The sequence below is a fragment of the Ictalurus furcatus genome, chromosome 24, assembly GCF_023375685.1.
Source record: "Ictalurus furcatus strain D&B chromosome 24, Billie_1.0, whole genome shotgun sequence".
Taxonomy (NCBI): domain Eukaryota; kingdom Metazoa; phylum Chordata; class Actinopteri; order Siluriformes; family Ictaluridae; genus Ictalurus; species Ictalurus furcatus.
In genome coordinates this window covers 17,792,401-17,936,579 of record NC_071278.1, presented here as the reverse complement: position 1 = coordinate 17,936,579, position 144,179 = coordinate 17,792,401, and the positions used below count along the sequence as shown (strand labels likewise).

General features: G+C 39.2%; 2 protein-coding genes across 2 annotated transcripts; one reads left to right on the top strand and one right to left on the bottom strand.

Annotated features, from left to right (window-relative positions):
- The first annotated feature begins 18,339 nt into the window (after nucleotides 1–18,339).
- sem1 (SEM1 26S proteasome subunit) lies at nucleotides 18,340–21,692 on the top strand. The gene is made up of 3 exons (XM_053613340.1): nucleotides 18,340–18,499; nucleotides 20,311–20,404; nucleotides 21,538–21,692. Exons 1-3 carry the CDS (start codon nucleotides 18,424–18,426, stop codon nucleotides 21,578–21,580), a joined length of 213 nt encoding a protein of 70 aa, XP_053469315.1. The 5' UTR covers nucleotides 18,340–18,423; the 3' UTR covers nucleotides 21,581–21,692.
- A 55,049-nt stretch (nucleotides 21,693–76,741) lies between these two features.
- Nucleotides 76,742–137,984, bottom strand: LOC128600355 (cytoplasmic dynein 1 intermediate chain 1). Its single transcript, XM_053612758.1, has 17 exons — nucleotides 137,471–137,984; nucleotides 134,843–134,956; nucleotides 134,569–134,683; nucleotides 133,325–133,412; nucleotides 124,953–125,012; nucleotides 123,261–123,376; nucleotides 110,209–110,301; nucleotides 107,372–107,534; nucleotides 106,901–107,000; nucleotides 104,782–104,907; nucleotides 91,813–91,959; nucleotides 91,062–91,175; nucleotides 89,259–89,392; nucleotides 88,378–88,522; nucleotides 83,373–83,513; nucleotides 80,260–80,385; nucleotides 76,742–77,510 (listed from the first exon to the last, which is right to left on the bottom strand). The coding sequence occupies exons 2-17, from the start codon at nucleotides 134,948–134,950 to the stop codon at nucleotides 77,400–77,402; spliced, it is 1,887 nt and encodes a 628-aa protein (XP_053468733.1). The 5' UTR covers nucleotides 134,951–134,956; nucleotides 137,471–137,984; the 3' UTR covers nucleotides 76,742–77,399.
- Nucleotides 137,985–144,179: the final 6,195 nt, after the last annotated feature.

Genomic DNA, 144,179 nt, shown 5'->3' with positions numbered 1-144,179 from the left:
AAAATAGGTGATGCTGATTTCAATGATATGTATGATGATCGCAACTTTAGTGACTGAGCAAGCGCGGTGGAAATATCCCTACAAATGGTGAAGCAAACCCCCCTCAACAAGGCACTGCTCTGAGACTGGGATTAATTGGCTTTCAGCCTAAAATCAAACAAACTGCAAACTGCCACTTGCATAACCCTCTGGAATGGGCCTAATAAATGAGCACACATCAGCAGATATAGTAAACACAGATGCAATTCATTTCTCTCGGCAAACTGGAACGCAAGCACCACAAGACAAATGTTACTATATTGACCTGATTACAACAAATAAATACGTACAAGACTAGATGGAGGAGGAGACTTCCTTTGTGTGAATATTTTGCAGGTATGAATCAAGCCGTTGACATTGCTCCTAGTGCTCACTAGCCTGCTGACACTTTGTTGTGGTGCCTAGACATTTATTCGTGACAAGCTGGTATAGAATAGCAGTAATAAATATCTCTCTTTCTTTCTGTGTGTGCTTACTTTGAGGTAGCTTAATTAACCATGTGCTGCACACTCTCCCCAATGACATATGTCCCAAGGAAAGCCAAAAATAACAGCGTTACGGGTGGAGGGGAGTGTGTATGAGACAGGGGGGTATCACATGTGTGCAGTGAGCAGGTTCAGAGCATTTTGACGCACACTGACTGCATCTGCATTAAGAGGCCCTGGCCTGAGGCACGAGAGAGAGAGAGAGAGAGAGAGAGAGAGAGAGAGAGAGAGAGAGTGCATGGCTGTGCTGTAATGGAGGACACTAGACAGAGACACCTGTGGTTGGAGTTTGCTCTCACATGTGCAGGTCTGACAGAGCATCTGTCAACAGGGCCAGATCTGTGCTTAGCTGATCCATTAGCACTAACAAGCAGGGTGCACTGTGGAAGTGTGTTGAGGAAACCGGTAATATGCTAGCATGCGGGAGCTGTTTCTGTAGGTGGCCTTTTCAGGGGAATGCAATCAAGTCTCTGTTCCTCTCACACACATACACACACCTGTAGCAATGTCTCTTCATTTGCTCTTGCTCAAGATTACTCATTTCTGATTGCTGTCCACATCTCATGAACATGAAATGGTTGGCATTATCACAACAGCACCTGAACTGCTAAAAATGTATTCCTATCATGAATATGAGTCTGGACTGGCACTGAGCATTGACACTGGAAGTGGCTCATTTTAAAAACCGGTAAATAGAAAAATATGCTCCCTCTCTCTCTCTCTCTCTCTCTCTCTCTCTCTCTCTCTCACATCAGGATATATACACAATATGTAAGGTGTTGATTATTTGTATTTTACAGCAGCTAGTGTCAGCATCAAGATAAATCCCACATTTATATTAATGCTCTCATTCTAATACATTAACATTTCTGTAGTAAATGGTCATTCACAGAGACTTTTATGGCAGACACTCCATATAATCTAAGAAAAAGAAGTGTAATCATTCTTATGATGAGACGTTCTGTAAGGAGATGTTTATTTAACATCTATGGAATGAGTCGCCAGCGTCAGTAATTCTTCAGGACAGTGTGCTTTCTGGCTTCACTGTAACATGACTTAACATGACAGGTGTTGTGTTTTGAATGACTGTTTAGAGCTGCTGTAACATAAGGGAAACAGCAACTAACTAGTTTTGTGGATGTAGCACAACATTAAATGCAACATTAAAAGTCATACCAGCCTGTCATTGATTGTCTTCTTATACCAACACGCCCCAAATTAACTAACTGAAAGGCATATGCAAAAAGAATTGACATAGCTTAAATCTCAAAACGCTTTTTTTTTTCCCATATTTGGTTAAATAACTTAGACAGTACACCGAAGTGGGTTCTTTGTAGTTCTGACTCAATGCTGATTTTGTCTATTGTGTTGTAAGGGAAATTGATGCATCCCTAGGATCAATCCTTTTCATTATCTTGATATAGAACCTTAAACGGTTGCCAACCACTGCAGCTTATAGGGTAGGAGGGTTGGATCTGAAGGCACAGTGGAGGACAATGGATGAAAGGAGCTGTCAGAGAGGGCAGCAGAAAAAAAGGAAGTGAGAGCAAGCTGGAGTGCAATGGGAGTGCGCAACAGGGATGGGATGACAAAGCTGGGAGGTGACAGTGGGGGAGGGAGGGGGACACAAGGTGAATATGAGAGTCCTTGGAGAACAGGCACAGGGTCCCCTTTGACCTCTGTCTCAGGCAAGGAATTTAAAATGACACTAGAGAGGGGAAGCTAGACTCCTGCTTTTCATGGGCTTGAAATAATGTCTGCACCACTTTTGCTTGTCATGAACGAACAATGTATCCTGTGAGACACCAGGCAATGACAGTTTGAGTCATATATTTGAATTGTTTACTGTGCAGCTTATGTCATGTACATCATTGACGATCTCACAGATTATACTGCCACAATTAAGCAATAAATGGAGAAAATCAAGGTAATTGAATTATTTTAAAATACAGGCAATCTTTTCTGAGTGAAAAAAGCTGAAGATCTGAATGGTTAGTTGTTACAAAGAGATGTCAACAAATTCTGCAGTTGTTTATTTTGGGTTTCTCCACAATAGATGGAATTTTGGCCAGCTCTGTGTCACCCACATTGTTATTTCTTTAATCCTAAACAGATTTGCTCCTGCAACCAAAAGATCCCAGGCCTGGGTGTCTCTGTGGTGTTCTCCACAGTCTACGTTAATGGGCTACACATGTTGATAAGTTATGGAATAGATTACTTGCAATGTATGTGGTCCTCCTGGTGGAAGAGCTGGTGGTATTTAGCGACACACTTTAACAAGGAAAACGTCTGATCCATCGTGCCCTCACTTCCACATTTACATGAGCAGCACTTTATCATGAGATTTCACACAGCCAGATATGACGCCATAGCATCTCCATAAAAAAGAACCAGGCTAAAGCACACAACCACAGAGTTTATTTATCATACAATCCTTTATTATAATCTATTTGGATAAAAAAATATAAGTATGTGTTGTATTTTTTAAAGTTTGAACCAGAGGATAAAGAGAGTTAAGATCATTATAACTATAAGATCATATAACTAACTATTGTCTGTAAGCAGATAGATAAAAAAAAAAAAAAAAGATAGTGAAGACTAAAGAGGTTTTCAAGAAACAGACAAAAATAGCTAGACAGATGCATTTATAGACAAAGCAGTTCCTGCTTCTCCTGTTTAAAAAATATAACGTTTGATGGTGTCAAACAACAAAATCACTTTTACGGACTCTAATATGTCAAAAGTTGTGCTATTATAGTATTTTAAACCGCAGTGGTATTAATTAATTTTCTATAACAGCAGCTCTGACAGCAGTTCCATCTGCAAGGTTAATATTAATGCAATTGTTTTGTCAATGCAATCAATTTCTATAGTCACAGCTAATTTACAGGGACTAGTACAGCAGACAATCTACATAAACAAATAAACATGTGAGTGTAAATATGGTGAAGAGAATTTCACTTCAGAATGTCACTTTAGAATATGCTGTCATAGGAAAATTATCAAGTTCCTGATGATAACAGTGTGCCAACATTGTGCTGCTTACTTATGTTAAGACATAATGTTACACACAAAAGGCATATCATATCGTAACTTTCAAAGAGCTAGGTTTGAATATTGTGAGCACTGATGTTAGTATAGTCAGAATACTTACTAAGTTAATAGGTTAATAAGGAAATTTTCGCTAGTTTGGTAAATACATAAAAATACTCATTTAGAATTTGTGTGGTTAATCAAGACTCTGAATATTTTTTTAATTACTGTAAGACCATTTTCAACCCGAACTCAATGTAATTCTGTGTCCAGTGTACATGTGTGCACATATGAAAGCGGTCATTGTATGTTTGTGTGTGATCAAGTGCAACAAGAGAAAAAAGTACATCAAATTGCCCAAGAATCTTGGTCCTTGAGACAGCTGGGTAAAAATTATATGCGTATACACAAGCCTGGCTGAAATAGAGCCAGGTCAGGGCATCTGTATTTCACCAGTGCACATGGAGGGATCACGCAGTCAGAGAACTGCACTGTCTCTCGCTCTGAAGGAGGGGCAAAGGGGAGAAGTCGGGGGGCGTCTGCTGTAAACAATGACGGTGCTTCATGAACGTCAATCTAACTGGCCTGAGGCTAGAAAGACATCAGCACGTCAACGGTCCAGACAGAGAAGGCTGTACAGCCATTATCTCTAAACAACCACGGCCTTCTCAGAGCACACAGGCCTTTTACAAGTGCTAATAAATATAATTAGTAGAAAAACTTGTAAACGAGTAAAAGCTATTAGGAGCCTTCATTTTTGTGAAGGATCATTTGTTACTCATATGCAACAAATGCCAAATGACAACTTGAGAAGGAGAAATTGGTGTTTTGCTTGGCACATGGTTGTGTTTAACCTCTTTTTTATGATTTATTAAAATATTAAAACACAACATATAAGTCAGCATGGCTAAGTGATGATTGTTTAGGTTCGTGCCCTGTGTAATGTGCAGCATTTTAAACAGTACGTCATTCAGTGCTGTCAAACATAAAGCCAGTAAAGCCTTACAGTCTATTTAAAATGTAGCAACCCTCGGTTGCATTCTGGTGTACACACTCAGTTGGATTTTATTTAATTATACAGATTGCCAGCCTCTTAACACTGCTTTTCATGCAGTGTACAGTTTGACTTCTGACTCTTCTGAAAAATGCCCATTATCCTGGATGTGAGATTGCCACATAATGGACATGCACAAGCATTTAACTGCAGGGTCAATACAAAGTTTAATAATTGCAAACTCTTTAAAGTCTCTTGAACAGAGTTGAAAGCCTGTAAAATGCCTGCACACTACAATATGAGTGGTCATTTTTGGCTTCCAAAATGATGATCCAGGTAATAGGTGGGCATATTCCTTTTCTAACTAATTGCTCTCTCTCTCTCTCTCTCTCTCTCTCTCTCTCTCTCTCTCTCTCTCTCTCTCCCCTAAGCTATTACGCTCTTAACATCCTGATAATAATTTCACTTTTAATTCACTTTCATGTATATTCTGGACACACCATCCAGAATTCCAGGTGCATACATTCAAGCAAGAAAATACCTTCTATATGCCAATATTAAAATGCATACTGATTTCTAAATATCATCATCTCTAGTGGAAAGTGTTTGTTGCAGGGTTCTACATAAAAACCTTAAGGTTTCTTCCACCCCCATTCAGGGACCTAGATGGATATTTTTTCCAAGAGCTTAGAGTTCTTTAACAGGGTTCAATATAAGTGAATATTATAATGTTCTTAGACTTGGGCTAAACCTTAAGCTAGAACCTTAACTGCATAACTTTTGTCACTAGAACTTGCAGTATTTATTTCCAAACCTCTAGGCCAAGGTTCTCCTGTCACCCGAAGAATTGTTTTATATTCAACGTGCTCTCAGACTTGCACATTCAAACACAAATCTACACGAATCAGTTCGTATGGAAAAGTTTGAAAGGTTAAGATTAGGACAGTGGGCTGGGCTAGTGTTTATTTCATTTGATGAAATTCAAATGTATTTCATCAGATAAAATCCAACCAGCCCTTGATTGCTCAAACTTGTATCTAATATCTCTAGAGCATCTCTACATTTGACAATTCCTCTATTTAGAGATTTAATATGTTGTCTGCATTGGAATATCATTGTGAACTTTAGTCGTATCATTAATATAGATCTCTGCAGCAGAGGATCTTCTGAGATTCAGAGTGATGACAGAGACAGTGTATGTGTCCAAACATCATCATTTAGCATACTATGAAGCATTATTGTTCTGTGCAGATGGGATATCCAGCCAGGCCAAATGTACAGTCCTGACCTTTCATTGACAATAAAGTTACCATCTTGGCCCTGGCATACTTCAACACATATGTCTGATAATGGGATTACTCAGACACCGGAAAGATGTTATGTATATAGCAATGTGGTCTGCTTCTCACAGCTGGCACTTCATCCCATACACTGCTGCATTCTGGGAACCCGCCGTCTGTCTCCCTCTTTACCCTGCTATCTCCCTCCTTAATCTAAAGGCCTGCTATTATGATTCCTGTATTTGGCGTATCTGAGGCCGATTTAGAACATCAACACCATCAATCACAAATCTGAGAGGCCAAGCAGCTGGCTGAACCTTGCTGTCCTGCAGGCCTATTTGTCATCTGGGGTACGTCCTTCCTGCATGTAACATTTGTTCACTCCGTAGACGCCCCCACACATTTCTTTTTCTAAACCAACGTCCCAGTAATCCTATATTTTTGACTACCCTTCCACAACCACACGATGGAGGTCTGATCCGAATATCATCAAACTTTGGATGAAGGAGGCTTGGTTGTTCAAGTAAAGAAGAAGAGGATGAGGAGGAAGATGAAGAAAATCATAAAAAAAAGAACAAGAAGAGGGACTATTAATAACACCAGTGATGTGAAGAACAACAAAAAAAGGATGTTTACACCAGCTTTTTTTTAAATATATACTATATATTAGTACTAATATGGCTTTCTGTGGCTCAGCCAATTTCAATGACTGAACAAAGCCTCCAAGCAAACAAATAAACAAGCTCTCCACAAAAAGGCTATGACTCACTATCTACTAAAACAAAACCTGGGATGGATGTTAGGCACACACACACACACACACACACACACACACACACACACGTATATGTATATATATATATATAAAACACATGATAGCATCTGAGTATACCACTGAAAAAAAGAGAAAGAAAACCCTTTTCCTTGTTTCAATTCTGAAAATAATTGTAAGACAATAAATTCCACATTTCCACATACATTCATACGTTGTAAACAACGGAGCTTGTTATAAGGAGCCTGTATAACAGTATCCTTTGTTGTTTTATCATTATGAATGTGCTTGTCATTTTTATTTATGCATTTATTTATTTATTAACAATATGAATATCAGTGCATTGCTGCAATTCCTGAAATGAACAAGTACTTAAAGAATAAAGAACTAATACATAGCTGTTGCTGTTATGTGTTCATTGAGGAACAAATACTTTGTTGAATATTCATGTTTTAATGACACTTAATTGAACAAAAGAGTCCACTGATTTGCATATCCATCAGTGCACTTGATAGGAAATGGTGGAGGTACTGGCACAGAGCCACAGCTGTATGTATCAGTAAATGATACCACATGTAATTATCCTTGCACAGCTCCCATTACTGTGCTATAGATCTCTTCTAACACAGTGGGATATGAAGAATATCAGCTATTTTGAACATCAATTTATTGTATAAGGCTGGACACTGAAAAAACAACCTCCACTTTTGCCTAAGAACAAAATTCTTTCTACTACTTTCAGTTATACAGGACTCGAAGTACGTCTTTTAATGATACGTTGTTGCTACTGTTTAAAAAGGTACATTTCTAAATTCTATTCTCGTCTCTTCTCTAAGTTTCTATTCTGTCAGTTTTGTCAGATTGCTTATCAGTGTTGATTTTTTATGTGACCCATACAATTATGCCCCTAGAAGCAATGGAAACAGAAAAAAAACAGGGCTGCTGGAAAAAGAAGTCATTCTTTTGGAAGAAAAAAAGTAACAAAAACAGCAATTTCAACAGAGCTTTATTCAAATCATGAACTTCTGAACAGTTCCTCAGCTACATCACATATAATTGGTCCCAACTAGATGCCCGTTTTGGCAAACTTTCTTTCAGATCCGCCACAACACTGACCAGGATAAAGCTCATATCACACTATATAATACAGTGGGGGAAATAAGTATTGAACACGTCAACATCTATTTCAGTAAATATATTTCCAATGAGGTTATTCAAATGAAATTTTCACCAGACATCAGTATTAACTCAAGAAATCCACAAATATAAAGAATTCACAACATTAAAGTCCATAAATAAAGTTATGTGTAATAAGATGGAATGACACGGGAAAAAAAGTATTGAACACACTAAGAAAAAGCAGTTTTCCAAGGTAAGGTAAGGCAAGGAACCAGCTGAAATCCATAAATAATTATACCTCCTATCTAAGCAAATTAATATCAGCTGTATTAGTAAATTGACACCCTGAAGAAAAGGATAAGCGGTATAGAAGATGGATGGATAATAAATTGACGGTCTATAAAAACGCTTTTCTTTACCAAGGTGTCACACAAGAAACATCTCATGATGGGTAAAAGCAAAAAGCTCTCCCATGACCTTCACAACCTTATTGTTGCAAAACATATCGATGGATTCGGATACAGATGTGTTTCAAAACTTCTGAATCCTCCAGTAAGCACCACTGGGACAATTATCCGGAAGTGAAAGCAACATCACTCCATCATCAACCAGCCAGATAACCAGCTCCTCGTAAGATTTCTGACCAGGGAGTCAGAAGAATAGTCAGAAGCGTAGCCCAAGAGCCAAGGACCACTCGGAAAGAGCTCCAGAAACACTTGGAGGCAGCAGGTGCCATCATCACAGGGAAAACAATAGGCAATGCACTCCACCGCCATGGCCTCTATGTACGCTCACCCCGCAAGACTCCATTACTAAAGAAAAGGCATGTCCAAGCTCATTTAAAGTTTGCTACATCTCATTTGGTCAAGCCTATGAAATACTGGGAGAGTGTAGTCTGGTCAGACGAGAGCAAAACTGAACTTTTGGCTGTCATACTACACACCATGTTTGGAGAAGAAATGGCACTGCACATCACCCTAAAAACATTATACCAACAGTGAAGTTTGGAGGTTGAAGCGTCATGGTGTGTGGCTTTTTTTCATCGCATGGTACTGGCAGACTTCATATAATTGAAGGAACGATGAATGAAGCCCTTTACTGGAAGATTCTTGAGAAGAATCTGCTGCCATCCACCAGGATGATGAAGATGACAACGGACAATGATCCAAAGCATACAGCATGTGAATAGCCTCACTGGAAATATATTTACTGAAAAAAAGTTGAGGCGTTCAATACTCATTTCCCTCACTGTATATAAATAATCTATAATAGTAAAATTAAAACAAACAATTTATTTTTTTTTTACATGACTTTAAACCAAGACCCAAATACGGCCAGTAAGACTGTTTGTGACATTTTGTTAACAAATTCTTAGGCCAAACATAAATATTTATATTACAACACAACACAATAGTCCACAAAAGTGTACTGTAAGTAAAAAGATATACTTGGAAATATAATTTTTCAAGTGAGTCAAAGCCCTGGAACTTATTCAAATTCGAGGTTTGTATGCCATGCTTTAAAAATCATTCATTCTGAGCAACCGTGCTATGAATGTTTGACATAAATCAAAGGTAAATGGTAAAATTATAGTCAGAACATAGCAGTGAGGAATTCATGAGACACTGACTAATGTACATTAATATACAGTATTATATATATACAACATTACCACCACCAAGAAATGTATGAAATTAAGGTCTTTATGAAGAATTGCAATGCAAGTATTTCAACAAGTTTTCAGTTTTCAAAAGTTCACTTTCTATAATGCCTTACAGTGTTATACCAATATACAGTATTGAACTGAATTATATATTCAATGCCTGACTATTTAATGTTTCAACAAATCCACCTGCCTGTGAAAATCAGTTATATCTAATAGCTTCCATAAACAAATTGCTTTTGTACGGATGTTTTTAATTTAGAATTAATCTTAGAAAAAATAGTAACCTATGTTACACATGGTGCAAGTTTTCAAAATGACTTAATTTAGCTATATTTATTCATTTAGAAAGGTAGAGTAAAAAATGTGATTAATAATTTGCACTCACCAGGTTCTAGGATTACTGGAGTAATTGATCATTTATCCAGCTATTTTTTTATCCATGTATTTGTTTTTTATGTCATTAAAGAACACAGATGTTTCTTCCAGACAAGCACATGTTAAATGTATAATCATTGTTAAAGAGAATTCGTTGAAGTCATAATAGCAAAGGCTTGCAAGATCGCAGCTCATGTTGTTGTGTTATACTAGCTGCTCTGTGTGACTGTTTTTCCATCCAGGGTGTATTCCCACATCACACACAGTGATCCCTGGATAGGTTCCGGATCCATGACCACTCTGACTAGGCCAAAACGGTGACTGAAGATGAGTTTTCTGTGGGTTCTCTGATTTTCTTACCAATTTCTAAGAAACATACCAGTAGGCGGACTGGCTACTATAAATTACCCCTAGGTGTGAAAAAGTGTGTGTGTGTGTGTGTGTGTGTGTGTGTGTGTGTGTGTGTGTGTGTGTGTGTATGATGGACTGGTGTCCCATCCAGTGTGTATTCTTGCCTCACCTCCAGTGTTCCAATGTTCAGACTCTGGGTCTACCGCAACTCTGACCAAGACAAAGTGGTTACTGAAGATGAATACATGTATTGGTGAATGTGAATGTGTAAGTGTTGTTCCTGAGGAGGTCTACATGGGAGCAAAAACTAAATATGTTGAAAGGTTTTGAGATAGTGGAAAGTCATTATCTTCTTTAAAGACATAATTTATATGGCTCACACTGTTGTTAAGAATATATTATTGTGGGGCATATATTCTTATAACAAAAGGGGTTCCTCAAGGGATCTTTAAACATTAACAATTTATATATATATATATATATGTGTGTGTGTGTGTGTGTGTGTGTGTGTGTGTGTGTGAGACAGAAAAACATACATATTGTCTTTATTTACAGTGACTTTTAGAAACTGTTAGAATTCAGCTATTTTAGCAGGAACAAGGTGCACTTTGAATGGAGGTGGAATAAAACCCCCTAAATTGAACCCTTAGCATTTACTACTCTTTGAAAAGTCTTAATGACAAATCACCACTTTCCCTTTCACCACCTAGTGTTTCATCTGCAGTCACCCCATGGTGCTCTGGTCTCTTTAAAAGCTTGTCATTGGCTAAGTGCCGCAAACCTTAGCCTTGGGCTATACTGTAGAAAATTATTCTTGGTTTCTTGCCCTGACGCCCATGCACAAGAGAGGCTTAATACTTTCTCTGTTCAATTCAATAGTCCTGAAAGATTTCTTTCCTTTACCTATAATAAATTTGAGCTGTGTTGCAGCACTTTGTGGTGATGAAGGACACGGCATGGTGTTGCTAATGTGTGAGTATATTTCTGCAAAAACAGCTGGGCAATCAATGAAAAATCACTTAGTCCTTGAAACTTGTTGGTCTTGATATATAATTAGAGAAACCAGAATTGAAAAGATCAGTGAAAAAAAAAAAAACTAAAAACCAATAGAAATGTCATAATTATAAGCCAAAATGTATTTATGTCTCTGCATCTATTGTTATTTAAGACATCTTAGATGCACCTGAATTTCTGATGAAGATTTCTAACCAGGTCGTACATAGACACACAATGTCTTGGTACATGATGAATTCAATTAGATAGAAAACTGAGGTTCAGTAAGGCAGAAAAATTATGAATAAATCTAATACATTTGAAGAATTTTATCATTAGCCATCTAGAGGTCACTGAAAACCTTTCCTTAAGAACTTTAGATTAAAATGTGCCTTTCCTGAAGTCAATAGAATGACCAATTACAAATAAATGTTGACAATTGACTAAATACAAAGAACATTATTGCCAGTCCAATTTCCAAATAAATGTCTGCCTGTCTCATGCAGACCAAGACAGATGAAGACATGAAGACATGTCAGCGGCATCGGAGAATGTTTTTATAAAATAGTAATAATTACATTTCCAAACAAGCCACCAAGCTGTACAAACATAGGACTTGGGAACTCAAGGGAGAAGAGAGGTCATTGTGTCCAGTGGTAGATTCCCAGCACATAAACTACTGAACCCAACATCCACCAGCAACCAGTCGGGCCTCTCTGACACATACCCAGGTGACCACTACTCTAGTCTTGTTGGTCTAACTACTTAATAAGTGGCTGTTAGAGGTTTTCCTGGATAAAGTCCAGAGCTGAAGGGGCCCTCAAAGCATCTAAGCCCAAATGAGGATAGCTTCATTTATCAACCTGCCCAATCACTGGTGTTTCCGAACCACATGGTGATTATTAAAATGTGCAGCATGATAGACACCTGAAACAGTGGCTCTCAAACAGATGTGATAGTCAGTCATTATAAATGGCTGATCTCCCAGTTCAAGCACTAGAATCTAAATGAAAATATAACTGATGTTATAATAACCACCAGACGATGCCGTGATAAAAAACAAACAAACAAACAGAAAATAGACATTTTCCTCTCCTTTTATATCTTCTACAATATCCTCCTGTGTAGCATAGATATCATTATATCCTGAAGAATTTTGTTGCATTTCCAATCCTCTTCATAGATGACAGATGAGAAGCGGGTAGGTATTAGAGTGGAACACTTTTTCACTTATTCAGTAAGCTCCTTGATGAGGGACGTTCACTTGAGAATGTCATACCAACATGGGGAGAGAGAGAGAGAGAGAGAGAGAGAGAGAGAGAGAGAGAGAGAGAGAGAGAGAGTATAAAGAGGCTCACTAAGGTTTGCCATGTCTCTTACAATGCACCATTGTGGCGAACTAATGTGGTGTACTAAAAAAATATGAAATGTTTACTGAACGAAGACATCATATGATTGATGATTTTATGTCATGTAAAAACATATCCTCATTCTATACCACATATATTTTTGTACATTTTGTAAATTGTGAATTTTGCTAGCAACAATAGCAAAATGAATGGTCTAATTCTGCTGTAACGTTCACATGACAGCATAATGCAGGTTAAAATGAAATCTGTTATGGTGCAACATGGCTTAAACACAGACCTATGTATGACAAGCAGAATAGTTAATGGCATTTTGGTAACATATGATTATGTCAAACATAAACATTTCTACTACAACACAAACATACTAATCATAGTAATTTGATATGTAATATATAAGCCCTAGGTTTGTACAGATCTGAGATTTGCATGCTATGCCTTAAAAGCCATTAATTCTGTCCGGAGTAACTTTGTTATGAAGGGTTTGTAGAAATCAAAGGTAAAATGAACAATTATAATCAGAATATAGCCATGAGGTATTTATGAGACAATGACTAATGTACTATAAATAATTATACTTATAGTATATTGTCAAACAATTTTGATACTTTAAACTATTACGATGTTGTGATATGTTTCATACTGCTAATTTAAAAAAAAGTCATTGCATTATTATATATGATCCTCTACTCCCAAATAATACAGGTTTTTTTGAACCGGACATAATCCTGCAGTGCACAAACAAAGAAAATGATAATGATGATAACAGGAAGACCTTAGAGTAAAGAACAAGTGAACAACTGTGGGCTGTTCACAACAGTCCAGAAACTTCCCAAATAACTGTGCTCTCTTGCGATTTGGGGTAGACCCCCCATATTTCATTTCTCCCTCGCTGATAGTATTTATCAGCAAAATCCTGATAAAAACAAAAAAATGCAACTTAAGCTTGAGCATGAGTAAGCCACAGAGGTGAACAGGATTACAGGGGCCGGCCAGGACAGACATTAGATTGTATGGACATAAAGGGCCATTAGAGTGTTGGCAAACTGTACCTCGAGCCCCAGATGACAGGGCTTTTCAAGACAGACAGATGAAAAATATGAAGCTAAAATTCCTCATGACAGACAGTTGAATTAGTTGGTTGTGGGCTGGAGAGGAAAAAAAATTAGGAAGCTTTGTTGTGTGTATTTTTTCCACATGTTCATGTGGCTTTGACTGTGTTATTACCTCATTTGATCAACAACATACTTTTTCAAAAAGCACAAACCTGGACCCTCATTACAAAGATTCATCACAAAAGACCTAGTGATTCTAGGCTTAGTGGCTACATGGATTTAAATTTAATACCCAAACTTGACAGATATACTATATACAAGAAGGGACTCATCAGCTTCTGCGGGATAATTTGTTGAAGTGAATCATATTAATTTGACAGCTTGGTCTATAATAATTGCTCTAAAACCCAAGGATGTTTTTGGAACAACATATGCAACAATATAATATGAAAGGAATAAAACACGATGGGACATGCTGTTATAGAAAAAAGTAATCAGTGATGGTGTGGTGTTATGTGAGAAGACATTTATATTATTTATTATTTATTTTCCAGCAGCTTCCAAAATGTTTCATATTTTTTATACCACAGTGATTTGCCAATGATGATTTTTATTTTTATTTTTTATAACTTATTAATGAACATATCATATCTTAACCATTTATTGTTACATTTAACAATTGCATGTCACTATGATGTCTATAAGTAAGTCAAAACTAGTCCTCAATGATCTCATTCTAATAAATGTGCGGTAATAATATTATAAAATTCACAGCCAGTACCTCCACGCCATGATATGGAGATGCTTTAAAAGTCAGCTTTTCCAGAGTTGTCTCGATTGGCATTCTCCTATATAGGCTGAACGAGACAGAGTGATTATCTTATCGAGGGCCCTCAGACAGGTAGATAGCCGCATATTCTGGTGTGTTGTCACTTTCCTTGGCAGAGCAGGAGCCATGTCACTAATCTGCTGCAGGGATCAGTCAGATGGGGGCTAGAAGTGATGATGGCTCTGCTCACCCACCTTTTCTCCATCTCATATCCCTCACCCCCACCCCACCTCCATCCAAACTGCACTCTCTTGCTCGTCTTAGCACCCCTCAGGCCAAAATGTGATCTCTGTCCTGATAAAGGTCGGTGGAACTGAGACTGCCAGACTGGCCGGGCTGGGTCGGAGCCTCTATGAGGACTCAGTGCTATACTGTCCTGGAGGGGCCGATGAATGGCATTCTCACATGTGAAGAAAGGCTGGGAGTCAGACTGGGCAGCCCTGCTGTCTGCCCCCCTCCCTACCCCAGGAGACTCTAGGCGCCATGGTGTAACTGCAGTCTCAGGTATGCTCAGCGGACATCGAGCGACATTCCCAAGCCCATGCCTTACACTGTGTCTAAGGATCCTTCCAGTCTTGTCAACTGTATGTAATTAGTGTGAACAATCAGTTGGCCTCACTCGAAAAAGGCATCTGCATGTTCTCTCATAAATAAACTGCTTTCTCTTACTTAAACAAAGCAGATTGATCTGTTTAAACCATTATGCTAACATCATCCTTTTCTGTATAGTCTTTTTGTGTAAGTACTTAAGATGATTACTAAATAGTTTTGAGAATAGAATAAGTGAGTAAGATCTTAGTTGAGGTTTTCACCGTCTGTCAGCAAATGGGAGCCACGGGGCAATTTTCATTGTGGTGCATGTGGTTTTGTGGTGTATGTGCTGTCATTTATCTACACTGCAGCATAGAGGCCTACCCACCAGTCGCTGTCAGTTCATTACTTGAACATGCCACATGGATCACAATGTAATTTGTACTTTATTGAAAAATGTGTTCCCTAATTGAGGCGTTTTTAATTCATGTAAATAGTTTTATTTTACATTTTGCCACCAGTGTTACTTAAAAGATCTCCTTTGTCTCAATATATACTTGTTCTACTTGCTTAAGGGCACTGCTGAATGCTTGGTCTATGCATTCTCATCTAAGTCATATATGCAATTAGTCATGTGTAAGTTCAACTTAAAACTAAATATTTACCACAGAGTAAGCAAACTGAGAACTGTACTCTACACTTGCCAAGGAGATACATGGATGTTTTGCATTGACAATGTGGCATTACTAGGGTAAAGAAAGTGATTATTGTATTTTTAATAACACAAATTCTGACATCTTCTTTGGGACTATAGGTTGCAAACAAGATATAATCTTGATCACTTAGCAGTGATAATAAATAAATAAATAAATAAATAAATAAATTTTAATAAATTAATAATTAAAAAATAAATCTAACATTCATTCATTCATTCATTCATTCATTTATCATTAGTAACCACATTATTTTGGTCAGGGTTGTGGTGGATCTAGAGACTATCCTGGGAACACTGGTTGTTGAGCAGGAATACACCCTGAATGTGACGCCAGTCCATCACAGGGCACCATGCACATTCACTCCTAGGATGCAATTTAGCATAGGCACGATATTAAAGCCTCATGTTTTTATGAGGTAGGATGAAACTGGAAAATTCAGAAGAAACCCACACAGGCACAGGAAGATCATGAAAAGCTCATGATAGAACTGTGAACCCTGGAGTGTGCAATAGCAATAGTACAGTCAAAGTATTAGAACGACAAGGCCAATTCTTTTGTTTTTGCCATACACTGAAGACATTTGTGTTTGAGAACAAAAGACGAATATGAGACAATAGATTGGAATTTCAGCTTTCATTTCCTGATATTTATATCTAGACGTATTAAACAATGAATATGACACCTTTTGTATGATCCCATGCATTTTTCAAGTGATCAAAAGTATTGGAAAATGTGACTGACAGTTTTCTTGTTGCTCACGTGTCCCAGCTCTGAATGTCTACTTTTGGTTTGAATCCTGGGTTTCACCTGTGAAGACTACATTTGTTGTTAAAAAGGATAAACCAACATGAAGATCAGAGAGCTGTCTTTGGGAGAAAGGCAAGCCAATGTGAAGCTGAAAAAAAGGGGAAAAATCCATCAGACCCATTGGACATAACTGGGCATAGCCAATACAACAATTTGAAATGTCCTGAAAATGAAAGAAACCAGTGGCATACTAAAAACCAGACATCAAACAGGTTGGCCAAGGAAACAACGGCACTTGATGAGAGAAACATTGTGAGAGCTGTGAAGAAAAACCCCAAAACAACAGTCAGTGATGTCAACAACAACCTCCACAGGGCATGGGTGAAGATATCACAATCTACCATTTAAAGAAGTCTTTCAAGAGCAGAAATGCAGAGGCCATAGCACAAGATGCAAACCATTAATCAGCAGTAAGAATCAAAAGGCCAGACTGGAAATTGCAAAGAAATACAGAGATGAGCCACAAAAGTTCTGGAACAGAGTTTTTTGGACTGATGACACAAGATTAACCTCTGCCAAAGTGATGGAAAGGCCAAAGTGTGAAGAAAGAAAGGATCTGCTTATGATCCAAAACATACAAGCTTTGTTCAACCACAGTGAAGGTAGTGTCATGGCTTGGGTTGAATGGCTGTGTCAGTTTCTGACCACAGGGCTGTTGCTGGAAGGACATTTTAAAAATTTCTTTGCCTAATACAACTCTTACCACTGGCATACACATTACCATGTCAGTGTTAATCCTCTGTCGTGAATGACTTTTATATATCCATCCATCCATCCATCTTCTATACTCCTTATCCTTTTCTTCAGGGTCACAGGGAACCTGGAGCCTATCCCAGGGAGCATCGGGCACAAGGCGGGGTACACCCTAGACAGGGTGCCAATCCACCGCAGGGCACAATCACATACACATTCACACACCCATTCATACACTACGGACACTTTGGACATGGCAATCAGCCTACCATGCATGTCTTTGGACTGGGGGAGTACCCGGAGGAAACGCCCGCAGCACGGGGAGAACATGCAAACTCCGCACACACATGGCCACGGTGGGAATCGAATCCCTGACCCTGGAGGTGTGAGGCAAATGTGCTAACCACTAAGCCCCCGTGCACCCACTTTTATATATATATATATATATATATATATATATTATTTGGCCAGCAGTGGTCTTTCCACTGATGGATGCATAGCAGCAGATGGACTACACTCTTATAGTAAATATACAAAGTGCACCTATGTAGTTATACCTGATAAAATGTGTAATGAATAAAGATACAAGACAGGTGTACTGTGTATCAAATAAACAGTCAACTAAGTGTATACACTCTTTTTTCTGGCTAAATAAAATTTATAAAATTGTTAGTGCATCATTGGTTTTGACTTTTCTGTTTAGTCAAGTGGGTGTTTAGTGTAATTATTATTGTTTATATAACTTGTATACATTGAAGCAAAATGCTTTTTCTTCAGGACCATGGTCTAGCATGTAACAATACAGCAGCATTGTACACAGAACTACATGAAAATGAAATCACAGTGTGAGATGAGTGCAAAACATATGCAACTAGACAGGACAACAACAGTTTTGGATAGAAGAAACCAGAGCAAATTATAGGGAATAGGAAGTAGGGCACAATTTCAGATAGAGTGTTGCCTAAATGACACTAGCAAATACATTTACCACCATTTAAATCATTGAGCCGTAACAACTTAAATGTACAGACATCATTTTAGGTGCTTTTCTTGTATGTTTTAGATTGTGGATACGCCCACTTTTTTTTATTTCTCACTTAAACATTGAACAAAGAGAGATAAACTGAGAAAGAGGAACATTTTCTCTCCACAGAAACCATGGGGGCGCAAACTTTTGTAAACATATCGGCGCCATGTTTTAGAGGCGGAACTAACGCCTCTTGGAACATGCGCGTACGCACAAAAAACGCGCACGCGCCATCGCTATTCCTAAGGTTCTCTCGTGTTGAGGTTCATAGTGAAAAGCTAGCTAGCTGTCATGTCTGAGAAGAAACAAACTGTAGACTTGGGCTTGTTGGAAGAAGATGATGAGTTTGAGGAATTTCCAGCCGAAGGTGGGTGAATTTCAGAAATGTGTGTGATTTGGACGACGAGGAAAAAAAAAGAAATATTTGACGGTGTGACGGCACAGTGACTCAGCGAGCAGCTAGCTGTGCTAACGCTAGCTGTGTGCTTGCTTTGTTAGCTAGCAAGCTAACTAACGTATGTTTGTTTTTATTTTTACATTTTAGGAGTAATGTGTTATAACACGCTCTGTAGGACGTCTAAATACATGCCACAATAGTCTGAAATTACGAAAGGATCACATAAATGTAAAGTTAGTTCATGTTTGATAGCTCCCCAGCTGGATACCTACATATCCAACAAACTGTCTTGGTTATATATATATACTGCTAAATAGTGTGTCTCTCTATATATATCACATCAGCAGTACACTTTATTACTGTGGTATGCGATTTGGGACGTAGCCACTCTAGTACTTAATATGAGCACCACTAATAGCTTTCAGTCATTTCGCTACCATCTAATCAAACGCAATTTGATAATGATCTATCTAGCTACACTCTGGATAAATCAGGAAATAACTGCTCTAAATAAGCAGCTTTCACTCTTGCTGTGATCATATTGAATGTTTATTCTCTCCTGTCTGTTACAGAATTACAGTAATTTACTGCGTATATTAGCATGATGCTTACAACCTTCTTATTTCAGTAAAAGTGGGCCACAAACACGTTTGAGATTTGTCCACAGTGTCGTTAGAGTAAAACAGTTGAGTGCGGTGGAGGTGCTCATCTGAGGCAGTGGTGCCAAGTGTTTTCAGGGGAAAGTAGCTAATGCTTGACCCAGACAGACGGCAGAAGTCAGCAGATGACGTCAGTGGGTGATTTGCATATTCATCGAATCGTAATGATCATTTGCATATCAAACACTTACAGTACGTGAATGAGGAGGATTTTCTGGACACAGTGAACAGAATAGCGTTTTATCATAATAGAAAATAACAGATGGGTTTTATTTCTTATAGAAAGAAGTCGTCTTTGGTCACTGCACTGTAAATGCCATAAACTATTCACATATTTACAAAACACTAGCGTTTCTGTCAAGAACAGTCAAAATGGAACAAATGAGTAATTGGAAAACAGACAGGAAGGACAAGGTTACATATGGAGTTACTCACATTTATTATCTGTAAATATAACCAAAAAGAGAGAGTAAAATGAAGAACAGACAAGTGTGTGGGTGGACAAACAGTGCTTAGTGATTGGGGACAATGGAGATTGGAGATTAGTGATTGGGGACAATGGAGATTAGTGATTGGGGACAATGGAGATTAGTGATTGGGGACAATGGAGATTAGAGATCGGGGACAATGGAGATTAGTGATCGGGGATAATGAATATCAGTGTTGGTCAGTGATTGGTTGTTGGGAACATAGCCAGCTGCAAGTGCCACTCAGTCATATTTTATACACTGGTGGTGAGTCGACCGAACTCGTATGACCAGCAGCTATCATGTGAGCTGGAAAGCCATATGTAGCGCAGAATGCTTGCTAAGCGTCAAGAGGCTTTAGAAAAGAAATTTGCTAAAGGACTCCAAAAAGTCATCAGATTTTCTGAAAGTCACTAAATTGGCATAACTGGTCTGAGTTCGTGTACTTGTGTATAACATGCATCTGTAAAACAAAACAAAAAATACAGGAAACTGTTCAAAAGCCAAATCACTGGTTGCTCACATTAAACTTGATGTTTAGGTATAGCAAATCTTCACAATACTTATAAACCTTGTTATAATAATAATTAGATAGTAAAGTATCTGGCTACTGTTTGGTAGTGCTTTGTCAGTAAAATGTGTGTTTGATTCTCAGATTGGACAGGCCTGGATGAAGATGAGGACGCTCACGTGTGGGAAGATAACTGGGACGACGATAACGTAGAGGATGACTTCTCCAATCAGCTGAGGTACGATGTTATCTTCTAGCAAGCACCTCTTTCTTCTTTTTTTTAGGTTTATTTGTTTCCCAACTCTGCAATTCTGCAAATCTGTTTCCCAATTCTGCAGTGCATTGTGAAATTGATCTTCTGTATTTTTTTTTTACCTTTACCTGTCTAAAAAGATGAAGAAAAAGATGTGATGTGTATATACTGGCTGATTGTGAACAACCTATATGTCTTAGAGCCTGTAAACTGGCAAACGTTAGAACAGCACACACACTGGGCTATATGTGAGCTATTTATGCTATATTCAGGGATAATCCGTAGCCTATACAAAAATCATCCTATGGTCTTAAACAGTCTAGGTTATGTGAAAAAAAAACAAAAACAACAACTGTGTGGATCTTTAAATAGAAAGCATGAGGGTGGCTGACCTGAGCAGGCAGAGCAGCATTTACATTTATTCATTTAACAATGAATTACAAATGAGGAAATGCAAGCAAAGCAATATATCAGGCAGAGGAAAAAGTAGTGCTGTCATGCAAAATTGGTAATTGAGTTCTAGAGAAGCAAAGTGCACAGAGTAGAGGTGTAAGAGCCAGTGTAAGTGCAGATTTATTTATTTTTTAAGGGGGGTGTGCAGGGGACAAGTTCTGGGTTAGTTAAATATTCACAGAAGAGGCGGGTCTTTAGCAGTTTTTTGAAGATGATGACTGATTCTGCCTTCCAGCTTGAGGTCGGAAGTTTATTCTACCGCTGAGGGACAGTCAGTTTGAATGTTCTGGAAAGGGACCTCATGCCTCGCTGAGTAGGCATTACCAGCATCGGTCGTTAACTTTATTACTATTCTGTCAGTTTGTGTTGTAATAAATGGTTCAACTGTCTCTCCTTGACCCTGTAGTTGTTTGGTTAAATTTTGTTTGCCCATTGTTTGCTGAGATGGAAACAGTTTCACTTTTTTATTTAAGGTGGAAAAAAAAAAGAAACGTATCCGTTACTGGTTTGCAGTAGGTTTAAAACAGTTTTTCCATCAGACATGAATTGTTTTATGTCTTATGTGCATGTGAATCAGAAGTGATGGTATCCTTTTGTGTGTTTGTGGATTTATTCAGTTGTATTTTGTAATTTAATTTCATTTTCCGTATGAATTCTTTTGGCAGAGCTGAACTCGAGAAGCACGGATACAAGATGGAGACATCGTAACATTGACCATTGGCCATCAGGAAAATGGAATAGAATTCGTTTTTGTTTTTTAATTTTGTGCTCCCAAACTGTTTGTGTTAATAGTTGTTATATTAAAGCTGTTCTCTTCCTATCTGGTTTTAGTTTAATTCTTGTGATGTATTTCTGATGTATTTTTGTACAGGTGCTTTACAGCCACTTGAAATATTTTTTTAAGCGTGTTGTAAACGCGTTCAAGCCGCATTTTCAGGAAAAACCTTCACATGGACGGGGGGGGGGGGGGAGAAGACTGCCTGGAGCAGTTGTGAGGTTCTTGTACTCTAGGAAAGCATCTTCAAATTCAGTAGTAGTCAAAATGCAATATTAGTCGAATCCTGCTGTCGATATTAAAACAGATATTAACAGTAAAATGTTTTATCATCTCTGTGATTTGACTACAGTAGACAAATATCAGTGGCTAAATCTCAAATGTTCATGTTCGATGCAAGTATTGTTCTTGCTAATAAAGCATTCATTACACAGTAATGGTGGCGGTTTCGACTCCTATCCTCAGAAGAGGCTGAAAAGCTTGTCAAGATAAAAAAAAAAAAAAAATTTAAAGTACAAGTGGAGTGCAGCTGGGAAATGTGTTTTTCAGGTTAAATGACTGTGATTCATTGGGATGTGGTGCTTAAGCATATGTGCAAACATCTAAGGTTTTGCTATAGCATTTACTATTTTTACAATGTGGGAGACACCTGAAAACTTCACTTCACTGCATTTACAGCTTAAACAGCAGTCAGACCAAACAAGTAAAATAAATTTCATGTGGCAGAAAAGACTGTTAACTGAAGAGGAAAGAACACAGGACATGAAAGACTCTGTTACTTATGGTAGTGATTTTTCGTATTTTTTTTTTAGCATCTGTAAAACAAGAAGGAGGGTTTCTTTTGGTCAATAAAAAATGGAGGGGTCACTAATTATTAAGTAACAGACTTTCACCTCACTGCTTTCTTACTACAACTTGCCACACACATCTAGGGGGGAAAAACAGTGACACAATTTGCTAACGTTGCCTCGACATCCTCTCCAAAGTCACACCCGCTTAGTAATATATTGTTGTGTGTAGCTCGACGGTGTCACTGGATTGGTTAATCTTCAGTAATAAAAGACTAACAACCACTCTTTATATTTTAGCGATGCTCATATCTACAAAGTTGTGGATAGTTTATTATCGTGGGAATGTGGACCTGACTGTCTATTGTACTGTATGTTAATCTTGTAATATTTGTACGAAGTAAGCAGTACACTCGGCTATAAAACCAATCATTTCATTCAGCTTGCAGTTAAATAACAGTTCACCCAGTGTGTGTGTGTGTGAGAGAGAGAGAGAGCGAGAGAGAGAGAGAGAGAAAATTCTATGCTGTTAGCATGGTGCCGAGCATCCACAGACATACTAGGGTGTTTGAGGTAAATTTCAGTTTTGTTTTTTTTGTTTTTTTTTGGTCTCTGCCTGCTAGGATTTTCTTATTGGTACCTTTTGAGGTTGCGCAGATAAAAAAAAAAATACTGGCACCACACCTATCCAATGTTAAGCTTATAGATACTTAACAGGCTGAGATTGTGTACAGATCCTGTATGTGCTATTCAGTTGTATAAATCCACAGAGGCAGGGAACGCGAGCTGAGGAGCAGCTCCACTGCTGTTCACAGCACTTCCTGCTGAGCCTGTGGCGTTTGGCAGGCAGATTATCCAGTGCAGTGTGTGTCAGAGGCAGGGGGGTGGCCACAGAGTGTCCTGCCTGGACCTGCCCACCTTCGCCATCAGGACCTGTTCTTCCGCTTGGCTCAGCAGGGGCTCCCCCACACACACAAGCCGAGGCCAATTTGCCCAGCCGCACACCCCTAGCAAAATGATTTCTTTGGATTTGTGGCTCTCCGTCTCAGTGCCATAATGAGCTGAAATTGACGCCAGTAAGACGTCTTTTACCACATGAGAGAATCCTCTCGTTCTCCTCTGTCTCTGTGTGCTCTCTTTCTGTTTTACTGTTTTTTCTTCTTCTTCTTGGTTGAACCTTTTATCTATTAGAATTTATCCATTAAAAGTACTTCTGAAGGTTTGTGTGATGTTTGCGTATGCGTGTGAAGGTTCGTTGGGTTTCATCTCATTCTTTTTTCTTTTTTTTTTTTTTCCATTTTGGTGGACAGACATTTCATTTTTCCAACAGGTTCCGTTTTTCATTTTCAATTTCGAGACGATTTATTGGCAGATTTAGATTACCGTTCACATATAACATGGTTTAAACATGAGCACTACTTCTACAAATGTGCCTAATTTGATAGTTGAGATACTGAGCCTTTGAATTAAATGAACTGCTATTAAATCAATAATACCTGCACTTTTTGTAATTTTAACAGGGGAATACAGAGGAGCAGGAGCATATGCACACGCACAGCCAGACATACTCATAACATGCAAATCCACCGATACCCTTGAAAATGAGTGCTGTGTGCTGGATGATTATTTTAATTGTTGGAAAATCGGCGAGGTGTGAAAATCACTAAGTGAGAGGAAAAGCGAAGAATCCAAGACTATTTTGTTTGTGCCAGAGGCGTAAGATTGGCTTTGTGTTTGACTGAAGGTGGTCTTTTGTGGCGTCCACAAAAACAAAACAAAACAAAAAAACAGTATCATGGGGCACGACTGTAACCTTGGGTTGGGTCTATAGTGTTTTGTTCTTCTAACTGTTTCCACTATAATGTTTCTTTTGTTCTTCTAACAGCCTGTCTACATAAATCAATAGTGAATTTTTACTTTGTGTCGACATAACTGTCAAGTATTCATTTAAAAAAAAAAAACACAAAAAAAACAACACTCTTGCTAATTACCATGATTAATAAGAAATGCTTGCAAATGTTGTTTATTTACATAATCCAAAAATTGAAATGTTGATCATGATCATCTACTGTTGATTCATTCCATTCCCACAGGTATTTTTCATATTCTCCATTATTTGTTTATTTTGTTGTTTATTATGTGGAATGTTTCTCTGCTGAGCAAGTGAGTGAGAGTGACTGCGGATCTGTGCTGCACACGACCTCCGTGAGCTTCCCTTCCATGAGCCAAGAAAAGACAGGGGGCTGTCGAGCTGGGAGCTTGCAGCTGCTGCAATAATAGGCCTAATTGCACATTTTCTTTTGTGGGGCTCAAATTAGTGGCAGAGCACAGCTACAATGCCCAAACTGCGAGTAGAAAAATAAAAAAAAAAGGTGGGGGGAAGAGAGAGAGAGGCTCATGGGGGCAAACTGCTCACCAGTGCGGTCCATCACCACCACCCACAGCTCCCTGTCCACACCTGCACTCGCCCTCGCCAAAGTAAACACAGATAATAAGGTGTAATTACTTTAAAAATAATAATGAGAGCCCTCCATGTGACAATGGCCGGCCTGTTTATTGAGGGATGAAAATAACTTGTGAAGACACAGATGAGGGTTCCACCATCAGGAGACCCTGAAAGGCTGTGCCATGTGTTAACCTTGTCTCTCAGCCTGTTCTCTGTTGCTCAGTATGAGGTGTATGAGTCAAGCAGAATCCCTCACTCTCTCTTTTAGCACATCCACTGTAACATCCATCTGAGCAAAGTGCTCTGTTACAGCACTTTGGGTTATTACCATTAAATGACTTTTGGATATTTGCTGCTATTTTTCTTTCTTTCTTTTTATTTTTTTAAATTTTTTTTTAGATATACTAGTAACATTTAGTATAACACGTTGGTAATACTGGTATGCACAAAGGTCATATTCATAATAACCTATGAACACATTCATATTGTGCGTTCACTGGCCATTATATAATTAAATGACTATATTTTTTATTGTCTATCTACGTCTATCTATTGCTGACACTGTCTATGAAAAGTGATATAACAAACTATGACCACATCCATATCATGTTATAACACATTCATAAGCCATTGCACACATACACCACTTCTGAGTGAACTTGGTGGGTTTTAAGAGTCCACCAGTGTGGACCTTGAAATGTGAAGGATCTGGAGAGATTCTGTATGGAGGAATGGTCTCCGATCCCTCGCCATGTATTCTCCAACCTCATCAGGCGTTATAGGAGAAGGCTGTTATCTTGGCAAAGGGAGGCAGCACAAATTATTGACTAAAAGGGTGTCAAGAATTGTTGCACACCTATATTTAACAGATTTTTTAAAATATATATATTTTTTGCAATGGTTTGATATCTATGAGAGCAGAGTATTTCGGTGAATTTATTTAAACAAAAGATCAAAAAGTTAAACAATAAATAAATATTTATTTTTCACAGCCTTCTTTGCTCATATTTACCGAGGGTGCCAATATTATTGGAGGGCACTGTATATATGGTTACATCTATAGGATTCGGCAAACCTGTACTGCTTTTGACCAACACATTTAGCTGAAATAGGTGTATTTCACATATCAGTGGAACGTCTCGACCCGGGAGAGCTTATCAGTTGATCCTTGTGGCGCTGGCTGAAGCTGTTTAGAGGGAAATGTTTGTGGAACACATCCTATTAACTGGACATTTCTTTTGGAAACTGTTCTTTAGAGTATTACTGAATTTAGTTGGTTTGATTGGTTTGTAGTCCTTCAACAGCAAACAATCCACAGGCTGTCTATTACGATATTATTGTTACGATTGAGCGATTACTACCTGATCAGTCTTACAACAAAGATTAGACCAAACCTTTGTCCTGTATTTTATGTCAAGCCATTTAACAGTGTTTAATAGCAGTTAACATTTCTGCAAAATACCCAGGGCTGCTAATTAGCCACAGAAATGAAACAGTGACATTATACCAGCATGCGCTGTGATGGCTGATGGTCGCTATTACAATACAGAAAGTTTAAATTACAGCGACAGTCAATGCTGTTAAAGCGTGGAATATCACCTAGCTGTTTCTGTGTAATTAGAAGCTATAAACCCAAAGGTTCAGTTCTCCTGAACTTATTCTATTATATGCACTCATTATACTAAGAATGGTCGTTGGACAGATTTTGAATAGTTTTTTCTTTAATGGGACATCCAACAAGCTCCGACTGTGTCTTCATTCACCATCCTCAAGTAGCACGCACTGTGATACCCAGTAATTAGAGTTTGCAGGTTCTTTTTTTAAAACTCCATTTTCCTCCCTCCCATAATAATATTTTAAGCATCCACATTGAGCCATTTCACTGCATGTAATAGCTCTGGACAGTCAGAGAAGGTTAAAATTAACAGAACAATTTAAGCAGATCAAGGCTTGGCGGGGCAATTAAGCACTATTGATGTTATCCTCGCCAGTGAATTACCAGTGCTCTGATAATTGTAATTAATTAATCAACTCGCTCGTTAATGCTCTCCCATTAACACAAGAACTGTAAGGTAGACTGTGCCTTGACCTTTCAGGTGTGACACCCTCCTTTTCTGTTTTACTGAACAATTCATGTTAGTGTTATCTGCAGCTCTTTATTTATTTATTTATTTATTTTTTATTATTATTTTTTTTAAACGGATATGTCCGTGGCACACACATAGTTTTACCAACACTATTTACTTAGCAGAATTATGGGCAAAAAAAAGGCTAAAAGGCCTATATGTCCTGTTAATGTGACCAATTTTTTTCATTTTTGTAACAAAAATATATAAATACTAAAAATAAATAAAATTAAAATAAAATAATAAAACATATTTACCCATGAGAAAACCATAAATGGTAAAAAAATAAATAAAATAAATAAATAAAAAAAAAATAAATCTATAACATTATGTAAAATGTACAATTGTTGATATGGTGAAGTTTTCTGTAAGGAGACTTGTAACACTTATGAATGGAGTCTCGGGTGTCAGCGCTTTGCATTGATCAATTTACTTTCTAACACTGAAAAGTGTCACATGTACAGTACTGTGCAAAAGTCTTAGGCACATGCAAAGAAATGCTGTAGAGTAAAGATGCCTTCAAAATAATGAAATTAAATGTTTCTACATTTTAAAAAAAAAAAATACCGTGAAGAGCAGCAAACAGTAGTAAATGAAACAAAGTCAATATTTAGTGTGTGACAAAAAAATTTAAATAGTAGTCTCCGGTACAATGTGTGCAGTTTTAAAAGGAAATGAACTGGAAGTGTTCTTGAGCGTCTTGCAGAACCAGCCACGGTTCTTCTGGAGACCTTGCCTGTCGTACTTCCTTCTTATTTTTGCAGCAAAACCCAGCAGCCTTCATTGTGTTTTCTTTTTCTCTGAAACGTGGTCTCTTACATAATATGCTGCTTTCTTTAATTATATACACACAGTTTTTCTGTAACATATAATTTTGTTCTGGAAAACTAATGATTGGGAATCTAAAATGTTTGTTGTCCTGACTTGATAATGTACGAGTCATAAAATAAAAATCTATAACAAGAATAGGGTGCCTAAAACTTTTGCACAGTACTGTAACTGTGAGAATAAAAGTCAGATGTATACAGTATACAGATGCCAGTATCATAACATGGAACTCCATATACAGCTACATATCGGATTTCCCTCTCAATACTGCTATACAATCAAAAGACGTGGTCTTATCAGCTCACTTGTGCATTCAATGCTAAGTAGTGAACAGAATGTGATGATTAAACTAAAAACAGTCTCCTCAATGCAGACGGTGTGCATGACTGAGGCGAGTAAACAAAATGTGGATCCCAACTGTAGATCAGGGAGATCCTTTTGAACAATGTGGCATTGGGCTTTTGAGATCCTGGGAGGCCTGGAGCAGAAACACAGAATGTTACAAGCTCAACGAGGAAACAATTAATCATGTGCGAGAGGCTGTCTGCTAACAAGACAAAAACAATGTTCCAAATCTCTCCCTGAGGCCAGATTCAAATCCAGAAAACTGTTCAGGCGCACGGCCCCTCACACACACAGACACCCAGACAGAAACACATGAGCATATGCACGCACACACGTACACACATGTGCTCATACACAGGCTCAAGCACCTGCGTGTGTATGAGCCTGTGATCAAGTGTATCATGTTAGATTACTTGAAGATGTACTGTTTTTTTGCCTTGTTGTTATGCATGTTGTCTCATCATTGTACTTGAAACTTTTCAAATAAAATAAACAATCTCTTCACGCTGCATTTTCTCACTCCCAGTGCCAACATGGGAGAACTGAAATGTCACATTAATCACGTTTATTCAGGGGGAAAAAAGAGCATGCATAGTTTAGAAAGAGAACTGAGGATTGATGAGGTGTTTCTTTCTGTCTTTAGAAACACTTCATCTTCAATTTAGCCATGTGTCCTGTGAGTGACGAACTCCGCTGAAATGAGTCAATACAGGCAACGCCTACTGAAAAACGATGGAAAATGTCAATTTTCATACGGCTGGTTTTAGGGGTGTGGAATTAAAGAAATACATAAGCAAACAAAGAGCTGGTGTGTGTTTCAAGATGGGGTGTCTGGTCAACATCACCCTGGCTGTCAGAATGAGGAGTGACACAGGTTACTGCAGGGCTTCCTGCTGAGGAACACTGTTTCTGCTGGGCGGCAGAAATAGAGCTTTGAATCATTGCTTGCTTGGCAACTCACGTACTCTTTGACTAAGAGAAGCATATGGCTTTTCACTCTTCCCTCTGAAATGTGTGGCTCAGATCTCATCAAAATGTCACTGTGATTCTAAATACTTTCCATTCTTATTGTATAGCAAAATGTATAATGTTGTTAGACGTACAATTTTATAAGATGTATGGATCATTCCATGATTGTGGTGCTTTGTTTATTTGTTTTTAGCCCTTATTAGTTGTTAATTTAAACTGTTTTTTTTTTTTAAAAAAAAACCCATGAAATTCTTTCAACATCAAATCTAAGAAAACATGCATTTATCCATTTGAAAATATGTTAGTCCATCAAAGAAAAATATCATTTTTTTTTTTACAAGGTTTGTAAAAAACCCAAAAGCTGTATTTTAATCACTTAAATGAGGAACAGGATTGAGTTTGTAGCACAGAATTAAATGAGCAAATACACACAATTTACTTGACTAGCATCCATGCTAATATCATGAGGACATTAATTACATTCTAATGATTTACTATAAAATATTGAGTATGATTATGATGATAATGACAATAATAATAATAATAATAATAATAATAATAATAAAACAATAATATTAATATTATTACTACTACTACTAATAATAATAATAATAATAATTATTATTGTTATTATTATTATTATTATTATTATTATTAGTCTTATTATTAGTCTTATTATTATTATTATTATTATTATTAATAATAATAATAATAATAATAATAATAATAATAATTTTCTTTCACTATAATTTGGGTAACACGGTTGTACATTCAAAGTGACCATTTCAGCCAATATCACAATATCATTGAAAATAAAGAATTTACGAATCTTCTTCCTGTGATCTTATGCAACTTTGGAGTTGAACATGTGACTTGGTATATTCCAAATATTTCATGGGGAGAATTGTTTTACATGACTCATGTAAAACAATATGTCAAACCTGAAATGTTAAACAGATTCACATATTAATGCAAAAATAAGTATTATAATGACTATATTTAAATGTAAAGTGTACGTATAGTAGGCTGAGATAAAAAAAAAAAAAGAAAAAGAAATGGCTGTTTCCTAAGTGCTGTAAAGGTTTAATTTTTATTTCCCAGTTATTGAATCACCCAAATATATTCCATAATATCCTAAATAAATCAGAGACTAAAGTAATATAATCAGAGAATATAGTTAGTTAACAGTTTATAATTGATTGCTTCCTCCCTATATCTGCATGCTGGCATGTCTGATGACGGCCCAGAACCTAACTTAGGTTCTGAACCTAACTTAGAGACACATTACAGCGTCAGACAGCATGCCTCCTTGGTGGTGTTTGCTTTCTGTTTTGGAATTCATTTGTGATCTCAAAGAAAAAAAAAAAAAAACCCTAACAAAAGTTTACAGCATAAAGTAATGTAGCAATCAATGGGTTAAATGAGAAAATTCCACTGAATACAAATAGAAATGAAAAATCTTAACCTGATGCCAAACTTTAATTTGAATGAATAATGACATTTTTCAAGACTTTTTCAACACCACAAAATTCAGAACTACATATTAATAAGCACAAAGTTGATACGTATATCTCTGTCCGAATACTGCAGTAGTTTCATTTCCTCACTAATTTTCATAATGTTTTTTGTTCCAGGTCTATCCCATGACAAAATCATCTCTCAGTCAACCTCAGGGTTCATTAATAGGAGATTTGCCTTTACAGATAAACATTAGTAAATAATTTGTCCAATGCGGTCCTTCACATTTCACTAAGACAAGCAAACGGAAACTGTAATTTGCCCACGAGTTTATCTATCTATGGTACAGATCTGTTAAACATGGTGGTATGTTTTCTGGAAGAGGAAAAGGAAAAGACTTAAAGATTTTCTTGTGTACTCGTTTTGTTCAAAGATGACTGCGCGCCTTCATTTCCCACAATGTTCCTGAGCGGCCCCTGTGATCAGCAATTATGAGAATGAGTAGGAATTTGAGGGGCAAGCGTGCAGTACACAGGGGAGCAGAATAGCCAAGAGCCTTTCTTGCTCTCCGGTCAGATCTCCATGTCTGCAGGCAGCATCTGGGTCCATTTAGCAGCCTTGTTGTGCCTCGTCTCAGATTGCGGCATTCAGTGTGCGTCCTTGTTTTTTTGAAGAGGACTAAAGCCGGCTGGTCTGGACCTTCTCAAACTACCCCAGTGCATCCGCCTGTCCCTCCAGAGGGGCAATTTTAGCCCATCCCCAGATGCCCCTCAGCATGTTTAGTGTAGCTCCTTATTTGAAATGAAAGATGCTGAACAGATTCATTCAGAAGCTGTTCTCCTTAAGACTTTTTGAGGAGAGAGGAGTGGGTGGGCCTCGGCGGGGGAGCAAGGGCTACAAGTGTGTATGTATGAGCGTATGTACTTGTGTGTGAGTGTGTGCATATGGGCAGACGGTGCGACTATGCAGTGAATAGCATCAGTGTGGCGAAGCAGTCATGACACTAGGCAGTGCTCCTCATCACGCTACCGCTGTGGCTTTGAAAGGGCTCAGTCAATCTGCTCCAAGGTCAGGTTTTAGCAAATGATCTATCTAAGCAGGACGACTGCTCACTAGATTTATTCATATTTAATCATTGACTACTGTCAAAGCTGTTTATCGCAGCCCGCACTGAAGGAAAACCAGAGCAAGTCTGACTTGTTAAGTAACTTGGCAGGATGTTATTCAAGCACAGATTTATTTTCATGTAAACAAAAAGACTGTCAAGACTTATTATACTCATTCAGTTCATGTCAGTGCCACATCCATCCATGACATACATTTGTATCTTTTTTTTTTTTTTTTAAATTCTGTTTGACATCTTTTTGTTTGGATGCACATAAAAGAATCACTATGAAAGGCTGTGTTATAATTTAGCTTCTATAATCCTAATGTAGCACTGGAAATGCTTTTCACTTATGGAGAGACTTTGATCAGAACAACATAAATCTTTTAAAAAAAAGACAAAAAAAAGCTGTCATAATTATGATAGTGGAAAAAAATATATATTTGTCAGTACATCATTAATACATTGTGATGAAATGATTGAAGTGATTGAAAAACTACAATCTTTAGGAAGTCCTTATATAAGCGAGACAGTTGTCATATATATATATCTGTGACAAAACATGATTAGACATGTTTCTAGGGCTGCATAAATGTCTCGAATATGCTAATAGCATCTTGCTAATTATAGATCAAATGTCTATAATTAGCAATTGGCACTATAATTACACATTTAAAAGTCTATTATTTTAAATGTATTATTATATTACATTAATTATGGTCAGAATGCTCTGGCCAACCTAGTTTATAGGCTTGCACCATGCCTATATAAAGAAATACTATACAAATACTTTAAAGTAACCTGTGAACCTCTTAGGCTGCCATAAATCAAGCCTTAACAAAGATTACGTAAAAGTTTATTTATTAATCCAATTGCAAACTTTAAACCTTTTTAGCCATCATTTAATCCTGTTTTTTGCGGTTTTTATTATTCCATTATCTTAAAATCAGATGAAAATGTTTAGTTCAGAATGAACTTTAATGATCTTATTGAGGAATGAGGTTGATTTGTGGAAAATGAAAAAGTACCCGAAATTATTTTTAACGCTTGTTTTCACTCAAATGTACAGTACAGTTGTGCTCGTGATTTTACATACCCCTTGCAGAATCTGCAAAATGTAAAAAAAATAAATAAATAAATAATTAAAAAAAATTAATAAAAGGCGTCATTAAAGTTGCATTTTGTTTTTCAATAACTGTTTTTATGTTTTCTGATAGTTGTTCAGGAGTCCCTTGTTTGTCCTGAGCAGTTCCCACTGTTCTTCAGTAAAAAACCTCCAGGTCCTGCACATTCTTTGATTTTAACGCATCTTCAGCAAATTTGACCCCTTTCCGACAGTGGCTATGTGATATCGAGATCCGTATTTTCACACTGAGGACAATTGAGCAACTCATACACAACTGTTACAAAACGTGCAAACTTTCACTGATGCTCAAGAAAGTAACACGATACATTAAGAGCCAGGGGGATGTAAACTTTTGAACAGGATGATCGGTGCAAATTGTTATTATTTTGTCTTCTGGGAGACAATGGAAATATCATATGTAACAATATATCCAGTGTCGGAAAGGGGTGAAATACGCAGAAGATGCAGGAAAACCGAAGAATGTGCAGGACCTGGAGGATTTTTCCGAAGAACAGTGGGCAAATAACAACACACAGTATTAAGAATCAAGCGTATGTAAACTTTTGAACTGGTTCATTTGTGTCAATTCAGTTATTATTGTGTCCTGTGGACTATATGTAAACATCTGTTATGTGAAATAGCGCATTCAGGGCAGGAGTAAATAAACTACAAAATGCAGTTTTAAGGATCGCTCTTATTTAAAAAAAAAAAAAAAAAGATTAACATTTTGCAGATTCTGCAAGGGGTATGTAAATTCATGAGCACATCTGTATTTGTATATACAGAGCCCTACTCTATTCTAATTTCTGACTGGTCAGAAATGAATTTTCTATGCTAGCAGCTCTAACGGTAGTGCCGGCTGTAACTCAAATCACAAGTTTACTGAAAATGAATGCACTCGTTCTAATACGTTATCATTTCTATGGTAGTAACTGCTCGCTCACAGGGACTTGAATGGCTGACATTCACATAAATGTATTAAAGACACGTATGGTAATGTGCTTATTTAGCATTTATGGAAGGAGTCTCCAGTGTTAGTGCTTTGTAACAGCTAGAGGTAAAAGCTACACAGGACACAGGAAGTCTTCAAAACAGAGGGCTTTGTGGGTTCTTTGTAACATGACATGTTTGTTTTTGTCTTATTGACCTCAAGTGAGAGGAAAGAGTGCAAGAACTAACTTGTTTCACAGACACCTACACAACAACAACAACAACAACAACAATAATAATAATAATAATAATAATAATAATAATATTCTAAAGTTACCGTTATTTAAAGAAAAGGACGCAAAGAATTTGCAAAAGACTACAAAGTTAAATCATGTCAGTCCTTTTCATCAGCAGACCACTTGCAAACTGATGATTAACTTGTCAACATGTCAAACAGACACAACTTTTCTGAGCCACATCCCTGTGTGTCTGTTACTTTAACTAGAGAGTATTTAACCTCAGAGACCTCGGCGGTCCCTATGCACTGACTATTAATAGACTGGCTAAAAGCAACAAAGTGGTCCAATCACTTGTTTTCAAGTGGCTCTATTTTTAAAGCACCGAATTTAAGCAACTAAAAATAGGGACATGTCGTCTTTAAAAGATGCCCATGTTCCTTGGGGAGGAAGGGATAACCCCAGGCAAAGACGTGGCAGAGGTCACAGGGTCTTTCAACATTACCCTGACACTCAGGAGAGCTGGACCTGAGATTTGACAGCCAAATTCAAACAGTCATATTACTCTGATTATGAAGAATTCAGATCGCCTCTTCGGTTCTTAGTAAACAAATAGTCCTTTCTTTGTGCTTACTGAATATTCCTTCTTGAAAAGGACATACGTACACAGCTGTGTGGCATTTCCATGAGAATGGCACATTAAATGCCACAAACAATAACCAGTGCCCAAGGAAACACTTGTAAATGTCATATTGTTGTTGGAGTTATCAAATCAAAATACAAATTATAAAATGCAGGTTTAAAGAATTCATTAGTTCGTAAACATTATTTCAAGACATATTAGACAATAATGGATCAAGTGGGTGCCATCAATATTTTGGAGCGAAGAAAACTTTATTTTTTGAGGCAGAGGAAGCCTGCTGTGAAAAACACTGTGGTTCATGCTGCTGCTCTAGAAGCCCAAGAAGCCAGCAGTGAAAAGGCATTCATTATTTTGAGCGCAAAACACATTTTCTTAGAAGATAATCTACCATTAGAGACCTTTTTGCTCCTAGTCAAAATTGGTCGTATGCTGTGGAGAATGTTGACCTTGTTAACCTTTTGATTTTGCCATCATCGAATTCCTTTTAATCCACCACAATGGAAATGGCAATGAGGAAAGTTCTTGCCTGCAGCTCTTGCCTGGTTTCCCACGGAAGCTGAGCAGGGTCGAGCCTGGCCAGTACCTGGATGGGAGACCTCCGGGGGAAAACTAAGGTTGCTGCGGGAAGTGGTATTAGGGAGGCCAGCAGGGGGCGCTCACCCTGTGGTCTGTGTGGGTCCTAATGCCCCGTTATAGTGACGGGGACACTATACTGTAAAAACAGCACTGTCTTTCGGATGAGACGTTAAACCGAGGTCCTGACTCTCTTGGTCATTAAAAATCCCAGGACACATATCGTAAAAAAGTAGGGGTATAACCCCGGCGTCCTGGTGAAATTCCCCCACTGGCCCTTCTCTATCACGGACCCCTAATAATCCCCGTCCCTGAACTGGCTACATCACTCTCTCCTCTCCTCTAACAGCTGGTGTGTGCTGGGCGTTCTGGCGCAATATGGCTAGTGTCGCATCATCCAGGTGTGATGCTACACACTAGTGGTGGTTGAAGAGATTCTGCCCCCCCCCCCCACGACTAAGTAAAGCGCTTTGAGTGTCTAGAAAAGCACTATATAAATGTAACTGTAATTAACTGACTAACAAAGGACATGAAAGCAAAAAAAGTGGACTATGAAATTCAAACATTATACAAAACTGGGTTACTACAAATAACCGGTATGAAATGGCATAATGCATATCATGTAAACAAAAGTACACACACATATTGTTCTGTATTTGAGCTTCCTTAGTATTTTCCTTTCTTTAGTTTGTTTACTCACATTTTATCGGCTACCAGTCACTATGGTGAGAAACGATATTAACCAGTCAGGCTCGTGCAATTTTCCTGTTTCTGTTTGAAAGCTACAGGCAGCTAGCTCCACGGGGAGTGTAGAGATAAAGAGATGATTGTTGATGAAGTATTGGAAGTTTACTGCAGGAAGAGAAAAAATAGTGTAGATCTGGTTTGATAAAATCTACAAAATGTTATTTCCCTCTATTACTAGAATGGTAATTTAATCCTTCTCACTGTAATTGTCTGTAATAACGGTTTTTTAAGGCAGAGTTATTAATATGGTAAAATTGGTTAACATCAACAAATTTGTACCATCACCACTCATCCAACCAAGATGCCTGAGTGTGTCACACTTCTCAATTTAACTCTAGATAAATGCAATGATTTTAAAATGAATTCCCACTCCTCTGGCAGAACCAGTGCTGATTTTGTTTTTTTTTTAATGTACCAATTCTTACTGACCATGGCAGAATGCTACCTTCCTGTCCATGATGTTGGGTGGCTTCTGATAAGGATTGCAAACAGTGCCATTTATTTCAAAACTGAACTGCAGCCTGATGTTTCCATAGCACCAAGCATGCGTGGGTTCAGAAACAGGTTTGGTTTATTCAGTAGAAATGTCTAAATAGACATGATTGTGTATTTGTATGTCTTTGTATTAGTTAATCAGCCAAGGGTATAAAATGATCTTTTCTGATATTTGACTCACAAGCATAAATCCCGTTTTAATTACTGCACAAAATATGTGTATCCCGAATGCTGTTTTCCCAGTATAATTTACTTATTTTATAACACTTCGTTATAAACAGAGCTTTTGTTGTCTGATGGTTTCAGGATAATGCAGCAGTTTCTTCCTTTTTTAAAGCCCTGTCCCAGAATAAAGGGTCAGAAATCTTAATGCACAACACTGCACTCAGGTGCAGCTCCATTCAGCAGACCGATTCTGCCCCTTTTACATTAATATGTATGTTTTTAATGATACGTAATGATGGCTACTGAAATGTTGGGGTAAGTCAAAAAAGACTGGAGTTGCCACGGCAACCACCTGGGCTGTGGTGTGCAGGGTGCGCGTGGTCATGCTGCACACATTATTGAGGCTGCTTTAAACACAGAGAGGCACATGCGCTCTGTAATTGCCTGTGCCATTCAGCTGCTGTGCTTCATGTGACTCTAGTCCTGGATGAATGGCTGCATTGCAGCTATTAAGGGATAACTATTAGAGAATCGTATCTCCAGCTCCTTATTTGAACCGCATTTGGTTGTTTGTAGGGATTCGAATAATATTGGGAAGATTGTTGGATTAAGTCAAACAAGAAAAGACAAAAATATTTCATGTTTACAGGGAGCATGATGATAAACGCTGGCATTTTGTGTTGTGTCGTACAATTACTGTTATTGCATGTTGTGTTTTTTAGTAGGTGGTTAACACAAAAAGAGTATAATGGCTGTGGAACTGTTGGATACATACCACAGGTAACGATTATAAGAGTTTCATACTGATATGCATGCAGTTATCAGGATTTTAGCATGCTATATGTGGAAAAAATTAGACACATAAAAATGTGGTAAGTGCAAATATTACCGTTAACTATTTTTTTTATCATGTTTATGTACATGTAGATCAGCTACCTCTGACAACAAGGCCTTCAGGCTTATATGTTAATTTACCTGTAGAGCATCTGAATAATAGTAATAAAAACCAACAAACAAAGAAAATAGGCAAACGAATAACCAAATCGCTTTGGCCGTGTTGCTTTCTTGAGCGTCAGTGAATGTTTGCACCTTTTGTAATATAGTAGTTGTGTATGAATCCCTCAATTCTCCTAAGTGTGAAAAGATGGATCTTAAAATCATATAGCCACTGTTGGAAAGGGGTCAAATATGCAGAAGATGGTGGAAAAACAAAGAATGTGCAGGACCTGGAGGATTTTTCTGAAGAACAGTGGGTAGTATAACTGCTCAGGACAAACAAGGGACTCCTGAACAACTATCACAAAACATAAACACAGTCTGTGATCATCCAGGTAACGACACACGGTATTAAGAATCAAGGGTATGTAAAATTTTTGGACTGGTTCATTTGTGTAAATTCAGTTATTATTGTGTCTTATGGACTATATGTAAACATCTGTTATGTGAAATAGCATAGTCAGGGCAGGAGTAAATAAACTACACTTTATTTAAACTACTCTTAAACTAAACTAATCTAAACTACTACTTTATTTAAAAAAAAAAAAAAAGAAAAGTACATTTTGCAGATTCTGCAAGGGGTATGTAAATTTATGAGCACAACTGTATTTGTATACCAGAGCCCTACTGTATTCTAATTTCTGATTGGTCAGGAATGAGTTTTCTATTAACAGCAGCTCTAACAGTAGTGCCGGCTGTAACTCAAATCATTATTATCATTTTTAATTATTAACAATTTGCAGATTCTGCAAGGGGTATGTAAATTTATGAGCACAGCTGTAACATTATAGTATAACTCATGCAAAACTAAAGAAGCAAATGTTTACCCTGTCTTGGCTGATCCACAAGATTTGGGGTAAGGAGATAATAATTATTTTTTTTTTAAATGGGCAAGTTGAATTTTTTCCTGTTCCTTTAAACTGATATACACAAGCAAACAATTTAATATTATTCTTACAATGGTTCTGCAATGGGCAGTTCTAGCTCAATGGATCAGACTATGATCAGATAGTCATAAGTTCAAATCCCAGCACTGCCAAGCTGCCACTGTTGGGCCCCAGAGCAAGGCCCTTAACCCTCAACTGCTGAGTTGTATAAATGAGATAAATACAAGTCGCTCTGGATAAGGGCGTCTGCCCAATGCCATAAATGTAAATGGTTCTAAGATGAAATATTTAATTATTACTCCTTACATTTTCATACTAGATGAAGAAATAGGTTAACCATTTTTTATGATCATTTACACTGTCAGCCCCGTCAGCCGCAGCTGTAATCATAATCTTTCTTGCCTGCACTCTAAAAAGTAATTCGGGGGACCTATTACCACAACTTAATTAAATGTGTGATTGCAAGATAAAAATCCTAATTTATTGATTTAATTAAATATTTTAAGTTGCAAGCATTATTTTGATGAGTTGTGTTGATATAATAATGCTGATAATTGCATCAGCTTAATAATGTGTGTCATTTAAACTGAAATTTCTGCATTAATTGATTTAAAACCAAATGTAAGTTGTAGTAACTTAATGAAACTGGCTTGATAACTTCATTTTTCTCCACCTTGAGTTCCCCGCCCTATATCATATGAAGCGAGCCAGGTGAATTGTTACAATTTTGCTAGTTAGTATGGCAGCATACATTTTAGTGAAATATCTCTCTTCAGGAGGTTGAGAATGTAGAAGTTGCACACACTGGCACTATTTGTATCTCCTCAGGTTCGAGTTCATAATCTCTCTCAACTAGAGATGTACACAAGACTTTTAAATCTCCTAGTTCAGAAGACTAGCCCACTAGCCTACTTTGACGTGTAGGAATTACAAGTTGAGGGGGTGTTTTCTTTGGCTTTTACTGGTTGGAGGTTGGGAAATAGGTTGGGAGCTTGAGTCAAACCCAGCATGAACGTAAAAACCTCCCACTCGAGCTACTTTTTTGTCGAGACCCAATGCGCACCTTTAGTCTCAACCAGATTTCTGGCAAGCTGAAGATAAACTGATTAGTGTGCCTTCTATTCGTATCAGAATATGTTCAGAACACATTATCTGCTCAGTCCAAATAATGCTTTTGGTTACATCCCTAGTAGAAATAAAACTGTCTTAACAGTGAAGTGCTTCTGATAATCTGATTCAGATGATAAATATACAGTATAGTATCACTTTTTGTTTGCTGGACACGAGCAGTTTGCGGCATTTTCTGCCACCTCCTGGGTGTGAGGAACTCTGATGTAGAGACGTCAGTGTGTCAGGGAATGAAGCACTTCCTCTTCATTTTCTACGTGTTTGAGAGGCATCACATTGGTGTTTTGAAATCAGTCAATCCACACATGACGACATCCCTGCTGACTCAGAGATCAGACCTCCCTCTCCATTTTTGATGAAAAATTCTTGAAGTGTGAAACTCCGTCATCTCATGGGGGTTAAAACTTTGTAAAGATGGCATGCTGGGAAAATAGTAGGCCGTGCCCATGTGCATTCAGCCTAGACTGAGTTGTGCACTCAGAGAAAACTAAAGCAGCCAGTGTCTTTTCAGTTGTCAGTGACAATGACAGGCCCAGAGCTGATTGAAGGTGCTCTCTTCTCACCTATCATGGATAAAGACAGTTACCCTAAGCTAGGACAATAATAAATCTGTACATAGTTTTTTTCTGCTATCTTGTAGTGACAGTGTTTACCAGCACAGGATAAAAGCCTCCTTTCTGTTTAAGAAACCTCATGGATGCAGTTTACTCAGCCATACTCATACATTTTATTTCACAGAAGGACAGTAAATGTTTTTTTTTTTTTTTTACTATACCTGAATACATTAGCTGAATATAATTCATTTCACTCTATATAATTAAAAATGAATACTTCAATTTATTTGGCTTTTGCTCACACACTAATCACACCCCTAAACCTAACCCTAAACCATCGCAACTTGAGTTTGAACATTTTCCCGGCTTCAATAATGAATGAGGAATGCAATTCCTTCAGGGTGTGATGTTAGAGGGAAATAATCAACTATGTGGAGGTGTGATGCAATTGATTCATTTTCTATAACAGCATGTCCTAAAGTGTTTTATGCCTCTTACACCACAGCAATTTACCAACAACTGAAAATTTGTATTAATTAAAGACTAATACATCAGTATTTTTTTTTTTTATCAGTTTATCATTACATTTAATGTTGTGGAACATTAACATTTACATTTACTGTCAGAGCTGCTGTTGGAGAAAACTAATCAACACCAATCAGATTCGAGAATTCAACGGCTGTAAAAAGACTACAATCGTAGGTTTCTTACATGAAAAACAGCTTGAAGATGGAATCTCTTTTAAGATGTTACATGACCTGATGAAACACTAAGTCATAAACGCTGTCATGCTTATTTAGTCAGCCTAACAGCCAATGTGTTAAAAGAATAAGAGGTAAAAAAAATAAATAAAATAAAATTCCACCTTCTGAATTACATAGCACATCTAACAGTTCCAGGATGTTAGGCCAGAGAGAGAGAGAGACGGCTGAATGTGCTGGTCCTGTGCCATGTTAGTTGATGGTTGGAAGATGTTCTGCATGGATTTGATTATTTAAGTTTTGCTGCGGATGTCCTACATGACTTTGGTAGCTCTATTTTTTTTGTGTGTAGCTGTTCTGTAGTAGGCAGGGCATTGCTAATCAACCATCATAAGCTTCTCTGACAGGGCCTTCTCTGTTCGCTCTGAGAGAGACGGTGAAATGTACATGTTCTTACAAAACTCATTTCAGATGTATTCTTTATTAAATACAGCTGGACATTATAATGCAGTTTATATAATTTCAGGATCATTACAAGAGCAGCACTACTGTGCAATCTTACAAATTGTCCTAGTTTCCAGGCAAAGTTTAAGTTTAAGTTTTTTTTATGCAATTTTTTTTTTTTTTTTTTTAAAGAATTTAGCCTGTTTTAATCACTGGGCTCAGCAGAGATGCATTGTGGTCCACCGCCCACTCTAAAGCAGCATGTCGCTGTTCTCAAACATCAACTTAGTTAATAAAGCAGTTTCTCTTGACTGCGCAATATGCCTGATTTTGCATTCTGGAGGCGTGTAAGTTCTCGGTTTCTTTGGATTTCATCAGTAACGAAATTAATTAGAGTGGCCACGAAAATGTAATCATTGCTCCCTGGAAATTGAAATAAATTAGAGATGCACGCATTGGGGACTGCTCATTAGTGCTGACCTCGCATAATTACTGTATCCATTTGTGAAATTCATAACGGAATTGAGGCAACTTTGAACTTAGCTTAAATAAAGACTAGATTGCACAGTCCCCAGGGTTTCCCATGAATGTTCAAATGGATTGTTTGATGACGGGTATGGGCGTTTGTGTGTGTGTGTGTGTGTGTGTGTGTGTGTGTGTGTGTGTGAAAGAGAGAGAGTGATTGTTGGGGTTGGGGTTGGGGTTGGTATAAATATAATCCTTACCATGATGATACGAAGTTTGAACTAGCCTTGTGATCAGCATCAATAGTTAAAGAACATAGTCCATACAGTATAAGTACAGTTGTAGATGTACATAAGGTCACCTTATTAAACCAAATGTTCTGTTGCTCGGTATAATCGCTTTTTCTTTGTAATTCCATTTGTTTTTAAAAGGGACCGTGCGCTTTTTGCATGTACAGTGCCTGAAGTAATGACATTTGACAGTCAGATTGGAGCCACTTCAATCAAGATTGTTATAGATGAATAGCCTGTTATGTCAATTTGTTTTGTCATTCACATAAGCCCCGCGCCTAGTACTGAGACCGGACTGTGTATTTAGATGTTTTGTACATCATAATTTTAGGCTGATAATTACAGCCGAACAAATCACTCAAGTGTCAAGTGTTCACAATGAAAATATGTGCTACCTTTTTTTGTTTCACTGCGAGAAGCAGTAATCAGTGACGGATACCCACTCATCATATAATAATGCGGTGCTGGGGTGTGCTGGAGCTGCGTCTAGCCTGGAAGGATGTTTGTGTCCCACTACCAGGCTGATCTCCTTTTCAGGAATTTGTGCACTTTGAATTTCTAGATGCCCTGCTCATACAAGAATTGCTGCTGTAATCATAAAGACTTTCCAGCAGTCCTGTTCACAACATGATCATATCACACATCCTTTCAAAATGCTTAAGCCAGTTTTACATGCTGTGATTACAGCAGTCTTTTAAGATTATTACTTGTCACATTATAGGAGATGATCCCAATAAAATCTTGGCTGAATTCTGTAACAGACTGCGTGATCGTGTGTTCTCGGTGTCAGATTATACGAAGAAGATTTATCCAGATTATACCATCTGGGATTAAAGAAAACTACTCTGCTCTGTTTTCTGTCATCCGATAGTATCCTCCTATTGGTGGCTTTTAGATGAGCTCCGTAGCAGTGGTCACACTCTCAGATTTGAATAAAAAAAAAAAATTCCAGAATTTTGTCATCAACCTTTTTGTCACAATGGCACTAAATTGGCTTGGAATGAACTTTACATGTTCTAAGACCGCCAATGACAACTCACAGCCAAATAAATCTTTTACAGTGTGCAGTTTTTGTCAATGACAGAAAAATTGGTCTGTACAGTGTAAAGGCAGCACACATGCTGTTTGACTTTATAGTATACAGTTGTAGAAGAGTAATGATTTACGAGCCCACTGTCTCGTCTCACCCAGAATTGGATGGGTTCCTCTTCATGTCATCTCAGGGAGTTTTTCCTTGCTACTGGCTTGCTCATTATGGATCTAAATATCCAGATTTCTGTACGCCTGATTTGTGACTATGTCTAATGATTAAAGAGCTGTAAAAAATAAAACCGAACTGAACTCAATACTGACAATGGAATGGCCCTCCCGTGTGAAGGCCTGATCTATTTTTTAGCAGCTATGTTCTTGACAGAGGCGGCGGATACGTCACACTTTATTTGTTCAAACAACTGTTCATAATTGTCTGATTGAGCTGTTGGGCAATGTTTTCCATCAGTGTGAACCAGTAACACTTCACTGATCTGCAGCTTGTGTTAGAACACTGCCGATATAAAATGTAGTTGGGTTTTATTTGCTGCAGTTGACATGGATTTCCAAGTTTGACACTCATTTGACACTCACCAAGTTTGACAAGATGTCACAGAGGAGTAGGACAGAGCGATTGGGATGACACCTTCACCGGAGTTTTTTGAGATGTCACTGCCGCTATTATCTTAAGGCGTTATGGTGCTGTTGTGTTTGCACAGCCAAATGTGAATGGTTCACTTTTCACATTTCCCTAATTGATTTAAACAGCACAGTGTTTTGGCTCCTCTGTTTGTGACACTCATCATTTCAAATGCAGAACACATGCTATTTATGCCCAAAGATAAAGTAACTTTTGTTGTAATTGTTGCAGTCAGTAGGGAGTATGATCATTTCGCTTGATAATATTATGCACATATGTAAATGGATCAATTAGGTATTTAGATGTGACAGTTCGATAACATAATTAAAAGGTCTGATGTTCTTTTTTTGACTGTAAAGCTTAATTAATGTGCTACAGTAGGTTTGCTTGGGGGAGGGAGAAATACAAAAGCACAAAACTGCATTTTATTTCTTATGCACCTGTTTTTATATTGCTGTAGAACACTTTCATTTAAATAACAAAAACTGTTCTTGTCAAAGTCAGTTTCTCGTGATGCACTGCAGGGTAGAGCTCAACGCTTCACCTTCAATGTCAAAGGTACCAGGACCCTCCTGTTTGTATCCCTCTTAATGCCATTCAAAGCATTAAAGGTGACTTGTTATTTTACACTAGCATATTTGTTCCTTATAGTAAACTGCCATTTTAATATCATGTTAAGGTGTTGAGGTTTTTTTTTTTTTTTTTTTTTCAACTGAGTTGCGTGTACCCCAGTCCCCCCCTCCACAATCTCTGCAATTTATAATTGGGTGAAATATAGTTAATAAACATGCAGGCTGAAATAAATGTGCCAGCTGCTCAACTGTACTCCTGCCAAAGAGATAAAAAGGAAGAAAGGCTCGAGTGTTGACAGGTCCATAAATGCAGGTCTGGAAAAGCACTAGAGTGAAACACCGTAGTAATATAATATTCATTGCCTCATTAAAAGGGAAAACCTGTTGGGGCTGTCGTGTTTGAAAAAGAATGGTCTTAAGTAAAATGCACACTGTTGTATTTTTTTTTTCCTCTTTTCTCTTCAGAAAAATAAAATTTTCAGTGTCTAGATTTTAATGTTCTTTCTTTAGGTTCCTTCTTTCATTTTTGTCTTTATCACTACTTGCAATCATGCATAAGCTTCTCATCTACTCTCTCTCTCTCTCTCTCTCTCTCTCTCTCTCTCCCTCTATATATATATATATATATATATATATATATATATATATATATATATATATATATATATAAATTTTTGTCACTTTTCAACCAAAAAAATCGAATCAAATGAAACACACTATTATTCATTGTAAAATTAATAAAGTAATTGATTATATATCAAAGTCATTCAGCTGGCCTTGTGTGAAAAGACACACACCCACACTTTTTAAACCAACCCAAGTAAAGGTATAATTAGTGAGTTGATTGAATGCAACCAGGCTGATTTGCTCAATATGAACCTCACTCATGTTGACCCTTCACATCTGAGTCAGGTTTTAAGCATAAATGTTCAACAATGTCTTTATGCCAAATTCAAAGGAATTTTTTCAAGAAATGATCAAGCTGACAGTTTGGAAAAGGTAATCAAACCATTTCTGAAGCTCTGGGACTCCACCAAGTGAGAACCACAGTATTCATGGTAGAGGATCTTCCCAGGGGTAAGTTTGCAAGCCAGTATTATAGCCTACTCTAGAGAATCTGGTACTTTTCAAACTGCCAAATTTTTACAGAAAGAGGTCATTTGACTGAGAAACAGCCAACTTTTTTTTTTGTGTGTTGAGTGTTTTTTTTTAAACATAACCTTCTAATAACTTTTTAAAATATATGATGCTATTTTTTTTTTTTTTTAAATCCACTGACTAAATGTTACTCATTGTGTCACAGTGTTCAAAAATGTGCATACACAGAAATGCAGAGCCAATCAGATTGCAACCTACAATATTCTGAATCTTGTGGCCAACTAAGTGTACAAAACAGATCAGATGCTATGTGGGCTGTGGGTGGAGTGTCTGGGAGGCTGAGAATATACCAGAAATGGAACGCTTGCTAAAATTTCTCCAAAGATCTGCAGCACAGTGTTCATGTCTCCACAATCAGCAAGAGACAAAAACAAGCTTCATGGGAGAGTAGCAAGGCAGAAACCACTGGTAAACGAGAAGAATATAAATGTTCATCACACATTCACCAAGAAGCATTGGATGGACTCCCAAGCCTTTTGGATGATTATTCTATGGATTGATGAGACAGAAGTGGAACTGGATCTATTATATCTGGCGTTAAACAAACACAGTCCTACAGTAAGATCGTGGTAGTGGAAATGTGGTGTTGTCGGGGGATTGGGGTTGGGGGGGGGTGGGGGGCTTGGGGGATATGCTGACTCAGGACATGGATGACTTGCTATAATTGAAGAAACCATTACTTTGGCTGTGTGTGAATATCAGGTTATTCATTCATAAGCTGAAGCATAGGTCATGTATTACATCATGCAAAAAAAAAACTAATACGCTTCAGAAATGCCTACCATGTGGAATATTTTGATGCAGTGTCTGAAATCACTTGTTCACTCACTCTCATTTACTATTTTGTACAGACAGGTGACAAAATAAAAGAAAAACAGTGATTCTGTTATGCTCTAGGGGGAATTTTGCTGGCTTTATATCACTGCAAATCAATAAAAAGTCCTTCTGATCACCTTTATCATATGATGAAACATTTCTATCCTGATGGGAGTGGTCTCTTCCAGGATGACTCCACTCCATCCACATGGCATGAGGGCTCACTGAATGAAAATGACGTGAAAATCATTTGCTATGGTCTTCACAGTGACCAGATCCCAAACCGAGTGAAGATCTATGGTCAGTTTTGGAGTGGTGTGATAGATAGTGTTCTCCTTGACCATCATCAAAACACCAACTGAAGGAATGTCTGTTGGAAAAACAGGAGTGATCCCCCAGTACAGTTCCAGGGAATTGTAGAATATATAGTAAGGCACATTGAAGCTGCTCTGGTGGCTCTTGTTGGCCCAACAATTTACTAACATAATATAGGTTTGTTTTGTAATTTGTATATATATATATATATATAGATTGGTGAAGATTTGCCCAACTTTACTTTTGAAAGCCTCTCTAAGATACTCTTTATATATATATATATAACCAATCAGTTACTGACCTGTTGCCAGTTAACCTCCAGCTGTTTCTTTTTAGTGACACTTACTTTTCCAGCATTTTATTGCCCCGTCGCAACTTTTTTGAGACTTGTTGTAGCCATCAAATTAAAAATTACCTTTCTTTCTTTTTTTTTTTTTTACTTAAAATAGTCGATTTCCTCAGTGTAAACATGTGACATGTTTTCTGCGTTCTATTGTGAATAACATATGGGCTTGTGAGATTTACGAATCATTTCATTCTTTTTTTATTTACATTTTACACAATGTCGCAACTTCTTTGGAATTGGGGTTGTACATATAAAGCCTTTTTTGGGCAAAGATTTTGGACTCCATATGGAAAGTGTCATTTAAATTAAATAGCAATTTTCTTGATCTTAATGGAATCAGATAAATCAATAAATGCTTTATAGGTTACATTTTCATTTATAAAACTATAAAACTACATTTACTTTTGATTTAGAAATGAATCAGGACAATACTAAGTTGTTTTTTTTTCTTTTTTAAACATATTGAAATGTTGAAATGATTATTGGATCTCTGAATGTATGTGTGTGTTGCAGAGGATATGAAACAAGTGTTTGTCCAGAACCTTATTCCTTCAGCTGGGATTTGTAGTTTGCTCAGCTTTATTCTGGCAAAGAAAGGAACACCTCAGTTCCTTGTTCGTGATTGCGCTCACTCTCATTTCACCTCTATCTCACATTTTCTCTCTTTCTCTCTTCTCTCTTTCTCTCTCTCTTCTGGTTTCTGGCTCTCTTTCTCTCACAAATGTAACTGGTTAAGATATTAAGTCAGTCCACTATTTCAGCCCAGTCATCATTACCATGATAGCCTTTGCCTTTGCCTGGATGGCAGGAATCCACATTTTTGGTGTGTGGCGTAGACTTGCTGGGTTTGACAGCAAGTGTGGTGTTGTGGGCACCATTTCCCTCAGCACAATAGGCCATATTGACCTAGTTAGTCAATAATGAAACACTGAAGATATATTCCAGTGCCAGCATTTGTTTCTCATTAGGTGACGTAACCCAGACGTAATACAGTACACCAATTCCTCCAACCAGGTAGACATTTTTTCTTCTATAAATGATGGTATCGCTGGTGCTCCTGCAGTCTTTTGTATTTGCTGCATGTGAGCCATTTTGCAATATAATGTCTAGACCTGAAAGTGGCAGTGGGAGCGTGAAGCTCAACAGTGCCAAGTTTGCATCTACACTCGCTATATCTGAATGAGCTTTTTATATTACACCTAATTTAATCCAGATGGGTTTGGGGAAAACATACTGTGAAAAACACACTGATTTTGTGTTTTGTAGCCAAAGACGGAATGAATTTTGTCTTCAAGACGTGACCTACAGCTACAGCACTGTTCCATAAAGGGGCTTAGTTTATCTATGGAAACTATGTTTCATGCTCTCCTAATTAAAATCTAGTGACCTGAGAACATCGTCTACTGCCATTGATATCCATGTTGCGCTCACTTAAGCACATTATCTACCAGATTATGATCAGATATGGGTTTAAAAAAAGATACTATTTAAAATCAAATATAAAATTGCTATAATTCCTGCTGTCAAATAACTATTACCTCTTATGTGTTAATAATATTACAATATCAGAACCTTATTATTTAATCACTTAAACTTCCAAATTATTATTCCGTAATCCACCTTAAAGTATTGCATTCGATACTATGAATTATTCAGTAACTACAGTGCAACTGAGAGGAAAAGCTACATAGTTTCAAGAGTAAGGGATGCAGGCCTGGATCCAGTGACAATCCCTTGTAGTTTAATAGATTTATATCTGCTAAACAATTTTAATAGTAAACACTAATATATGTTTCCTGCTCTATCAGAAAGATACACAAAAGTGCATTCTTACAAACACCCTTACAGTGGGCAGTACCATTTCTTAACTGTTTTAGTCCTGTAATTCAAATATAATTGTGTTCACTGCATCACGAATTCATTTACTAGTCAGTTGATCTAATTTACATCAATTGAGTAGTGTAGCTTAAATATATGAAGGCTTACGTTCCTTCACACAATCGGCGATCGATCAATGACCGATGCTTAGTAGTGCCCACTCAGCGTAGCTCAAGGTCCCTATCCAGAACCTTCACACTATCTGTCCCTCAGTGGTGGAATGAACTTCCGACCTCAATCCGGACCGCAGAATCTGTCACTATCTTCAAAAAACAGCTAAAGACCCACCTCTTCCGTGAACACCTAACCAACCCCTAAAAAAACAAAACAAAGAAAAAAAAACTTACTCTGGTACTTCCACCTCTACTCTGTGCACTTTGCTTCTTCTAGAACTCAATTAATGGATATTGTATAGTAGCACTACTTGTATTGTTCTCTGCTTGATATATCGCTTTGCTTGTATTTTTCTCATTTGTAAGTCGCTTTGGATAAAAGCGTCTGCTAAATGAATACATGTAAATGTAAATGGTGCTAACTACCTTCTAACATTAGCTGGTTAACTTATCCTGTCACTTGTTCAATAGCTTGCTCTCGCATTTGTATCTAAACTATTTCTGTGCCAGATTTTTCCATAAATCTGAAATGATCCATAAATGATCCATAAAAATAACAACTGGTCTTTAAAAAAGTATTTATTCAGATCTATGTGAGTCGAATCACTTAGCTAGAATTAAACAAATTCCAGAAAACGAATACCTGAACATGCACATGATACTATAGCTGGAGACATTCTGTTTACTACACTAAACACTAAACCAAACAGTACTAAATAATACTAAAACAAGTCATTCCCAAAGGTACACTATTGTCCTCATGAGTATTCTAGAGTATGAACCTGCCAAATATTTGAAATGAATATTTTAGTCTAGGTTTTGCATGTTTTAAGCTCACCTTTCCATATGAAAATAACAAGGAAGCAGACAGAGCTGATGTGTGATGAGAGATGAGGGAATGAAATGAGTTCAGTGAAAATGTCATCATTATGACTTTAACCCAATTTACCCTCAGAGAACCCCTGAAATTTTTCTTTTCGTAAATGGCTAGAGAGCAAGGCCGACTGCATTCTTCTGTTTGTGTTGGTTATATCAGGATATTGGCATACTCAGCTGGAGCACATGACACCATGACACCATGACAGAAATCTGGCTCATTCATTAAAACCAGTATTACTGCCAGAGCTAACGTTAAGCGATGCTCTCCAACAAGGTCTTTAACCTGTACAGTGTTGATGGGATCCAGAAAACCTCAGAGTATATATTTTTTTAAAGCACAAATTTTATTGTTTGAATGTGAATTGTTTGAATGTGAATTCAATTAGGGCTCAAATTAAAATAATCCAAACAGAGGTGGTGGTTAAATTGAACTATTCCAAACAAAGGTTTTATTTGAATCCAAGGACAATTAAACTAACAATAAATACGGAGGTGGTTTTAGTGTTGGCTTTCGGAGGATTCAACCCGCCAGAAAGAAATAAAAAACATGTTTCTCAGTCACAGTTGCAATAAGTTAAGGTTTTAAGAGGCTAAATTTGTAAACAGCAAGGCTCTGAGTCATGGCTGTTATGCAGTCCCATGTGGCAGTGGATGTACCTCTGTTAAATTGCCAACCAGCTCCTGTTCTGGCATAACCCCCCCGCCCCCCTTTAAAAAAAAGAAAAAAAAAAGCTTTGTACACTACACATACTCTCTCTAGACATCATTTTCCATGGGTTTGATATGATTTCTTTAAATGCCATAATTTAATTAGTATGACGTTATAATAATGTAATGCAAACCATTACATAACACCGATACTACAACCAATACAATACTTTTGGTCTTGCAAATGACTGGGTTAATGACTCATATGTACCGTGTACATTCCGTATCAGTACCAAACACTCACCAGCCACTTTAATAGGAACACCTGTACACCTGCTTATTCATGCAACGATCCAATCAGCCAAGCATGTGGCAGCAGTACATTGCATAAAATCACGCAGATTCGGTTCATGTGAGAAAACAAAAACAAACAAACAAAAAAACATGCAGCGAGCAGCAGTTCTGCAGCAAGAAACACCTTGTTGATGAGAGAGGTCAGAGAAGAATGACCTAACTGGTTTGAGCCTATGCTAACTCAAATATGCACACTGCCACTGTGATGAGTAGAAAAACATCTCATATTCAGTGTGTGTGTGTGTGTGTGTGTGTGTGTGGGTGTGAAGACAGTAGGCCGGATGTGGAATCATGGGTGCTCTGAACTTGAGGGGCGTCATGGTCACTGTCAGACCTCACATGCTGTTTGTGGAGGAGTATTTGGTGGCAGTAAGTCAGCTCTCTATGATTATTTCCTTGTTTGTGTCTGTCGGTGCAGGCGTTTGCACAGGACTAACCAGGCAAGCGTGCTATTTAAGGATGAAACCTTGCTTCAAAGATTTTCCAATGTGCATTTAAAACATGTGTGGTTGAACCATGTGCCATGTACAGAAGTATGTTTGCATTTGTGGGTATGTGTGCTCCTAAGCTTGTGTGTGTGTGTGTGTGTGTGTGTTGTAGCACGTTTCGTAAACGCTCCATGGAGTCTGTCATTTTCTCCACAGTATGCGCCTTATAAACCTCAGGGTTCTGCTATATGTTTGTAAACACACACTTTCAAAGCCATTAGAAAGAAATTAAAGGCAATGTCTGCATAAACACAGTCGCCACGCACGCGCCTTTAATTCACGTGCTGTGAAAGATGAATGAGATTTGAAGCCTAAATATTTTTTCGTGCATTATTTTGCGAGTCCACCCGTCTCTGTATTCCTCCCATGTCATCTGCTGACTAGTTTTAACTGTTTCAGAACACCTTCATGTCAGGCTTGTACAAAAGAGCTTCTGGATTTGCTTTTTGGTTTGGTTTTTTACCATTTTTTTTTTTTTTTTGTGGCTGGAGTTGCACATCACTATGTCTGCAAAGCACACAGCTCCATCTAGTGAGAGAGAGGACTGAATTGTGCATGCTCCCCACCCCCAACAACAAGAGAAAGCAACTAGTCATGTCCTCTAGCAGAGCAAAAGACGCACATTTGCACTCAAATCAAGATCAAAATCTGTATTCATCAATTTGTTTATGTTAAAAAATCATGTGTTCATCAATTACTTGTCCTTAAAACAGATAAGAAAGTGTATTTGAGTTCTTGTAATGGCATAATTACTATTAGTGTATTTTTTATATAGTTATTACAGTGTTATTACAACAACGGCTGCTTTATTAGTTCTTTACATCTATATCAAATAGTAATAAGCACCATAAGAGTGCGGTTGCATTTCAATCTTGTAAATAAATGCGTACCACTGATACTATTGTCAGTACTTTGTCAGTACTTCATGTTTTTTATATACTGTATGTGCATGCTTGACCATCTTAAACATAAGAATATTAGCAAAACCCAATGTTCAGTGCGCAATGTTATGGCATTCCTAAATCAGAATAAAATGAGTTGTATTTGTCCCTTCATTTATATTTTAAAGCGAAGAAGCCAATGTAAGTCATTTGGATTATCTTGTGAACATGATTCTCTGCTGCACAAACATAGCTTTTTTTTCTTTCTTTTTTTTTTTCTGTACGGAAGCTATTAAAAGACTTACCTCATGCTATATTTTCCACTTTATATGTGCCTCTTCTCATAAACAACTTAATTAAAGTGGCCCTCAAGCCTCAGTTCTTATTAAATTGCAACCACTTCTCTCTGTGGAACTCCATGGCAGTGTAACTAGCTCACCCCACCGAGTGCTAAATAAATACACGTGGAGTTTCACTCAATCTGTGAATCTTTCAGAAGAATTTTCAGCATTTATCCTTCATAATACACTCACAATGTGTGTGTGTGTGTGTGTGTGTGAGAGAGAGAGAGAGCGAGAGAGAGAGAGAGACAGTACATGACACCAGCTCAGTTTTATTGTAGTTCACTGGGTTCAGTTCTCTGCTTAACAACATGGAGCTCATTAGGATGATCTACGCAAAGGACATTGCAGAAATGCTAAAGTCACTTAAGTTAGGGTCAGAAAGTGTCCAAAGAGTAAACAAGGCCATGAATGACAAGGCCATGAATGACACCATTGGATGTATTGATACTGAATTGTGTTGGAAAACCAGTATTTTTTTTATTTTTTTTTGCTTTTCTTTTGTATAATTGTTATATCATGTAGAGCTCCAGCAGCTTTAATTAGCTTTATTTAGTTAATATAAGAGAACAGCTTTTTATTCAAGTGACAAACTCTATGCTTTATTTTTTTATTTATTTAATTTTTTTAGAAATCTTTCCAATATGAAATTGAAGTACTGAGGTGTACTTGAGAAAGGAAAACACTGGTAAACTTAGGTTTATGTCTTCATATTTCCACTTTGTGATTTCACTTAATCTGCATGTATTTGACAAAATATGAATATACGTTTCACCTTGTATTTTTCTCAGTGAGATCTAATGAGTCATGTCCCTCCATTTTCACGTTTAAAACCTTTCTATGAGAGAACGCCATTAGAGAAAACCTTCTCTGTGGCTCTGTGGCTCTGACTCTGTGGCCAGCTCCTGACCTTTCTATCAGCTCTCATAGCTTGGCCGCGGTGCAGTTCTCCTTCTTGGACACACTCTTTCCAGCACACACCCTGTCTGCGATGCTATCAGGCCTGGAAGGGGCCGTGGGGATTGGGGCTGTGTGTACCGTGCTGTTTTCACAGAGGTCGATGGCTGCCATTAGGTAGCACAGGGACCTGTACGTGCACACGTCCATGTCTATCAAACTCACTCTCGGCTCATTAGTTTCACATGTGGCACAGCTTAAACTCTGCCACAGCATCACACCCACCGCTATCTAGCACATGATCCTGCCCAGCTAACAGAGAAAATTCCTGCATCATTCGGTAATGTATTTGTCCGATTCTAAAAAGGTGAGACTGCAGCAATGCACAAAAAACAGCATTGTGGAACCATTATGGAAATGCTTGTATTCGCTAAATACATTGCATTGCAGAGTCGTACGAATGTCATAAACATTATGTTAAACAATTCTTTGAACTCATTTGACATAAACTAGACACGTAGAATCCCTCCAACTGAATGTAAGTCAGGATGTAAAGTGGATCCTAAACCATACATTGAGAGTAGCTCCAGACAATGGCACACCAATCCATTGAGCCAAGAGAGCAAATTTGTCTGTGTTCTCTGGGTGGGAGGGATAACATAAACTCTCCCCTGTCAATCAGAACAACACTAGCCACTCATGGGTGTCTGTGAGATTATATATGTGGAAGAGGGTAGATAGTGCTTTCCTGTGTTACTCTGTCTTGTAATGCAGCATGAGCAGTAGTTAGAAAAGATGCAGTTGGCTGGCCTACCTGCTAGGAGGGTTGGTGGAAGTTTTAAGTTAAAACGTAAGGCTATGCTGAAACTATGCCACTTGGAGCAATCAAAAAAAATTTTTTTGAAGTCTGTAAACATGAGAAAAAAAAAAAAAAAGTAGCCATTTATATTCAAACTACTGTAGGCTTGATAGAACTTAGCTGCAACTGGTTGCACAAAACAGTCCACTAACCCAAAATCACTATGATTGCATCTCTTTTTTTTTTTTTTTTGGGTGAACAATTAAAATTGTACCTCTATTTTACAGTTTATTTACAAAACAGAATTCCATGTCGATTTACCGGTGTTTTCCAACCGGAAATATATCTCTAGAGCAAAAGTCCTAACAGCAACTGAGTCTAGGTCTGCATTTATCTTTATTAATAAGCTCAAAATATTGCATCTTCATTCCTTTATTTTTAAGGCATGAAAAGTTGAAACACTTAAACACTTAAATCAAGCCCCTAGGAGGTGGGCCAACAAACTGAATCTTTTCTAACTGCTACTCATGCTGCATTACAAGGCTGCGTGACACACTTGGAGCTCACAGACAAATTAAAAGTCAGTGTGATCAGAAGACCGCTCAGAAGACATAAAGCAGAAAATATCGATCTTTCACAGAGCTGACGAAGGGCACAGATTTAATAAAGTGTTTACAAAGACCGTTCCCAACAACGACAGCCATAATTCAAGAAGTAAATAAGAAACATTAACACGAAGACTCAAACAGAGGGATTCACAAATATTCTGAACAAACAAGACCTGAAAAATCCTTAGAGAAAAGCAGACTAAAAGCCCACGTGTATATGCACTCAGGAATATTTTGGCTAACTCACTATTATAGTAAAAATTTGATCAAACACTTTTTGACCATTTTAGTTACACGTGGAAGGATGAAGGAGCATATTTAAAGCCTATCACACACTTAATGTCTCATAGTTTTCATCATTTCACAGTAAAGGTATGACAACTTTTGCACCCAACCCTATCTCACGCAGAGTCAAGCAAATGAAATTCTAAAAATCTCTCATGTATAGTGTGTATTCGGATGAATTTTCTGCACTTTACAACCACCGAATGAGTTAAAGTGGAAGTTTGAACTAAAAGAGTATAATAATTGTTCGTTGTTAATGGTCAATATAACCATAAAGCACGACAAAGGTCATCAGAGTGGAGCATCACAGTGAGACCTATTAGCAGACTGTGTGTGTATGAGAGACATGTCAAGAGTCAGGTGGCCATGCAATCTGTGATTGTGGCCCTCTTCACACTCCACAGCATGTTTAAAAGCAGGGGTAAGCTGAGCTAGGCTTTATTGAATAGGGCTCTGTGTAAGAACACATGCTGCCCTTTCAAGAGCAGTCACTCTATACCAGTGCAGTGGGAATCGCACTGTAAAGCAGCCTGCCTCGTCCTGCTCATTACCACCCAGCACTTAACCTTCACACCGCACTGGTATTCAACACCACTTCCTTTTCACTCATTCAAAACAAAATCCAGTCTCTCGGTTAGAAAATGCAGGATAATGAATGAACAAGGACAGATCAGGAAGTTATGGTCAGTGGAATGCTTAAGAGCTTAAAGGAAAATTCTGTAATTATGTAAGCAGTGGTTAGAGTATATCTAGTCTAATTTTGTCTTGCTTTCAAAGAAGGTTATCCTTGCTGTTTTTTGTCAGGTGATCCCTATGGGGTTAGGTGTTCTGTTCCACCTGGCTGACCCGTCTGAGCCACGTGGGTGAATCAGCATGGCTGCTGTGTCAGGGCTGGTGACTCACGATCAATGTGCATAACCCTGTATGGCTTAAGACCAAGCATAAGCACACTTAAACCATGTCATCCTCCCATCTGAACCATCATCACTCCAGTTCCCAACTGTCACTGTCATTTTCCAAAAATCAGGTAATCTGACTCTACTGTAAATATATGGGAGACTGTGTGAACTGTACCTGGGTTTCTTGTTCTCACGCTACATACTATAAAGAGACTTTTCACTCTCCTTATACTGTATATTACATACTACATCTGTAAAATCACTCATAATATTTTCATCTTTTTGTTGTGTCCCTCCACTTGATTTCATCAGAAATGCTTGTGAATTTTGTGTGAATGATGTGATATAGGTGATTTGTTTGGAATTTGAGGTGTTTTACATGAATTATGTAATAAGAGGAGTTATACATGCTAACCCCGCCCCTAACTCTAACTTTTGTATTATTTCATATGAATTGAGTTGTATGAATTGTTATGTAAGGAACAAAACAGGACCGGCTGTTCTAGGAAAATCAAAGATGGGGTTGTGTGATATGTTACCACCCTGAAGTGTTTTATTCTTCTTATGCCACAGCAATTTTATCAATAATTACATTTTGAATATTTATTAATGAACAAATACTTTTTATGTGTATGGTTTTTTTTTTTTTTTTTTTTAATGGAACGTCCACAAACCAAGTTCATTCCTGATACCACTTCTGTTATAGCAGTTACAATGTCATCCCCTCACTAGCCTCTCTTTTTCTCTTTGTTGGTGTTAATAAGCAATAAATAAATAAATAAATAAATAAAATGAATAACTGCAGCTTGTCATTTTACTAACAAACCTGAAGATCCTCACATGGAAGAAGACTAACTGTTACAGAGCATTGACCCTGGAGACTCCTTCCATAAATGTTAAATAAATGTCTCCTTCCAGATAGTGTCACCATCTGAAGGATTATTAATTTTTCTTGGTGATATAATGTGAAGAATGTGATGTCATGTGAAAGAAGATTAATTTGTGTGAGAAAATCCTATCTGATAAACCACATGTGTAAATATGAAAAGTTCATTACATGTGAAAAATGAAACCATGTGTAAATGTCACATGTCCACCTCTAGAGTGAGTGCCATGTCATACTTGACTCAAGTCCAAGGACATGCAAAAAAAAAAAAAAAAAAGTCCTGGCCAGTTTGTGTTAATGTTGGGAAATAATTATATGTTTCGTGATAAATTATGCTATGATGCACCTTTCTGAGATCTTGCTTTAGTTCCCAAATAAGAGTATTAATAAGTGTGCAAACTTGTGGGTGGATTTACAAAGAATAATTGGGTAAATGGCATCATAAACAAAGTAGGTAGTGGAATAATTGCATGAGGTTTTGCATGTTTTGGTTGCTCCAGTAGCTGTGGAGAGAGTCCCATGAAGAATCTAAAAAAGTTTAAACTGGAACTAGCCACACCTATGCATCATTAGGTGTCAAGTTTAATGCCTATTAAAAGCTGTTTACACAGTGCAATATGAATGCAAAATACAAGACTATAACAACATAGGTGTGAATTTTAAAAAATTATACTGGCCTTTTGAATGAAACTGGAATAATTTCTAGACATTTTATGGTTAATGGTTAAGAAGTTCAAATCCCAACACCACCAAGCTGCCACTGCTGGGCCCTTGAGCAAGGCCCTTAACCCTCAACTGCTCAGCTGTATAAATGAGATAAATGTAAGTCACTCTGGATAAGAGCGTCTGCCCAATGCCGTAAAAGAGAAAGTGAAAGTAAAGCTTCATTAGTCTTCAAACAGCAGAAATGGACTTAAAAAGTTACAAATTCATGGACCTACAAATTTAATACCTGTGTTTGGGTGGTATTAATTTGTGCACAAAATCGCCTTTCAGCACTGTGGTACATCACACTGAGGGTGCTTCATTAAAGTATTTGTAAATACATCATTTTAAATAAACCCCATAAAATTGAAAAAAGCCAAACAGAAAGATTGTTCTGCATGTTTAAAGGGGACCCAAACAGTGCAGTAAAATACTTAAATGATATCCTAGATTTAACAAACAATGTAGTTAAAAATTTTTTTGCACTAACCTGTGACATCATACCCCACAGAAAAAAGGTACAGGAGTACCAATGACATAGAGAGTTCAAAATATAGCCAATTCTGTTGGTTTAGATAGATAGCTAGTGTTAGTTAGCAGTGAACACAATCTGACGTTGTTGTTTACAACACACACATCTGTATTGTAATTTCTCATTTTCATTACTATCTGAATTGACCAAAACTCTTATGTACAAATCCACTAACAAGACTAGTACATAATAAATAGTTTTGAGCATTAGTTAATGTACATTGTAAGACACAGCTTCTTAAAGAATATGAAATAATACATTTTATAGAATGTTTTTAAATGTGGCACTTGTGCCGTCCTCCAGCCACAAAACACCTAAATATCAAACTTTACAGTGTGTATGAACAAAGTATTGTAATATGATATTTTGACCATATCTGCCCCTTCTAATTTGCATACAGTAGTGTGCGTGTTGTGTTTTTTTTTTAATATTTACGTTCCTTGTTATAATTGTCTAAGGCAGAGACTTAATTGTTGCCCTTGAAATGCTAATCAGTAATTAATTCATGAGTCATTTCACGGCTTTTTTCTGCTTTGAAAAAGTGTTGACTTACAGGGTTTGAATATTCTTCCCACTCACGCTTGATGGTTTTGCAAAAAAATAAAAAAATAAAAAAAAAATAGATGGAATGATTGTGAGTGATTGTAATTTAACTCAGTGCCACTGAAAACAGTGCAGACTGTGGCCTTCTCTTTTTTTCCCCCAGCAACTGTTATGGTACTGTAGCTTTTGCTTGGGCCAAAGCAATGAAAGAAGAGAATATCTGAAGCTGTCATCAACGTGCTGAATGCACATATAAAAAGTTGTAAATGAAATGCAAGCCCAGTGGTGGAGGAAAGTTATCACTCTCCGTGGGCAGCTGGGGGAAATGAAAACAGACATGGAGGGTTGAGGACTCTGTGAGGAGAACAGAGAGAGAGAGAGAGAGAGAGAGAGAAGCGGGTGCTAGATGTGCTCTTATATTTTGTCAGAAGCTGAGCTTTCAGGCACTAAGGGCTGAGTTATTCCTCCATGGCGGGCCGTCCAGGGCAGTGACGCCAGTCGCACCACAATGAGCGGCTTTGGGCTGTGGTCTAGGCCTGCGGGTTGCACTGCAGGTCTCCCACTCCACACCCCTCACCCCTTCACTCCATTCCTCCGCACCCGCCTGCATGAGGTTGGGGGTTCTCACTGTGTATTCTTGGAGCTCTTGACAGGTGGTCCTGTCCCAGGACAGTGGGTAGAGAATCAGGCCAGGTAAATGTGGACTCGGATAGTTCTAGCTAGTTACAAGAACTCTCGTTTCTCTTGGATCTTAATGGTGAGGCTACAGTCATAGTGGGATAGCGGCATAGTGGGATCTGTGCATTAAGGGCTTAATGCAATAACACGATTATTTAGTGCATCAAATATCAAATAGAAGTAAATCTGAAGGGTTTTTTTATTTTAATTTTTTTAAAGTTAAATATGAATCCAATTAAATGCCAGCATTGTCAGCATGGACTGTGAATTCTTTCTCAGACAGCTCCTGAACCACAGGTGTGTGCGGGAATGTTTTAACGTCGGTCATGCAGTTATTATTTTTGTTTGTACCTTCCTACTATATTTTCTAAAAAGATGTAGTAGCTTCTTTTTCCCCAAAATATAAACAAGCTAGTTCCCTAATTTAAACCACTGTGACCCTGACCAGAAAGTTTCTAAGGATGCTGTTAATTTCTTTTTCTGGCAAGCTTTCTGAAAAAAAAAAAAAAAAAAAAAAGAATATTGAGCTTCCTGTGGTTTCGAACACACTGTCGGTGCGTTATGTGTAACAATGTGCACGTTCATTCTGAATATATCCTGTATACTTTGCATGTGTTGGATGTTTGACTAAAACTCTGCTACTGCATTCACCCACAAATGAAACAAAGTAAAATATAGTACAGTTCCAAATCTTAACTGATCTTTTCTAGGGAACATTGTAGGGAAATTGCTGGGAAAGTATATGTAAGTTCTGCCTTCTGCATCCATTAACATTTACATTTAGACAAACCAAACCAGTTATTTCTGACAATCAAATATACAGTGTGTGTGTGTGTATATATATATATACACACACACATTAAAAAAAAAAATTTTTTTTTGAGAAAATACCATAATAGACATAGATAGCGAATTGCTTATATATAGATTGTTAAAAAATGTCCTGATGGTAGCTGGTATTGTCATTATATCATTTAGTTTTGCATTATTTGTTTGACCTAAAACTTTCCAGTTTCAGTTTTGGATCATTCTAAATTGTGATTGATTTTAAAGTGGAGAGCATGTACTGTAACTGATGTAACATGCATAAGAGAGATTTTGTTAAGTATGCAGACATGTTTTCTTTACATTCTTGCTATTCTTTCAAAAATGAACATACAGCGGTGTGTAAAAGTAGCACTTTAGACAAAGAAATGGAATTCATGAGGTTTCACAATTGTTCCTTCATTATCACCCTTCCTGAATGCAGTATAAATATTTCCCAATTACTCATGTATCCATCCTTTCCGTTATAACGGCGTCCAGTGTTTTTGCCTACTTTTCATAATTTGCATAAGCCAAATTACTGTTCTGTCGATTTTGCTTTATATTTGGATAGTTATTATGCAGCAGCAGTCTGGTGAGGATATCTCACTGAGCTCAGTGGCTGGAGCTGACTCATTCATGTTCTCCACCCCTTTAACCCCTCAGCTTCATACCCCTTTCCCCAGCATACTGCAAAATGAACACACACACACACACACACACACACACACACACACACACAAAACAAAAAAAAAAAACAAAGACTGCCCTATTTCCTTATGACTGGGTGATTTAACCTGCCTAAGTAGGAGAGGAGACTATTCATGGGAATCTTCTGTGTGGAATCTATTGTAGCTGTGAGTGATCAGATGGATGTGTGTGTGTGTGTGTGTGTGTGTGTGTGTGAGAGAGAGAGAGAGAGAGAGTAGGTGGTGCTTGTCTGAGTGTTTGGCTCCAGACTGGCCCTCTCAGAGGAGACAGGTTAATAAGGAGGTAGCACCCGGCCAGGTCTCTCTTTAATTAAGCCTGTCAGGGCTGTGTCCCCTTTGTGTCCAGCCGAACATGTCACAGAGGGCTTGACTGAGGAGCTCAAAATATCCCAACAATTCTTTACTTTGTTCATTTTTTGTCAAATGTGCACCTCCCAACAACCCCATCGCTCACTTCCTGGGCTGCTTGTTCTCTGCCAGTAAACGTCTGCCTTTTTTGTGTGTTCATGTTTAAATTTCCCCCTTTTCCAAATCTATCTACATCAGTTTATCCCCAAAAAAACAGGTGAAGAACCAGCGACCATCCAGCTTTGACTATTTCAGGAAGGTGTGGTGCTTGATTAAATGAAGTTTGTACTTGAGTCTGATTCAGCACCGCTTTGTTGCAACTCACATTTGAATTTTGGGATTAATTGTAAACTTGCAGTTCCGAAATGGCAGCATTTATTACTAAGATATGTTTTACTCAAAGGGATGAAAAAATGTTTTGGGCAATTGTTGATATCAAGAGTAACATTTATCTGTGTAGACTAGCAACTCCTTCATGTTGGAAAATCAGAATTAATTCCAAATTACGGTTTTAATCAGAGGTTAGGACTTCATCTGCTGAGTTGTTAAGTCATGTTAAAAATTCCTTGATTAGCTCTAAACTCTAAATCCACTAAATTCAATCCATGTGATTGTAACCCACACTATTTTCCCCGTCATCTTTTTAATGTTATTTGTGAAACTTTAGGGGATGATATACAGTGCAGGGAAAGAAACATCTGACGTAGGCACTTAATAATGATGAGTATGAATGCAGGGTGGGGGGGAAATGTTTAATACATTAGTTTCTGAAAATTTTCCCACAGATTTTATTGTTTTGAAGACGCTCCCGTCTCTTTTGTGTAATCCAAGCTCTTTTCTACTTTAAATACAGAACTATGGTTAATTTATACCCCACTCTGAGCGCCAATTTAAACTAGACACTCTGAGATCATTAGCATTTCTTACTATATGGTATAATTCAGAGAGGCTTCTCCGCTGTGCTTTGTCAAGGACTGATCATTTGACTGGTCTTCCCTTAACTGATGTAAGGTACGATACTTTGAATTGAAATGAAGACTGGTGATGCTGTCTATGAGACTGAAGTGCATCCTACATCTATGATGAAGCAGCTCTGTGGCAAACACTTAAAACTGCTTTAATAAAATCAGCACAGAGCGTTTAATGAAAAGTGAGGAATCAGGAGGATATGACTTCACTTTCTTTGAACCCTCACATAAACAGGAATCATGAGAGAACTGTAGACATTTAGCAAAGCTGAAATAGGTGATTACATTAAAAAAAAAGAAAGAAAGAAAAGAAACTTCCCCCAAGGTCTTGCTTAATGATACGTTTGGTCTCATGTTGCTGTGTGGCCAATTTGGACCCTTACTCACCCACACAATGAACACTGTTACTTTTGGGTTTTGTGTGTGGCTACAGGTTGAGGTTTATCTTTACGGCATATTTGGATTGTTCTGTTTGTATTCAGACTCAAAGTCTTGAACATTATAATTGAAGTCGGCGTATACTTTGGCTAAGCTTACTTTTTAAACTGGGGGACATAGATTTTCCCCTAATTGCTTTGCATTGCGATCATTGCAATGTCTGGACGCTCCACATCAATAATGTTTGTTACCGCGGGGAGAACTGGAGATCTGGACGCACGGGTTCGGCTTTAGCATGAAACGTCTCCTGGCCGCAAGTCGTGCTTCCTTAAGCTCCTGTCTTTTTTAATCATCTTGTTTCCTAATTATAGGTCTGCTACCACAGCTTCTGGGCGTGGTCCCCCGAGAAAGCCATAAAGCTTACGGTAAGGGCTCAGCCTTCACCACATCAGCCTCGGACTGTTTACCATCAAACCGCTCTACTCCCCAAACACACACACATTTATCCTCTTCTACCCACCGACGTCATACACACAAGACCATGTTTACCTACAAGCTACCTGAGCACCCATGTCGAAATCAGAAGGAATACAACCCAGCTCTGTGAACACTTCTATGTTTAGTAGTGAATTTAAATTTGCAATGAAAACATTAAAGTCTTGGATTATCATAGAGTAGATCTTAAAGTAACTACCAGTGGCATAGTTGGATATTAATTCCGGAAGCACGTCAGAGAATATAGTAAATATAAACGCTGTGAGATTTGCCAACCTAAATGATTGAATATACACGATGTGCTCAAGCATACTGCAATATATTTCCACTGACCCTTCACTTAGTATTTGTTGCTTTTTCAACGTGCATTGATTTAGAAATGGCATTTTCATAATACAGGAGGTCTTTGGACTACAACTGTGTTGTTAGCTGGCTACTATTTTTCAAAATAAATCACATTAATCAGGAGAACAGTGCATTATCCTGAATGAATAATCATAGCCCCTAATGGCCAATGAACTAACAGCTCCATGTATACAACTCCTGAATACCACTACTCATTTGAATGAAACTAATCTGAAACATGTAGTTCTGAAAGTGTCGAACTGCCAACCATTAATGATTAAATATAAATTCTTTATGCTTTATGTTGTATTATACCGTGATGCTGTTGAAAACTGGATTCTGATTGGTCAGATGGTGTTGGTTAAGTAACAAGTGAAGGTGGTGCAGTGAAGAAATGGGTATCGTTGCCACCTCCACCACAGCTCCAGAGTCCCTGGTTCAATCCTGAGCTGGGGTTACTCTCTATCCAGAGTTTTTCTCCAGAGTTTTCCTCGGAATTCTCCGGTTTCATTCCACTTTCTAGTAATAAGTCAGTATGTGGATTGGCCCAAAGATGTGAATGTGTGTGTGTGCAAGCAATGGACTGGAATCCTATCAAGGATGTATTCCTGCTTCATGTCCATTGTTCTCCCATGTTATTTAACAGAAAAGTGTTCACCCTATTGTTGATAAACTGCAAGTTGAAATCCTGAGGATGCCACAGTCATCTATAGCTGGGAGAGTGTGCAAACAAAATTGCAATTGTTGGAAAGTTGCCATGGTATAAAGCACTACTGGGGGAACAGTCTTAGAATAAAACAATAATCAACGACAGGTTGGTATGGTGTGGCTATGATGCAAAACAAGCACTCTTGTGCTTCATTCCTTGTATTCGGTAATCCTTAAGGAACTTGATGAACCTTTTAACCGTTTTGTGATGTGTTTGAAATGGCACTTGAGTCCTGTGCTTAAACCTTGTTCTAAACCATGTTTCGTAGTGGTTCCTCACCTCTAGATCACAGACAACAGAATTAGTGCAACTCCTTATCATGTTACACCGTCTAAAACACATTCAGAAGGTCAATGACCTTTCACATTATCACTGAGTCACCAGCAGACCTCGGAGAGTCTGAACACGGCCATCCTGTACGCTCTGCTTCCCTCTTCTGTTCCCTCTTCTGGTTTTTTGTTTTGATTTTGGGTTTTTTTTTTCATGTAAGACATCCATTTGGACATCAGAGCGCATGTTTCTTTGAGCTTAGAGTAGCTGGGCCATTTGTGCCCTGTGGCAGTGCACTGTGTGTGTGGATGTGATTGTTTTCCTGTGTGCTTGCGTGTGACCTGACCTAGGATCGGGTGGTGCCTGAGAGAGCGAGATAGACAGACAGACAGACAGACCTGCTACCTGAGAGGCTTGTATGTTTGATCATTGAGCTGTCAGACTGCCTCACATCCCCCCTTCCACCTACCAGGTCTGCGTTGACCTCGCGCCATCGTCCCTGCTCTTTCAAAGAGCCGCTTTCATTACCAAAGCACAATATTCTGAGATACACGTACGTAATTCTGTGTGCATAGGTACGTTTTCCATTACCCGTCGCAGACACTTGCATAATTGCGGGTCCTGATTAAACTGTCACAGGTTTAGCAGACCCTCAGGATTGTTTGGTGATATTTAGACTGCACATCCTGAACTGAAATTCTGAACTGAAGCACATACAGTGTGGTGGCTTGTGCCGGCCTGAGTGGATATGTTTTCCCTCGTGTGATTTTTCTGACAGCTTCTTTCATCCAGGCCGAACCCCCGGCGTGAGCACTGGCAAGCCGCCCTCCTTTTCTCACGCCTCTCCGCATGCCATGCACTAACAGCCCTGTTTATTGACACTGCAGTCATGGCAAATCAAATGGATTTATTTGGTTTTTGGGGGGAGACTAAACTGATGGTTGGAGAATGGTGAACACTTTTGTCTCAATAGAGTTACAGAGATGAGAGAGAGAGAGAAAGTACAGTGGTGGTGGCTAATACATTTTTGTGGGGCTTTTAAACTGCTAAGTCCCCTTCTCTCATCTCCTCTCACATTGCAGCCTCTCAACTAGACTCTTGGCATTTGCCAAGGAGTAATAATTATTTGGTAAGAACAGCATGCTTCACTGACTGAGAAGTTGGCTGGATGCTTATCTCCTGCTTGCTGGGCTTCATTTGAAGACCGGGTTACTTAAATACTTGCACAGCCAATATAAAGAGCTGTAGTGAGAGAGGGGAAAACATAGCATGCATACAGTGATGCATTGTTCATTTTCAGTGCAAACTATAAAACTGTCATTTAACCCCCTTACTGCTTTTAAACCCTTGTAATGCTTTTGTTTTGTCTGTTGTTAAATAGTTTGGTGTTTTGTTTTGTTTTTTTACTACTTTCCTCTCAGGATGTGGAATGCTCACTGAAATGATTGCATCATCGCTGTAAAGGTGGGAACAGGGTTCCATTTGAGCAGAAATGTAATGGGACGCTGTACCAATTCAATTCAATTCAATTCAATTTTATTTGTATAGCGCTTTTTACAATAGACATTGTCTCAAAGCAGCTTTACAGAAATATCAACACGGTATACAGATATTAAAGGTGTGAATTTATCCCAACTGAGCGAGCCACTGAGTGGCGACGGTGGCAAGGAAAAACTCCCTAAGATGTTTTAAGGGGAAGAAACCTTGAGAGGAACCCGACTCAGAAGGGAACCCGTCCTCATCTGGGTAACAATAGATAGTGTGAAAAAGTTCATTATGGATTTATATGAAGTCTGTATGGCCTTAGGAGCAGCCGTAGTCCCAGCAGTCTGGAATTAGAGAAGATTTGAGCTCCATCCAGAGGCAGAAAGGATCTGGGATCTCTAGTATCTCCATAAATTCGTGCGGGGCTCGGCGAAAGGAGAGAGGGAGTACCACTGCTTTAAAAAAATATATAAATAAATAAAAAAAGCTTGTATTTATATATAAAATGAAAAAAAAAAATGTAACAATTAATATGACAAAAAATATGTATATATGCACTATTAGTAGTGATTTTTGGTCATTACCTGGTATAACTGGTGGCTTCCCTCGCTGAACACTGCACGTGAGTGAATGTTAATAGAAGAGCGTTTATGTACACGCCTGGCCGCCCGCTAGAAGTAAAGTAGAAGTAAAGCCCTGTGAGAGTGTGTGAGTAGCAGTTCTTTCACATCACTGTGTTTGTCCTGGGGCTGTGCTTTTGGCAGTAAAGTGTGCCTCAGATACCTTCATCACATTCATCCCTGGTGCCCCACCTTGCCTTGTAATTACAGCTGAATTACTGGCCTGCCACTGTCTCTGTCACTCTGCACCCAAATCCCATTTCTCTCCCAACATACATCACAATAGTCCATGCTAAATGCTCCTCTCTCCCAGCTGATTGAACCATTCTGTCATTAATCAAAATCTTTTGTTGTTTATGGTTTGTTTTGTTTCTAGAAACTCTTTCAAATTTCCAATTAGTGTCCAACTGATATGAAATTGCTCTCGGGGCCGATTCTCTAACTAACTATAAAAGATTATTTTTCACATCTAAAAAGCAGCTTGTCTAGTCCGGGTTTTAATTTTCTCTGGAAGGGAAGTATAGGTCATTCTGCTCAATTCTATTTAAAGATGTATAATAATCTTTCCTCTGAATATAGTAATGCTGACTAAATGTGCTTGCTTGCAAGATTGAGACTCATTTACAGTATTCCCGTAAGACAGAGCTGTCAGTGCACAATTCATTATTTGTGTCTCCGTGGAATGAGGGAGAGAAGACCAACAACAAACAAACTGTGAGGGCCTTATTGTTCAAAGGAGAAGCTCAAAGTAGGAGAAGAAATCCATGGAAACAGATTTCCATCTAATTGCGGCTGTGCTGCCTTCCTGCATGCAACCTCAGTAACTAGGAGCAACAGGAAAGATAGGGCACGGAGGCGGCAGGCTGCCAGGCTCTCGGGCGAGACGTGTTGAAATGTGGCCATAATCAGCCCAGATATGACTGTGTCAAAGCAGGAGTGTTTTCAAAGAGCTGGAAAGAACCTGTTGCAGCCTGTGCCGGTTGTTTTATGTGCCGCACAAGCCTAAGGTTGGAGACTTGAGGTCGAGGTTGTCTGTGAGAGGCCCCTCAGGGCTGGCAGTCTGTCTGATATCTCTGGCTTTGACTGTCTGACTGCGGCAGGGACGGCATGGTTTTGTGGGTAAGATCCATCTACCATTATCTTACGCAAAAACTCGTTGACGCCGTTATCTTTCTATGACCTTCACCGTACATGTTCTGTCTTCCTCACAGGAGTGAGGAAGTCCCTGAGACTCCAGAACACAGATGAACTGTCCAGCTTTTCAATGTTTCCTCCTGTTCGAATGTTTTCTCCTTTTAACACCAAACAGCTTTGAGGAGAATGATAACAAAATGAATGTTCTGGGTAAACCCTAAACACATGGAACATTTATATAACGTTAGCAGAAGCATTGTAAATGGTTCTTCTTGGGATGTTGTGAGGATGACACAAACTATGTCTTTAGTACCGTTTACTGGCTGCTAAAAAATCAGAACATATATATATATATATATCCATAAGATCTGCTGAAGATGCCATTTTGTAAGGCTAAGCCATGACTGGTAGACTCGTCAGCCTACAAAGTTTGGAGATGATTTGACTTCTTTGGAGTTCTGCAACTTTCGAATGGTTTATTTGAAACATATAAATAAAATGCATGATTAACCAGTAAGCTTAACATAAGGTTGTAATTCATGTAAATGTTGCGATTTGTCTAATATTTGTCTAATTGTGTAATGCAAATAAGAAGTCAAGCATTTTTCCTCTACAATGTAACATATTTCCAAGGGAAATAGGCTCAGAATATTTGTTTAACAATAGCTGGGTAGGGCAGAAATAAGCGTAACATGATATTATTGGTTAATTTATTTATTTTTTCTCTCTGCTTGCGTATGCATGAATACTTTTTCTTTTGATTGAAGATTACAGAAAAAGTGTTCAAATATCTTACATTATTGCTGAATTGTGCACAATATGTCCATGGACGTGAGATAACAAGGTTAGGAATTACATCAACATGCTCCAGCGTAATGATAACTCAACATTCAATTTGAAATTGGGCTCCTTCATTAAGTCTTTTATACAGCATCTGCCATAAACGGTGCGTACTCCAGGCTGGACACTCACAGTGATCTTTGTTAACCCATGAGATGAAAATTCAGTTTCGGGGGCAAAGGTGCACAGATCAGCTTAGCATAAACCATTGCCCTCTCAAGCAGGTATGACTTGGGCTTCTTCAACCTTTGCATAGTGGTTTCTCCTCTTTCTTACTTATTAACTCACCATCAAACGTGTATAACCTGCAAAAGAAAAGCAAATGTCCTAAGTGTAAATCTGGATGTTCAATGTTTCATCAAACACTGCATCGTGGAGGCTCCAAGAGAAGACGCTCAGCTCTCCACTGCTGCCCATTCAGCTGCATCTGGTCTCGACATGATTTCTACACACATATGATGGCGCCTCTTGAAGTTCTCTCTAAGCATCAGGGCTCAGAATGTACAGTACGTAAGCACATACCATGTACACGGCCTGAGAGCTCAATCGACTCCGTGCAGGCTGCAGTGTAGGTTAGTCCAGGCTGCAGAAGCTGCTCTTGTGCTGTGTGTTGTCTCAGTGTAAGATGCTCCGAGAGTCCGACCAAGCCATTAGAAAGCCACTGCATTCCTGAGGCTTGGAGAGCAGACAGAGTGTACGGCGTATGTGTTTTGGTGTAAACAACGTGGTAGAAGTGTTGTGATGGTATTTGGTAACTTCTCACAATATACTACTCACTCTCACACTTTTTTCCATACCCATTGCCATTTGTATTAAGAATACACAGTCAAGCATGAGAGGAGAGGAGATATCTTTCATTTCTATAGAGATATATAGAGCGGAGGACCAAAATCGCAAATGATAAAATAGTGCACTTAATTTGAACATTAGACTGAAAGGCTTCACCCAAACTGTTGAGTAGAACTGAGAGAAAGTCAAGAAATACTACATAAACAAAGAATGCGTACAGTATAGACCGATCAATTAAGGGCTGATAACTGATTTTCTCCTATTTTGGAAAAAGCATAGATCTTTGTCTTGTGTATTTTGCCTGGTTCTCATATCATCTCATCTTTCTTGAAATAAATGTCCAAATGTCCATTCATTTTGTGTACCGCTTATCCTACACAAAGTTGAAGGGAGCCTGAAGCCTATCCCAGGGAACTGGGGCATGAGGCAGGGGACACTCTGAAAAGGGAGCCAACCCATCGTAGGGCACAATCACACACAAACTTACTCTCACACCGCAGACCATTTGGAAATCCAATCAGCCTACAGTCTTTGGACTAGGGGAGGAAACGGAGTACCCGGAGGAAAACCCCAAAGCACAAGGAGAACATGCAAGCTCTGCGCACACTGGGCGAAGGTGGGAATCGAACCCCCAACCCCAGAGATGCAAGGCAGATGTGTTAACCACTAAGCCATCGTATAGAGGAGATCACAGTACATCTCCAGAGAGTTCAGTGCAGGTACTGTGTGTTTGTTTGTGTGTGTGTGTGTGTGTGTGTGTGGGGCAGGTGGACATGTGTCACTATGGCTGGGTAGCTGTCTCCGGGGCTCACCTGTCAGCCTATCGTGGGAAAGAAGCTTTTTATTAGCAGTGAGGGAACACCACTGTGTGTGTGTGTGTGTGTGTGTGTGTGTGTGTGTGTGTGTGTGTGTGTGTGCAAGAATGCAAAATCCGGCTCTCTGTGTGCGTCTCTCTCCAGTCTCTGTGCACAATGAGTGCAGGAGACGCGCTGCAGCCTGCTTGTCCCAGACGGCCCGGCTCCTTGGGGCCCGGCCCAGGCACAGAGCTGCCTTTGTCAGTCTAATTACTCCGCCTCTGTTATGCTGCTGCAGTCTCCACCATCACTGCTCCCTACAGCTCACGATAAACAGCTACACAGGGTGGGTATACTCCAAATGTCACACACACATGCAAATGCATAAACAGTTCTCAAACTCCACCTTCTTCTGAGCGATCAAGCTGTGGTCCAGTGTGGTGTTGTCGAGTTATCGCATGTAGCCAGCCAGAGAATCCAGATGTTGTTGTGTCTGTTAGAGGCTGGGACGTGTTAGCAATGAACTATCCTGCAGCACGCTGAGGCCTGTCAGAGCCTCGCTATTTTTTTTTCCCCTGCGCTTTTCGGGAGGTGAGCTACCCTGAATGAAGACAGACAGACTCACTTGCACAAGCTGGAGATAATGCGATCTGTGGCTACCTGTGTAGGAGGGGCAGATTAAACTGGGAATTAAATGAAGCCTGTCTAAAGAGCACTTCAAGCTGGAGGTAAAGCCCTGGGCTGAGCACTGAGGCTCTTCAGCATCTCAAACTCCTCTCCTGGACACCTGCCCAGTCTGCGGACATGGAGAAACCTGAAGCCTGTTCACAATATGGCTTTGTTTGTGACAGACAGCTCCACAGTTCAATGCTCCATGTTCTCTTAAATCTCTCATCTCTCTGACATGTTGCTGAGGAAGATCTGAGACGATCTAACATTTAACGCAATACACAGATACACAGATTTTTAAGGACAAAATAGTCTCAGCTATAGTGATACATAAGAACGAGAGTTTCCAATTCCAAATTCTGACCTTAACACACCATAAACCAGAGTTTAAGCCAGAATATCTCAGTGAAATAAAATGCTCCTGTGGCTACAAGAGGAAAAAAAAAAAAACAACCATTCAACAGCAGACATTACATTACATCAGTTGCCAACTAGTGTTACGTGCAATATTAAATGGCATGGCAAATGGTAAAAATGGTTGTAATTCTGCCAGTTAAACTTTACAAGTGTCTCTCTTTGTCTCCTCCTTCTCCCGCCTCTCTCGCTCAGGGTGTGAAGCTTACTTCCTGAAAGACATCCTCTTCTCCTCCGTCTACTTCCCCTGATGACTACGAGTTCTGGTTAAGGCCTGGCAGACCCACTGCTGCTAAAGCCGCCATGCTCTCGTTCTCCTCTAGCCGCTTTCCACCGCTGACTCCTCTGTGGTCAGCCCTAATTAGAGTGCTCAGTGATTTCGGGTGATTTTTGAAGCAACACGTGCCTGCCAAGGGTCAGAATATTTTCCACTGCTAATATATAGGAACTGGCAGCTCTGGGATTCTAACTTTTGAGTGTTAAATTAAAAAAAATAAATAAATAAAAACCTCCAGGCCCTGACTTAGCAGCATTGCAGGAGCAATAAACAGATCTTACAATGTTGGCAGGACCAAGAAAAACATACAAGAAGATCTCTCTTTATTCATCTTATGCAAAATACGACCTAGATGTGGAGGTGTTTTTAAAACAAAACAAAACAAAAAAAACCCAACTATTTTACTTTCGTGGTATATCTTAAAGAAAACACGATTTAAAATGGCACCAGCACGTGCCAAGCCAGTATGGTTTGGAGTGGCACTAAAGGAGAATTAATGTTTAATTCTAATCCTTTTTGCCTGGTGGATGTGTCTGATTTACTGCTCTCCGCCTTGGCCCTGAGCGTGGCGCAAGATGGAAAAGCCATGTACTTACAAAGCAAGCGCAGCATTCCTGCTTTCCACCAGCGTTTTATTTCCGTCAGTGCCGTCGGCTGGGTAAGACGTACTTTATGATTAGGTATGGCCTTACAGCATGTATCACTCATTTCACCATTTATCAGCAGCTAAACTCCCGGGTAATTAGTGATTTACAGTCAGCTCAGGAAATTGAATTACATGCTCAGTTTGATGGCCATTATTTGTGCGGCAGACCTCTGGATCCTCATCAGCATACTGCTATACACATGACCCACTTCTCTTGTTTCTACAGGCCGAGCTGGAGCCAACCTCATTAGGATCAACTAGAAGTATGAACAGCCTGTTGACTAGCTTGTTTAATCACCAGTACAATCTGACCTTATGCCTGTATGTCCACCATATATGGGGGCGCTGCTCTTCTCCATGTCTTCACCCACCTATGAAGAGAGGCATGGTGGGGTTAATCAGAGCAGAACAGCTGAACAAGCTCCTGAACGTGAGTGAACATGGTGCCGCTATTGATGATTGAGAGCATTCAGAGCTGAAGTGTTAGGGGGTGTGGTGGGGGCAACTTTGTGTCGCTCTCATTAATGTGTATTGTGTGTCCTCTCAAACAAGACAGGACGGGGATTACGTGGTGGCCTATCGCGATGGGAATATACAAATATATTTTTCAGCAATGTTTTCTCGAGAATATTTTCTTGTCAGGTTTAAATCCTTTGCAAAAGCACAATGGATTTTATTCCTTTAACAGATTTTGAAAACACATATGGTTCAGTGTGCAAAGAAAGACATGCAATTTTTTTTTTTTTTAAACAGTTAAAAGAATTCAGCAGAACCCTGAAAATGGCAAGCAGTGGTTCCCAAAATGTTTTTTTTTTTAAAGCTATTTTAATGTTAGAATGTCCGAATATTAAATGATAATCCATCATTATTTAACCCACTATATTTTGGAGTGCAGGAGAAAAAAAACAATTAATTACACTGATTTTTAGATCATACTGTGATATTATTCATTAGTAATATTATTACTAGTGGTGCTACAGGTGTTGTTGTCTCACAGATCCAGTGTCCCCGGGGTCAATCCTGAGCTCAGGTTAATATCTGTGTGGAGTTTCACAATGATCTCCCTGTGTGTTTCCTCCAGGTCCTCCGGTTTCCTCCCACATCCCAAGAACATGTCACTAGGTGGCTTGGCTACATAAATTGCCCCTAGTTTTGTGTGTGTGTGTGTGTGTGTGTGTGTGTGTGTGTGTGTGTGTGTGTGTGTGTGTGTGTGTGTGTGTGTGTGTGTGTGTGTGGTGTCCCATCTAGGGTATATTCCAACCTTGTGTCCAGTGCTCCTGGGATAGACTTCTGTTGATTTTATCAAAACCAAGTTACAAGTGGTAGCCTGTGCAGGCCAAATCTCACACAATGGCTGCATTGAGAGTTCTGGAAGATTCTGCCAGAGGAAAATGGAGCTGATGGACACCTGCACCTGTCGATGCCAACCATGGAAATAATGCTTCATGATTCATCATTGGCTTTATGGCTGACCTCTTATTTTTCATTTCCACCTTAATTGTGTGATGGTGCGTTATCATTTGCCAGGTTCCCTCGACCCCTCTATAAGGATCTTTTAGGACTGAATAAGGCCAGGCTAAGTGTGACCTAGTTGATTGAGGTGACCCCTGGAGCGTCCGCTTGTTGATCCTTTAATTAAAGGTAATTGATTTTTCTATCCTCAGCATGAGTGTCCAGCACCTGGTGTCGGTGTGGTGTCACGATGGTGACCTCTGATGGTTCTACATCGACTTTGCTGAACAGTAAGTGGACAGTTCTCACTCCTTTTCTTTCGGTGTCTTTCATTCTTTCTTCCTCTCTTCCCCCGTTCTCTTTCACCTGAACACAGTGCTTGATGATAGCCTCTTAATAGGCTGCTTTCCAGACTCTGCAGGCTTTTAATCTGAGATGGAGGAGGAAAAAAAAGAGCAAATAGGGCAAAAGGAGCAGGACACACAGTATAGAGAACTGAAATGTCAGGAAACCTCAAGCTGATTGATAGCTCTTTAGAAAAAGCCGGCCTCACATAAAAGACTTTCATTTTCACAGGTGCCTCATTATATGGCTTCATTATGACTCCTTCCTAGAAGAGCATGTTTCCTTTTTAGAGTAAGAATTTTGACTAAAAGCTCTCTACTGTGCCCATTTTTTTCTCTCATGGACCACGTAGGACTGTGACTATACAGTTTTGAGAAGTGTTCGCTAGCATCACTGAGGGGCTGTGGGTGACATTTACAGAAGAGGACACACTTTTTAGGGACTTTCTGGGGCAAATGATTTTCCAGGAGCCTGTCGCAATTTTGGCTAAAAGTTCTGCCCTTTATATTGTATAATGGAGCTACTCCACAGCTCAGGAGTCCAGGACTACCACTAAGGCTTTTTTCTCTGAACTGGAAGAACCCTCTCCGTCACGGATGTATCTTTTAATATGAAATGTTACAAATTTGCAGCGTGTGTCAATATCTCTGCATTTTATCTCATCAATGCCATGCTGAGGACCAAATAATGGACTGACTACATCAATGTGATTGTATCTGTGCTTCATTAAGATACATTTTCATTTGTACTGAAAATCACCTGAATACTAAATATAACGCAGTACATCTTCAACAAGCAGCAGCAGCACCATAGAGCCTCCCGGTCATGCTGCCTCATAGCTATATTAATTGGCTTGCTAGGTTATAGGGCAACTGGGAAGTTTACCTCAGTAAGTTTTGCTAACGTTCGGAAAAGTTAGTTAGCTACTATCAACTTCCTGTCTTTATAATGACAAAGATTTTTCTCTTCCTGATGAAAAACTCTGGGATCTTTTTCCCACCCAGACGTGAAGAGCCAGTAGGCTCCTGTGCTGGTAAATGCTTTGAGGTACCCTCCAGAACAGGGCTTGTGTATATCAGGAAAACACAAAGTTTTCCACCAGTTTACGTGGAATGAGTAGTTTGGGGGAACATACATATGGATCAGAGTATACTTGTCTAAATAACATTTATTCTCTTTCAAAGTAGGGTGAATAATTGGAGCCATTTTTGACCGCTGTTTCTGGTCACGTTGCACAGCACAGCCAGAAATCCTGTCCCAAATATTGCAACTACAACAGAAAAATCATGTGACTGAAACAGTGTACCATCGAAGCCCTTAAAGAAACTTTGTTTTCAAGGTGGGGTCTGTGATTTGGCAAATACTTGGCAAGGTTACTCAGGCAGCAACAAGAAATATCAGCCTAGAGTAATACAAATAAAAGTGATTGGACCACCAACATCCAACCAATCAGGAGAAGGAAACATGAAACATTTGATTCTACTTTATAGCTTGTTGTCATTGCTATGTTGCACTGTTTCTAGCCTCAACATGTTTTAAAGGGAACACTGAAAAAAAAAAGGTTAATTTGTTCAAAATTTGTGTTTCAAAACTTCCAACAATTTATTTCTGTACATTTAAGTATATAGTATCCTGATTGTTTCACAATCAGGAATCATGCTATGCAGTACAAGTTCATGACTGTCATTTATTGATTACATATTTTCACTTCCATGGTTCTTTGTTAAAGAAACAGGCATGAAACTATGCGCTTTTCATCTCTATTGTTTCACTGATTGAAAGATCATGATTTTAATTTTTCCTTAGAATCTTTATGCTTCATGAAGAGAAACAGTAGGACATAAAATCTTTTCTCTTTCTTTACATTGTTCGCTTACCCCCCTCTCCTTACCACAAAAAGCCTCTGGCACAGATCCACCTCTTATGTCTCGAATCAGCCTGCTGGCGCCCAATGTGGTGCCTACAAGTTAGCTGTAGCCACATTCGCTGGCATCCAGAGTAAATTTGAATTGCATTTACCAAGATTTCAAGGTACTGCCGCCCTCCTCAGACCACCCTTGAGGCTAATCAGTCCACCTGTGGGTGGCAGTACTGCACATTAGGTTGTAGTTACACGCGCACACACACAGAGAGAGAGAGAGAGAGAGAGAGAGAAAGAGAGAAAGAGAAAGAGAGAGAATAAATTATGCCTATTCTTCTTGTTCACTCTTTGGAACCTATTTTACCATTACAGGCTGAATAATGACATTAAAGTACAAAGAAATTAGTCATCATGAAGCAAAATATTACATAAAATATATTTTATGATTTTGTTTTAAAACATTGTAGTGGATTAGTATGGGATTTATGTGTAGGTGGTGAAGTGATGCATTTAATTGGCTCATTTTTTTTGGGGGGGGGGGGGGTAATAGGGGTGACAAGAAATCAGCTCCATGTCAAATTGCCATCCTCTTTTCCACCCCTTATGGATTAATACTGTGCACTATGCAATATTACTTTATAAAATCCATATTTGAGATGTACACACCCGTTCCCCATGGACGATTCCAAATGTCTTTGTTGTATTGGATTTGATTGTCTATTTCCATTTCAGCCTCCAGACTACAAAACATTACAAATTGAAGCTAAATTAGATCCAAACTCCAAGCCAACTGTGGGCCCTGGGTCTGCCCTGGGGTCTCTGTCCTGCAGGCCATGGTTCTCTCCTGGAAAGAGTTGCTCCCTTCAAGAGACCTTGCACCTGGCAGAGGAGTTTAAGTATCTTGGGATCTTATTCATGAGTAATAGGAAAAAATGTGTGGGTTTGAGTCGGTCGCAGAACTCCGACAGTCTCCGTACCAGTCTGTGGCAGTGAAGCAGGAGCTCAGAAAAAAAGAGGGAATGAAAAAAAGAGGTGCTGCTGTTGAAAGCATGTATCATTTTATTTTCTTACCTTGAAGCATGACATTGCCTGTAATCACTGAACATATATCCCACACTTAACATTAGACTCAGAGTTTTCCATCAGCACGGTGAGAGATAAAATGTGAAATAACCATCACACTGTCATCACCTGACAAAATACCTCTTACGTTTGACCTGTTCAGCAGTTATCAATGACTTTAGTTTAGACAATTGCTTAAGACACACTCCATTACTGTACTTCATGCAGGAGATAAATACAAAAATGATGCACGCATACGAACACACAACACAAGCATTGCAAATATCAGAGGGTGCAAAGGAACCTCTTTGGCCTTCACTAAGAACCCTTATAGCAGCATAGCGACCATTCGTCTTCACATCAGTCATCAACTGGCCATGCTAGGCCTTGGATTGGTCTGAAACAGATCTATAAATAATTAAACAATGGCAAAGTGAATGCAAATGGTAGACTTTTGCACAATTAAATTACAAAAAGCAAGGTTATGCTAATTATAGTGTTTTCTAGAATAAAACTGTGATGAGCTGAGCCGAGGTGAACGGCGGTGGGCTGAACGTGGATTTAGGACAGTATCGGTGTGATGCGTCGAGGTGGCTTTTTTTCTAGGATGCCAATTCCACAGGGCCTTCCTCCTCACCATCAGCTCGGTTGGCACGGATCTCCACCAGCGTGCGGGCAAAGCGAGTCCAGTCCTCGCTGTGTGCCGATGCCAGCTGTGGGCCATACAGAGAACTTCAGTACTCCTACATTAAAATCCTTCCAACCACCAGCACAGACCTTACATGACTCATCAGGAATAATGCTGATATTACACTGGAGAGGGGAAAAAAAGTGTGCATTGTGATTGTGGAAAAGAACAGTAAGGACTTGTTTTTCTGAATATTTATGGTGAATGGAGATGGGGATCATGAGGCAGATTGATTAGGTTGTGCCATCACATTCTGCTGGGAAAGTCAGATGAGAAGAGACGGCCGCCTGCCACCCAGGCCGAGGGAGAGAGCGAGCGATCTGTAGGCTGTAATTAAGCAGGAATAGAGAGGTGGGAGGAGATGATGGCTACATCTAAACCAAAGACCAAATCTAACCTTTTTTTTTTTTTTTTTAGTTTTAAAATAGCACAGCACGAGGTGTTCCTCATTAGAATTATTATAACGTTAGAAATCATAAGGACTTGACCTTTGCGAGCTTAACAGAAAAACGGCATTATTTTAAATAATTAGAGCTACCAACAGGCGGAGAGACAAAAAAAACCTAATGTAGGTCAGTGGACAAGACAGCTTAGAAAACAAGGCGAATTCTGTCGTGACCTCTACTTGTGTACCTTCCAAAGAGACCACAGTTCCACCAGCTTTTTCCCGATTGGCTTACAAGACCGATGCTCACGAATGAAACCCCTACCAGTAACAAATGCACGTCTTTTCCGCCAGTCCGATTTTATTAATTAATGATCTGACTGCTGCTTTGAACTGAAAAAGCAGAAAAGCATAGTTTTCAGATGTTGCCATTGCACGGGGTCGAATAGGAAACGCCACAACGACACCATAGATCTCTGGATAACGTACATTAATTCTCATAACTTGTCGAATGCTGTGTGAATGCAGAATTAAATACTGAAGCAGAATAATATATCATCATGATCCAAAGCAAATATTAAGCACCCAGGCCTAAAGACAATACAAAAAGACCTGAGCAGTTCTCGGAAGTAGAAGGCTGAAAGTCCTCCAGTGCCCCTGCTGTTGTCTCTCTTCACGTCGTAGGCCATGTTGCAGACTTTTTTTTCCTCCAGTCTTTTTGAAAAGCTTCTGGTAAATAAGCCCCCACTCTGTTGCAACATAAAACCCTTCAGCTTCAGTCAGTTTATTGATGACCCACCATTATCATCAAGCCTGAGAGACCACACGCCCGACCAGCACACTCTCCAATTACCACACGACGCAGGGCTAAAATTAGTCGAACCCCACACACAAGGCAAATCCCAGACTCTGAAAAGAGACAGAAAACACGGGAGTCGTGGCGGCTCGCTGCTCTGTGGTGGTGGTTAGGTCATGTGGAGGCTGTTTTTAAAATAGTGGGTACAGAAAAGCGGTGGAACCCAAACAAGCCCGGCCGGCCCAAGAGGTTGGTAAACATGCAAGGCCTTTAATGCAAAATCCTCTCGTAGCGAGCAGAGATGGTTTAATGCACGGCTAGTGGTTTGCCCCCTTTCGCTTCAGAGGTACAGTGACAGCTGAATGAGAACTAATGACTTTACTCAAGCTGATTTGTGGAAAACATGAAACACAATAAAATATATTGCATGCTTAGACCTTTTAAACTTTGACACTTGACATCTAAACATCAAATGCACCACACAAACACACACACGCACACGCACACGCTTCATTATTTAAATGTGTACAATAATATTTTGGATATTTACTGGGGCCACACACCTTTATTCCCACTGATAGAACACATTAGGCACAAGCTGATTTAATTTATAGGCCAACTTGGTTTATTTTTTGCTACTGAGGTTTAGATTAAGTGCATTTTAATTTGAGTAACCAGTCAAAAAGGCTAATAACTATAAGAACTTAGTAATAAATATGTAACCACTGAAACCACTGTTGCATACTGAAGAATGAATTATTTTAGTGCCGTATTCAGAGTTGATTTAATACTGAAATTGCAAACATCAGTATTCAGACCTAATGCGTTTTTTTTTTTTTTTTGGTTATTTGTGCATGTAAGGGTTTGCTTAAAACAGAGGCGTGACTCAGTGATGCACAATTCTGACCTTCTGATCCATTTTTGTTGTGCGATACTGAAAAATTAAGCAGTAACTCCAGTGCCACTGTCTGACAGTTTGAAATTCATGTTTCTGGGCTATAACATTGGAAAAAAAAAACAAACAAAAAAAAATAACTATGGAATGCAATTTACAGCCAATACATAAGTACACAATTAATTAAAAGTGTCATCCCTTTAAAGTCCACAAAAGGTTTTTTCAGTACAGAAGACACTGGAGGAATCTTAATCCGGGATGCTCATCTCGAGTGCCACATTTTTCTACGGATTAAGTTATGAATTAATCTTATTCTCCAAACTATAGTCACATGGGCATACACGTATTTTTATCACAGTCCACAACTCAAAATAACACACTTGCAGTTGAGGCTGTGAATATGGCCTATTTTTATTTAGTATAGTGTAAATTAGTAGAGTATAGAAATAGTAGAATTTCTGGCAGATGAATAGGTTCAAATTTCAGTTTTTATTTCTTTCTCCATTTTTCCACAATTTAGTCATTTCTAATCCCCAAGCCATTATGGCATCACTGAGATCACTATCATCCCACATCACTATCACCCCATGATCAAATAACAGATGAGGAACCCCAAGCTTGTAATTTATAGTAACGTGACTGCAGGGTTAGCTTAATAACTGATTGGACCCATTCTTAGAGCCACATATACAGCCCACCTCTCCAACGTCGTAGATCCAGAGTCGGCCCTCCGAGTCTCCTACAGCCACCTCCTTGCCTCCTGAAGCCCAACGCACCCGGTTAAGAGCTGGAGCACCCTCGATGGTCACGCTGGCTGTGGGCACCTGCACACACAATACAGCACACATCCTGATCCAGAGACATTTACTGCCCATATCTGGCAGACACTTTTATTTAAAGCATCTTACAGAATCCAGTCCAAACACAGAGCTAGTAAAAGAAGGCAAGAGTGACGCAAACTAATTTTCTACCAGATTTATGAACATGAAATTTAAAATGACCTTACATGACCATGGGCATTGTTTAGACGCAGGACAGTTGTCATTTGCTGCTACTGTCAAGCAACTGTTCACCTTCGCATGTTCACTGAGGGTAGGCTAATGGTTGAGAGGCAGGAATTTGGCCAGTGTTTGCAGCAAGCATTTTATAATCGACAAATTGGTGTGCGAGAAGGCAGGAATTACAGATTGGGGTTAAAGCAATGCGAACATGCGCACATGATGTAGTATTAGACCATAAGCACATCATAATGAAACTAAAGCCAAATCACGGACATTTTCTCAAATTTAGAAATCCCGGCCGGACGCTTTTTTAAGGTCTGAAAAAGAGGACATGTCTGGGAAATACAGGACGCACGGTCACCCTACCTATAGCACCACCTCAATTTGCCAGCGGTTACAATATTTAATTCATTAAAGAACGACACATAATCCTTTTAACATATCATAGTTACATTTAACGTTGTGGAACATCTGAGAGACAAGTCAGTTCTAGTTGTCACTTATGTTATGTCACCACCTCTCCATTTGCTTTCTTTTGAAGTTAATAAGACCAAAAAAAAAATGCAGCTTGTTATATTACTAAGAAACCAGAAAGCACAAAGATCTCTGTCCTGAAGACTGCGGTGGAAAACTGACTAATGGTAAATGGTCTGCACTTATATAGCCCTTTTATCCACTGTGTCTCATTCACCTATTCACACACACACTCACACACCAATGGTAGCAGAGCTGCCACGCAAGGCGCTAACTCGCCATCGGGAGCAACTCGGTGTTCAGTGTCTTTCGCAAGGATACTTCGGTATGTGGAGTCATGTGGGCCGGGAATCGAACCGCCAACCCTACGATTAGTGGACAATCCGCTCTACCAACTGAGCCACAGCCGCCTCTTGACTAACAAAGATTTCTATAAATGTTAAATAAACGTCTCCTGACAGAAAAGTTCATCATATCAACAGTGATATCCAATATGTGGTCTAGAACATCTATATGATCATTATCCTCTTCCAGCACAGTTTTAATGTAGCACATCATGTTTGCACCTTCACCGAATAGTCAGCAACCCGCTGGTCTATGTTTCAACTATGAGATGTGGTGTTGTGTCGCTGAACTGCACATAACTGTTATTGTTTCATTCTGGCTAGACATGTTTACATGTAAGGTGACCGTGTATAGTAAGTAGGAGAGTTATATGACAGGTTTGCACTGGACTGAGTAGTTCGTCAGTGTTTACCTGCATGTTCCTGGTTCTAAATATTGTCTGTCTCCTGTGCATGCTCATTAATCGACCTACCTGTAGCGCAGCAGGAAGTGAGATTCAGAATGAGTAGTTTGTGCTAAAGTTATAACTTTTGAGGTGTGTAGCACCACTGTGAACTGTGTTAAGTTTAAACATACAAGGGTGAGGTGGGAAACACCCTGAACGCGGTGCCAACTCATCGCAGGGCACAATCACACACACACACACACACACTCATTCATACACTATGGACAATTTTGGAAATGCCAATCAGCCGACAATGGAGTACTCCAAGTAAGCATGGGGAGAACATGCAAACTCCACGCACACAGAGCAGAGGCGGGAGTCGAAGCCCCATCCTTGGAGGTGTGAGGCAAACGTGCTAACCATTAAGCCACTGTGCACCCCACTCTGCAATAAACAATTAAAAATCCAAAAAAAATGTTGTTTTTAAAAAAAATTTAAAACTTAAAAGAATCCATAGTCTTGACTTGTACAGCGTAACTTTTCGAGTTGAAACAAAGGTGATCTTCAGGTTGAATTTACTCACGTTTTTTAAGGCAGCAGGTGAACTGTCGTTTCTAAGTTTAACCACCTGAAACGTTTTTACAGTGTAGAAGAAGAATTAGGCTTGTTGTCTTTTTCAGGTAAACATATACTTGTCCACTGGGAAGCAGGAATAAAAAACGAATAGCCTTCCTCACGAATTCCCATGCTACTGTTTCGCCTCAGCTCGCATAATGTTTGATTTCTTCCATAAGTCAATAATGAGGTCATCATTTTTTCATTAAAATTCTTAGTAATGTAGCTTTAAGTGCTGTTACATACACCTCATTATACTGTATGCTTTTCAATTTTTTACAAAGTGTGTCAAGATGCAAAAACCTCAGTCCAGCATGTTCTGCTCCAACACACCTGATTCAAGTAATTGTGTAATTAACAAGGCATTAATGAGTTCAACCACGTGTGGCAGACGAGGATAAACACCAAGCAGAAACAGTCTCATATGACTGCAGTGATGGGGATCAGTGGCTGAATGGATCAGACGTTTAGTGCAGTTGTTGGACGTCTTAAAGCACAGTGACCCCAGAGGACCAGATTAAACCACTGAGCTGGGCTGCTGCCCATGGGAAATTAGAGACTCTGGATCACTGGGGAGAAAGAAATCCACACACACATCGGAGTGATTTTACTGTGTGTGTGTGTGTGTGTGTGTGTGTGTGTGTGTGTGTGTGTGTGTGTGTGTGTGTGAGTGCGTGCTTGGCATGAGCCGTCAGAGGGCTGATTTAAGGGCAGCCTGTGGAAAGACACCCACACAGAGAGGAGGCTGTTGATGTTTTGATCTGGCTCTGGCCTAGCATACAATGTGTGTGTGTGTTTGTGTGTGTGTGTGTGTGTGTGTCTATACAGAGGGTGTTAGTGGTGTGGCCTGGAACTTAGGCAGGGATAGCCCAGAGCTGCTAAGTGTGAGTGCAAAATTTGTGTGTGTGTGTGTGTGTGTACGGGTGTATGTGTATGTATGTGTGTGTGTGTGTGTGTGTGTGTGTGTGTGTGTGTGCATGGGGGGCCTCACCTCAGTGTCATTATTTAGGTTCCACAGATCGAGACGGCCCATCCCGTCCACTGCAGCGAAGAGCCCGGGATGCACTGGAGACCACATGACATCGTACACATAGTCAGCATTGTCCTCAAAGGAGTACAGCGGCTTGTTGTGCTGGGAGGAGGAGGAGGAGAAAGAGAATAAAGAGAGGGCGGGAAAGAAGGACAGACAGAGAGAAAAGAGAAAAGCAGTGCAGGGGGAAAAAAAAAAAAAAAGACAGAAATGTGAAGGTTTCAGGAGGGAGAGAGAGACAGAGAGTAAGAGAGAGAGAGACAGAGAGAAAATGAGAGTAGACTCAGTGGCGCTGCTGCAGCCTTGGGGCTGTCTGGGAATGGGCTAATTAAAACCTCTGCACACTCACGCAGTGTCATAAAAACATGAGATGAAAGTCTCTCCAAAGGTGTACTGTAACCTTAGCGTAACAGCTGTCTAGGGAAAAGACAAAAAGAAAACAGAATGAAAACAAGGGAAAAGATAAGACAGAGAGAGAGACAGAGAGAGAGAGAGAGAGAGAGAGAGAGAGAGAGAGAGGTTGAGAGAATTCCTGAAGATGGCCACATGCATGCCGAACAGGTACAGGGCAGACAGTTGGGTAGGAGGAATGCAGTCAGTGTCTCGCTCAGCTCCCAGACCACAACACAATAATGAACCCCTTCACAGAGGGGTGGGGTTCGGTGCATCCATGCAAACTGTTTCAACCTTCAACCTACTTCTACAAAGATGCACATGCGGCGAGACTTAGCTCGCAGAGAAGCAAACATGGACACCTCCAAAAACGCAAACTCTGTGGTGCTGTGAATCAAGCCAAGGTCGAATGGTTGACAAGCGGCAGTGTATCACATAGTGCTGGGGTCGGGCCAAGATCCAAACAAACACTTGACCCAAACCAGAACGCAAAAACAAAATGGAGCAGTTCAAGGATCGGTTGTTATAAGCATTGCAATGTTAAAGGCTTTAAAAAAAAAACTCCATCTAAAAAAAGAAGAAGACAAAATCAGTAGTGGCAGTGAATTATTGGAAGGAAGAAGAATTATCGGGAAGGCTCGCACGAATAAATGTGATCAATTTTTGTGGATTATTGCTGTAAATTACAGCAATATAATTTACAGTGTACAGTGTATACAACTAAATTATACATAAAATATACATTCAATACTTCTCTCTACTAGCATCTTCTGTCTGTTTTCTATTACAGTGAAGCGCAAGATTTCATTTATTTTGTTTTATTTTATTATTTTGTTTTGTTCTTTTTACATACTGGGCCCTGTAATAGACTGGTGTGCCATCCATCTTGTATACCTGCCTTGCACCCAGTGTTCCTGGGATAGGCTCTGGATCCACCATGACCATGAAGAATGAATGAACATCTGCAAGATTACTAATTCATAGACACAAAATTATAAATCCGCCCTTAGGTCAGCATTATACTTTTAGCTATGCAAATACACATACAATATGGCTGCCTTGATTGGTATGTTGGCTGTGTGTGCACAACTTTCTGAGCTGATTTCAGGAGACTTGTCCAACTACAGACTGATGAACGATAGATTATTATATTTTTCATGTAATTTCCCTACAAAACATTTTGTGTTTGCATTTAAATAAGCGCTCAGTCCATCTAACAGCGTGCTGTACATGCTTATCTTCTAGATCATTTTCAGTATCTCAATCATCTCCAGCAAGTATGGACTCAGGGTTTAGGTTAGGGTTAGGGGCGAATCTGGAGCCCATCCTGGGATCTTTGGATACGAGGCATGAATACACACTAGATGGGATGCAAGGGTATGATGCGCACACACACATACGTTCACACACTCATTCACACCCTAGGGCCAACCATTTCAGCATAGCAGATGCTACCCACCTACTGGCAGAGAACATGCAAAACTCCACACAGATAGTAACCTGAGCTTATGATTCTTATAGAGTTGTACATTGTAAATAAGTGCAAGGATGATTTGAGACACAACTTTTGTCAACAGCTATTACAATAATGGCAACATTTACAAACTAATGCTTTTCTACATCTTTACTGCACTTAGCACATGTACTATTCACCTTACTGCTGGAATTATGTCATTTGGAGTTCACAGAAACTTTCCAAGAGATTTTGCCTCCAAAAAAACCTGCCACTGCCACATTTGGCTTGCTAATTAAAGGTCTAGACTTGGGTTTTTGTTAAGATTCTTTGTGACAATGCATGTTGTTAAAAGCACAATAAATACCTAGAGTAAGTTAGTAAGTTAGTAATTCATGTTTTTCACCCAGATCCAAGCTTATTTTATTCGCCAAATATCACCACATTCAAAGTCATAGACACGGAGCTGCACAGATATGGCTAGTCTGAGCTACATCCAATTTTAATAAAAGTAGTAAAAATGACAGATGGATAAGAATACCAGCACAGCACTGCTGTATGCCACAAGCAATATGAGCAAACCACCTTCAAAAAAACATTTAACCGGATCTAATCCACATCACCACAGCCAAATCCTGTAGGCGCCAGCAGTGATGCAGTCACGCCTGCCCAGATCAATCTCCAGACTTTAGCTTTCCTAACTAAGTAATACATACAGCTAAGTGAAAAAGTTTGCACACCCCATTGGGAATACAAAAGAGGTAGTTATAAAGACAGATCATGGGCATACAGGTTATAACAAAATATTTATACCATATTCGAAAAGGAAGATGCAAACTTTTGAACTCTTACCATTGTTTCCACTGTTAACATACACTAGAGGTGTGTGAGAGACTTCTTTTTAATCAGTTTGACCAGTCCCACCTCTCTCATAGAAAGTTTGACCAATCCCACCCTCTCCCATAGAAAGTTTGACCAATCCCACTCTCTCTCAAAGAAAGTTTGACCAATCCCACCCTCTCTCAAAGAAAGTTTGACCAATCCCACTCTCTCTCAGGGAAAATTTGACCAATCCCACTCTCTCTCAGGGAAAATTTGACCAATCCCACTCTCTCTCAAAGAAAGTTTGACCAATCCCACCCTCTCCTGCAGAATGTTTGATCAATCCCATCCTCTAAACTATACAACTCTTTAAACATTCACCTCATGAAGTAGTTTTACTTATATTGCCCTTCTTAACCTATAATATCTTCTTTGCGCTGGAGGTTTTGTAGAGCTATTTCTAATAGTTATGCCTCTAAGCAAACATGCCGTCTCCATCAGAGCTCTGGCTGAGGAATGCTCCACAGACAGAATAATCATTAGTAGCTTCTGTGCCACGGCCACAGTGGGACATCAGTTCAAATCAGGCCACTGTGAACGTTTCCCAGCCAGAGAACGGCAGGCTGGTGAGAAGCGCTCTCATTTTCTCTCTTATCCTTTATGAGGGCATTAATAAAAGGTAGTAATGCCAAAAGGAGAGGACTCCATTGGTTATTCAACAACGAGACTGAGGAAAGTGGAGTATGAAGCCAATTACTTGTGGATAATGTTCTTGAATAATCTAGGAACCTGCCAGGAACTGACCCAATTCCTCAACACAAACAATCAGTTTGGTTCCCAAATGATTTTTAATATATTTTTTTTTAATGAGTCGCCCTCTTTGCACATCAGCATGAGGAAATGACTCAAACGTGACTCTGCAGACAGACGCACTGTGTTCAGGTGGCCTTAGATAAACAAATAGTAAGTGGCCCAAGACGTGGGCACACAGGCCTGGGAGGCAGGCCAGCATTCCTGCGGCTGTCCTCAAAGGCGAAGGGAATTCCACCCCGAAACCCACCCTGGGTCTGAAAAAACAACATCTACGCATCCCGAATATCTCTGGAATGTTTTCACGTGTCAAAAATCAAAAGGTACAGTATATTTTATGGCCAAGTCTAGTTGCAGTGACTGCAAAGATCCAATTTTAAATAAGTACAGTATATTTTGGTTATTATAATAACGAGTATTATAGACACATACTAAATGATTGATGCAGCTGAACTGCAAACTAAAGTCTCAGCTCAGCTCTGCTCGTATTGTGATTTCCACAGCTGACCTCACTCCAAATTATTCTCTTTTCCTTCCCTTTGTTCCTTACTCTACTCTTAGCCTTTTTTCTCTTTCTCTCAATCTTCCTCAACATCTACCCACTAAGAAAGGATGCAGGATGAATCCTGTTCTCAATCTTCCACCTCCTTCCACCATCCCTCTCTTCCCCCTTTCGGACACAGTGTACAGTAATATCTTAAAGAGTAATATCTCATGTTTAAAAGTGGGGCTTGTCATATTTACCTGTAGAAAGCATCTATTTTTAAAGAGACCTTATCAAATCTATGCTTCTCCACATTGATTAGAGATTGATCTGGTGATTTTCTTCATTTCAGGCTTCTGTCATGTTTCCAGCCTGGAAATGAGCTCCGCTCCCAGCCAGAACAAAACTGTTCAGCCTTGCCCCTTTTCCTTAAAAGGGAACTCATGTTGCATATGTAGTTTCCATAGAGAGGGTGTTGTCGTTTAGGGAAAAAGACGAAGCTTGTCAATGTATTTACTGCAATTGCAATATGCCTAGCAGGCTGCAGAGGGCTATAGAATTCAACATGCTCCTTTAACCATGGAAAAAGCTCAATTACAAACTCTAATTTACAAACTAGAATGTATAATCCTTAATTGCGAAGTTATCAGGTATTACATTTCTGTTTAATAGAATATAAACTTTACTAGCCATTGTACTGCAACATGTCCTGACAAACAAAAGCAGGTACACCATCAGAGTCTCACGAGTCCCCGTGGAGCAGATGGAGGTTAGCTCTTACCTCGTCTTTCCGATGACTTTTTCTTTCCTTCTTTTCAACTCATAAAAGTTATATACATGATAATGAGATGGTGATCTTTAGGGGAATTTCCTGAGACATTGCTATACATTGCCCATTGAAGTTCTTGGGGACATTCCTACATTTCTGCGCCCCAGGCCCCAGGATTTGCTAGCCTTACCATTAACTTATTCATTTTTCATATTTCACATGTTCCTCTTCTTACCTTTGTGCTCCAGAGTTTGACAGTCCAGTCAAAAGATGAGGTGACGAACAGGTGGGAGAAGTCTACTGGGCCCACAGCACTGTGACAGCTGATGCCAGTCACTGGTCCCTGATGACCCTCAAACATCTCACAGATACCAGCTTTACTGCAAGCCAACACAGCACTGCATTCAGTACAAAGTGTAATGTGTGAATACAGTGTGTATGCACATAGGGTATGTGTGCCCTTTGCATATACTGTATACGTGTTTAAATGTGGATTAGTAGCCACTTAATTACAGAGGGGTTTCAAATGATTCAGTGAGCCCTTGTGTCCTATGGCTGGGGGTGGAGTCATCCTGGAGGAGACTACTCACATCAGGATAGAAATGTTTCATCGCAGGATAAAGGTGATCTTTGGTTAACTTTGTATTGTTTTGCATTGACGCTTTCCTCTAACGGGACAAGTGGACCCAAACAATGTGAGCAATAATAAATGCTCCCCAGCACAACATAGCCACCATTTTTTGCTGAATAAGCTACAGGTGTTAGAGAATTAATACTCTAACCAGGAGCTTTTCCCAGAACAGTTTACACTTCATTTGCATTGAATAATGGAAAATGTATCTAATATGTCTCATTATCATCTTAGCAATATATCTTATCTTATTAATTATGATCATTATATAACAAATATATGACCATATTACTCATATTTTGTTTATACAACAAACTAATAACGAGAACTATTACAGAATATAAAGAGAAATTATATTATTAAATATTTGAATTTGCATATATTCAAGATATTTTTTTTTATTTTTTACACGCGAAGATAGCATTTTTTTTGTGTGTGTAAACTTTTTACATTTTTTAAGTTGCCACCGTGTGTGTTCCACTAACCTGCCATGTCTGGAGGCGGTGTACACAGTCCCCTCTTCACTGCCCACCACAAAATTATTGACATCTCCTGCAGGGAAGGCCATCCCAGTCACTGCTACTGGTTTTGACTTATTATAGACCAGTTCCATGCTCTCCTGCAACATACAAACCAGCCTCAGGAAACTACCCAGGATGATAAACTAGCATGTCTGTTTATTACTTTGAGATTATTGCTGCTCAAACAATATTACAACTTGTGATAATGCTTTGACTTCAGTAAGGATTTTTTTTTTTTTCCCAATCAGCCAACACATTTGAAATGACTGATGGGCTCACGTACAACTGATCAAGTAACTAACGTAACAGATTAATGTGTAGATTAGTAGAATTAACTTAATCGATTAGTAAAATGCCTATAGTAATCACACAAGTGAGTACGCCCAAATGGAGCCAAGTTTTGACGATACTTAAGTGAAAACAGACTGCAAGTTATGGCTTTACTGTGGCTAAATACTGTGGCTCTGTGTAGCTTCTACAATGCCAATATATCTATAATCATATGTAGTGAGAATATATATTCTATAGGAGGACATTTGGGATTTGGCCTGAAACAGTGGCACTGGATATGCCAAACTGCACTTTTTAAATTATAGTGCTGGAGTATACTAGGCTTTTGAACTTATTTATATTAATGCTAGTGTTTTGTTCAACTCTAATATCAAGAAGCTGTTTTCTCATACGTTTATGTGTCTGCGTGTTCAGCTGCAATATTAATTGAAATACAATGCATTACAATTCAATGAAAAAACACTTATTAGCATCTCCAACTTGCAGGGGTTGCGATGCTGCAGTTAGCTGAGCAGATATATGACCGGGTTTCGTGGAGGCCAAGAAGGCATAATGAAGCTCTTTTTTAGCTGTTGAAACCTTTCAGTAATGTGTTAATGTTCCTAAAAAACAAAATGTGATCTTTGTAAAAAAAAAAAAAAAAACAGGGTTATTAGAGTTTATCTACATTTTTGGTTATGTTTTTCAATTTTTATGAAGGCTTTCGATGAGGTACTCCATTTATGTCTAACAGCTGTGTAGTTGCTGCTCAATAGTAGACATGAAAACTGATTATGAGAGAAGATATTCATACTAAAAGCCACAAAACTACAATTTTGATTTATGACAAGATCTTAAAGATAGAGCTCCTATAATCGTTTAAATACAATACCTAATCTTAATAGTAATATCTTAGCCTTAAGGTGATCTATAAGCTAGTGTGCTCCAAAACAATGAGAAAAATTCGCATTTGGAAGATCTCTATGCATTCAAAATGTACAGTCTTGCTCTACCACCAATACGGATCAACAACTGCGATGACATCATTCTACACTTCAGCTTCTCATCAGATTTTCTGTCCAATCAAATCCTCTAGAATCTGAAGTGTCCCACCCCCAACATTATAAAAATCCATGGTACTAACTGTCAAGTACGACTTAGCCCAGACTGTGAGGTAAGCTAAATACTTGTGGCTATTTAAAAAGGCTGAGGAGCCACTCGATATGTCCCGCCCTGACTTCCTGTTTCAGTTGAAATTACATCAACACATCGAATAATGCTGTGCGTTTCAAGGCACTTCACAGGGACTTCAAGCCTTTTCTGTAATTTGGACGCAGATTGCACAGCGTTGGTAGAAATTCTAAAGCTTAAAGGTCAGTTCTCACAGTGAGAGAGAAGATTGTGAAAGCTCACAGATTCTCTCATCGATCCAAATCCAGCTACAGAGGGGTTTAAGTTGGTGAAAAGAGTAAAACACGGGCCTGAATCAGTACTTACCTGTGGTTGGGAGAGCATATCCAGGCTCCAGGAGCACATCCGGCCATCTGTGGACACTGTGATCAAGTTGTTGGCATTCTGAGTTCCCACCACATTTACACAGTACACTGGATGCTACATTAGTAACAAAAAACATACAAGAGGTTCAAACCACATGGAAATATATTAAAATACATAATAACTTGTTCTATAATGCATACTTCTATATGGGAATGCTCTTCTTTTGTCCCATTACACAAACACAAACACACTGCGCTGCTCGATGGTAAGATAACGGATGCGTGCAGCAGTTCTTTACTTAAACGTGGCACTAGCATGCACAAGTGTACAAATACACATGATTGCATGAATCCATTATGTCGTTATTGCTGTCAAATTAATTTTCGTTGTTGGCCCACAATGGGCTCTTTGAGAGAACCGACGGCTCGTTGAGTTTGAGGTCGAGACATAGGCTTTCATTATTGAGGGCTCAGGAGTTTAAACCTTCAGCACGTATGGCACTCAGGGGCCATGAGTGTGACAGCACGGCACAATGGGGCCCACGCACCTCTGTGGGCTCTACCTCTGTCCTGTGCTTTGTGTACTGCACGGCATGGAGTTAGACAGGTCTCACTGACTCTGACTAAGATGAAAAATCGAATTTCAGGCTAAAAAGTCTCCTTCTTGAATTAAAGTACACATTGTGTTAGCATTTAATTCTAGCAAAAGTCAGCCTGAGAGTGTGAGGATAATACTTTAGGCGTTGTCTTACAGTATGTGCAGCTGCAGAGAGCGGCGTTCTCTGGACTGGGGTTCTCCGGTGGCTGCGGTTGTCCCAGAGGACGATCTGCCCCGAGTACGTGCCACCCACCAGCAGATTAGGATGGAAACGGGCGAAGCCCACAGACACCACAGGAGACTTGGAAGCAGAACAGAGGACAGGATAATTAAGACAAGATAGAGAGTGAATGAGAAAGAAAGATAGAAAGAGAGGGGGCATGATGCTGATGAGTTCACTCTAAAGATCACGTGCAACGGTGGGTTTTAGGTGAAGAACGCAACAATGGAGGGGATTGTGGGCACAGAAGATTTATATTACAGCACCATAAGCAGCGGGCAGTGGAGCGAGAAACGTGGCTTTTGTTGTGACAGCCTTGGCCTTGAACTTCCCCTCTGTCTTCACTTTTATTGGGTTTTCCGTTCCTCATGAATGCCCGACAAATGAAAAGTGAGCTTATGCTTTCATACATTCACACGGATTCCCTCAACAAGAATCACCAGGCTAAACAACAGTTTCGCTCAAACCTGCGTCGCTTTGCTCTGTTTTTTTGTCAATTAGCTCCACGGGAGAATTATTTCCTCCCCACTTCAGCGAAAGCGGGTCTGCGCTTAGACTGAAGTGCGACCGGTTTGTTTTCTTAGCGCTCTGCAGTCATCTGCTGTCTCCCTGTTTCACCGCACCAGCTGCGGCCGCCAAGTCATGCAACCAGAGTTCATTTTAAAGTGACTGGAAAACAAACCAGAGTAAAAAGAAAACATGCTTTTTCTTTTTCTTCGTTCCTTTTCTCCCTTTTGAAAAAATACGGCTTCCAAAGACTTGAGAGCAGCCTCAGATGTGAGGCGGCATTTTAAAATGGACTTAAAATAAACCATGCTGGAGGGGTAAAAATAAAGTTGAAGCATTGGCCATCAAAATGTGCACACAGGACACCCAGAGCAAAACTGTTTAAAGCTGGAGTATAATAAGACAAGTGTTGATGTTCAGACTCTACTATTTTATTATATTATAAAAAATATCATATAGAACATATAGTGATAATTACGATATTGTGAATTTATGCATATTAGTGGAAATAATAGCAGAACATATATTAGCATAATCAATATTAGCTGGCTAGGCTTGCATCCTTGATCCTTCTGCTGTCTAATGAGTCAGTGTCTTAGAATGCAGCTTCAGTAGCTACCTGCAAACAACTGGAGTAGTTTTCAAATGTAAACCTGTAGGGTTCCTCCAGAGGACCAAACCACTGAAACCTGTAGGCTTCTGCATTGAACCTTTTTCTAAGACTCTATGCTTTTAGAAAAAATGGTTCCCCAATGGATGCTTGGATAGTTATGAGAACAAAGGTTTCTATTACAGCACCATAGGCAGCAGGCAGTGGCGTGAGAAGCATGGCCAAAGCGGTACTACTTGGAACCTTTTCCAAAACAAAATGCTTTGATGTAGAATTTCAATATAGAGAAAAAAATGTAAATGTTGAACTCAAAATGATTCTTTGTTTTATTTCTGTGGGGGAACCCTTATAGGCTCTAAGAGGGTATTCTCCAAAAAAAAAAAAAAAGGGTTGAAAAGTGAACCCTCAATGGTTCAATTTTCCTAGAGAGGTTCTGTTGGAATCCTTCCAAAAAAATTAGTCTTGTATAGTTCCACACAAAACCCAAAGAATTCTTTAGGGTTCTAATTTTACACTGGACAGTTTTAGAAAATGTGCTCCTTGGAACCCCCTCGATAGTGAAATAGCGTTGTAGGGTTCCTCCCCAAAATAACGAACCAAAAGAACACATGAGGGTCGAAGGTTTCTTTGGATAACTACAGCTTCTAGCTTCCCGAGGGAGTTCTACTTGAAACCTTTTCCAAAGGAAGACCCACCTTTATAAGGTTTTTAAGAGTTCTGTCTAGTGACGAATCAAAGAAGCACCCTTCATGAAACTAATTTCACCAGCAGTTTATTGTTACAATTACCAGAAATAAAATCTTAAGTGAAAACAAACTTCCGATATATTTGCACACAAACTGCTCTCTGTAGACCGCGCCAAAGTTTTCCAGTACCGACGTTCTCCGCTCCGACTACGGAACCGGAACTGACGCACAAGATTATGGGATATGCAGGACACGGAATGATGCAAGGACTTGCTTAGAAAAAAATTCATAACCCATTAAGATGGCCAAATGAAGAAATCCCTCCATGCCAATATTCAATTTGGACATGACTGAAGCCATGCCTTCCATTGGCTGATTACAGGCTGAGTAGGCAACCTTCATAATGTTTCAGACACACAGAACCTGTACTGACTTTTCTCTAATCAGTAAACACCAGGGCAACATTTCACTTAATAAAACGCTTTTCTGTAACTCTTCTCTACACCACTGTGACCGCTCTGATTAGTGGATATGTTGAAATGCTTGTTTACGCTCTGCGATTAGTGATCAGTAAAGCGTTAATGCTGAGTGACAGCAGGGCACTGCGGCACCTAAACACCATTTCAACAACGGCCTCGGGCCTAACCTCTGAACCCTCCTCCTTACAGTCTGCCTTTTGCTCTGACAGTCTATCTTTCTCTCTCTCTAAACTTTCATAAACTCTCTAGTCGATCTGCTGTAGTCATGTGTCAGGGACACGCTCCCTCAGCCTGCAGCTTCATTACTGGACTAATGAACACAAGCCCAGGTCACCACAACAAGAGGGTAATAACTCTGCTATGAAGCCATTAATCAAAGACTTAATGAAGTATTGTAACCTAAAACCTCCTCTCAGTGGAGTCAGGCTCGGCCAACTCCGGCCTCCAGCCCTACCACAAGCCTCCGCTTTAGCAATGTGCTTTCTGCTCTGAGGACCCAAAGCTAATATCAGAATCACTGGCTAGAGCCAGATTAATTACAGTTTAAACATCCATACATCTGTAGGTCTGATCTTGGCTTGATCTAACAGAAAATGAAAGAAAAAAAAAATCAAATACTAGCCAACATCAGAGGTAAAAAGGACTTAAATAACTGTACGTACTTACCATATTTAAATATCATTTTAGCGGAATTATACTGTATCTGAGTGTTTAAAACTCTTTAGTATTGAAATTTAATACTTGTACTCTTACTTTACAATTTCATGACAAAACCCCCCACACTTGTGACGGAGTGGCCCGTCACCGCTGGTCACGGCAGCACTGGCGTCACATTATACATATCGCACCAACCCTAAATTTCATTCATATAATTCCAAATTTTAACTCGTTTCAGATCTCAACCATCAGGTCTGAAATCTTTTTCCTTTCCTTTTCCCAAGTCACCAATCCAAAAAGTGCAGTTTTACTTATATTTACTATATTTAAAATATCCACATACCACAACCCATCATTAAGGTAATTATTATTAGATATTAGATATTATATTATATAATATGTATTATTACATATATTAATCTTCCCTCATCTAGCATTATTTACTGTATTAGTTAGCATTAACAAACCATGAACCTCAGCATTCTTTCACCAGAATCAATGTTAGCAAAGTAAACTAACATTTATTAATTCATGTTTGGTTAAATGTTAATGAAATGTTAATGACACCTGCATTGACCTCTTATTTAATCCATGTCCAAAAATCAATCCACATAAATTAGTAATAATTCAATTACAATGCGTTACTAAATGTTACTACTGAATAACCTACTGAAGTCTGGCCTCCAGATGGTAATATTCGAAGTTGCTGTTTTGCTACAGTTCTGAATCCAGTTAACAGCCACAAACAGTGGTTCATGCATGTGCTGTTCATGAGTTAAGAGAACTTTAATGTAAAGTGATCCCATCGTTTGTTATACATTAAAGTTACTTCTAATTTCAATTAAAAGCATTTACATTCACATTTCAAACGCATGTAAGTATTTACGTATAAGTACAAGTGTGGAAACTTAATCATTTTCATTTATTTCACTCTTTAAATAAGGTTTTATTCTGTTCTTACCCAATTTTCTGCATAAGAATACATTAGTGCGTTTACTTAAGTGTAATGTTGTTGCCATTCCTAGTTAATAACCTTTATGGAAATTCCAGGCTATAAATTGAAAAATGAGAAATTAATATTCTCAAAACAAAGAAACAAACAAACAAACTATTTTTCCCCAGTTCTCATTTTACAAATCACCTTCATATCCTTCATATTCAGGGTGGCCATATGAGATATTACCATATGCTCAGACATTATCTGCAAGTAGTAGTCACTTTGGTTCAGTTTTTATAAACAAGTTATAAACAGATGCTGTGTGCTTTTTACATTACTGCCATCACATAAATCTAGATGGTTTGTTCACTCCACAGATAAGTGTGACAACTCATATGAACTCTTCAAAATCATAAACATGGAAGAGATGCTGAAGGATGAAAAGCCTGAATATTCACACCATATGGAGAGGCGAGCATTAAACCCTATCTGCCCCCTCATCTTAACTAGCGGAACAGTGCGTCTAACTCCATAGATTTACTTGAAATCTCAATAAACATGAGGTTCAGTGCCGTGCACATGCAGCGACTGCGCTACTGGGATTAGCTCAATTTGCCCTGGTATAAGGACTTCCTGATCCTGCCAAATGGGGAATTAGGCCCTAGATTACAGTCTATTCCTTGGGCATATGGGATCATAGAATATGTAGCTGCCTTTCTGATAGTTGAAGAGTTAGAACAGTTGTTAAAAAGCCTAAAGCTAGACTACTTAAGCAGAAACGTTTACATCACCTAGCACAAATGTACCTTAGTTTGTGCTACCTCAGCGGTGCCATATTATTATTATTATTTTTTTTTTTACTTATTCGCTCATTGAAATTTGAAGTTGAGTCAAATGGTCCATTTCACATTGCAGCTCTCTTCAGTGAGGCTCTCTTCAGTGAAGTCAAGATCCAGTAAAATTCAAACTGACAGGTTCAATAAAAACACAATCTCACAGCACGTTCCTGCCTTGCTGCTGAATTTAAATGGCAGCGAGAAGAAAAAAAGAAAGAAAAAAAAAAACACTGCCTCCATCTTCCAGCAGTAGCCAACAGTTTTAATCTTCAAGCCACACTTCACCAGCTCTACATACTTTTGTCAGATGAGGTTTTATATTAATGGGAAGTGTTCGCTATAGAATAATACACACAGCTACCCAATGATGAAAGATGGCATGAAGAGAGGGATCACGGAGGGAAACACTCCTGCCTTTGTGCTCGCTCTTTGTTAAAGGGAGGGAGACTGGGAGGGGACGAGTGCGCAACAGACAGCGCATTCACCAGCACAAATCCACCGCCTCCTCCTTCACTACCACAATCATATGGTTCCCAGCAGAGCTTATCAGCTCCAGATGCACTCCTCCATCTTCCACCAGCATCCCTCGCTCTCTCCCTCTTTTTCTTTCCTAATGACACCGCACAGATTTTGTCACTCTGCGGTCGCTGGCGAAGGCCGTGTAATACCATATCTGCCTTTCGGAGAAGAAAGAAAAGTAAGCCTGTGAACGTGAGCAGTCATTTTCTTTCCCTCTCTCATCCTCCCTCACTCAAGTTTTTCGCTCCGCATTCTTTTGCTAGTTCATTATTTTACTCTTGTAGGACAATAAAGTAAAACCTCCAGATGCATTTAAAAAAAAAAAACAAAAAAAAACAAAACACAACAAGCACTCAGAGTTAGAATCCAATATCAGTCCAATAAAATGATAGGAATAAATTTTATCCATGTGCTGCACAAATGAACATATGCAAAACAGAACTTGTGTCTAATTTTGCCCTTCCGTTGAACAGTTTCAGTAATTAAGAACAGGTTTTCACTGACATTACCATGTCTACAGTCTACAGGTATTTTAATGTTAAATTTAATCCTCTTGAGAAGATTCTCAGTGCTACTTCAAAGGCAAATTAAGAACTAATTTACATTAGTGATACATTAGCCAAATATAAAAACTAGGTTTTTGAGCTCAATTTACTCATGCACATCTACTCATAATCATTAAAAAATGCTTTGATATCAACATCCGATACGATGTGATACTATGTGATACTATGTGACATAAGCTTTGTGTTTGGTGCCAGGCTAATAAACAGACAACACAAAAACGACAGATCTGGACGTATTTTACGATTAATGATGGCCATCAAAGCAAAATGCGCCTTGTGAAAATATCAAGAGGAGAGACTACTGCAACACAAGTGCAAAAATGAATGCAAGGTGCAGTGAATTGTGCACATACAAAGGTAGTGCTGAGTGTTTTGCAAGAGTGTGCTGAGAAACAGTTCAGTTCAGCGAGCACTGAGCACTGAGACAAGCCCTCACGAGGGTCTATGCTTTGCTTGAGTCAGGGAGCAATTCAAGGCACTTTGTATTCATTTTTAATGACCATACTTGCTGCTCTGCATGCACAGGACAGCTGCCCTCACAATCCCTGGTAAAAATACTGTTTAAGTGCCATTGTCAGGTCAACCCTGTTTGTGAACTCAGTTTCCCAGAACTCAGTGTGGCCTACTAACATGGCCGCACCGGACTACACTTCCCAAAAGGACATGAACTCTCAGACACCGGACTTCTGATTACACTCACCTGCTGCCTATCACACACACACACACAAAGGACACTCACTCGCATACATGTTGTGAAGTAGTACACTCAGCTTGTTTGTTGCATCTGACTCTCGCAAAGCCGTTTTATTCGATTTCATCTTGTTGTTCTGGTTTTTGACTTTGCTAATTTCACCGTACCCCGTTTGTGCCTTGCCTGACCCACACTTGTTTTGTGATTCTGATTTTGCCTTCGTTTGTGAATCTGTCTGCCTGTATTTTAATAAACACACTCACATGCAACTGTATCCGTTTTCAGCCGACAGTGATCTGAAAGTCATACTATTTTAAACAGAAATCTCAGAACGAGGAGTTTATTGCTAGAAGCACTTGGCTGCAACCAACATGAAGAGAGCTAAATAAAATGTGCCACAACGCCCCTGACTGATTAATACCGAATAGGTTGTGTGTTTCAGTATCGGTATCGGTATCACATGTACTCGTACTCAGTCTGAGAAATCAATGCATCAATGCATCCTTAATAAAAACATTCTAACATAGCTAATGCATAAGGAAAACCGTCCTCATCTATGCGATTTGTGCAGGACAAATATTTCAAGTTTGTTTTCAAGTGTTGCCATTTCCATAGTCAGGAATTAATGCGCTGTGCTGACGGGAGTGGAATGGCACAAAAAAGGGGTGTTCATTTTAAAAACCCATTTTGGTCCAAAAATGCAGCAGCTATATTTTCCTGACTTCAAGCCAGCCCAGTCTTGTGGATGTTCACGATCATCTCACTTCAATGTAAATAGACTACTTCACCCAAGTACTAACTAAATACACTGTATGGCCAAAAGTATGTGGACACCTCTCACAGCCAAAAGTGGGCCAAAGTTGGACGCACAGGATTGCATAGGAAGTCTTTGTATGCTGGAACATTATAATTTCACTTCACTGGAGCTAAGGGGCCCAAACCTGTTCTACCATTACAATGCCCATGTGCACTAAACAAGGCCCATGAAGACATGGTTTGCAAGGTTGGAGTGGAAGAACTCGAGTGTCCTGCACAGAGCCCTGACCTCAACCCCACTGAACACATTTGGGATGACCAACTGGGAACACCAACTGCACCCAGGCCTCCGCGCCGACACCAATGCCTGATTTCATTAATGCTCTTGTGATTGAATGGACAAATCCCCACAGCCACGCTCCAAAATCTAGTCGAAAGCCTTCCCAGGAAAGTGGAAAGTTATTATAACAGCAAAGTGAGAACTAAATCTGGAATAGGATTTTCAATTGGCTAGCACTGCTATGATCGACAGAAGAGTGAGCGTATGCAATCCTTTTAACCCACTGAACATGAAACATCTTGCTCTCTCCAGGCCACGGACGGCTGTGGCATTGGCAGGGTTCGAAATGGCACAAAGCATGAATGCTCTTCTGTTGTGCCACTCGGTAGCCTGTAAGTTTTAGATTATTTTCTTCTTGCAGTATATATCCCAATTTCCTTTTTAACATTTTGGACAGGAGGAGGGGATGCAAACTTTTGCACTCAACTGTACAACCACTAAAACAAATAAGTCTCTTTGCTAAGTGACTGACGGCCTCAGGTTAACATGCACCCTTGTTTGAAGCAAGTGATCCTATATTATCTAATGTGACATGATATCAAATGTTCTGAAAATAGATTTACAAATCAAGTAACACCAAAAGCTAAGACTAGGCCAATTCCAATTTAAGAATACTTTAATTCATAAGGGGTCATTTCAGAAAAAATAAGACCTTTAAAGATCTGCAGTTCCCTCTAAAAGGTCACATTTTGGCACCAGAGCGTGCCTAATTCTCATAACCTCAAACAGCAGCAGCACTGGCCAGCAGAAACGCCTATATACAGATATATGGGTGTGTAATAAACAGACGGCAAAGTGGAGGTCTCTGCCCTTCCTCTCCTTGAGCTATGTGTGGTTTTGAGGCATTTCCATATTGCTCGCTGTGAGCCAAATGCAGCTCTATCCACTGCCATTATTCAGAGCAAGCCACTCTCCCAACTCCTACAAATATATCTCCCCCTTAGCCAGGCACCCTTCCCCAAAGCCTCTGGCATCCAGCAGGGCTTCACCCTGAGTCATCCTGGGCAAAAGACATGAAAGATAGAAATAAAAACAGTGCGGTGGGGGAGCGCAGCTAACAGTATCTGCAGCAGCACCAGTGCTTTTCAGGGTGTGCTCTTGATGTGGCTGGTGGCAGCCCACTTGAGAAGGCCATGTGATGTGACTGGAGAGCCGCCATGATGAAGGGCCCAAGAGAGCCGTGGAGAGAGGAGAGAGACCCACCACACCAGACCACAGTGCTGCACAGCACAGCCAGTCCTGAACCCCACAAAAGTCATTTAGAAATACATCATGACCAGTCTAAAACCAGTGCAGAAATGTGCCAAAGTGAACTGAACACTACTTCATACAAGATGACAGCGCAAGGACACTAGAGCGAGAGAGAGACTTCACATCAAAGAGAAGAAGATAGTCAGAAAAAGAAAGGTGAGAAGGACTGTTAAGCAAGACAATGAGAGGAAGAATGAGACATAAACGTTACCCATTCACATGCTACAGACAATTTAGAGATGCCAATCAGCCTACAACGCATGTCTTTGGACTGGGGGAGGAAACTGGAGGACCCGGAGGAAACCCCCAAAGCACGGGGAGAACATGCACACAGGGCAGAGGTGGGAATCAAACCCCCAACCCCGCAAGAGCGAGGCAAACTTAAATTGAAAGACAAAAAGGTACTGTGTTGCGTTTGGTGCAAATGGTCTCAAATGGTGTTCTTTTGTGCATATAGTGTACTACACACGTTCTACAACAGCGTTATGGTTATACCGTCACGGTGGTGGCACTGGACTACTGATCCGAAGGTCACGAGATTGTGAATAGCACCAAGCTGCCCCTGTTAAGCAAGGACCTTAACCCTCATCCGCTCTGCTCAACAGTAGGTCGCTTTGGATAAAAATTGTATTATGAACACATGTACTGAACAGGATCCCATTTACATTCTGTCTTACTGTGGCCCTGATTTAGTAAGATCAAAAGTAATGAGCGCTAATTTGTGTGTACAATGAGATAAATACATATTAAATATTCAGCCTTTACTGGGTGATTAACAAAGAATAATACAAGGACACAGCGGGTAGTATTACCACCTCGCTCACCCTGGTTCGATCCCGAGCGAAGGTTACTGCCTGTGTTTCAAATTTTCTGCGTTCTGTGAACATGTCCATGTGGGTTTCCTCCGAGACTGGCTACTGTGAACTGCCTAATGTAAAAATCCTACAGTATGAGTGTTAATGTGTGCACTGCAGTGGACTGGTGTTCCCTACAGGGTGTATTCCCACCTCACGCTCAGTGTCCCCTGACCAGGATAAAGAGCTTCCTGAAGCTGAATAAATGAAGGATATTTGTCTGTGCTAAATGTTCCCGGTGAGAGATGTGTAATGTACCGCATACTATAATATTTTAATTGCACGGGTTCACATTATTTCTCTCGATTTATTTATATTGAACAGTTTTGACCGAATTTGGTTTTGATTTCATGACTGTCATCATCACCACCACCACCATCACTACTGCTTGTTCTGAAATGTAAATCTGACCCTGTGTAAGAATTAACACACTACTTGAGTAGTCTTTTCACTACAATTTTGCTCTTATGGAGTTTTCTGGATGACTAGCTTCGCTTTCACATGAGTCATTACACAAGCTTCATTTGCTGACATGATGTCATTACATTGCTAATTTAGCTGGGCATAAGAATCCCCCCCCCCCACCCCCCACCCCATTTGTGCTCAGTGGCTATTTTCATGCTCCGAAATGACAGCACTCTCAAAAAACTATTTTTCTGTCATTTCTCTGCCTTATGTCTTGTTGCCGTATATACCCCCATGTCATTTTAACATCTTGGAATTCAATTTCTATTCACCACTCAGAACATAATGCAAACTTTGCACTCGACTATATACCCCCTGTCTCACTGATAAGTGGTTTATATTGGCCTCGGTGTAACACACTCCTATTTGGAGGACATGATCAAGTATTATCTATCCTGTGTGCTTGCCATGATCTGAATTGTTCTGAAAAGAGATATAACGGCATGTATGGAAGAAAGAAATGGAGTGAAACAAACTGTAAAAGCAGGTAAATCCAGTGCAGTGATTGACAGGAGGTGTGAGAGTGGAAATCTATTTGCACAATGGTATTTTCCAACCCACTTGGGTTCAAAATTAAGCTAATGTTACTGTCCTGTCGTGACCCCATTAGTGCGTAGTAAATCATTTTATTGAAAAACATCTACATTGTTATGACTGCAGCCTGTTTGTATGATAATGATGCTCAAGCCTCATTCACCGTCATTCTGTCTATAATCATTCTTGCCCATTTTCTCGTCTATGCACTTAGATCTCTGCATTAGCCTGATATTATGTTTGACATGCAATCAAATCATGTGTCATTATGAAAGTCTCACCGCACTGACTTGACAGTGTACTTGATGATATTTATTCAAAAACTGTCCATTTTTACAACTGTGTCTCTATTTGCACAGATGGCCATGAAAATGTACCAAGAACATATAATGCTATAATGTTATGCCTTACTTTCTGTGCTTGTACCATCATCACAAAAATACACGCCTCTATTTTTCTTTTTCTTTTTTTTTTTCTGTAAATAGAACTATTTTTACTCGACTGAGGTTTTTGGCTACTCTTACCAACCCATCTCGAGTTGGGGCTCGTCAAAAGTGAGGGAAGCCATGACAGGCGGAGGTGAAATGGATTGAAGAGAGGTTGAGGATGAGTGTGTGGCTTTTTCAGGCTACTCCTCAGGGAGGAGGGGAGGAATAGTGTGGTATTGGTGGGTTTAACAGCAGAACATGCTCACACATTAAGCTCCATCTGATTCCTGCCTAACGAACACCAAACGCCTCTGGTGAAGAGTCTAGCCCACGGAGGAAAGCGGTGTTTGTGCGAATCACCCCAAGCCCTTTCATCCGCAGCCAAACAGCCTCGTGCCGAGCGACTGGAAATTGAAATCATCTCCCATTCCGCAACCCCCTAACCCCCCCCCCCCCCCTTTCTCACTTCTCTCCCTCACGCTTCTTTATTTCTGTCTCTGCACAGAAGACTTCTGGCAAAGGCCCAGGCCACAGTACCAGAGGTGAAACTCTGTTTAGCTTCCTTTCTCCCCCATTCTTTCCTCGCCTCGCCTCCTCCTGTCATTTCTGCCATCGTACCGAGCGATCAGAGTGAAAGAGAGGTGCAGACACACCGGTTAGTGACCACGGAGATGTACAGATCAGACCTTTATGATCGTCATCACTCAAACTCTCACTGAGCCATGCTCACCACACGGAAACTTCCTCTAGTGTGATCATTCAAGTTCCTCTAGTGTGAACCAGTCATTCAAAAAGAACACTGGCTTTGATTTAAAAAACGTCTGCTTCTCAACCGTAAAACGGCAACTCGGATAATGTAACAGTAAAATCCTTTTTTCAAACCATAAGCATTTTTCAAAAAACGGGTTGCACTTAATTACAGCAAAACTCATACCCATGAAATAATGCAGCGATGTGATAACATGTGAAAACTACTGCTGCGACGTATTAAAATCCCTGCCTGAAAATGAGACCAGGCATATTTATGATGGCTAAAAACGTTACACGGGTGCTTACAGGAGTGTGTAGTACTCTGTGTGTTTACACATGTGTGATGTGTGTGTTAGGCACATTGTGCGTAGGAAACGGAGCAGCACATGTGACGGCAGTCCATGTGGGTGGGCAAACATGTGTGGCTGGCAGGATTAGGAAGTGGTAGGCCACATCTTTTTATACAGAAATATCCCTATAATATCTGGCTCTCGTAGGAGTGTGGAGAGACTCGCACCAGGCTGTCGCCTTGAAGACTTGCTTACTCGGTCGTCTCTCGCACTTCATCTGGTTTCTTTTATAATTAGCGTCAAAACCTACCCAATACTTTTCACACACAGAGTTTAGATTTTAATACTTTTTTGTTTTGTTCCGAATGAATTGGACATCTTCCGGGACGTCGCGTTCTGCTCAGCTGCTCCTCTCCAAGTGCCGGGAGCCGTTAAATATCACTTTCCTTTGTATTTCAATCAGTCATATGTTGTAATTTAAAGAGCCACGTTCCATGGGTATTAAACAGCCATCGTACAGCCAAGTGCAAAAGTTTGCACCCGCATAATTTTATTTATTTTATTATTTTTTTTTTTTAATAAAAACTGATCAAATATTCTGAGGCGGTTTTAAAAGCCAAAAGGTGGACATACTGTGCCTTACTCAGTTTTTGCTTTGTTAGATTTTTTTTTTTGGCTATTCTGTTGATTTAGCAGGACAGATTGTAACAGAACTGCATGCGATTGTAATGAGGGAGTTATGTTCACCTGGCAGTGATAGATGTACTCGGGCGTGGTCTTTTTGAATTTCATATTCCACACTAAAGCCACGCCATCTGGCTCATGAGGAGCATCCTCGTTGTTGTTATAAGAGGCCACCAGCAGCTCTGGGTACTAGAGAGAGAGAGAGAGAGAGAGAGAGGGGGGGGGGGGGGGGTGGGATTACATTCATACATATACATACATATACATATATTTGTGTGGCCACCTGGGAAAAGCCTTCACATGGTGAAATGATCTACTATATATAGTTCTGAAAGTTACACACTTCCAAGAACTGAAATATGTTTATCTTGTGCATCTCAACCATGAGCAAAGTTCTAGCGTTCACTGTTCGAGGAAATCACACTGGTTTTACCACCATGCTCGTTAAAAAGCCTCCTTACCCGACATGACCCTTGCAGAAAGATAGACTGGGCAAGATTAAAAAAGCAAATAAAAACATTTCCATGTGGGTTTTGGTGAAAGATATTTATGGCTTCTTGAAGATGGGGTGTCAAAATATGTTATAAGCTGGAAAAAAAAAAAAAAAACCTAACTATTTTGGACAAAACCCAATTTTTGATCCGGCTGTTAGCCAGAATTCCACCACAGGCTTTTTCCCAGACTGTCACACAAATGTGCAATTACCATAGACAATCATGTTGACACATTTCCATGTACTGAAAAAAGAAAAGAAAACCTGTTTACTCCAGGGAACTTTACAAGGCAGCTTGCTGGGGCATCAATAAAATGTTTGGGTTTTTCTTTTGTTTTGTTTTTTTTGCAGGATACCATTATAAATTCTTCAGTTAAGGATATTTGTACATTTACCTCCTAACCCTTTAATTTTCAGAAACCTGTCGGAATATTCACACTTGTACTCCTTACTCTTGTCATCACATACCTTTCTTATTATTACTTAGTAATTACTCAATAAATCAGAGTCTTTATAAGTAATATGCCCTAATATGAATAGAATAAGCCAGGGGTTTAATAGTTAGGCTCTAACTCTATCATTTCAGTTAAGGAACTATTTTTCAGGTTGGAAAATCTGCGGTCAGCTTAAAGTACACACAAAAGTGCGTAAGCAACTCTAATTGCTTTTTAATTAACTGCTCCAGTGTTGGAAAGTTGGATAAATCTATAAAGAAGCTGTTTCTGTCACATTATACGTCTCACGCTAAAACCTTTCTTGGTGAGGCTTAACAGTTTTGAATTTGTGTTCATTTCAACTTCTATAAAATTCCTTCCTAACAAAGTTCTGGAAAGGTTTTTGTGATTAGTTGATTTATGAGTACAAGACTCGTAAATTCTAAATAGTGATGTTTTGTTCTACACTGCTGCTTCATGTTACCACTTTTGACTCATGCCATGGACTTTGAACAGATTAGACACATTGGTTTATACCTTTTAGCAGATGCTAGGTTTTTTTTTTATTATTATTGTAAAAGCCTATAATCACTTCTTTAATCAGACTGGGGAGGTTAAAAGAAATGTTTAAAAAAAAAACCAAACAAACAAACAAAAAAAAATTCGATGAAATCTGTGAAATCGCTACCCTTTATAAATTCTGTGAAATCGTTATCCTTTCTTAACTAATGTCTTCAGCCATCTAGCTAGTCTCTGGTCTGAAGAGCTGCCTTCAACTAAACCATTTACATAAATGCATGTGATCAGATTAACCGCAAAAGAAGCCGTGCTGGTTGATGTTCTGCAGTTGCTACAGCCTGTTTTTATTTATTTTTTTCATACACTGAATGCTCTGCTGCAGTATTTCTTCATTTTGGTTCACTAAAATATGATGCTACAGTAGGTCCACATCTGGTTCCTGCAAGTTGGAGACCTCTGTTTCAGTGTTTAACAAAATGAAATAATTGCTCATAATACAAGTAATTTTTCTCTGTACAGAGAAACATGTCAAACTTATTGTCTGTGGTAATCACACATACTCTACTGTCGGAGATCGGATGGATGGATGGATGGATAAAAAGGTACAGAAGAGTAATCACAAAATAAAATAAAAGCAGGAGTGTGTAGCTGTGCAGATGAGAAAGAAGATGCCCCTGCGGGATGAAATGAAGAGGTGCAGACAGGTATGAGAGGTCAGAGGGTGAGGTGACTCTACCTGAGGGGACCAGTCCAGACAGGTGATGACCCGATGCTTAGACCAGTGCTCATCATAGAACAGACGATTAAAGGACAGAATTGACCCTCCCTGCAGGTCTCTGAGACAGAGAGAGAGAGAGAGATAGAGAGAATGGTAGACACATAGCCAATTCATCTAAATAAGCAAGGATCTACACCACCACTAGAAAAATCCACTAATTTCAAAATCTTCAGTTCTATACCACATAATAACCTGGTAGCAGAAGTGCTCCTGAAGCTCACTGTGCAATTTACTGAGCTATCTGCAGACACATTTTAAGAACTCATGTTTGGAATAATCATCCAATGTGAATAAGAGGCTGTGCATGAATGTGAACATTTCTTTGAAGAACACAGACGTGCAGTGCAAGGCTCCAAACGTATGAGTCATCGGAATACGCACACGCACACACTTATGAACACATGAATGAACACACACGCCCTGCTTTACCCTTCTTTATCTTCGAGGTCTCTGCCACTGTAGTCGAAAAAGATGTTGGAGTCTTCCGCAAGAGCTCGCTCCATCACACGAATACTGCGGTCAAAGAAGATCACAAACTCCTCAGAGTGCAGGACCTGCTGCTTCTCCTCCTCCGTCAGCTCCCGCGGGTGGCCTAACACACACACACACACACACACACACACACACACACGTATATACATGCACACATACTGTATATATATATATACACACACACACACACGGGTATACAAATGCACACACACTAAATATAGACCCCTGTAGTATACATAAACATGATAGTCAACACATTTACACAAATGACAGAGCCACGGCTTTGGAAAATGGTGTTTGCAGCTGCCTACCTTAAATAAACAAAATAAACCAATCTAGACCACAGATGTCATAGCAACAATATTTAGAAAAAAAAAAAAAAAAAGAGAGATTTGCAAAATCTATTTGAGCTGAATCTCAAACAACACTTGCATTAGCATACATTCTTTAACACCATGAGTGCAATCACGCCAGCTACAGAGATACAGTACAGAGATAACATGCTAAAGGAAGAACTACAAAGAAAGTAAATAAGCACACATGAATAAGTGAATAAAGAAATAAATACATCAACGCACACACAAAATCCCCTAGCCCATTTCTCCATAATGACTACGTGGTCACTTATTTCTCCCCACTTTTTTTTTTTTTTTTTTTGATGTTATTGGGTTCCTCCATTTTCTCCCAGACCATTAGAGGCCCTTCACTTTGATCTCGGACCACTTGATTCTCATGGCCCTCTTTTTTTGACGACTCATAAGGCCTGATCAAAGTCCCAGTGGAGTCAAAGCACCCATGCGCTCTCGCAGCACAGCCCCGACAAGGCCTCCCCTAAGCCTGCTACACTTATTTACTCAATACACACGTACAAAGAATGCACTCTGTGCAGCCTTTGAAGTCCACTTGCCGGGGTCAAGTGACATTAATTTTGAATCGGGCTTGACCCACAATGCTGTGAGCTGATAAGCGGGACCCCTGGCCACAGAGATTGGTATCTGATACGGTGGCGGGGGTCACACGCGAATAGCCACGCAACGCTCCAATGAGCCTGTTCGGTGACTGAGAGATTCCTAACTTGTGAGATGCTCTGCTAAAGCTGGCATGGCGTAGATGATGCGTACATCCAGCTCAGGGCGCCAAGTCATCAACGTTAGCAGTGTGATATGAACGGAAATGTCATTAAAAGCTTTGAATTCACTTACGTTATGTTTCTATTGGTCCATATTAACAGTGACATGTTGAATTAGACTTAACTAAAAGTTAATCTTACAGTTACATTTACAGCAGTTGGCAAAGGCCGTCACCGAGAGCGGCTTACAGAGGTGCTTTGTCTCCATGGAAAACAGATCCTCCGTTTAGAAAGAACAGGTCAGGGTCTAAGAATACCATTAAGATAAAAGCTTGTCAAATAAGAATTAGTACAATTGTAAATCTCTGCCTTCACATTTAGTTCACCTGTGCTCTTACGAGAACAAAAATTCAAGGTTTTGCTACAATATTATATACTATACTATACTTTGTTAGCTATACTTTTACATTTGCATCCAAAATACTGCGATTGTTGTACTATGGTGATTTAAGACATGTTTATTATATATTTAAGTCATACAACACTTTGGGGCATGCCGTTATAAGAAAATAATCAATGTAACCATCGTCGTCACAAAGTTTTCCTCTAACAGCACAGCAAATTGCTAATAGTTGCATTTTAATTGAATAACTTAATTAACTGAAGTCATACTTTTTATCCATTTATAGTTACATAAATGTAAGGACGTTCTTGGTATCACTTACATAGTAACAACTGTAAACAGTCATTCAATCACCAGTCTCTCTTTTGAAGTTAATAAGAAAATGATTATTGTCATGTTACAGAGACAAGTGCTCATACTGGAGACTCCTTCTATAAAAGATAAATGAATGTCTCCTTAAAAACAACTTCACCTTATCAATTATACTTTTTTTTTTTTTTTTCCATCTACCCACGAACGAGGTGAAGTTTAAGGTGAGGGTTAATGGTATTAGGGTGTTGGGTATCTGATGGAAAGCATTGAGCCAATTCTCATTTTCCTAATGAATTGTATGAATGAATTAGGTGGGGGGGGGGTTTGTGCTGTTGTTGTTGTTCTTGTTGTTTTGAACAGGGAAAACATATGAAAACCCAGCTATGCAACCTCATATAGCTCAACTTTATTTAACAATAAAACTACAGGAGACAGTATTTGGTCGCTCATATCGTATTAATGATGCTGCAATACTACGGATGCTGTTCAGTACAAAATCCAACTTCCTGGAGTCAAATGTGTTCGTGTCCAATGTGTGATCCCATATAAATGGGCCACTCTTGTTGTATGCAGCACTTCAGAAGTTTACAAGTTGTGACGCCAAAAGTATTTCATGTTTTTCCAATATGGCGGACCCCAAGGAAGTACAGTTAGCGGTGTCATATTAGTGATATAGACCATCCTTTCTTATTAATTTACCCAACCACCTAAGGAAAATGTTACTATTCCTCGCAGTTTTGTCCCTTCTTTAGGATCATTCTACCTTTACTTCAGCATAAGAGATTTAATAGTTAGCTAGTAAAACAGACTCAATCATAAGCTAGCTGAACTGTATCAAATGTGTCCAGGTTGCCTAGCAACATTCTTCCCATGGCTTGAATGACTCCAATGACAAGGGAATTGTGTGTTCATCATTCCATGAAGAAAGAGAGTTCTCACGAAAAGTTTGTACCCACAATCACATACAGTACATACACAACCCCATTTTACCTTCTTTTGTGTCCTTGCTGTCTTCATCCTCCATCTGGTCTGACTCCAGGCCTGCTTTAGGTTCTGTATTATCTTCATCTTCCTCTTCATCCTCTGTATAGAGACAAAGAAAAATCTGTGTCATCTGCCAAGACTTCACCCCCGCCCCTTCAGTGACCCATCTTGAACCCAAGCCCTGGCTGCATTCACACTAATAGCTTACAGATCTCCTGTACAAGCTTGCAAACAGGCCAGACTCTTCACTAATGTAACACACATAAATCATGACCTCCAATTATAATCACAGTCTCAACTTGTTTTGGATCAACATGCCTTATTTGTAAAGGATTTCATGAGGATTTGCACAGCTGCATTTTCACAAATAGGAGCCAAAGATAAATAGTGAGATAAAAGAAAAGTTCTGATAACCATGTGTGCCATACATGTGTGCGTGAGTAAATCAAGATGTCTGCTGGGAGGAGAAGTACAGATACCCAACCGGAAACAAGACTGTTGAGTGGCGTGCCTCCTCTGTGCTCTCTCCTGACCCCCCTCAGCTGCACTGTGCCTCCGGGCCATGACGACTCACCCCACAATTAACCCAATCACCCCAGTTAAAGAAGCAGCCCAGTGCTCATCTCCCACAGGCACCTGCCTCTCTGCCCCACCCCCTGCTCAACCCACCATGCTGGGCATGTGTTCCAAACCCTCCCCAACACCGTGACCCACGGCCGCACATGCCAAAGGGGCTCCAAGATGCTTAACACCCAAAGGACACCTGTGGATACGAGTGTGCCCTGACAGACACATTCTAACACACACACAGGGCTCTGTGGGATTGTTTTCTTGTTGACCCTGTGTTGCAGAGGTTAACAGGCATGGGTCATGCTGACAGTAGGCGCCCAGTTCTAAAGAGGAAGTGATCCCATTGCACCAGACGTGGCACAGCTCACGCACTCAACACCAGCGTGTTTGTGTTCACACCCGCCGAGACAGAACGCAGTGCCTCAGGGCTCGTTTGACAATTGAGTGTCGGGAGTACAAGAATTTGTCCTAAAACTACAGAGTAATGCCTCCAGTTATAATAGACTTGGTGTGTTTAAAGCATTTATAGTTTTATCTCGTTCAATAATATTTTTGTCGAGTTTAACTTTATCGGACTGAAGTATTCCCTGATTCCATAACAGCAGGGACGCAATCTAGGTGGTGGTGAATAATCTGAAATATAAAACTCCTGTGGCTTCTGGCAGGGCAGCTTTGGTGAATTGCAATCTTTACTGTGAGGTTTAATAAGCCCATATCAGCGCTGAGTTTCTTCCCGAGAGGCTTCTGGCGAATGCGGATCAGTGATGCGAGTGCAATTTGGACCGGAGACAAATGTGGTTTAGCTGCTGAATGTGACCAGACCTCTGAGCCAGAGACCAGCGGGGAACCGAGGAGTCCTCAGGCCCAGACGGGCAGCCAGCCAAGCAACCCAGACCGTACCACACAACACCACACCACACCACTCCACCAGTTCCCTTCTCCATCTGTTTTTCTCTTGCACTCTTCTGGGCTCGGAGGTGATGCTCTTTGCATAAGCAGCACGACTCACTCTCTCCGTTCTAGGACTTTCTGACTGTTCCTCCAGGCCCAGACCGAAATAATGTACAAATGAGAACAGGCTGGATATTTGAAGGGCATATTTGAATGGCTAGAGAATCTGAGGTACCACTGTGGAACAGCAAGAAATCTGGGCTGAACTTGACCTGATTTGACCAGGTTTTGGGGGAGGATAATGTGGTACAGGCCAGGGGAAACAAGAGAAAGCTGAGAGGCTGGACAACGTGAAGTGGTCAGGCTAAGAACAATCACTGACCACAGAGACTGGAACAACGTAAGCTAGTCTTGATTCATGATTGTGGCTGAGAGGCCATAGGTTCACAAACAACGTGATCGAGACATGTGGCTTGCTGTCTAAGCTACAGCCATGCATTTTTATGACCCGATCATAAAAATCAGCGTCTGCAGAACATCAAAAATGACTGCTTGTGTGACATTCATAGGGGTGAAGAACATGAGAAAGAGCTGAGGCAATAGGAAAGCGAAACAAAACCGTAACACTGTAACAGTTCGATTTAAAGGACTTCATCTCTACATACCGTTTGAAATGATATTGAACTACCTACCTCAGGGTGTCCGGGTTATTAATGAAAATTCTCTGAGATACAAGAAATGAGAAGGGGCAGCTTTAACACAGTCGCTCCAAGTCTATCCAGTGGGCATGTAATCTTCAGTCACGAGATACTCTCCCTTCCACCTGCCGCGTAATACCAGCCGGCTCTGTGGGGCAGCGTATTAAGCTCTATCCTCCCTGCCTGCCAGTTTGATGAAACTCTGGGCCTACGTGGCATAGTAATGACATCCTCCGCATCTCATAGCTGTTCAATCTTCCTTCAGCTTTCTCATGCTGCTAGTGTCAATTCAAATCCACGCTGGGTCACAGTGTTCTCAGAGGATGAAGCTCTTAAACCAGTAGCTCAGCTTGCCTACGTAACATTCAGCAAGACATGATGATGGCCATCAGTTCATCTGACAGTACCCCAGGCGATGGCTGACTTTGTCTGTATATCATCAACCAAGGAGTAAATACAGAGTCATTATACTGTAGAGAGGTGAGCATATATAATCACCCAGGAATGAAAGATCGTAACGCAGCCGCAACGATGTGAAAGAACTTGTTTTAAACAGGTACTAAAATATCAAAGATTTTGCCCTTCAAATCTCCCATTAAAGCAAAGATGAAACAGGAAACGTGTGTGATGGTGGAAATATTAAACTTGAGGTTTTGTCTGTGTGAACTGGAGGGCAGCCAGCACAAGGGCCAGTGCCTGTCCTGATGCTGATCGATGGATGTTGACATGAAGCACTTTTATAAAAGACGAAAGGTATGGTGCAAAGCGCCACAGCTAGTGAAAAAAAAATAAAAAAATACACGCTCAGGATGGGATCCCATCCATTAAACGGCAGGAGGATGCAACACAGCTTTTCATCCAGCCTTTTATTGGGCCAAGCTGTGCAACTCCAGGCCTCCCATTTGGGATATGGAGCTCATTACACAATCAAAAAAATTCCCCCTCATCTGACAAGCGGGGAGTTTTCCTTCTAATGTGCAGTGCCAAGAAGGGGGTGGCTGGTGTTCCTCACCAGGCCTTCTCCTCAATACAGAGGAAAATGGAATTGAAAGAGTACTGTACGAGGGGTATTTCCGTGTGGGGGTGTGAGAGATGGCGAAAGAGGGGGAAGACCCTGGTTCTGGCTATCCACCCTATACTGCATATCTTCTCTGTTGTGAGCCAAAACAGACACACAGACACAGAAGTTGGGTGTCAAGCAGCCTGCAGACCACAAAAGAGGCAGAGAGCAGAGAGCAGAGGAGGAGGCGGCGGCAATGTGGACATGAAAGAAGTCTCTAATGTGGCACTGGCACGCCACCCCAAGCATGACATAAACACTGTATCACTGCACAGCACACAAAGTCAGATCGAGCTTCTACACACTCCTAGAAGAGCTCATTAACACCTGAGGAGCACTTGAAACACTTTATGAGCCACTTCACATAAATATATCAAATTTGCATTCTCCGAATGCTTTGCATGATGAAATGGAAGCCATCTCTCGCCAATACCGACCAAGGATCGATGACCATAAATGGACCAATCCAACAGCATCCAGAGTTTATTCATTCTCATTTCTTAACAATACCTCAACACTTCCTGCTAAGCATGCTGATGGCAGTGCTGCAGTCTCTGCACCATGACTCATCCACTTCTAGACAACAAAAGATCTCTCTCTTTTCCTCACACTTCAACTAAGACTGTGAGATTGTCAGACTTTCTGAAGTCAAGCTGTGGGGGGAAGCATGCTTCCTCTCTCTGGGCCGTGTTCATCAAACATGTACTATGGAGTGAGGAATAGATACGCTGAGCTCAGAGAAAGAAGGCAAGCCTTTAATTGACTCACAGCCACTCTTCCCCCTCAGGCATCCTGCAGCTGTGCGTTTGTGGGCTAAACGTGCACTGTACCCCCTCTCATCTCCATACAGAGACACACAGCCACCGTCTACACCATCATACTGGGACTGATGGTTACTTCAGACTACCTTCTAACTTAAAAGATAAAATACGCAAAATATCAGATTGTTCACTACTAATCCCTTAAACTCTAAACATTGGTGTTTCTAGACATTTCTCATTCCTGTAACTACATTCAAACCTACCCTCCCTATTCACTGTACCGTGAGAGCTATCAATAATTCTACTTTAAAAGGGCAGTCAGGCAAAACCCAAAATTTATCCATGCATACGGTGTAAACGTGACCATTCACCTCTTCCAGGTAACGGGTAAAACATGTTACAAGAGCACACGTACAGCATAAGATGTAAAAGAGCACATTAAGCTCTAGTTTAAATCTTTATAAGGTTTCAAGGAGTCCAATTGATCAACACAGTCCATTAAGAGGTTTGATTAATGAATGAATTAAGTTGTAAAATGATTTTATGGCTAGCAGTAAACACAGGGCCATGTAGTGTAATGCTGTGCTTATATTTTGCACTCTTTATTTATATATTACACACTAAATTGTAAGTTCAGAGACTTAAACGATTCAAAATAATTAACAAAGAGCATTTCAAAAAGAACCAAAGACAAATAGCGGACTGAAAAAATAAATAAATAAATGTTATCCAAACATGCATATAAATCATTCTCCTCCATATCTGCTCTTTTTGAAAGTTCCTTAGAGGTTCGGCATTGTGGAAAACTAAACTATTTACTGGAAAGCACAGATTTTAGGCCCGGCCTCTCAGTGCCATTCTGCATCCTCATTTTCATTTGTCATCATGACAAACGTCTCAGATCAAACCCGCTGTGCCTTTTATAGCAGCGCTATCAAATCTTTATCTCCTGGTACAAATCTGCCTCTCCCTCCAACTCAGTGCTCTGGGGTCTGGAAATATTCAGAGTAACAGAGATAAACAAACGAGTCACTTTGAACACAGATAACTACTCCGAACCTCCACTAACGCTTGCAGGAAATGCTCCAGATTGAGGGATTTTTCAGGCCTTGTCTGATTTGGAGGGAGAAAAAACACAAGAAATGACCCAAATAAGCAGGTTTGACATCGTATGAATTACAATCAGCATATGAAAGGTCTCATTATTTCAATATATGTGGGCGATTCCAGGGTAAACAATATGAAATGTTTCATGTCTTATTTTTGTATTTTTTATATATATATTCCATATGTGATTCAATAAAAATGAATTTTATTCTTTAAAGAATAGCTAGTAGTCTTCATTGTGTATAGGCATGTCATCAAGACATTTTGTATGTGCAATAAATACACACAGTAATTTCTAAATGTGAAATTTTCAGCTCTTTGCTGATGTCATAAAGTTACACAGCAGGGCTGAGCAATATGACAATACAGTATTTATACCATCAAAATTATGCCACACTATAATTTTCTGAGATTTTGTAGAGATCATATTTTTAAAAATGTTTTTAATGTAATTTTTTTTTTTTTTTTAAATGTAGTAGTGTTAAATAATAATTACAAACTACAGTTAAAAAAGGGGGGTGGGGGGGGGATCTGTACTTTTGTTTATTTATTTTAAAATTTTTTATATTCAGTATAAATTTCTCCATAAAAGCAGTTGCTTCAAATCAGAGTTAAAATACCTTTTCTTTTTTTTTTTCTTTTTTTTAGCCATAATATGTAGAACTCATCACTGCTCTTTCACTAGAAGTTTAACAAATCGAAATATTCTCATATTTATTGTGTATCGGAGAAATGTCAAGTACGGTGATGTTATTTTTGCCATATCGCCTACTGCTACTACATTAAATGCATTAATGTGTAAGCTTATATAACCACAGCAATGCATGGTACTGTTGTGTAGCGAATATTCACATTCAATCATAACATATTCAATCTTACAGTATTTCTCTGTATCTCTGACTCTCAGTCATTTTAGACTTTCTGAAATCTCATAACTGGCTCAAACAAACAAACAAAAAAAACATTTAAAAAAAAAAAAAAAAAAAAAAAAACCACCTTTAACCTTTCTTTTCCAGGTAATTATGACACAATGTTTAATTTCATTTACGTCGATCATATTTCTTCATTATAATTACACAAGTCAAGGTAACTAAAACATCTCGGTGCAATTACACTTCTGAAACTAAAACCACATAATCGAATACAAAACAAAAAGTACTGACACTGTCTAGGTTTAGAGTAATAGCTTGTATTTGAGGAATAACCTCAACCAACCCACACCGCTTATTTAAGGATCAGAGAGAAATTTTTAACTAAATCGGAGACAAATAAAGAAATTTTTTTAAATGAATGCGCTAAATACATCACCATGACAGTAAATAAAAACTTTGAGTAAAACACTGAGTGCCACACTAAGCTTCCCCTATTGCGCAGCTTTTTTACTTTGAACTACCGAGGCTCTAAGCTGCATCGGTTCTGCGGCCTGCAACCGTGGTGCCAGTGAAGCTGGCGTGCTCCCAGAACCACATCTTTAAGAGAGCCATCATGCCACGCCATGCACAGACCGGCCGCAGAGCATGATTAAACCTCATGACTTCAAACTTTCCAAACACTGGCCTGTCAAAATGAGCCACTCAACCAGGGCAATGAGCTAAACTCACTTTTCACCAAGTCGCATAAGAAAGGACGGTTTCGTTAAGGGTTTTGGTAAACGGATGAAGTGATGATATATCAAACAGTACGCCGTAGAAAAATGTGTCTGCCGGGACGTGTGTTTTGATTAAGACTTTAAAAAAAAAGAGAGAGAGAGAGAGAGAGAGAGAGAGAGAGAGAGAGAAATTTATCACATATATGAACCTTGCCTGGTCCGCTGTGAAAATAAACACTATACATTTCCATTTATCAACTCAAAAGGTCTTACATTTCATCCATGTCATAGGTGACAAAGTATTTAGGTTTCAAAATTTATGAATAAAATGCAACAAAGAAATCTCTTTAGTACATTATTCACTCATGTCTCTTAGTGCTCGCTTTGGAACTTGAAGTGAACGTCTCGTGTGCCAAGAGTGCTCTCTGATGGTCGTGTATGGTAGTGTACATTTCACACATATGTGCATTCCATGTGGAGGGTCAATCTGTTTCTGGTGTTACTCTATCCAGAACAATTTTCCTTCTGTTGAAGGACGAGAAGTTTTCAGAGGAATGCTCGAAATATTTTAGTTCTGTATTAAGATCAAACTGCTTGGAGATCTTATATTGCTTTGCGGACGTACGGTATCTCGACATCGAACCTTGAGGGACTCCACGTAACCATGGAAACTTAAAAGTTCAAACCAGTACATGGAAAAAGGGCAACTATTCACTGGAATGAAAACATATTCCATTCGATTTCCAACACACATCAGATGGCAAAAATTATTACAGCTGCTCGGTGGACAGCCGCCACTTTTTTTTCCGCAGAGAACGGTTTCATGCATCTTATTATACGTGGTGGTATGAGAGAAAAATTGCATCTGGGTCCCACTTGGCATGCTCTACTGACTCCGAAACACATCATTTCATCTGATATAAATTTTTTTTTTTCCTCTTGGATTTGACTGGCATCCTGTTTCAATCCAAACCATTTGGGGCTTCTTTTTTGCCATGAAACTGGAGCCGTGAATGAAATTCACACTAACTGGATACACTGCGGCGCGCAGAGGTAACTGCAGGCTCTGATGTCACCAATTAATTCTGACAATATGGATCAAAAAAAGCATCAATGTAACAGCATCTGAATTCAATATGACTCTATACTCTATTCAGTATGCACCCTCAGACAGAGCTCTGGGAGGAGAAACAGACTGCGAGCATGAGAGGGGGAATTTTGGCGTTAACCTTTCGTTTTGTGAACGCTGACACCCAAAGCTTTTCTCTCGCATGAGAGAGCTGAAACAACACGGCAGCAGCAAACACTTCCATATGTGACCCGGGTGCATGGCTCAGCTGCGCTCCCAGAAAACCAAGAACCAGGGTCAATATGGCGCTGATGGCTATGGAGAACGCAGGGAACCTACATGACAGTCACGCAGAAGAGCAAGGGCATGAGCATCCTGTAACACCTGGATTCGGCAAATTTGAGCTCAGTGTGGCATTCTTGCATTTGTGGGTACATTTTAATCTGTGGAGATTTGAATCTTTTAGACATGCTTATGAGGATAAGAATTAGCTTCGGTCTGATCATTAACCATTTAGACTTTTTTTTTTTTTTTTTTTAAGAATGCTTTGTAAACGAAAAAATAATAATAATAATAATAATAATAATTCAGTAAATCGATGTGTGGCCAGTTGCATTTCATAGTTCGCTATTTCATTTCTTAACTACTTCATTATGAGGCGTGACGTGCCCTCGGTCAATGTTCCATAATGCTTCACAGACTAACTAGTTCAAACTCAGTTTGCTGGCAATTAGGAAACATTAAGGCCCACCACCAGTTAAAACAGAAGTACAGAGGAAAAAAAAAATCTGTCTGTGAATTAAACATACTCCCAGTGGAGACCTTACAACTAATGATCCAGAAATATGCCCGAAAACACACACACACACACATACACACACACACACACACACACACACACACACACACACACACACACACACACACACACACACACACACAGAGAGATTAACAAAAGAAAGAAATGGCTTCCGTGACCATGTGAACCCTTAACCTTATTTGCGCTGAATTCCAGGGTGGGGAAATGCAAAAACTGTAAGACTATGACTAAGGGCCGTGTGCGGTTCACTAACAGTAATTACAGCTGCGATATCAAAACAGGCATCCCCCTGCATGCAGAACAGCAGCTCCTCTGCCATGTTTCCAGCACGGCTCATTGAGGGGTTCTCTCGAAGTGAGACTCGTTTCGGAAACCCAGACCTAGCTACAACGGCCCACTTTCCATCCTGACCCGGTGCCGGATTTAGCGAGCCTCGACACATCCTTGCTCAGCTGAAACTGTTTCTTTTTTGAGTCATTTTTACAGCAGAATAACTGATACGTATCTCTGATATCTGATGGAAATCAAACAGGGAGTCTGGTAATGCCATGTCAGCGTTCTGGTTTGCCAACAACGCCAAGGTCCACTGGGTTTAGTCATGCTTTGCCGATATGGCTACTTAACTCTGAAGAACACGACTCCAGAAAATCCATGTGGAAATTTTTAAAGGAAACCTCAGGTATTTTTTAAAAGCATAATTATTGGCTGTTACAAAAAAAAATAATAATAAAATCGCAATCCTTATAAATTTTACTCATTTATTTTGAGACTCACCTCATTTATAGATGACAAATTCACATCTATTTTCTGTACGGTGAGACAGTTTGAAACATTACACAAACACAGCGGGGGTGGGGGGTGATCTTTTGATGCACTGTTCTGTTGGATTGAATGTACTGGATACGCTACGCTTCGACGATGATAAGCCTGCTCTTCGTAATAATCATATTGCGCAGTAAGCGCTCAAGCAATGTTTAAACGACCAGGGACTGGTGGCTAATCTGATTGACTGTAGACAATGCACACTAAGCAGAGATTTATCTCTGACCAACCAGCAAACAGGAACCTAGTCACAGCTCACACTACTCATATGCATAACGACACAGTAACGATGAGGCGGAAATTAAACATTATCGCATTAGATCATTAGAGTCACATGCAAACACTGAATGATGCAACAGCCTTAGTTCAAGTCAAAAGTTCAGACAGGTCATACCCCCCAAGAACACTCTCAGGACTTTTTGTATTTTTTTTGTTTTGTTTTGCAACCACTTCATAACACAATTAATTGTCCGTATGTGTTGGTGTTCTTTGTTTTGGCAGGCTGGGCTTTGATAGACATTTGATTGGTCATCGATTGGTATTTCATTTGAGAAAAGGTACTGTAATTGTTAACTTACACTTAATAATGCCAACATTCTTATTTATAATGCACAGTTTAAGTTCCATAACATTTTCTACACACATATTTTCCCCCTATTTTCTACCTTTCTGCAAGGAACATATGCATAATATAAGATTTGAAATAAAAAGTCATTTATCAGTAGGATAGCATAAAGTGACACCACCATCTACAGGACATCTAATATTTACATAACGTAGTGTTAGAATGCAGGCATACTGATCATTTGGTTGAATATAATCAGAGTTTTGCACCCTGTTGGTATTTTCGTTGTCGGAAATAAAAACACATCCAAACTGAAATGGGCGGAGCAACAGAATAGGGAGTGACACTTAAAATCTGACAATTGCACATTCAATGAGACTATAAAACAGTTGGTATCATCATCATCATCATTCTCTGTGGTCGGTCGCACTGCTGCAAATGTGTAACTGTGTACTAGCTACCGCAGTCCGTTTACTACGTTTACTAAGTTTACTATGGTGATCCATGTCATTTGGTGTAGACCAGTGCATAAACTGAACTGTGATTTACCGAAGTTCTCAATCCTCGTCCAGGCAAGCCACGGTTCAGATCACTGCTAAACTATGGTAATACTACTAGGAGGTAAACAAAAAAAAACAAACTTGATGAGAAACAACAACAAGTGTCCATCAAAACATACCATACCAAATTCCCGGCCAATCAAGTAACGCTTACACGTGCAAACAATTTGGCGCACTTGAAAATTGTTGGAATGCGGATCCAGCCGAAAGAAAAAGTTTGGGGGAAAAAAACCTCTGGTGTGGAGTGTATCTAACAAACTGTGCGGAAACTCTTGACATCGGGCCTTTATGCTTAACCACAGAAGCTATTACTAGTGAAAGAAAAAAAAAAAAAATGCAACTGTAGATAACAGTAGGAAAGCAGGGAATATAAAGCATCTCCCATGAATTATAAGGTCAATTTGCTGAGTTACAGGACCAAACGCTATGTAGAAATCAACATTTCAACACTATATAACTTGGCTAATCCCCAACACTACCCTTGGCAAATCTTCAAACGGTACAGATGAGCTCGGCAAATGGAAAGCGGACTCTGCTTTGCACAACTGTCACTGTAGGTATTGTTGTAATTAATACATTTGAAAGTCTTCAACATCTCCGGGTGTTTTAGCACCTGGCTTTCTCTGGAATTTGCTGGAAAAAGAGGAACCGCTGCAGACCGATATATACAGGATCTGTTTAGTTTCAAAATGAGTGAAAGAAACTTCCTGAATGGCCTAAACAAACAGAGTGCAAGCAGGTGGTGAAGTGATGCATCAACCACTCTCTCTCTCTCTCTCTCTCTCTCTCTCTCTCTCTCTCTCACGCCACCCTCTCTTTCTTCTCCTTTTTTTCTGGGGCAGGGTCACCTGCTGACAGTCATGTAGCTCTCGCCAGGTGGCAGACTCCACGCCACAGCTGACACTGCATCCAGACCAAAGCAGATAGAAGGAGGTAAAAACAAACAAACTGCGCCGATCGTGAGCATCGCTAATGGCAGCGGCCAATCAAAGGCTTGTCAGTAGTTGCACTTGCTGAATAAATGGCTCGCCTTGACAGGAAATTCCACCAGCAATTTTAATTCTGATCAGGCTTCAAGGAAGTGGAAAGAATAAAAACACATCAATTATAATGACAGGAAGTCTCCAATCACATGGCAAGCAGCTGTTGCCAACGCAGGGATCAAGGAGCCATGACAAGATGGTCCGGAATCCAGTGCAAAAGGCATGATGAGGAAAAAAGGAAAGAGATGAGTCTAAGGGAAGGGAGACAGGACTAGTTTTGGCAAAACTTCTGTTTAACGTGCATTGCTCACTGATTAGCCCATTATAGTATAGAAGGAATGGGAGAGCAAAGCACGAGAGCAAAACTACATGCTTTTGCATTATATCTACCAACAATGGTATGCAAAAAAAAAACAAAAAAAAAACCACACACACACACACACACACACACACAAAAAACCTCAGCCAAAGCTTGTTAAGGGGTACCATCCATATGGAGATGTTTAAGTTGCTCTTTTTTTTAAACCATCTGTGTTTTATACCAAGCCTGGCTCCCGAGTCTGGAGGATGCAATCAAATTAGTTGAGCCGTATGTGTGCCTCGTTATAACAAGGTCATAAATTTGAAAATATAATTGAAATATAATGCTTGAAATATGATTGGCTTCAGATGTATAATTTAAGTGTATGTTAAGAATAATGTAGGAGTGCATTAGAGTAGAGTACTACAAAATTGATGGCCAAATCCTAGCTTCTGTATAATGTATTTAAATGAAGAAAGTAGGAACCACATCTAAACTAATAAGACTCACTATTAGGAATTATGTATAAACAAAAAATCTAACAAATTTTTTTTTTAAAAAAGGGCAAAGTGGATTTGATAAGGTACTTTGCTACACACTATATTTAGTGCTTATAATACAACAGCCTTGAAGTTACAGAGCACCTTCACTGATATACAGTACATGAGATGATCTCTGCAAGATGTAGAAGTAAACCAGTGGCCCTCCCCAGAGAGGCAGGCACAATTTCAGGTGATGTTCTGATGATAGAAGACATCTTAAATTACCCCAGTCTGCATCCACTTAACGGCCGTCTCAATGCCCTTACTGTTCTGTATTCCAGGCAGAGCCACTGATGGGCAGGCATCTCTTTTCAAAGAGTCATTCCCCTGGCTTTCCTCTCAGGAAATGGAGGCCACTGCTGGTCAAATGAATCTTAATCCATCTAGGTTCGAGCTCCCCAATGAAACCAGACAGCCGAAATGACAGCGCATCTGACGGTTATGAAAATCAAAGCACTTCCCTGGGCATACAGTTTTCTTTCTTTCTTTTTTTTTTTTAAAAAAAAAGGGGCCACACAAGATTGTTTTAACATAAAGATATGTTTCATGTGTATCCAAAGGAATCAAATGGTTACTGATATACAGTAGCTTAAGAATAAGTGACAGGGTGAAACAGTCTATAGTGAAGTTTTAACCACTAATAATCCTCAGGCTGGTGTACTGCTATGACCAATAATAACAGCGGTGCATATGTTGTAGCTAGCAGACTGTCAGTGAGTACCTTCCGACTGATGTGCTGCTAGAGGAGTCTGTGTCTCTTTAGAGTAGGAAACCACCTCTTTGGGCAAGAAATCCACCTGGGTTATCTTGGACGCTCCCAATCTGTGCAACCTGCGCCTGGGAACAGACATAGACGCAAAAACAAACCCGCAAGAACACATAAAACACATCTGCTGTTGGATCCATTTACACCTCATGCTCATATTCAAAACTAAATACTAGGGATGCATCATTACTGATATTGGCTTCGGTATCCATCTGATACTGCTCTCATTTACTCCTACTCGTATTATTATTAATGAAAAATCCCTGATACCAATATCTGACACCTCATGATACTATTTCACATAAGCCTAGTGTACGCTGTCACCCTAATGAACAGACAACATGAAATTACAGCGATATATATATCTCTATACACACACACACACACACACACAGTAGTTTGTGTTTAATGATGGCAAGCAAAGCAGATTGCACAATATCAAGAGGAGCTGTTGCAGCATCTTCCTACAAGCAACCTGATTAACTGTATCATGAATAGCGTGCACGAGGGCGGCTAACCTAAGGGCACAAAGCGGTATTTGCGAGTTTGGTCATTAAAAATGAGTGTAAGATACCGTACATTGCACGCGCAGGAAGGTATTCGTGAACGTAGAGCAGTGAAGAGGCTGTCTACACATTGCTCTCAAGCCAAGGCGTACTTCACGCCAAAGCCATGAGGTCTTAAACATAGACCTCGGCATGAACATTTCATTGCTAGCAGGACTTGTCAATAACCAGTGCTGGTGAGAAAAACACTAGGTGTGTGAAAACAACAGCTTATTCCCAGTATATCGTTCTTCACTATCAGTCACTGGTAATGAATGCACTTCAAGTCTTTCTTTAACTTCATTTTATAAGTTAGTGTCACTTAAAACCATCTAGTAAAAGCTACTTAATAAAGAATGTTTCTTTAACTTATAAAATTAATTTAGTGTCACTTAAATTATCTAGTAAAAGTGACAAAGAGTGTTTCTTTAACTTAAACACTTGAGTTAGTGTCACTTAAAATTTCCAATGTAATCAGTTTCAATCTTTTTTTTTTTTGAGTTAAATTAACTTATATCGGGTTTTACAGTGTAGCTAACATTATAAAGAACTAGCCTAGTAGTTTAAGAGCGTGCTTTTCATGGCCGCTATGTAGACCAAGTACATGTATTCATACTCAGCCTGAATAAAATGATACTGATGCATCCCTGCTAAATATTAAAGACAAATAAAATCTAGTAAGACAAATAACAAATCTTGGTTGCATTTTAGCTTTGAGATTTAGCTCGAGGGATTTGTAAATATATTGTATTTATACAGATATGACAGAAAATCTCAATCATGGGCTTAAGAATGAAAATGAAAAAGCTCTCTGCACCTGTACTGGTTAGGGTAAATCAATCAATGTCATACACAGCCCCTGGCAAACAGCTGGAGAGTAGCCAGCTGAAAGCATTTAAATCCGACAAACTTAAAAAGAAGGAGAATGAGAGTGGGAGGGCCAAGTAAAGGACAGACAAAGGAAGGTAAATAACAGGACGGACAGGGAAAGATTGAAAGACACTGTATTGGGCATTGAAAGAGAGACAAAGTGAGAGAATGAGCCAGAGGGAAAATAATTAAGGGAAAGGAACAGCAAAAAGAAAGAGGAGGGAGGAAATACCCGAGCTCAGAATCAGCCTGCAGCTGGAGAACAGAGGGGTCAGTGTCCCACTGCAGGGTCCTGGAGCGAGCAGCAGGGGGCGCCACGCAGGGACCAAAGAAGGAGAGAACGTGCACGATTAGCCTCACTTCTAATACACACTGTCACAGTTGGCACACTGTCGCACCACATGCAAGTCCAGAAAACTCGGGGTCACAGGACTGTGGAATTATTGTCCTGTGAAAAGTAATCCTAGGTAAATCCACAATGAGACTGTTATTTTTTAAATCACAAATCCATCCTCTAATTTGGAAATCTGCAACTGTGATTGTATTCTACAACACCAGAACTGCTAATCCTGAATAAAAGTGATGTATAGTCCCAAAGGTAAACAGTAAAAAACAAAATAAAAAATAAAAAAAAAACACTGTACAATTTTCAATTTAGCACTTTTACAAATCGTTTGTCTAATGTCCGTTATGGAAACCTGAAATGGTCCCACATGGATAATATTTTTCACTGTTCACCTGCTGCTTCTCAAACTGTTAGAACGTGTCTGCACTGGCCAGGCCAGCAGAGCAAGCAGCGTATTTAATCACTTTCTAATTACCATTTAGACTCAAATCATTTGTGAATCTAATATTTGACACTTGCTTGTAGGCCTGTTTAATCTTAAAAATGAGTTGGGGTTTTTGCCTTCTTTTTTTTCCAGCCAAAAAAAAAACCCCTGAATATCGGTGGCTGAAAATGTTTTTAATAAACAAACAAACAAATAAAGAAAGAAAGAAAGAAAGAAAGAAAGAGAGAAACACAGAAAGAAAGACAGACAGACTGACAGAAAAACAGAAAGACAGAAAAACAAAGAAAACCAGAAAGAAAGAGAGAAAGACAGACAGAAAGAGACAGAAAGACAGAAAAAGATAAAGAAAGATAGAAAGAAAGAAAGACAAACAGAAAGAAATAAAGAAAGAAAGAAAAAAGACCGAAAGAAAGACAGACAGAAAGACAGAAAAACAGAAAGACAGAAAGACAAAGAAAAACAGAAAGAAAGATAGAAAACCAGAAAGAAAGAGAGAAAGACAGACAGAAAGACAGACAGTCAGACAGAAAGAAAGACAGAAAGACAAAGAAAGACAGAAAAGGACAAAGAAAGATAGAAAGAAAGACAAACAGAAAGAAATAAAGAAAGAAAAAAAGACAGACAGAAAGACAGAAAGAAAGAAAGAAAGAAAAAAGACTGAAAGAAAGACAGACAGAAAGACAGAAAGTAAGACAGAAAAACAGAATGAAAGACAAACAGAAAGACAGAAAGTAAGACAGAAAAACAGAATGAAAGACAAACAGAAAGACAGAAAGACAGACAGACAGAAAGAACTTTTGGTTAAAATGGTTAAATGTACTGGTTTTGACTGGTTTGAATTACCGGTCTCATTTGTGATATGCCATTTTATATGGATGCAGATTAGCATTACCCCACCATAGATTCGTCTGGTCTAACCCGGCTACACCCCTACAAATATTCCATTAGAACCGTTGGCCTATAAAGTTATCATGTACGAAATTGACTATGGAGTTGTGATTCATAAAATTACAATTGTGGTGTGGAATAGACATACAATGACTTCTGACAGAAACAACAGGACCACTCACATCACCGAACATGGGAATTAAAGGAGAAAATCCCCATCAACGTTTAGAGAGGTCTTCGTGTACAGTGAGAGACAGCATATATATTAACTGGAACATGATTGGAGAGTAAAAAGAAAGATAACTACACAGTGTTATTATAATGTACATCTACAGGCATCTGGTATGGTACATGAATATGATTTTTGCAGAAAGTGAGTCTTTAGGCAAAACAAGAGACAAAAGACAAAATGACAAAATGGAGAGGCGGCCATCTTTCACACTTCTGTGCCATTCTTGAAAGATGAACATAAAGTAATATACAGATATTATTTACAGTACATAAATGAATGCAAAGTTTCAGGTACGACAACAGCGGTATACAGGCATGAGAGCTATCTACATTTCTGAAATAATATATTAAATATGGATTTGTAGTACTATTTTATTTTATACACACACACACACACACACACACACACACACACACACACACAGAGTAGTGTGCTAGTTTACAGCTAGAAATTCATGAACAGTGCAGCAGCTTTCAAACACCTGGACTTGACTGGAAGAAAATGGAAATGTGTTGATGGCATGTTGCCAAAACCATCTCTCCTCTTATTAGATGTTTGTGTTTTAAAGATTTCACATAATCAGCAAAGACTTCTATTATTCTAGGTTTCTTTGCTAGACAGCAAGCATGATGCTAGCTAGGATGCCAGATGCTAGCTAGCAAGCAAAGCTGATTGATCTCGTAGCAATGCGAAGCTTTCACTAGCGCATGGGAGAAATATATAACAGCAAGTTAACATCCGAGGTACCATTTTAGAACCCGGAAAACACCAGTCTGGTTTCTAAAGAATACCTAGATTTAGCGTTTAGCGATCCTGCCAGAAGAAGATTGGTTCCCTTTTCAGTCTGGCTCTTCTTAAGGTTTCTTGCTCATGTCGTCTCAGTTTTTCCTCGCCACTGTCGCCTCTGGCTTGCTCATTAAGGATCTAAATCTAAATCCAGATCTCTGTAAAACTGCTTTGTGACAAGGTCTATTGGGAAAGCGCTATACAAATAAAACTGAACCGTTGCAGGGTTTTGTTGTTTATTTCTCGGCATCTTGAGACCGTTTTAGACAATGCCTGTAGTACACAAAGCCTGTACGGGGACAAGTTGTGAAAGGGGAGTGTTGACCTTCTAAACTTCTGAGTAACCTTCAGTACAAGTCATGAGCATGCTGATTATTCCTTCACTTCAACAAGCCCAGTCAAAAGGAAGTGTCAAACACACGCACTACGGGATGACACTGGATTGTAATCGACGTTATTTTAAATGGCTCCAGTCTAACCATGCAAGAGGAATCGCTGAAGTCAAGGTTTGAGGCAGTCTACAGCAGGCGTCAGGCATGTGTCACCTTGGGGAAACACACAGAGCTGCTCTGTTTTTTCTTACAGATACAGTGAGCGATTCCGATTACGAAAAACAGCAAACACATCGTCACGCAAAATCGGTTATTCTCATCTCTACACTTATATATGATTTATATTAATACATACATTAATATCACCTGATCTAAGAGAGGATGAGAATGGGAAACTCATATATATGAGCCATTCCTTGCCAAATATGTTGTTCATCACAATTATATTTATACCTTTCTGATCATTTTTAACATTTGTGTCAAATGGTGTCAGCGATGTTTCAATTTTGTCTTCAAAGTCTTAGTCCTGTAGTCTTGATCATATTTAGTCAAGCTTACCCCGTTTTCTTTTAGTCGCGTTTCACTCTTATCTTAGTCAAAGTAAAACGTAAGTATTTAGTCTCGTTTTAGTCAGTGAAAACTGATGCTTATGATGATTTCAGATATCAGTGATATTTATGATATCACTGATAGATATTTTTAGCCATATGATCATTATTGATTAAGATTTCAGTCAATCTAGTCTAGCCAAAACGAACGTTAGTTGGAAAGCTACTCCCCAGTGTGCTTGCTTAGTCCTGACATGCCACGCACAGCACAGGAAAAGAAACTGCTCCTCATGCCATCCAAACCACAGGGTATTTGAATTGAATTTTTAAAAAAAAAAAAAAAAAAAAAAACAAGTCTATTTCGTCTCCTCTTTTTTTTTTTTTATAAAGCGATAAATAAGGAGAGATTTTGGTAACGTTTTTTTATTTTTAAAACTACATTTTAGTCTTGTCTTTATTCACCAACAATACTGCATGTTGATATAGTCAGAGTCAGCGCTCAATGACGTCGGTGCCGTCTCTTCATCGTCTCGTCTTAGTCGTGGGGAAAAAACGTCATCGAGGAACGTCTTTCATCATAATTTTCAAGATCGAAATTAACGCTACTGTCAAATTCTAATCCAGCACCAATCCGGGAGCCACCACAACTTCACATCCAATTCCCTTTCACCTGCACATCTTACCTGTTTTATTCTCACATGCTCTCTCTATACTGAAGTTCTGCTGTGCATGAGCATTAATATCACTAACTTTACCAGTGCTGACTCCTGCTTTGGTCCATGTTTCTCAGTTCGATCGCCCCGTGTTACTCTGATCGCCTGATCGATTGACCCCTGCCTGCCTCGTGTTTATGATTTCGTCTGCCGGTTTGGTTTTGAATAAAAGGCTTGCGCTTACATCCAACTGTGTCCACATCATGACAACTCAACATACTGCTCCGCTACATAGGAGGCCGTGGATCGCACCGTTTCGGCCTCTACTGAAGCACAAAGTACTCTAAAGATGGGTTTAAGCTCCCATCCACCAGTGCAGTGTAGCGATGCTGAGCACAACCCGGATCCCTACAGAGAGCAGTGACAGGGCTGAGCACAGCCATCATGTGTCATGCAGGCTTAATTACAGGCCTGTCTGGTGAATACAGTACAAGAAGTTCACCCTCGACATCAGTCCTCGCTTTACCACACAACTCCGGGAGACACTTCAGTGAACTGAGAGAACCGAAGAGAACTCTAAAATGTCTTTCAGCATCATGCTGTTATAGGGGAATTTTCCTCATGTTTGTTACTTCAGGATGCTCTCTGCTCCGTTATCACCACTCATTCACTTAACTATTTAAACACTCAAGCAACAGCGATCAAATGTGTTATGCTGAATTGTCAAAAGCACCTTTTCCTCAGTGATTGTGTCCTGTTTAAAGCATCTCTGCTTTAAAGTAAACTCTAGATATCCTCTGTGAAACTGTTAAGTGAATTTCTGCCTCGCATGCTATTACATGGAATGATATTTGTTCCTTAAGGATTTGGATTTGAATGTAAGGTTTATTCTTTATTTGAACGATATGTTGCAGCACAACGGACCAGCAGGTAGTGCAGCCAGCTCACAGCTCCAGGGTTCCCGGTTTGATCCTCAACTCAGGTTACTGCCTGTGTGGAGTTCTGCATGTTCATACCCTGTCCATGACGGGTTCCTCTGGCTCCTTCCTCTTACTCCTACACCCTAACCCTAACCCTTGTTCAGTTTAATTCATTACAATGAGCTAAAGTAACATGATTTTTGAACATTTTGTCACAACCTAATTTCATCGTGGTCCAGCCACCTAATACAACCCCAATTCCGAAAAAGTCGGGACGCTGTGTGAAATGTCAATAAAAACAGAACGCAATGATTTGCCGATCTCATAAACGCTTGTTATTCACAATAGAGCATAGAAAACATATCAAAATGTTTAAACTGAGAACATGTACCATTTTAAGATAAAAATAAGGTCATTTTGAATTTGATGGCCGTAACACATCACAAAAAAAAGTTGTGAAGGGGACAACAAAAGGCTGGAAAAGTACGTGTTACTAAAAGAAACAGCTGGAGGAACATTTTTGCATGTAATTAGGTTAACTGGCAACAGGACAGTAACATGATTGGGTGTAAAAAGAGTATCTTAGAGAGGCAGTCTTTCAGAAGGAAAGATCTGGATGGAAGTATATGTTGCTGTAAAACCTGCATATACCTTTCAGCACTGATATTGCCTTTCCAGATGTGCAAGCTGCCCATTCCAAAGGCACTAATGTACCCCCGTACCATCAGAGACACAGGCTTTTGAACTGAGCGCTGATAAAAAGCTGGATGGTCTACGGGGGTGCATTAGTGCCTATGGAATGGGCAGCTTGCACATCTGGAAAAGCACCATCAATGCTGGAAGATATATGCAGCACTGATATGTTTTCTATATTCTATTGTGAATAACATATGAGTTTATGAGATTTGCAAATCATTGCGTTATGTTTTTATTTACATTTTACACACCGTCACAACTTTTTTGGAATTAGGGTTGTATATTTAAAAACCGATGTTGACTTAATTCATGTGTGTTAAAACTACACTAATCATTTTGTTGACAGAACTAACCGGCCAGTGGATCTGTAGTTCCCAGCATGCTTTGCAAGGGACTGCATTAGGAGAGTAAATTTAGGGATTAAGTGTGTTATTTCATGTGTTTTTCAGTAAAGGGAAAGTTATGTTGGACATTTGAAGAAGTTTCTGTCATGTTTTTGAATTTTGTGGTTACCATCGTGCTGAAGAGTGGCGCTTGTGCTTAGGCCGATGGCACTCAGTGATCTATACTAATATCGGTACTGACGATCTGTTCTTATTTGTTCATTATACACATTGTGCATAATGAATGAAACTGCTTGTTTAAGCATAAGAAAATTGATTAAAGCTTAGTAAATTAATTTTAAAAAAGATTCAGTTGGACCAACATAAGAAGATTTAGTTTGACAAATGTAATAAAACTAATTAAACATACTAGAGTAAATTAATTTGACCTACACCAACTAAATTGTGTTGACCCAACTAAACTGATTTATTTTGAATGAACTAGATTAAATTGTGTGTAAAAACTTTCTTCAATTAAATTAAGTCAGAGTAATGAAGTTATTTGTTGAGTGTACCTCCCAAAAACATGCACGTCGGTGTACTGACTACTCTAATCCACTTTATACAGGTCGGGGTCGCAGTGGATCCAGAGCCTCTCTCGGGAACACTGGGCATTGAGGCAAGAGCACACCATGGATGGAATTGAACTCCACGGTCTGAGTAAATCTGAATCTACTGCATATATAAAATTTATTACACCGCCAAAATCTGAAATTGAATCTTTCTAAATCTGATGGTTTTCAGAAATTCCATTTATGTTCTATATGGTTTTAATTAAACTTTTATACTTACAAGTTAATTTTGTGAAACGCGAAGATGCCTTCGAAAACAATGAAATTAAACCATTTGTGCATTAAAAAAAAATAAATAAAGAGCAGTCAGCATTAATGAACTAATCACAGTCAATATTTGGTGTTTATAAGGAAACTAGCTGGTAAGTTTTACAGAACATCTTGGGAACTCTACCACGGTTCTTCGGAACACTCTGACTGTTGCACTCGCTTCTTTTTTACAGGCCAACTCCAGCGGCCTTCGTTACGTTTCTTGTCTGAAAAAAAGTGGTGCTACATAATATCTGGCTGTCTTTACAAACAGTTTTCTGTTACGTTCCAATTTTTTGTTGGAAAAGTAATGTTTGGAACGATAAAATATTTTTCCATTGATTCGATAATGCAGACATCATTAAAAAAATAAAAAAATAAAAAAAAAATTTGTACTTAAGAAAATAGGCTCCAATTTAACCATGCAAGAGGAACTGCTGAAGTCAAGGTTTGAAACTTTTGCACAGTGCAGTACAATTTCGAAATAAATCATAAAAATTCTGATTGACTAAATTCCAATCCAAAGATCATTCAAATATATGGTACAAATACCATTCCATAGGAGTCATATACCTATATGATTCGGTATGATTACTAAGTTGAGCCCGTGTCTCCAGACTGTCTTAAGAAAAAGGAAAAAAAACGATGTGTTTTTAGAGAGTCATAGTGACTCAAAACTCAGCTGCCATCTTGAATTACTCCACAGAGGGAAGGAAATTATACATTTAACTTCATTACATAGATTAGCGTATGGCTTGATGATAAGATTGATCCCGGATTGGTGGGCAAACTACATGACCACAATGATCACGAGTAGGTTAAAAGATGGTATTAGTGCATCTCGTCCAACTCACAGGAACCTTTCGGCTGTTTAATTTAGTTCCACTTTCAAGTGAATCTGCTTATGACCTATTTACTAGTCGTTTCACTGCATCTACTTTCTTAGTAAACTGTTGAATGATAAAACACGCTTTTTGCCGGGATATTTTCATTGAGTAAATCTAAAAAGAAAAAGTTCTTTTCGGGACTACTCAAGAAGTCTTACAAATGGACAGTTACAGATGACAGAAACAAAACTAGGAACTACAGGACACACATTCAAAAAGCACATACACTGGTTCTTACCTATATCTGTTGATGCCATTCAAAAAGACAGAGAAACAGAGGAATTGGTTAAAAAAAAAAAAAAAAAAACAAAGAGCGAGCTTGAATAATAATATATCCTTCTTTCTGTTGCGATAATCTTTCGGAAAGAATCCTTCGTTAATGTTAAGGTGCTATGATGGAAACGGAACATTATAGCTGACTGGTTTACATCTCTCTCTGTTTGACATGCAGACTGATATCTCAATCACACAAATCAGTGCTGTGTAAAACAACTACTATTCTGTACTGTGGTGTGATAATGAACTAGATGAAGAGTTAGAAAGGAGTATTCAGGTAGTAGTTATAGCATAACATTACTAAATAAGCAAATAATGATGTTTTTGCAGATGAAGGGTTATTAAGTGATATGGATATTTAAGTTGATAAAGACGCAAGGGAGAGACGTACCTGCCTACAGTGGACCCTTCCACTGAGTCCTGACTCCCCGTCTCGCTCGGTGTGCTCATTGATTTTGATGGAGACATTTGTGCTGGGACTAAAACACATAGAATATAAAAGGTTAATTACATAACAGATATAATCACAAGACATCACTGTTTGTTTATAATACCTAAACCAGTTATGGAATAACCTACAAGAAATGCATATTCAGATGTACGCACAGCATGGCAACAATCACAAACTCTGGTTATTAGCATATCTCTCCACTAGGTGGCTCTATAGCTGCACTGAATTATCTATTCACAAATATCTATTGCAAATTCTAAAGCCTGTATTTTTCCATTAAAATAAACGATATAAATTAGAGCTGTACAGTGTGGACAAAAATAGCTGTGGTTATATTGCTGCACACTGCCATAACAGTATGTCTTGAAATATGTTAAAACACACTGAGGAAACTTAATTTGTGTCGCAATTTAAAATGCGTCCGCCTGAATTTATTGTAGCAATTTTTTTATTATTTCATTGTTGATTTATTAAAAGACTTAGCTGGAACCTCAGAGATTGGGGTACCATTTGTGTCCTACGGATCAGACATTTATAAATATGCATGTAAATTTGGGCTGTAGTTAAGACAACCATTGTCAAGTCCAAGACCAGGATGAGCGAGATCACGTCAAGACCGAGTATTAAGGGGGTCGAGGCAAAGTCAAATTCCAGTCCAAATGAAAGTGAGTCAAGCTCAAGACTGAAAACCATCAAATCCTATTAAGGCCAAGCTTTTACTTCATCTAGATGGAATCAGTTGTGCATTGCCCCAGTGCTTAGGCTATGTTTTCTAGAAGGACTTACTTATTGTCAAACTTCGCGCATGCGAAAAGAAAAGTCCAAGAACAAATGGCAGCAAATCAAAACAAGTCAATACAGAAAACGTCTCGTAACTGAACCGGAATCCCATAGCCCTAATGTAAAGTAAAGGTAGAAGACATTTTAAACATAGGTAAAAGTTTCAGATAAATAGATTAAAACATGACTCAAACCTACAGTTTGAAATAAATAAATAAATAAATCCTGTTCCCGCCCACTATACCTACTCTGAAATAAAATAAGTAAACCTCTGCAGAGATGCAATCCTGACCAGGTAAAGGGGTCACTGAAGATGGATGGATGGATGGATGGATGGATGAGACTTTGACTTTTCTGTGAAGCGAGTTAAATGCTGAGTGAGTTTTTCGTGGGGATCAGTGTACCTAATGGTGGCTCAGGTGAGATTCCAATACTCTGGAGCAGCGCCTCAGTCTCTCTGCGCTTACGGTCCAAATCCGAGTCCTCAGGAGCAGCTTCTGCCTTCTGTTGTATTTCCGACTGTGAAGGAACACATACGGATTCGCACACAACCAAGATAACTTTGTCGCATCCTACATCAACCCTTTAAATCCAGATTATTATTCAGTTACTCATCATAATGCACATTACTCAGTAACTACTATGAATTATTTAGTAACTAGTCTTCACAGTCCTTACCTCCTTTTTCTTTTTCTCTTCCTCTTTTCTTTTCTTCTCCTCTCTGATTTGAGCTAGACGCTGCTTCTTGCGCTCCAGCTCAGCTTTTAGGTCACTCTTGTCAGCCATTTTGATCTGAAATGTTAACAGAAGAGACAGAAGGGCCTAGCACATGATGCTTCTCATTTGAATGAATTTTCAAACTTAGTAAATGAAGGCCTCTTTGTATGGGATTTGTCAATCCCAATCTATCCCTTTTTTTTTTTTTTTTAAATGATTCAGATATCCTTCTCATTGAAACAAGGACACATCCTTTTTCCCACCCTAGGGTATTTAGGGTTTATGCACAGACTGATAACCCACATAACAACTCCTAGCATTCCTATGATGGTACTGTATATAGGGACATGCAATAATATCTGTCTTGCTTTGGTGTGACAAGGTGGCTGGCATTTCCAGTGAATCTAGCATCACACAATGATGAACTGTTTCAGTACTAGGGAACTTTTCCACCAAGAAACATTGTAATGCATACAAGGAGGGTGGGCGTGTCCCAGACGTCCCGCACATTCAAATGCAGCAGTATCCTAATATACAGTATCTGGCCATCAGAGGTGATGGGCTTCCATGCACATGCATAAGGTAAGACTTTTAACTGGCATGCCTGTCAATGGAAGGCAAACCTCAGAAAGCATTGGGCAGAACTAGGTGAACTTGTTGCTGCAGGGCATGAATAACATCTGATAACCATAACATTTAGAATGAGAGTTGCTTTTAATAAGCACTTCAGCCCTCTCAAATCTAGAATCAGATGAAGTAATCTGTAGAACTCCTTGCTCTGAGCTGTTGCGTCTAATCTTCGAGTCATGCCAACGTCCCAAACTTCTTGGAACAGAGCAGGAATTTTGATGAGGCCTTGAACCCCAAAAAAGGTTGGGTTGTGATGGCAGGATTGAATTTTCTACCCCAGCGACACTGTCTTCAGGACCCATTGGTGTGATGTAGTGGCTGCCCAGAGGGCAACATTTTCATCTGTAAAGCATTTCAGTGGCAGCCCAATCCTTCTTGAAAAAATGTTAGGCCTTGTGTCTTTATTTATTAGCTCAATCTAGATATAATCTAAGCAGGAAAAAGTCCAAATATTTATCACTCTAATTAGGTACTTGTAGCTCACCAAATATTTATGCTTTACAGTTAATACTAGCGCTGTCTAGGAGTCTATTTATCTATAGACTTAATTGACCTTCCATGTGCAGCTGCCTTTAATAAAGCACACACTCTGTGTCCCAGTCAATAGGTTCAGGTTATTATTCTGTATCATTTTGTTAATTCTGTGGCAATACAATGTGTTAAACTTGTTTCTTTAAAAAGGAAACTCCAGGTGTTCAAATACTTTCGACTGCCAGTGTAAATCCCTGCTATTTCTTAATACAAAGCGCCCTATAAGTATCAAATAGTAATTTTTATTAAGTAATTTTAAATCTATGTTTGTATTTGGTGGCACAGTGGTGTAGCAGGTATCACGGTCTCCTCATAGCTCCAGGAGCCAGAGTTTGATCTCAAGCTCGGGTTACTGTCTGTGCCGAGTTTCACGTTTTCTCCATGTGTCTGCGTGGGGTTTTTTCAGGGTTCTCTGGTTTCCTCCCACCTCCCAAAAACATGCCAGTAAATAGATTAGCTACGATAAATTGCCCCCCCTCCACCCCCCACAAAGTGTGAATGTGTGTGCATGGTGCACCGTGATGAACTGGTTTACCAAACAGGGTGTATTCCCGTCTCACGCTTTCCCAGTGTTCCCGGGAAAGACTTGGTATCAAACGCAACCCTGACCAGGATAAAGCGCTTAATGAAAGTGAATTAGTGTTTTTGCATAAAAATGCTAGGCCTGATCATTTCAGATTAGCTGTATTTACGACACAACAAATACTTTCGGTATGACACATGACACAGCAAATCTGGTCTGAGATCCAAAATAACAGGCTGAAGGTTTACAGGTATTAAAGATGAAAAACAAACGACTTTTTAGGCAGCATATCATGGCTGAATGTAGCAACATGAGCAGATAAAAATAACATGGCAGGGTAATATGACAACAGCCCTTAAACAAGTGTTTTTTTTTTGTTGTTGTTTGTTTCTTTGTTTGTTTGTTTGTTTTTTAAAATACAGTTAAAAATAGGCTATAAACGCAGGTCTGAATGCTGACATTTTAGTGACATGACATCTAACAATCTGACTGGAAGGAAAATGGAGCCATGTATGCTTCTCCAATAAGAGCTACAGTATTCTACAGCCTGCAAAGCCTTGTAAATGGGTATTAAAGCAGACTAGTCGTCATAGACAGATGCAATTTCTTTGCAAATCATCTTTATGTCACTGAATAACGTATTATGAGAACCAGGAATGAGAATTTTTTTATTGCATGGAGAAAAAAAAAAAAAGATGCTACTTGCTAACAGTAGGTAGCTCATTCAGCGAATGACGTCATGTTCCATAGTCAAACACAAGGACACAAAAATGCAGGAATATCACATAGATTAAACGAATGCATATTGTTTAAATATATACATATTTTAAAAAATAAATAGTCGATTAATGATTACCCGACATCAATAATCATGCTGAGGCGTTTAAATGCATGTTTCAGCTCACCTGATGGCCGGATAGATGCTGCCCTCTTTGAAGATGCTGTATCACTGCTTGCTGTTACTGTGTACAATATTGCATCCGTTACACCGACCACATTAAAACATCCTGGAGCTGATCATACTTTGTTACAAATGCAGAACGGCTACATAATAACCGACTGGAATTTGCATTCAAATGCAGGTGGATTTTTTTCCTTTGAGCATCTTGCGCCGTTTGTCTGTTTCAGAAGGCAGGAAGCAGCACCACCTCTCCACTAATAGCAGCTGGTAAATGTCGACTTGTCCATACTGACCCCTAGCGGAGGTCTGGGGGATTTTCACAGCAGTCTTGCCCAATCCTGTTCTTGGAGAAAGATTATACTCAAGGTTGTCAAATTTGTGGTTAGAAGTCCTCATTGGGATATTTTGAAAAGGTGTTGCCCAGTTAACAGTTACTGGTTTCCGAAACGTTCTAAATACAGATATTTTGTAGTTCCCATTTATTTTCCATGAAAGCTGTCTTTATGGAAATCTAACAATTTAACTGCATATTATGGTTCAAAGAACGTTCCCATAACTTTTAAAGTCCCCATGAAATCGAAATTGTCATTTTGTGACTTTTAGTATGAATATGTTAGCCTTAAGGTTATCTATAAGCTAGTTTGCTCCATAACAATGAGAAAAATTAGCATCTAGAATATATATGCATTCAAGATGTACAGTGTTTCTCTCTACAACCAATATGGATCAACAGTTTTGATGACATCATCCTGCACTTTAGCTTCTCATCAGATTTTCTGTCCTATCAAATGCTCTCTAGAATCTGAAGTGTCCAGTCCCCAAGAGTTATATATTTCCTGGCTGTGAGGTAAGCTAAATGCTATTGGCTATTTAAAAAGGGGGGGGACGACACTCGATCCTGCCCTGACTTCCTGTTTCAGTGGAAATTACATCAATACATCCAATAATGCTATTTCAATGCACTTCACAGGTACTTTAAATAATCTGAGGCTCTTTTGAATTGTGTGGTAACTCCGAACAATATTTTCAAGATTATTCCCCTCCGATCCTGGTAACCTCTCGGAAACCTTATACTAATCCAGGATGGTTTGGAGAAGGTTCCTCTAACGTTAGGGGAACATTCTTCCTCCAAAAAACCTGGTTTATATTTGAAACCCACTGATACAAACCTTGTTGGACCTGATCAAGGTTCCTGTTAACGTTTGTATCTAATAAAACAGAACTTGTACTCTCTTTTAGGTATAACAAGTTCCGTTAATAATAATAAGAGAACCAAGTCTGAGCATGAACTAAATATTCATAAAACTGAATTTTCACCTGTTAATGAGCTACACTGGATATAGAGGAAAAATTGATCTGCAATTTAAAGAAACAAAGAAAAAAAAATTTTAGATGGAGGGGAAAACACAATGAGTATTGATATACACTATGTATTTAAACAGTGTCCTATCTACTGTCATTTCTATGGAAACATGTATCTAAATGGGTCATCTGTACCCTGGATGTAGTTTCCCCAGAAAATTTTGGAGCAGTGATGACTTTGTTAACCAAAATACAATGTTGTCAGAATGTTACTAAATGCCCCCCCCAGAAAAAAAATGTGTGTGTGTGGGGGGGGGGGGGGGGGCACCAAACACTAATGTTAGAGAAACTTTCTGTGTTTGCTGGGTAAATAGAAAATTATGAAGTGGCAGTGTGTTGCAAATTTTTGTGATCGCCAGAAAGTTTTAGAAATGTAACTCATTTAATTAGATTACGTTTGGTGATAATTCTGTCAACCTAATTATTAAAGCAAGCTGTACACTGTATGCTTTTCAGTCCGATTCTGCTGTCACAGAGAAAAATCACACATCATAAAAGAATTCTTTGGTCGTAAGTCAAAATCAGTGATCTTCTAACACATAATATGACATGCTCACCAGCGGCCGATTTAGTGCCAGTGCGACCAAAGACAGCCAACAACAAAGTTCTGGCAGTGTCAGAAATTTATATTAAAATTTCAGCGTGTGAGTGCTGCTGTGACACTCATCCAAAAGCCAGTAATAGGAGGAGGGATAGGATGAAACGAAAGTAACAGGACAGCTACAATTCCAACACTGGAAATGGTGAAACATAAACAAAACATGCTAATGCACTGCAAAAATGACCTCAAGCTCACTTTGAAGAATATTCTTCTTTGTGCGATCCCCATTTAGTTCCCAAGTCCAGATTGCACTAAATTATGATGTGAGCAGAATGCAGGCATTTTATTTTAATCACAGGTCTATCATTAAAGGATCTTCATTTGCATAATCTGACATTGAGAGCACACAGTTATAGTCTGTTGTAGAATCTAACATAGATTTTATTGGCATCTTCTACAATGTGACAATAATCATCCTAAAAGACCACTTTAATTGCAGTTTAAAACCAGCTTAAGACAGCAGCAAAGATTTAAGAAGGTCAGCAATGCTAAACCTGTCTTTTAAAATTGCTGAATGACTCTCAGGTTCCTAAAGAGCACAGAAGGGCATTCTACAATAAAAAAAAACAAAACAAAACAAAACTGATCACTGTAGTGTAGAAGGTCTTAACTGCTACTTAGGACTGCGACTCCATCCTCAAAAAAGTAAATTCTTCTATTTCAGACCACCGAGATTGAGTCGACTGTAAAGCTTTAGAGCACACTGTGAAATTGATTCATCTAAGATTTGCATACAGTGTAAAGTGAGACAATATAACATTCTGGTGTCACTGCCTTGACAAATGCTTCATTCAGCACCATAAGCATCAGCCGAATTTTTATCGAAAATGAAGAACATCATTGAGTGGAGTCAATTAAAAAGTTCTGGAATCAAACACTTCAGACTGTTAAAATTTTTGTCTAATTTCAGATTTCAGCGGTTGGGTGGAGATGCAGTATATGGCAACCCTGTACCGTATATGTTAGTGTTTTTACTGCTGTAGCATCCACTAACCTCATGAAGAACTTAATGGGCTTGTTAATAAGCTGAATTATTCAATTCAATTCAATTCAGTTTTATTTGTATAGCGCTTTTAACAACGGACATTGTCCCAAAGCAGCTTTACAGAAATATATAAATTCAGAAAATAGATTTTAAATGTAGGAATTTATAATTAGAGGTGTTGTATTGGGTGCAGGGAAAATTGTGCATATCCAGTCTTAAATAATCAGCCTGTGATTTTCTCCACGTGTGTATGTTAAACCTCAGAGACCCAAACTGAAACAGCATGGCTAGCTCTTAAGCAGTGCTCGGTGAATATAGCAATCTTGCAGGTAGTTTGACTTTGATACATTTATAATCTGTTCAGAACATGTTTAGAGATAAATAGTGTATGTGCTCACACAAATTTGGGGCATTTTTTTTGGCAATTTATAGCATTATCCACATGAGATGCTCTATTTCAGTAGTCAATCAGGGCTTAGACCATGCACAAAAACTGCTTCTCCGATTTGCACAGACTTATGAATTAAGTTCAAGCTAAGAACGGAATTGGTTTTGGCGAAACTTCTTTATCCTGAAGAGAAGAAAGAGGAGTATTTCAGAAAGAGCAACAATTTTAAGGCATGCTTGTTAGCTCAAAGATGACATTTATCGGTAAGAAGACATTAGACAAAATACAAGAAGAAACAAATGCAAATAAATCATATTTCCCCATCGATCCCTAAATTCATTAAAAAGTCATCAGTACATTATGTTCTAATATGTAGGCCTATGTAAATACTGTACATACACGAACAATCCAGCAAATTATCATTCGATGTGTACAGTTGGTCATTTAAAAGCTACATCGCAAACTAGTAAATGTCTGAAAATAAATACCGTGTCAATCAATCAATTATCTGTATCATTTCGTAATAATACTGTCCAGGGCACTGAAGTTTTCATATGCAATTACGTTTCACAGCAGTAAAATGTCAGACAATATTTGAAGCAATTAAAAAAGAATTTTATGTTTCCATTTGTTAAAGATACCATCTGTTCCTGTTTTCAGCAACACCGCAAACCAGACAGACTCTCTCTAAGTTGTTTTTATCATCTTTCAAAGCTGTGTTGTAAAGTACAGGATCGCTCAATACCACCAAATTTGGCACTTCCATTTTTGAATTTATTTACTTTTTTTTTTTTTTTACTAAAAAGGTCACGCCTACTAAAAAGTGACATCACGATCATCTATTGCTCACACGTGTTCACGTGTTACGATTACACAGGTTCACCAAATTTGAACTTTCATCATCATGCAGCATAGTACGAAAATTCTACACGTTTCCAGTCTGCCGTTTTCGGATGTGTTTGAACGGAAGTCAGTGGAGCGCTAAAGCCTTAATGGGACCGCATCTTTAGTAGATTATTGTGGACAGTGTTAACAGGCTGAGGTGAATTCGTTGTGGTTAGCTTAGCGGCTAAGGCATGATGGAGATCACAAAAAAATGTTTCAAACGCTGTGACAACTGTTTTCTTGTTTAAACCTTCAACAAGTTAACAATTTCTTTGAGTATTGTTAAAGAAGTCCTGTTTAACCAAGGTTCATTACTTAAAAAGGGCCGACGTGCTGTTTTCCACCATTTTTTTTCTGAGCTCGTCCGCACCAGTCCTGTTGCATTATGGGATTATTGACTCACGTAGTGTCCATCGGTTGCATACTGCAAAATCGTGCCGGAAGCAGTACACCATCCGGGTATTTCTCACCTACTTTGGACATATTACCCCTCTGGTATACTGCCTTTTCGCCTGTGTAGTAGGGTAGTACACGATTTCGGATGCAGCCTCAGAATCCGGATACCAGTAAAAAATGGCCGACACCTGATATAGTGCACTATATAGGAGATAGGGAGTGGTCTTGGACACCGAACATGCTTTTCAACTGTGACACACGTACTACATGTGCTGAATCTGTTTCCCATTTACAGTTACAGAAATTCTTTGGAACCAGCACAAAAAAAGTCGCAGAGCAACAGACAGAGGAAGATATCAAAGCAAAACCTGCTGAACCTGTAGCCTCTGTTTTACTGCCAGTAAAACATTAACCTCCATACAGGGTAATCACAGCATGTTTGTGTGTTTGTACAAGTCCATTTGATATGTAACTGTATAACTTCAGTTAGTGTATTATATTGTCAGGTGGAAATGGACTCTGTTAACACCGTGTATGCACATACTGTATACAGGCTCTAAAGGATTTATAATAAAATAAATGTTGAAAAAAAATGTTGTATATGAAAAGCAGGTTGGCATTTTTGGTCTCACAAGTCAACTTTATTATATATTTTTCTAAGTATAAAATCTTGCAGTGCCAAACTCTGTCATAATATTATCTCTCCCAGCTGGGTGGTCAAGGGTTGTACACCTCCTTTCTCTGGTTGTTGTGAACTACAACACATGCAGACACAATGAGTCTAACCTAACAATGAGGGATTAAATACATCAACCACAAACATGTGGCTGTCTTTTATTCTAACAGAGCTGTGATGATTGTAATCTGCTGCACCAATCAGTCTTGGGAGTCTTATTGAAAGATTGTAGCAGGGTCTGAAATTAAACTGTTAAGTCATTACTGATAGCAAGCCAATCAACACAACTTATATAAGATTCTGGAATTTTTCAGCAGAACTGATGTTATGTATTCTTTCCGGGTGAGAATAATAGGATACTTAAAGTACATTGACATTTGCAATCTGATGCGCTAGAAGCCAACAAAGATTAAATATTCCCACTGTGGAAATTCTATATGTGTGATATAAAAGCTCAAGGGGAAGAGACAAGTCAGTACCAAAAAAAGCTGTGAACTGTATGGTGAGTTCACTTCAGGAGTGTACTGGGGAAACTGGATTTGCAACCACCACTGAAAAAAACAAAACAAAAGAAAGAACAAGAAAATAACCCTCGCAATAAGAAAATCACAAAACAGGAACATATTAGAGAAATACATTTTAGACAATATTTATACCACCTTCAGAAAGGGAACTAACTTGCAACTTTAAAAGTAACTAGGCTATAAACAGGTAAAAGTGTTGTTCTTTAATAAATTTAAAAAATTGTAATCATTGGCAAATTGTCATGATACAAGAGGCATCAAACACTTCTGGATGTGCTGTAAGTGGAAAATAATTGACTGTGGGGTAGGAACAGGATGTCACCATATGTCGGGGTGTATCACACCACTCTGCTGTTTATTCTTTTCCTATGGCTTAGTGGTTAGCATGTTTGCACCGCACCTCCATGCTGCGGGTTCGAATCCCACCTCTGCTGTGTGTGCATGGAGTTCTGCATGTTCTCCTTGTGCTTTGGGGGTTTCCTCTGGTTTACTCCAGTTTCCTCCCCCAGTCCAAAGACATGCATTGTTGTCTGATTGGCATCTCTAATTGCAGTGTGTGTGGTGTGTGTGGTTGTGTCTTGCGATGGGCTGGCCCCCTCTCCAGGGTGTCCCCCACCTCGAGCCCAGAGTTCCCTGGGCTAGGCTCCAGGCTCCCCCTCGACACTGTGTGTTTATTTTTGGTTTTATTCCATTACCATTTTTAAGATTATTTTTTACACTTAAAATGTACATATAATGTAACATTTTTTTCTGTCTATCCCTCCAATTGTAGCAGGCTCAGGTTACGCCTGGGCTGCCTAAAATTGCAATTGTTTTCACCACAAATCGACCAGTAGCTCAGCTGTTTAGGTTTACAACAAGAGCAACAGATCTGTAATGCTTCAGAACTCGCCACT

What these genes read in the sequence shown, in the direction of transcription:
- sem1 (XM_053613340.1), top strand. Translation starts at nt 18,424, where the DNA reads ATGTCTGAGAAGAAACAAACTGTAGACTTGGGCTTGTTGGAAGAAGAT. An exon ending in TGAGGAATTTCCAGCCGAAG is followed by an intron (nt 18,500 to 20,310) that starts GTGGGTGAATTT and finishes TTTGATTCTCAG; the next exon opens with ATTGGACAGGCCTGGATGAA. An exon ending in GACTTCTCCAATCAGCTGAG is followed by an intron (nt 20,405 to 21,537) that starts GTACGATGTTAT and finishes TTCTTTTGGCAG; the next exon opens with AGCTGAACTCGAGAAGCACG.
- LOC128600355 (XM_053612758.1), bottom strand. Translation starts at nt 134,950, where the DNA reads ATGGCTGACAAGAGTGACCTAAAAGCTGAGCTGGAGCGCAAGAAGCAG. An exon ending in GAAGGGTCCACTGTAGGCAG is followed by an intron (nt 125,013 to 133,324) that starts GTACGTCTCTCC and finishes TGCTCGCTCCAG; the next exon opens with GACCCTGCAGTGGGACACTG. An exon ending in GACCTCGAAGATAAAGAAGG is followed by an intron (nt 107,001 to 107,371) that starts GTAAAGCAGGGC and finishes TCTCTGTCTCAG; the next exon opens with AGACCTGCAGGGAGGGTCAA.